Source organism: Schistocerca cancellata, chromosome 1, assembly GCF_023864275.1.
Source record: "Schistocerca cancellata isolate TAMUIC-IGC-003103 chromosome 1, iqSchCanc2.1, whole genome shotgun sequence".
In the NCBI taxonomy this organism is placed as follows: Eukaryota; Metazoa; Arthropoda; class Insecta; order Orthoptera; family Acrididae; genus Schistocerca; species Schistocerca cancellata.
Window position 1 is genome coordinate 1051337023 of NC_064626.1, and position 144179 is coordinate 1051481201.

General features: G+C 41.0%; 1 long non-coding RNA gene across 1 annotated transcript; it reads right to left on the bottom strand.

Annotated features, from left to right (window-relative positions):
* Window positions 1-24464: 24464 nt before the first annotated feature.
* Window positions 24465-106809, bottom strand: LOC126162933 (uncharacterized). Its single transcript, XR_007535135.1, has 3 exons — window positions 106622-106809; window positions 55076-55166; window positions 24465-25040 (listed from the first exon to the last, which is right to left on the bottom strand). It is a non-coding gene; the product is annotated as an uncharacterized LOC126162933 (long non-coding RNA).
* Window positions 106810-144179: the final 37370 nt, after the last annotated feature.

Genomic DNA, 144179 nt, shown 5'->3' on the forward strand with positions numbered 1-144179 from the left:
ACGAAGTACTGTAGAGTGACAACCAGGGGCCTCCTAGACGTGAGATGTTGAAGGCGACGCAAGAGGAAACGGGAGGAGGGCACATCTGGCCATCGTGATATGAAATGCTGTTCTAGAAGACACAACAGCCTACCCATAAAATAGGCAAGTAATGTGAGTACGCAATATGGCAGCCTTATACACACATACGTTTAGTACAATTTAACAGTATACTCGTACTGATAGTCCGCATCTGTACACACAGGATGCTTGTAATTAAGCTTTCTCTACTTGAGCCATTGTGGATGGAAAACTATTTACCGTATGGAAACCAAACTTTATAAAGCCTAGTTTACACGACGACATTGGGTTGAGCCCCTCGTTGCGTGGAATGAGTTGCACGCTAGTGGTTTCATATATGACTGTAGACACGGCGACACCACTATACACTTGAGTTTCGTCGTTTTGTGGGTCCCTGAGTCGTATCTGAAATGAGAGTTTTTGCAGCTGCACGTCGCACGAGTTGTGATGGAGTTAAAGCTTGTTGCATAAAATCGCTGCATAAGAAAAAAAAAATAAGAACGTGTTTCGATTTGTGACTGGATTAGGAAAAGACGTCAGTTTGGTTGCTCAGCATCCTGGCTGAAATAATTTATAACGGAATATCGAAGAAGTTCTTTTAATTATCGTAGAATGTAACCAGAACTCAAATGGTTCAAATGGCTCTGAGCACTATGGGACTTAACATCTGAGCTCATCAGTCCCCTAGAACTTAGAACTACTTAAACCTAACTAACCTAAGCACATCACACACATCCATGCCCGAGGCAGGATTCGAACCTGCGACCGTAGCAGTCACGCTGTTCCGGACTGACGCGCCTAGAACCGCACGGCCACCGCGGCCGGCGTAACCAGAACTGTTCAAGTTTCTTCTAAATAGAGTTAATTTTTCGATAAGGAATAAAGGTACTGTAACACATGAAGCACTATAGCCAGAACTGAAATTACGTTATCATATTGCGTGCATTACAATCGAGAACAGTAGACATGCTATAAGATACGCTTTTAGTTGGTGATGACGGTATTTCATTAACACCAGTTGTTATTAACATTAACAATAATAGTTTTTAACATTAGCAACAATAATTATTGGAAGCGGGTCGCATTATGAACAGAATGGTTTGAAAGCTACTCTCTTGAAGATAAATCTGTACAGTGGCAATATTTCAAAATTCTAACATATGTGAGTGGGGAGCACTGCAGCGACGTTTCAAATAGATGAATGTTGAATAAAGAATGCAGATTCTTCAATCTGTATAGCCGTCCCTACTGTCAACAATATTCTTTAACAAAGAGTTGGCCAACTTGGCCGTCTTGGAGACGAGAGCATTGCCACAGCTAGAATTACACTTGCTTGTATTTTTCTTAATACAGTTGTATACGTGCTCCAAACTCAATAAATTTTGCCCTGTGCCTCGGATATTGTCATAGCATCTATGTTATGATCGCACATGACGGTCTCAGCGGCAGAAATATGTTGTTTATTGCTGTAATCAGCATCACTGAAATCCCACAAACACCTATGCAAAGCGTAGATACCCAAAAAGCGAACATTATTCTCCGCTACCCACTTCATATTTCAGTTTGGCTACATTCTGTGAACACACAAAACCTTAACACTCATCCAACTAGTGTCGATTCCCGGCGGGGTCAGGGATTTTCTCTGCCTCGTGATGGCTGGGTGTTGTGTGCTGTCCTTAGGTTAGTTAGGTTTAAGTAGTTCTAAGTTCTAGGGGCTGATGACCATAGATGTCAAGTCCCATAGTGCTCAGAGCCATTTTTGAACTAGTGTCACCAAAGTTGGAACACGCCGAAAATGTTTAGTTTCGCCAACGAGTTGCGCAAACGCGCGGCGCGCATGCGCAGTGGCCCGTAGCGCAATTGCCTGAAACTTAGTGTCGTCGTGTAAACTAGGCTTAAGATTGACGCTCAGGCAATGCGCTGCAGGATTTGAGTTAGTGTCATGACTTGCCGCCGGTACTGGTACAGCAATGTAGGTTGAAACACACGCATCAGTGTGCATTAGAGTTGCCGACAGTCAACATCGGTCTACACGAGGTAAGCAGATCTTTACTCGTAAAGCTGTTTTATCAAAACAGCAGCAGTAGTGCTGCTTTTCTTGGCGAATGTCGACGCATTAAAGGGATACGGAGAGGTCCTCTGTCCGCTCCAAGGTTGAAGAAGGTGATTCGGAAGTTCGAATTAACTGGCGATTTGGGAATTGCTTCTGGGAGTGGCCGACAGCTAATTGCACCACAAATTGTTGAATAAGCTTATGTTGCCGTGGCTGATAATGCTGGATGCAATGTGCTATCTTCAAGTAGTGCACGAGTTTTGTCACGACGAGTGAATATTCCATGGTTCACTGTTGTTTTGGGCAGCAGAATGGCAGTCTCTAGTGCGGTTACGTGCTGTTGTGGATTCAAGCAGTCGTCACACTGAGCAACATTTGTAACACAGTGCACATCTGACAATAATCAACATATTATTTGGAAATTAAAATGCGTTTCTTTCAATGGTTTGTTCATTTTTTGTTTTCCGGATTTGTGAATCGCAACATAAAAATGTTCAAAGGAAAGACGTCTCGGGCATAAGCTACAGCAGAGAAATAACACAGTTAGACATAATGAACAAAGAATGTTACTAATTTGACAACAGTATTTCTAAAACCTCCTAATCACTCCGCTGTATAGTATTTCGCACTCGAGCATTGGGCAGCTACAGTGGGGCGGAGCGACAGACAAACACTCGGTGCACGCGAAATTTGAAAGCTGTACATTCAGATCATAACTGGGCGCTATCATAATTATGGCCCAAATTTTCGAGCGGGGTAGGTCGCTGGGGCTGATATTTTGCAAATATACCTTTTTCCCTTGAAAATATCAGGTCGGAAGGCACTCTAAGTAATAAATTACTTTTATTGCGTATTTGTAATTTATTTACCGAAGCCAAGACTGGTCAACTGCTTAACGTCCTCAGTCCTGAATTTTTGCTGAACGAAAAGTTGATATTGGTGGTCAATATACTATTCTCGAACAAAATAAAGCTAAAATACAAAATTTTAAAAATTGGTGGACTTTCCAACTGTATGTTGACTGGTTAAAGTTGTAGTTCTTCGGTGAATCATATCGTATTCCTTTCTGAGACATCGTCAGTTTTGGTAATGAGTAACAAAGGTAATTTTTTAGTGTTCCATACCTCGGTTGAAAAAAACTGAAACCTTGTAGGATCAATTTGTTGTCCATCTTTCTGTCTCTCTGACCGATTGTGAGAATCCGTCTCTCTCAGGGACAGGTAGACGTATCAAGAAAATTTAAGTCACGTACAAAGATCTACTATCCCTTGGTGGCGTAAAAACTTTAAGCTCCTAAGTCACTGCAATCAAAAGGTACGATCATTTGGACCACGTATTTTCATACTTGAAAGCACACTGATCAGTACTTCCTTTTGACCTAGAATCATGAAATTTGGAAAGCAGCAAGATTTCACAGTACAAAGATATAAAAAAATGTAAATCTCTAATTGTATCACACGAAAGAAATATTTCTTCTCGTTTGTTATCCGAATGTCTCTCTATCCGTCTGTTAAGACCCTTTCTGTAAGGAATTACAATAGAAGACGCGAAATTGTAAAAAATATTTATACTTAATATCAAAACGTCTAGGAATCCAGGGACGGGTATCTTACCAGTATCGGTATCGATAATAGGCAAAAATAGTCTATACTACACAACAAACTTGAAGGATCACTTTTGCAAAGGCACGTAAATGCCTCCCATTACGAAACATTAGCTTTAAATTTGGCTCAAAAGTGTCTGTAAAGTTCCTCTGTAATGGTGTAAAAGCATGGCGCACTGCGACGCTTAAATAGCAAAGTGTCGAAGCAAGCGAAGAAAGACCACAGCTCAAAAGTTCATCTGCGCTGTGAGGTGAGTTAATGATGTCACATTGGCACCAAATATCACCACAATTCTGCCCAACGCCACCGCGGACGTGTAATACGATGAGAAGGTCGTCACCGCCTCTTACCCTCATTTCACCCCTTCTTTAGACGTCTCTGCGATGGAGGTAAGAATCGCGACACCCATCCACGTAGTTTTCTTATCGGTGGCCGAGGACAACGTTTCATACACACCGTCGCTTATAATCGGCATGAAAAGACATCAAAGGGGTGGCATAAAGGACGTCAATGAAACCACCCTCTTTCTGGGGCGTCGGTTCCTACGCATTTCGAGCCCGGAAACAACCCTTCTCGAAGAACACTGTGGGGCAGCATCTTCATTGAAACGTCCCCTTTTGAACATTTATACAAGACTGTGCTTAAACTGAAACACAATATTTTTTAGCGCAACGCAATCTGACTTTCAGAAATCCCTACAAAGGAATGGTCCTGACTAACATTAACCTGTACCTTTCAGAAATCACTTACCTCACCAAAAATCTTCGTTACTCGAACTACTGCAATACAGCGAGCGCCACTACTGCCAGCTAAATAAAAGATTCAAACTACTGAAGGCACTAACTACTGATAGGCATAGTTAGCAAATGAAAGATTTTAATGAAGAACAAACAATGTATTTACCTTAACAGCGTTGAAAAACCATAATATACATAGCAGTTCGTAATGTCCAGTATAACAAATTTCAAAACTCCGCCATCTCTCTCCCCACATCCACCACTGCTGGCGGCTCACCTCCAACTGCGCAACGCTACGCGCTGTTCACATCCAGCTGCCGCTGCCCCAACACTACAATGGCAGACAACAATGCAAACTAGCCACAGACTGCACACAGCACAGCCAGTGATTTTCATACAGAGCGCTACGTAACGTTGCCAATAAGAAAACATAAACAGCCTACTTGTGGCTAGTTTGCATTGTTGTCTGCCATTGTAGTGTTGGGCAGCGGCAGCTGGATGTGAACAGCGCGTAGCGTTGCGCAGTTGGAGGTGAGCCGCCAGCAGTGGTGGATGTGGGGAGAGAGATGGCGGAGTTTTGAAATTTGTTATATGGGACATTACGAACTGCTATGTATATTATGGTTGTTCAACACCATTAAGGTAAATACATTGTTTGTTCTCTATTAAAATCTTTCATTTGCTAACTATGCCTATCAGTAGTTAGTGCCTTCAGTAGTTTGAATCTTTTATTTAGCTGGCAGTAGTGGCGCTCGCTATATTGCAGTCGTTCGAGTAACGAAGATTTTTGGTGAGGTAAGTGATTTGTGAAAAGTACAGGTTAATGTTAGTCAGGACCATTCCTTTGTAGGGATTTCTGAAAGTCAGATTGCGTTGCGCTAAAAAATATTGTGTGTCAGTTTAAGCACAGTCTTGTATAAATGTTCAAAAGGTGACGTTTCACCATGAACGTGGTCGCACCCCTTTGGGGTGCAGCGCGACGGCAGCATTTGCTCTCGTGTACAGCTTGAAACCACCAGCGTCTTTTCAAAGCCATCTGATGAAACTTGAACGTGATTCGAAGCACTAAAGGATACTTACATTTTTCAGCCCTCCTGTTTTCCGTCCCCCCGTGGCGTGATCACTCGTGCGTGAATAAAAGGACTGAGGGCCCCTCTACGACACCCAGTCCGGCAGCACCCTCGGCGCCACCCACGTTCTTTCGTTAAGCACGTCAGAAATGTACCTGTCAGAAGTTTCGACACTAAATGAGCCTGGCGGCTGCTCTAGTACCTGGGGTTAGGCAACCACTTCGACAACCTTGGTTGTGCTTTGCTTACCTTCAGGCGCTAGACGAGTTAGCCAGGCTGAATAGCTGCCGAAGTTTCTGACCGGTATGAGGGCTGTTCGGAAAGTAAGGTCCGATCGGCCGCGAAATGAAAACCCCAGTGAAAAGAAACTTTTATTCGCAACAGTTAGCCATACCTTTCAGGTACCTTGATAAATAGTCGCCGCTCCGACTTAGACATTTGTCGTGGCGTTATACAAACTTTCCAGTATCTCCGTCACAGAAAGCAGCCGCCTTTGCTTTCCGCCAGTTCTCTACGCTGGTCTGCCTTTCGTTGTTTGTGGCAAAATGTTGTCTTCGTAGCCAGCGGTTCTTGTGAGCAGAGATGAACAGCAGAGGGAGCCAGTTAAGGGCTGTATTGTGGTTGATCAAACACTTCTCATCGGATACGCTACAGGAGCGTCTCCATTGCCACTGCAGAATGCGGCTGAATATTGTTTTGAAGAAAGAAACGCACGTGCCGGCCGCTGTGGCCGAGCGGTTCTAGGCGCTTTAGTCTGGAACCGCGCGACTGCTACAGTCGCAGGTTCGAATCCTGCCTCGGGCATGGATGTGTGTGATGTCCTTAGGTTAGTTAGGTTTAAGTAGTTCTATGTTCTAGGGGACTGATGACCTCAGATGTTACGCCCCATAGTGCTCAGAGACATTTGAACCATTTTGAAAGAAACGCACGACATCTGTGTTGTGTGGACTGCATAGCTTCAGGCGAAATCTCTCACCAGGTCCACATACTTAGCGAGAGGCGCTGTTGTTTTAGGCATTTCTACGTGATCACTTCGCGTTCTGAATTGAAAAGAGCGACTTGAAGCGATAGACACGCACACTAAAGACACTGCCCAACACATGTGTGCAAAGTTCTATCGGACCTTACTTTCCGGGATGCGTCGTATATTTGTAACGAGTTCAACGAAGTTGCGTGGGTGTTGCCGAACTGGGAGATCTTAGAGGGAGTCATATCCGATTTGTTCACGTACATGTTAATGTTGCACTCCCACGTATTCATGTCATATATGGGCAGAAAGCAGATTGGAAGTATTATAAAGTTTGTGGGATGCAGCTCCACAATGTCCTTAGAGAAGGGATGAAACATCCTACGGTGTAAGCAGTATAAGATTATGTCAAGAATATATTCCCGTCACTGATCGCACTGCGGACTGTCGTTCGGACTACGAAACGTGTGGGAATCAACGACCCAGGGAGAGGAATGGTGTCATTCACCCCCTTTATGCCAAGACCTGAGGCCTTGTCGTGTCGATTCTGAGCAGCAGTGTGTCTAAAATGTTTTCCTTGGCCGCCCATAAGGAAATCACGTGATTTCAAAGATGGGTGTCCCGGTTCTTATCTCCATCGCAGAGACGTGTAAGGAACGCAGGAGAGCTTCTGTAAAGTTTGGAAGGTAGGAGACGAGGTACTGGCAGAAGTAAAGCTATGCGGACGGGGCGTGAGTCGTGCTTGGGTAGCTCAGATGGTGGAGTACTTGTGCGCGAAAGGCAAAGGTCCCGAGTTCTAGTCTCGGTCCGGCATCTGCCAGGAAGTTTCATACCAGTGCACACTCCGCTGCAGAGTGAAAATCTCATTCTCGTGTAAAGAACGGGTGAAATATGGGTAAGAGGAGCTGTGGCGACCTTGTCATCGTGTTACAAATGTGACATCATTAACTCACCTCACAGCTCAAGTGAACTTCTGAGCTGTGGCCTTTTTTCGCTTGTGTCGACATCTTGCTGGTTGAAGCGTCGCCGGGCTCCAAGGAGACCCTTTTGTTCTCTTACAGTGATAGATTGTGGGGATCTTCGAGCCAAATTTCAAACTTACACGTCGCAGTGGTTTCGATGATGTGATCATTTAAATCTGCTGCGCAGTGTAGTTTGTTAGGGACCCTCAGAGTGGGAGTCCTGCTCGCACTTGACAACCGTTTCTTTTAAAGTTGTAGGTAGAGTCATCACAGTTCTTCTCAAATTGTGATGTAATATATATAAAGAATTTAGTTCTTGTTGCTCGCTTTTGTGCAGGTGATACCTTCTTTCTATATTAAAAATATCCTGTAAGTTATTACTGAGGGGGAATGTGAGAAATATTTGAGGAGGTTGGTCCGCTTGTTTCCAAAATTTATACGATGAGCAAAATTAGCTGACGTAATTATTTTCGGCAGCTCAGTAAAGTATTTCTTCTATTTCATAGATACACTATATGATCAAAAGTATCCGGACACCTGGCTGAAAATGACTTACAAGTTCGTGGCGCCCTTCATCGGTAATGCTGGAATTCGGTATGGTATTCGCCTACCCTTAGACTTGACGACAGCTTCCACTCTCGCAGGTATAGTGCAGTCAGGTGCTGGAAGGTATCTTTGGCAGCCCATTCTTCACGGAGTGCTGTACTGAGGAGAGGTATCGATGACGGTCGGTGTGGCCTGGCACGAAGTCGGCATTCCAAAACATCGAAAAGGGCTTCTATAGGATTCAGGCCAGGACTCTGTGCAGGACAATCCATTACAGGGAAGCTATTCTCGTGTAACCACTCCGCAACTGGCCGTAAATTACGAACAGTTGCTCGATCGTGCTGAAAGATGCAGTCGCTATCACCGAATTGCTCTTCAATAGTGGGAAGCAAGAAGGCGCTTAATACATCAGTGTAGGCCTGTGCTGTGGTAGTGCCACGCAAAACAACAAGGGGTGCAAGCCCCCTCCATGAAGAGCACCACACAATAACACCATCGCCCCCGAATTTTACTGTTGGCACTAAACACGGTGGCAGATAACGTTCACCGAGCATTCGCCATACCCACACCCTGCCACATTGTGTACCGTTATTTGTGCCACCAAACATCGTTTTTCCACTGTTCAATCGTCCAATATTTACGCTCCTTACACCAAGCGCGGCGTCGTTTGGTATTTACCGGTGTGATGTGTGGCTTATGAGCAGCCGGTCGAGCATGAAATCCAAGTTTTCTCATCTCCCGCCTAGCTGTCGTAGTACTTGCAGTGGATCATGATTGCAGTTTGGAATTACTGTGTGGTGGTCTGGATAGATGTCTGCCTATTAAACATTACGACCCTCTTCAACTGTTGGCGGTCTCTGTCAGTCAAGAGACGAGGTTGGGTTTTACGCTTTTGTGCTGTATGTGTCTCTTCCCGTTTCCACTTCACTATCACATCGGAAACAGTGGACCTAGGTATATTTATGAGTGTGGAAATCTCGAGTACAGACGTATGACACAAGTGACACCCAATCTCCTGACCACGTTCGACGTCCGTGAGTTCTGCGTAGCGTCCCACGCTGCTCTCTCACGATGTCTAATGACTACTGAGGTCGCTGATATGGAGTACCTGACAGTAGGTGGGAGCGCAATGCTCCTAATATGATCACATAGTACGAAAAAATTAGGGGCATTATGCACTGTCTACTGACTCCTGTGTATATACTACATCAGCTGCTGGTACGGTTATTTGTTGTGCAGAACTGAATATTGCATTTTCTCAAAATTTATGCAGACTTCATTTTCAAAGAAAAACTAAACAGTTCTTTGAAAAATATCATTAGCAAATTATTCTTCTGTTTTTTTCCTCTCTAATGAGATTTATTTCTAACAATAGTATCGTCTGCAAATGGGACAAATTCTGCTTGATGAATGTTAAGTGGAATATCATTCCCATATACAGAGTGATTCAGTTGCTCCTATCCCTGTCCTTTTATGCAACACACAATATATATATATATATATATTGTTTTGAGTCATCAGTCTTCTGACTGCTTTGACACGGCCTGCCACGAATTCTCTCCTCAGAGAAGCACTTGCAGCCTACGTCCTCAGTTATTTGCTGTATGTATTCCAGTCTCTGTCTTCTTCTACGGTTTTTAACCTTTACATCTCCCACTAGATCCATGGGAGCCATACTCTCATTTCTTAAGATATGTCCTATTAGACAGTCTTTGTCAGTGTTATATATCCCTTTCCTCTCCGTTTCTGCGGAGAGCCTCCTCGTTTTTTATCTTGTCATCTTCCTGATTTTAACATTCGTCTTTACACCACGTCTCAAATGCTTCGATTCTCCTCTGTTCCGGTTTTTCTACAGTCCACGTTTCAATACCATGTGATGCTGTGTCCAGTACATTATCACAAATTTCTTCGTCAAATTAAGGCCTATGTTTGATACTAGTAGACTTCCCTTGGACAGGAAAGCCTTTTTTGGTAGAGCTAGTCTGCTTTTGATGTCCTCCTTGCTCCCTCCGTCATTGCTTATTTTGCTATCTGTGTAACAGAATTCCTTAACCCAATCTACTTCATGACCATCAGTTCTGATGTTAAGTTTCTCGCTGTTCTCATTTCTGATACTTCTATTACTTTCGTCTTTCTTCGATTTACTCTCAGTCCATATTCTGTACTCATCAGACTGTTCATTCCATTCAGAACATCCTGCAATTTTCTTCACTTTCACTGAGGATAGGAATGACATCAGCGAATCTTATCGTTAATATCCTTTCACTTCGAATTTTAATTCCACTCTTGAATCTTTCTTTTATTTCCACCATTGCTTTTTCGACATATATATTGAATATATATACTGAATAGCAGGGCTTTCGCCGGTTTTAATCCTAGCACTTCGCTATTGGTCTTCTACACTTATTATTCCGTCTCGGTTCTTGTACATGTGGTATGTTATCCGTCTCTCCCTATAGCTTACCCCTATTTTCCTCAGAATTTCGAATGTCTTGCACTGTTTGACACTGTCGAACTCCTTTTCCAGGTCGACGAATCCTATGAAGGTGTCTTGATTTTTCTTTAGTCTTGCTTCCATTATCAACTATAATGTCAGAACTGCTTTTACCTTCCCTGAAGCCAAACTGATCGTCACCCAAAACTTCCTCAATTTTCTGTTTCATCCATCTGTATATTATTCTTGTTAGCAACTTGGACCCATAAGACGTTAAGTTGACTGTGCGATAATTCTCGCACTTGCCATCTGTAGCAGCCTTCGGAATTGTGTGGATGATATTTTTCAAAAAGTCAGATGGTATATCGCTAGACTCATACATTCTACACATCCGCCTGAATAGGCGTTTCGTTGCCATTTCCCCCAATGATTTTAGAAATTCTAATGGCATGTTATGTATCTCTAATGCCTTATTTGATATTAAATCTTCCAAATCTCTTTGAAATTCTGATTTTAATAGTTCACCCCCTATCTCTTCTATAAAGAGTCCTGTTTCTTCTTCTATCACATCGGACAAGTCTTCCCTCTCATAGAGGCCTTGAATGTACTCTTCTCACCTACCCGCCCTCTCTTCTGCATTTAACAGTGGAATTCCTATTGCACTCTTAACGTTACCAACTCTACATTTAATTTCACCGAAGGCTGTTTTGATGTTCCTTGATATTGAGTCAATCCTTCCAACAATCATTTCTTTTTCGATTTCTTCACATTTTTTCATGCAGCTATTTCGCCTTTGCTTCCCTGCAATTCCTATTTATTTCATTCCTCAGCGACTCGTATTTCTGTGTTCCTAAATTTCCCTGAAGATTTTTGTACTTCCTCCTTTCATCGATCAACTGAAGTATATCATCTGTTACCAGCGGTTTCTTCGCAGTTACCTTCCTTGCATCTGTGTTTTTCTTTCCAATTTCTGTGATTGCCCTTTTTAGAGATGTCCATTCCTCTTCAACCGGACTGCCTACTGAGCTATCCCTTATCGCAGTATCTATAGCCTCAGAGAACTTCAAGCATATCTCCTCGTTGCTTAGTAGTTGCGTATCCCATTTCTTTGTGCTCTGATTCTTCTGATTAGTTTCTTAAACATCAGCCTGTTCTTCATCACTAATAAATTGTGATCTGAGTCTATATCTGCTCCAGGATATGCCTTACAATCCAGTATATGATTTCGGAATCTCAGATTGACCATTATGTAATCTAACTGAGGTCTTCCCGTATGCCCCAGCCTTTTCCACGTATACCTCCTCCTCTCGTGATTCTTCAACAGAATGTTGTCTATTACTAGCTGATATTTAATGCAGAACTCAATTAGTCTTTCTCCTCTCTCATTCCTGACACGAAGCCCATATCCTCCCGTAACCTTTCTGCTACCCCTTCCCCTACAACTGCATTCCAGTCCCCCATAACTATTAGATTTTATTCTGCATTTACGTACTGAATTACAGGTTCAATATACTGTGGTCTAGGGGTAGCGTCTTTGATTAGTAAATAAAACGCTCTCGGTAACGGCTTCGAACTCCACCACCGCTTGAATGTCAAATAAAAATCATCAGTATTGGCGACCGAATCTTCCAGCATAATAAGTATCCCTCATTCTGCCAACGGCCTTGTAAAAGAGGGTGTAGGACCGGGCAGTGTTTCAGGGTACTCTCTGTGCCCTTGGGGGTGGGAAATTGCCCCTAAAGGCGGAAGAATCAGCAATGATCAACGACATGAGGACGTAGAAGGCAATGAAAACCACTGCATTAAAGACACGTAACGTGTATCCACAGCACATGTGGCCTGTATTTGAAGAAGTGTCATGATGATCTCTCCATTGGCAAAAGATTCCGGAATAGTGCCCCATTCGGATCTCCGGGAGGGGACTGCCAATGGGGAGGTTACCGTGAGAAAAAGATTGAATAATCAACGAAAGGATAACGTTCTACGAGTCGGGGCGTGGAATGTTTGATGTTTTCATGTGGTAGGGTAGCTAGAAAATCTGAAAAAGGACATGCAAAGACTCAGTCTTGATATTGTGGGGATCAGTGAAATGAAATGGGTAGAAGACAACGATTTCTGGTCAGATGAGTATAGGGTAATTTTAACAGCAGCAGGAAGTGGTATAATGGCAGTAGGGTTCGTTATGAATAGGAAGGTAGGACAGAGAGTGTGTTACTGTGGACAGTTCAGTGGTAGGGTGGTTCTCATCAGAATCGACAGCAAACCAACACCGACAACGATATTTCAGTTATACATGCCGACGCCGCAAACTGAAGATGCAGAGAGAGAGAGAGAGAGAGAGAGAGAGAGAGAGAGAGAGAGAGGGAGAGAGAGAGAGAGAGAGAAAGTATATGAGGGTACTGAACCTACAATACTATAGCTGGCCTTTTCTAAGCCAAGCGCGAGATTTACATAGTCTCTTGGTCGCTACGGACAATCTCTTAGTCCTACAGAAAAAATGAGCAGGATCTTTTAGTACGAAATTTAATGTAGTTAAATCTTTTAGTGGCATATGTTTTTTGCTGTAGGCCATGGTGTTCGGATTATTCAAGAAAAACGCAAAACAGTGTCCTTCTAACGCCCATCCACCCCACACTCATCCATCATGAGTCAGAATTTCTAGTATGTTGTTCGTGGCATTCCCTCCTAGCACTGTACAAAAATTTCAGACTACACGAACTAATCCGATATTCGTCTTTCTTCGGTCTCATTTTATTGAGCTATTACGACTCCTTCATAGTAGGCTATTTCGTTAACATTATTAATTCAAATGTGCCCGTGAGGGTAATGAACGAAAAATGACTGCTGTAAATGTTACGCTTAAACTAATTACGTTGACAGTTCTATCCAAACATAATTCTTACTAGCACAGCAGTTTCGTAGTCAGAAGTCCTTACGAATACAATGATATAATTCTATATTTTGTGCTGGTTAAATTCTCCAAATCGATAGGTAAAATTTACACAGAGGTCAGTTTCACAATTTGTATGCGTTAGACTAAGCCGGAGGCGAAATAAAGTCAGTCAATCAAGAGTAAAAACGATCGAATTGGTGAAGTAATTCGTGCAGTCGCAAATATTCACACAGTGATAGGAGGGAGTGCCATGAACCATCATACTAGAAATTCTGACCAGTAGGGGCTGAGTGTGGGAGTAGCGGTGCATTTGAAGGTCACTTTTGTAGGTATCTCTTGAATAACTCGAAATCTCCGGCCTTTAGCGAAAATGCATCCCAGTACCAAATTTAACTACATTAATTTCTTATAAAAAGGTCCTGTTTATTTTTATGTAGAAGTAATGGTTTGGGCATAGCGAGCGAGAGAAAAGACGACAGCAGTAGCGGAAACTGAATCATCCAAAGAATAGCACTGGACACAAAATTGATAGCTGTGGAACTCCGTGATTTCTCACCAGTCACTATAACTTTCTCTCCTTTCAAAATTGTTTGCATTATGTAGTTAAAACAAGAGAAGGTACTGTGAGATTCAAGGGTATAGTACAAAGTTTGTTCAAGTATTCACTTTTATGTCATGAACCGTGTATTAAGACGGAGTTAGTAGCTACCTGTATATCGCAAAGGTGAAAATACAGTGCAGACATTGTACCTACGAACTTGCTTTTTTTAGTAACTTCAGCCGGACGTGATTTACATGGATACTCTGCAAATCACGCGTAAGTGGTACACGGTTCACCGAACCACCTTCATAATAATTCTCTATTATTCCGATCTCCAACAGCGCGGGGGAAAAACGAACACCTATATCTTTCCGTGTGAGCTCTGATTTCCGCTATTTTATTTGATGATCGTTTCTCCCTCTGCAGGTCGGTGTTAACAAACTATTTTCGAGCTCTGAGGAGAAAGTTGGTGATTAAAATTTCGTGAGAAGATTCTGCCGCAACGACAAACGCCTTTGTTTTGATGACGTCCACCCCAAATCCTGTATCGTGTCTGTGATGCCAAGAGGATGTGAGTGGTTTTCCATGTTCAGGAGGACCATGAGGTTTTGATGAAGAGTTCCCGAACAAGTATGACATAAAAATACGATATTCGGTGCAAAAGTTTTGGTCTGTCCACAGAAGACATATAATAAATAAGGTGTCATGCACAAGATATTCTCTCTTTAATGAAACCATAACTGCAAACATTAACGAAGAATATCAACTTATTGCATTATGAGAATGTAAGCCCACACAGTGAAAAAAAAATGGGAACTTGTTTGGGTGTTTAGTTCATATGGTTGGATATAACGGAGTGTTGGAGCTGTCAATATCTTCAAGGTAGTTTCTAAGAAGAAAGTTCATATTTAAGTATTATATCATTGTTGGGGCTATGAAGAACGCAGTCGCATAGTTAAGTAGGAAAAAAAGAAATTTCCTAATACTCTAACTAAATGCTCATATTATTATACCATGATCTTCTTCGAGGCCTCTGAAGAGGAGGCCAAAGCTTCGAAATCGATCAAGATATAATGAGATGAAGAACATTTATTTGCAGTTTAGGACAATTCTTTTTATCCTAAAATAATTTTTTTCGCTTTTCATCCCCTGCCCGATTGAGCAGAGTTGGTTGTTTGAGAACTGCACTCGTTGTATGTGTCCGATGCCTTGTGTCACCTTTTATCGGCTGCGGTTCCCCAACTGAGAAAATTACGGAGGCTATTTCCAATAAAATGATAACTTCCAGAAAGCTTTACCAGATTCAGTATGTTGGGAATTTATTAATTTGTTGCTGTGATAATACTGTCCCACTGACCAATGTTTTGGTACTGTGTGTGTATGTGTATCTGTTAATGTGTAGCATTAATAATTAGTTACAGGGAGAAACTTCCCCAAATATTATTAACGTATCCTACCTATTAACATATACTCTTAGCAAATTCAGATTGTGAGCATGACAGATTTTCTAATTTCAGCTATGAAGTTTCATCTTTCACTTTGTTACAACCGTCCGATGTGATATTTCAGAAAGCAGCACTTCAGCAAGCGACGCTGTTTCATTTAGAATCTACACTCACAGTAAATTAAAACTAAATCTACCCACTGATCAGTTTATCCAAAGACCAAAGGCAGTCTGCTATGTTATTAGAAATATTGGTACTTAACTTTACTTTTACATAAATATAAGAAGCATATTTTGTCCACTACCATTTCCTGACAGCGTGATGTTCGATAGACGTAACAGCGATGAACATTCATTCTCCAGAAGCATGTTATCAGGATTTTTAATCAAATGCCTTACATATCCTCTACAAACACCTTGGAATTTTTGTAATTACATGCCATTTTAAAATAGCTAAAATAGCTCCACTGTTGCCCGTGAAATACAATTAAATTCGGTTTCCACTGGACTACGATATATCCCAGCATTTTCATACTGTTATTTGTAATAACCGGCATGTGGATTCTGCCTTTCTGTCAAGGATAAAAAGCTCAAGTTCTTCGTTACGGTACAATTAATTTTAAAAGTACTCATTAAAACACGGTAAATTGAACACTCCAGTATAAATGTCGTAATTTAAAAAAAAGTGGCTTCACGGACGAAAACAAAGAATGAGCTGCTTCTCCATTACTTTTGCATAAAAGTTGTCTATAAGGCGATACACATACACAACGTTCTATATATTTGAAAATCTGCCTCTTAGACTTTTTTCACGTAACAATCCTTTCTTACCATTATTTTTATCTGATTTGAGAGCAGATATCAACGTAAGCCACGGCTGGTAGCATATCGCGCATTCTACAATACAATAATATTACTGCAAGCTAATGGCTAGAAATGATTTGTAATGTATTTTTATTCGAGTTTTTATATTTGAAAACAATTCCCAAGTACAGCACTGAAGTAACAGGTCTCATATTGCACCACCAAGAATTCCAGGCCACATACGTTATATTAACTTGCATTTAGGAACTTCGTACCTTAGTTAAAGAAATGAGCAAATCCAGTATAGAAAGTCTCATCGTTATAGGTTCGATTCCAGATCTCAAGATAAATTAAATAAAGACAGTACGCCACAGGTCACGCAACAACAATAGAATAAAAAAATGGCTGAAGCTGTAACGTACGACTGCGTCTCTTAAATACCAATGCTAGCTGATAAGTATCCGAATATCATCTCTTTTTTCCTTGATACAAAAATTTCTGAACAAAAGAGTGGTAGCAGACAAAGAGATAATAAGGGCGTAATACGTTCTAAACTACTTCTGCTAATAAACATTTACCAACATCTAACGCATAAAGTACTGTCATAAGACGTTACGAGTACTACCTCAAGAATGTACCTTGTTAAATGATTTCTATGAATTGTCAGAGGGTGTGGATTATGGATTTGCAAATCCGGGTGATGTAGAACAGATCATTTTACAGGCGGCGTATGTATGAGCTGTGTGGATGCATGGTTGTATGCTAACCGACTGCACTTTACTAAACAGCACAGTGAGTTAATTTTGATAAAAATTAGCAAAATAGTGTTTGATATTACCCGTGTTACTATGGAAACATACCTAAATTTAAGAACGACGCCATGATGTCCTCTTATAACAATAAGTTCAAGGAGTCCTTTGAAGGAATTCTTGTATTCTTCGTATAATCGCTAGTCATGCTAATAAACAGATCAGATTCCTAACGTACTTTCCATATTTCCACTCAATAATGTCTTATGGAATAGTTTTCTGGGGTAACTCACCACTTAGACATGAAATATTGATTGCGCAAAAGAGAGCAGTGAGAGTAATTAGTGGTGTTCACCCAAGGACGTCATGTAAGTACCTTTTCAAGGAGTTAGGTATTTTAAATGTACCATCAGAGTACATATATTCGCTAATGAAATTCGTTACAAATAATCCATCTCAATTCAAGAAGAACAGTGATGTTCATACGTACAACACTAGAGGGAAAAATGGCCTTTCGTATCCGTTATTGAAGCTGTCAGTTGCTCAAAAAGGAGTACATTATTCAGCAACAAAAATCTTTGATCATTTGCCCAACAACATTAAGTGTCTGGCAGGCAGCAGATCAAGTTTTAAATCTGGCTTAAAATCATTTCTTTTGGACAACTCCTTCTACTCTATGGACGAGTTTCTTTTTCAGGAATGGTAAAAAAAATGTACCTCTAAATGTAGTTGCACGTGTAGAACTAAAAATTTCAGTAATATTCGTATTAGCACTATTCATGTGTGTATGTATATCTTGTAATCTGACTTATTCCACATCATATCGACAAAATAATCAGGAAAATGATCTACGGAAGATGACATAACTAAAACTAAACTAAACTAACATAATACGATTTTTTTTAACAGTACTGATGTCAAGAGTTACGCACCATCAAGATCTTCATGCCGTACTTCGGTGGTAATTGCTCAAGAATTACTTGTCTTTGGGTGACCTATAAAAGTTTTATGAGTTACAGCAGTGGAAGTCGCTTTTGCCTACGAAGGGATCCAGTAATGATGACACATGTTTTGTTAGAAAACATGTGAGTACTTCAATATTACAATTCGAAATGGGATTCCATGCTTGTGGAACTTCGATAGACCACAGAGTTATGGGGAAAAACTAGACTACTGTCGAAAATCCTTAATGATGTTGGCTGGACGCGAACTCTTCAAGAACAGGATTAGGGCTTTTTCATGAATGTTGTCTTCTGTATCCCTATTTTATGAATAGAAAGCCGCACAGAAACAAAAAAAAGACATTAACTCTATAAGAACATTGTTTCCGTGCACATTAGAGGCGAAATGTATGTAACATTACTCCTTTTGGATGTATTTGTGCGAATGAAACGGAATGCTGGGACATGGCATATACCGTAAACCAACTCGCGCTGGTCTATATTTGCTTCCTCGCTATAAATTTTCATCAGTCTGCATAAGGCAGTGGTCTATTTGGCACTCTTGTTTCAGAGAACATGCATAGGTTATGATCCTAAAAGATGGAGATTAAGCTTAACTGTCGGAGTACGGTTCTCCGACATAAAGCTATACTGAAACACAGGTTCATCAGGCATTCCAATTAAAACGAGCCCAGTAAAGGGAGAGTTACTCACTATTACTATCTCCGTGCCGGACGTCGGCGGTAATTGGTGAATAATTTAGGTGTTGGATTAATTTTTATTTGCGACAGTCATTATATTTCTACCACGACGTTCGCCGCCTATGCATTATATCTTTTACACACCTTCTTTGCTGTTTTGTCATGTGTAAATGCTACGTAAATCCGGTGGTGACTGCTGTACAGCACCCTATTTTCGTCTGTTCGCTTAATACATCGTAGAGAAAATGTTACTCGGAATGTTTGTGGAGTAGAAAACATTTGTCATTATTGTTTCATGAAGATGAAAGGTGATACTTCTTGCACTCATAACACCTATCTGCAGAATTACTCTAAACATCGCAGATTAATGATGTCTGGGCGTAAAATTGTGTTACGTGTGGCTATACCCAATTAAAGTTACAATCTACGTCTTGAAAACATCAGAAGCTGGCAACTATGCGACCACAGGAAGAAGCTGAAGAAAATAAAAATAAGGGTCACAATATAGGCAGACTGGTACAGGACAGCAAACAAATACCCCATCGACAGAGACTCAGCCAGCAGCTTGGTAAAAAAGATAAATCTGTAGAAGCAGTATATCAAAACATAGTAAGCGGTGGTAAATTCAAATGACGGTGAAGGAAGCTCTTGGCACAAAGAGTAGAAATCATTGTAAGGAATTGTGGTGTAATATTGAAGAAACACTAGTCAGTTTTAAAAAATGTATTTTCAAAATGGTTGCTAGTTAAACTGAGGAGATAACGGAAACTGTGTGGATCTGAGGAGAATGACAACCAATTTCCACTGCAAAAAGACAAATGTGAGATGGCAACGATATTAATACAATTTAGGAGGAGCAAGTTTTCAGAAACATAGAAATGTATTAAAATGTGGAAGTCAGATGAGAAGAAAGACAACAGTATACACTTAATATCAGCAAAATACTCTTTAGACCTGTACGAAAAGTTACTGACAGCAAACAGGGATGAATTTAAAACTATTTCACAAACAGAAATATTAATCGAAGGTGAAGAGATAAATATTGAAGTTTCCACACATCAGAGAGCTGTACATAAATTAGAAAACAGCTCTGCTACAGGTCCAGAAGGAATCTCTGCAAAATTCATCAAGTTTGGAACAAGGAAACTATTCGAAACCTTGACCTGGTGTGTAAATAACTTGTTAAACGGCAGTCTTGTATCAGATTAGTGGGTTGAGTTATTTGTATGGAGGGATTCTCATAGATCTAATGGAGTCAGAATACAAAGATTGAGGGGAAGAAGAGCAAGGAGGATTCTGACCAGGCAGAATGTGCACCGACAATGTGTTTGGCCTGTAAAAAGTGACAGAGAAAAGATGAAACACCAACTAAGAAATCTATCATATTTTGTAGACCTTCATAAAGCACACAATACTGTGCCTGAACAAAAGCTCTGGGAAGTATTACTGAACTCAAACATCAATTAAACACTTTAATAAGAGCTCTCCAAACTTTGAGTAATATTCTATAAAGTTTCCTGTCAACAAGTGCTTACATCAAGGCTGTTGTGTGTCACTTACCCTGTTCGAAATAATATGTACCAAAAGCTGTAAATCAGTGGAAAAGAAAGAAAGGCAAATATAACTATTCGACCTTAAACTCGAAACAGAAGAAATTGTAGCTTCCTGCATTTACACACATCTTCGAGTAGAATTTGATACCTCAGATAAAGATGATCATGTGGTATCATAGATCGACCAGCCCCAAAAGCGTCTCACAATTATCAACGGAACTCATGGTTCCGACAAACACCGATAGCGACTGTGCGGGGACCCGGCGGACCCAATGATGCATACCCACTGAGCCACATCTTCAGGGGCTCTGACTACACGCGCCCTCTGCAGCTGTGATATAGGATGGCTGGTGATAGCTACGCGCCGTCTCAGTCGCAGATTACGATAGTTTCCAGTGTTAGTCAGCCTTCAACAGTTCATTCGTGCATCAGCAGTAGGAGCCTCACACTGCACGACGCTCTTTGGTTTGATTCTTGTAATAGCTGGACTTTATTGTTGTTTGTCCTTTTTGTTAATTTTTAGTAAAGCTTGGTGAAAACTTCAAGGTAAGTAAAACTTCTGTTTCTCGATTTAAGTGTTCGCTGATTACTTCTGCTCCTGTCCATCTTACCTGTGACGACAGCTCGTGCACCACTCTGGAGCCCACCTCTCCTTCCCATTTTGTACAGAGTAGTAAACAACGGCTCAAGAAATTGCATAATGAATAACTCTGGCTAGAAGACTGCCCTCTTGTTTAGTAGGAATCCTCTAGAGTAGAGACTCGAGAAAAAAATGGAAGTACTTTATCTGTGAAACTCTAATTCAATATTTCTTGTTGTACGGCGCAAAGACACGGAGATTTCAGAGAAGAAAAGGAGGAAGTAGGAGGTCACAGAAATGGATGTGTTCAAAGTGTCATTTTGGATATCTAGAAGATACGTGATGAAGAGGTCTGATTACGGAAGTGTAGAAAGAACATTAACAACTGACATGGAATGGAAATAATATGGTATGGTCATGTCCAACGGATGGATGAATCCAAGGGTACCTAAGAAGACTATAAAATGCATACTACCGAACCGCAGAAGACATGGACTGGCGAGGAAAACATGGAAAGGCAAAATCGTAAAGGCAATGTGATCAAAAGGTTTAAAAGATCAATGAAACGATAGAGAGTCAGGGAGATTGGGCCCTGGTCAGTGCCAGAAAGTATTCTACAACCGAAATACATGATTTAGAAGTGTGTGTCTGTTCCAGTCATATTTTCTTACAATATTCGCTCAAACGTATATTCACACCGCGTGTCAACACAGCTGCAGGTGCATTAGCACAGGCTGCAAGAAAAGCCGTATTGTAGAAGCGCTTATTTCAGCCATCTGTCGCTGAGTTGTTACCCACTTGAAAGTAGTTATGGTTTTTAAATAAACAACAGCAACAAATATCTGCTTGAGATTGTTTTTATAACAGCTGATATCAAGATAAGAGAAATAAGAGTAGCTTTTACAACTTGGCGACTGAACTTGTAAGGTGACTGCTCCGTTTACAACTGCATGACTAGCAGAAATCCAACATGCCCAGGTTTGAAAAAAGCTATTCCTTCCATAAACAAAGTTATACTCAACATAATTAATTAGTTAGTGCAGTCTGACTACAACATGAAAAAAATGAAAGTACGTTAGCAGTTCACACATACTATAATAGTGTGGTTGTGAATAGTAGGTATAGCGGATGGAAATTGAACTTAAGTAAATATGTAATTTCATATCTATTATTCCAGCTATGGCGAATATACTTTAGCAACTCGACTTAGTCATTGTGCACTGGAGTGGTGAATCACAATTTGTAATTATGACAGACAAATGCGAAAAGTCGAACGCATACATTTCTGTGGAATCAAGCACAGTTCAAAATGGTTAAAATGGCTCTGAGCACATTTCCTTAGAATTAGAACTACTCAAACCTAACTAACCTAAGGAAAATGCATGCATAGAACGGGATATATAATATCCTGAAGAGGGAATGCCTACTTTGACGTGAAAGATCATATGCAAGTACTGGAACGTATCAGGTTGTACAGCCAAAGGCTCCGTAGTACATTACGTAATCGTATAGTGGCTACAGATAATCAGTCACGCTAATACATTTAAAAAGCAAGAACGGGGCCAAGGATGTCAAAACAAGAGAGAATATTTAGAGACCACTCCACGTAAATGACTTGAAAAATCAAGTGAACACGGTAATATATACCCTCTTAGCGTACAAACGACAGGTGGTAAATTAAATGCAAATATGTACTCATCAGTAGAACAAAGTCTCCATATATGTCACAAATCACTTGAAAAGCTAAACTGATGGGAAGAGTGACTGAATTGACTGGAATACTCTTCGGATTAATTAGTTAAAGTCATATTCCGTACTAAGCCCCAAACCATTGTCACAACCGCCCTCCGGTTAGAGTGTTTGAAAAACTATGGCCTAGTGCGCTGAGTCCGGGTTACTCTCTGTTGGCCTGACCACACGGAAATATTCGACCATGGCTTCCGCAAATGTCAATGAGAAAAACTCCAAAGATTACCCGTGTTTGTAATCGTAACTGGGTACAGAATCATCTTTGTAGTTGTGCTACAATAACTATTTGCGAAGTAATGAAAATATAGAAAAAGTAAAAATGAATGGATGAGACCAAGGTTAGTTGGGATAAGTGGCTAGTTGTCACACAGCTTCTGTTTCCTGCCACTGTGAATCCAGAGCGCTGCCGCGGTGTTAGTAGCGAGTGTGTGTAAAGGTGAACAATCCACCGGAACTTCCGTATGCTTCGAAAAATCACGAAGGACGTTTTTTTCTGACTGGTGAGTAAATCTCAAGAGGGTTTTTTTCTGGTGAACCTATAGGTTGAACTGAGGCGTTGCTGATGGCGGTTTCCGAAAGAGTTAAAAATGGTTCAAATGGCTCTGAGCACTAAGGGACTTAACTTCTGAGGTCATCAGACCCCTAGAACTTAGAACTACTTAAACCTAACTAACCTAAGGACATCGCGCACATCCATGCCCGAGGTAGGATTCGAACCTGCTACCGTAACGGTTGCACGGTTCCAGACTGAAGCGCCTAGAACCGCTCGGCCATCCGAAAGAGTGATTAACTGTGCTACCTCACTGGTTGTTTAAGATGTCTGGGATTTTGTGGTACACATTTTGATTTTATATCCCTTTGAAGCTAGTTTGGGTTGTTCGGTATTGTGTCAGTTAGCGCAGCTACACCATCAGATCACATCGAACAAGACCAACAAGGAATGTTTCACAATATCAACGGTCTCTTGATCACCGTGAATACATTTACATGACATTGTTTTGGAGGAGAACTATGCCTGTCAGTATCCTGCGAAGATCGTTGAAAGTAATGGCAGTGAGATACGCGTGTCCAACATGATAAAACAAAGGAAAAACTGGAGATGTCCAAACAAGGTTGATTCATGAACAACTTTGCTTCCATAAGGAACCACTGTGTACATCGACTGTAGACTGTCATAACGAAGGACAGAAACACAGCAATCAGTCCCAATCCCACTGGCATTTTATTGTTCTCGCATATCCAGATATGAGCTACAAATAACCGTCCTCAGTGCATTTGAATGAGCTACAATCAAACAAACTGGCAGCAGTGCATGTCACCGTATGACTTTGCTGGTGTATATGCAGATGCAGTCTGTCTCATAAAGCCGACTCAAAGCGACCACAGTAAAATTTAACCCACGTATCAGACAAACGAACGCCCAACACCTACATTCATGGTTGATTTTAAAAAAAATTGAACTACGGGGACTGTGCAGAAATTAGGGCTAATGCACAACATTTTTTTCTTCAACAATTATTTATTGAACATAATGAGAATTACCCACACGAAAGAGTAGTGTTTTATCTACACAACCTACTTTTCCACCTAGTCTCCATCCCGTTCTATGGCCTTCCTGCAGCGCGAAACAAGTACGTGTATGCTCTGTCGGTACAAATCCTTGTCCTGGTAGCGGAGCCAGTGCTTCAATGTGTCCTCAAAATGTCTTCCACGAATGCCATCCTTTAATGGCCCAAACAAGTGGAAGTCCGAGGGTCCCCACAGTTCCTTTCTCTGCAGTGAGAAATTCAATGACGGCACGTTGCTTGTAACATCATCACCTACAGACGCCATTTTGAAACTGTTCTGCAGCTACGCTATCTGTCGGAAGTGACGGAAACTTGGCGTGCTCACTCAGGAGACTTCGAACAATACATACGTAATGTTTTGTATTTGTAGCATTGTTTTCGGCTGAGGAAAAAGTGCGGTGCATTACTTTCTGGGCAACCCTCGTAATTACGTTTGAATAACTATTGGTACCTATAATAATAATCAGAACATTTGTTTTTCTTAAAGAATTCATTTTTTGTTCATACATTTAAGTTCATATTGCATGCAAGTAAAATTTACTTTCAAGTATTATTTTCTTCACAATGAATTTATTTTTTGAAGAATTTGTTCTTCCTATAGTATTTTGTGGTCAAAAAGCTAAGGTATTCGCTGCATTCACCAGAATCCCTGCAAGAATTGCACAAAAATAATAAAATAACAAAAAATAAATAAAACAACAAATTACAAATCAGAACTCAAAATCCTTGCCAACTAGCCCCTGTCTCCCTTACAGAAAGTAGCGATTGACAAGTTACAAACTAGTATCATATGGCACTTCTTCTAGTTTTGTGAGCAGGCAGTGGTGTATTGAGAACTGTGTTGATGCTGAAGGCGGGATACATTGGTTCGATCAGCGACAGCCACCGAACGAATGTCGCGTAACGGGAGCAGTGTCAGCTGCCGCCGCTTTATGGCCGCCCGTCAGAGCGTTCTCCTTGTAAGGCGACGTATGGCACCGACACGGCTGTCTATTCTCTCCCCTTCTGCTGCCGCACCACTTTCACTCGCCTTACCAACCTCTGACTTGTGCCTCATCTCATTCAGGTACTGCCAGCTATGCACCTGGAACAGCAACATTTGGTCAAGCCATTATAAAATTAACACAACATCCAGAACATAATGATACCATCATTATTAACTCGAGAGAGTGTTAAATAGCAAGTCTATGAAAGGTATTAATCGAAGCTAAAAAAAATCCGGACACATGAGTGACAGAATTCTCTTTGTTCTTTGCTTTCCTATCCTTCCACTCTTCGGCAATACCTAAAATTGATTTCAAAAAATATTATTGTTTTTACACTCTCAAAGACAAAAATAATAATATAAAAACGACGCACCACGATTGATTTATCGAATTGAACAGAAATCAGTAGACGTAGTGTACATATACAGACACACAGATGATTACAGTTTCAGAAAAAACTGGTCGATTTATTCAAGAGAAGGGGCTTCACAAATTGGTCAAGTCACCAACGTCTTGGTCCATCTCTGGCCCTAATGCAAGCTGTTATTCGACTTAGTACTGGAAGATAGAAGGGTTGGGTGTCCTCCTGAGGATCATCGTGCTAAATTCTGTCCAACTGACACGTTAGATCGGCAAAACCGCGAGCTGGTTGGATGACTTGCCCACAGTGCTCCAAAAGTTCTCACTAGGAGAGAGATTCAGTGACCTTGGGTTTGGCGGGGACGAAAGGTAAGCCCAGGATGGCTTGTTATGAAGGACAGCAAAACGGAACATAGAATATCGTCGACGTACAACTATGCTGTAGGGGTGACGCGGATGTAACCAAAGGGGTCCTGCTATGAAATGAAATGAAATGGTACTCCAGACCGTCACTCCTGGTTGTGGGGCGGTACGGCAGGCGACAGTCAGGATGGTATCCCACTTGGAACTGAGCCCAGATGACTAGCGAAGACGTTTCTGGAGGTGTCCCGGACAGCAGTGGGATACCATCATGAATGGTTCAAATGTCTCTAAGCACTATGGGACTTACATCTGAGGTCATCAGTCCCCTAGACTTAGAACTACTTATACCTAACTAACCTAAGGATATCACACACATCCATGCCCGAGGCAGGATTCGAACCTGCAACCGTAGCAGCCGCGTGGTTCTGGACTGAAGGGCCTAGAATCGCTCGATACCATCCTGACTTCACTCTTCATGTCACCCTACAACCAGGAGTGATGGTCTGGGGTAGCATTTCATCTCATAGCAGGACCCCTTTGGTTGCCACCAGATGAATCCTTACAGCAGAGCAGCAAGTCGATGATGTTCTACTCTGCATATTGTTGCCTTTCATGGCAACCCATCCTGGGCTTACATTTTATTAAGATAACGCCCGCCCGCATATTACGAGAGCTTCTACTGCCTGTCTTCGTGCTTAGCAACCCCTGCCATAGCCAAGATGGCCGCTGGATTTCTCCCCTGTCGGGAACGTTTGGTGTATTTACGAGCAGTATAAATCCTTCGTCGTGGTCTCCTTTTTTTTCTTGTAGTGTATTATACTGATTGTCCAGATTTCTCCACAAACAAAACAAAAAACAAATAAAGAAAATGCTGTTTACTTGCCAAGTGACACTAACCAACATGATTGTCTTTCCTCTAACGTCCTTATTTACGAAGATATAAACAGCACCCTACATTTTTTAATCGGTAATCCACTTACCTTCCTCCAGACACGTCCGAAAACGTATAACAGTTAGTTATTCATGGAAATCTGATGTTATGAGGATTGTAACACAAAACTGACTTCGACTCTCCACATTACCACTTAGTGCAGATACCTGGATTAACGTAATTCGTCCCGTTGCTGGAGCTGATAGCAAAACGGGAACACAAGGAAAATGCACTCAGGTCACTCAATCAGTCTTTTCAGTTGAAAATTCCTCTGAATACAACACACAACAATGAAAAGAAGGCAGGAATGTTATTCATCTACGAATTGTAAGTCAACAATCTTTTCTTATTTGTATTATAGGTACTTCTATATAGTACTATAGTATTTTTAAAATATATATTGTACACAATAAAGGCAGTCTTTGATTAAAAACTGCATAATCATTTTTTGTGGTTTAACTTAGGCGTAATGCTAATCTGGCATCTACCTTCCCGAAGTATGTTCTCTCGTCTTGTTGTGATGCTACAGGAAAAGGCAGGTTTAAATCCTAGCCGACGCAACCATCGTAGAATTCATAAAGACATGCGAGTACAGTTCTGTGGGCACAGCAGCATCTCCCAGCCAGTGAGAACTTCTCCGATATCTTTTTTCATCAGTGAATTTTTCTTACCAAACAAAAGAGAAGCAAATATAAGAACAAGTATTATTGATCCAGAGAAAACAGACGATTAATTTATTTCATCACAAATCAAGGCAAAGCAAAATACGGTTTCATAGGAAAACTGAAACGTAAATCTAATGTGGAGCATCAAGTTAAATAACCAGTATTAGGTTACTCTCGTTATTCATAAAAAATCTCATGTTTAACAACCTTCCAGTGCCAATAGGAAACGTCCGACAGATCATCAAAACTTTTCGGCAAATACCCCGAGGTATAAATTGCAGCAGGCGGGAAGCCACAGATCCCCCTGATATCATCTGTAGTACGTTCTAGGACCATGCAGATCATAAAACCCAAAAATCCTCCTCATGCCAAACATAAAATCATCTCTCATGTCACAAAACAAACCGCTACATCCTTGAAAACTCAAATACAAATATGGCCGAAACTAATTTTTTCCCCAACGAAAAATTTCCCATCTCGCAACGAAATAAACTTGTTTCACAAAAGATATGCACAAGACGTACAATAAAAAGGGCACTATAAAAGAATACAATTCTGGGGGAATGATACGTTATTTGTCACCTTACAAGTCACTTGCTTGATACTCATGAACATGTTTCGCCCAGATTCGCTGGTCGTTCTCGCTGAATGTAGCTACACTTCACTATCTAAAACATTTGTAAAAACAGACATCAGACTCATCCATCTTGGGATTATCACACCATGCGATTGTGAGACAGGCAGACATGGGCATAAAGACACTCATGTTCAACAAAAAAAAATCAACGGCGAGGCGCATCTCTCTCCAACACCCTACGCACAACTCTACTACTGATTGTTGCTCAAGGGGCGTACTGTATACAAAGAGTAGCAACAACAAGTGTTGAAAGAGAAATTACGTAAAATCTTATTGCTTAACACAAACAAGAACTTATGAGTAAGAAGTATGTAACAAACGTAATCACATAACTACATAATGATCACAAATTACACAATATAAACAACCCTACTGTAAAAAATATCTACAAATTCGAGAAGGTGTGTGTCACAATTACTTTCTCCAGCTGCTACCTGTCTAGAACAGCCACATTAGCAAAAACTAGGCATTTTACCCAGAATCGCCAGACGTATAGGGAGAATATCTTGTGAGATTTATTCTTCACTTTGCAGGAGAGGCGATGGTTTATCAGCAGTGCCTTCTGCCCAGGGTGGAAGAAACACTGCTTCACATCATTTGCATTCCTGCTCTGCCACCATAGTGTCACTTACTTGATGTTGGCAATTGACTCTGCAATCACCTGTCTATGCTTAGCCTGCTACTGTGACAGAAACGCAACCACTTCTCTGATTCTGTCCCCTGGTTCCTGATTGATTAAATACTTTGACTGGTGGCATCTTGGTTCAGTCGTGGGGGAGCTGATTCATCCCGAACTCGAAATCATTACTCATCATAAGTGTCGTATAATTTTTGTTGCAATAGACGTGACAAAACTTTCTCAAGTCTCTCGTGATTCCCTCAGTTGGGTTTGGTTGTGAGTGGTATGCGTCACTGGAGATACACTTTATTTTCCTCCTCCGTAACATTCTCTTCCTCACCTCCTCATTGCTTCCATTGCCAGAAAGCAAAGGTTTTACATGTCCGCTCATGTGGCTACTCATGACTGCAACTTTCTTCAAACTGACCAGGAGGTTGAGAAGTGTTCTTAAACTGAGCAATCCCCAGTTTAAGATGCAAGTTCTGCCTGCACTATATGTGAGGAAAATCCTCAACGAGAAATGCTTGTCATGAAATTCCTGCCCATTGACAGACACAGACCACTATGCTACACAAGATTCTCTTACCAAGGCCCTGTCTTGTGTTGACAAATGCGCCCCACTAGGCTTCATTGACGCTCACCCTGCTCTCCGATAGGATAGGGTCGCTCAGTCCCTCTGCTCAATTTCTCTATATTTCATTTTAGTGAGCAAACTCCTTAATTTGCGAGAAATGAACTAGTCCTGTGGCTTCAGCTATAGCTCGCTCCTCGAGAACTTGCACTCGAAAAGTGTGCATTCTTTGAGAAATTGAGGTGTGTGTCTCCTCTACTTTCCTCAAATTTTACTCTGTCTGCACCAGCCTGAACATACTTCTTTCTACTGCTTTTGTGACCTTGTCCAGTTTACATCAAATGATTTCAAATGGAAATCGACTATTCTGTGTAGCTCTGCCATCTCTTACCTAAACTGCACGTTCTCCTGCTCTTCTTTTCTGTCTACTTAAGCCGTCCTCTCTCTCTCCTGCATTACTTTCCTATCTGTTTCTCCTTTCCTGTCCCTCTCTTGTGACTCTTTTCTGTCTATCTTTTCTATCCGGCACTCGATAACGTTTGTTTGCCCAGACTGGTATGTCACCGATTATTCCTGAATTCGAGCTGCTCTGTGCTATGGTTGACTCTGTTTGGACGGTTTTCTGACTTTGAGGCAATGCAGTTGCTATGGATACCTGCCTCTCAGAAAATTTCAACATGATTTCCTCCGATTCCATTGGATCTTAAGGACTAAAAACTTTCCTTGCCTCTCTGAATCACACCGACTAGCCCCAACCATGATTTCAAAAGTGAAATAAAATGATCTATCACTATCAAAAATTTGACGCAAATAAGTCTCTGTAAATAGCGGATGGAACGTTCTACCTGTTATTCAATTCCTCGACGATAGAAACCCATTCCTTGGTCACGGAGTCATTCCAAAACCTGACAGTTTGTGATCGGTGTCGATGGACTTCCTCCCCGATCAACATTTTTCAAATTTGCGTGGCCTTGGTCAAATTGTTGTAGCGGCTTGGCGCGACATTGCATTTGGTTCGTATGCTGCCAGAATTTCATCGTGCGCAAGTTAGACATTTTGCCCGTAAGAATCGCAGTGTTCCACATACTTCAATTTCGGAGTGCGTTTCCAATTGCCGCGTCACTTCACTGACACGTTGTGGTGCACCTGTTATCCGCATCTCAGCAGAACTGTGTCTTCGAGAAACCAAGGACATGTACCCTCTTCTGATTATGCACCACTCTTGTTGTGCGATGGTCGTAACTTAGGAAGACAAGTGTAACTTACTTTTCGAAGTCCCCACACATAGAGAAAAAGTATAACACGTTTAAAACAACGTTAATGCTATTTTCGTTTTTTTTTCTCACTACATAGGGGAGACCCAACCATGAAGATGGTACCCAACGACCACAGATAACTACCACTACTACTTTCAAGAGCTAGCACGGTTGAATGAGACAATGTGGAAGAAAAGAAAACGGTCTGAGTTTTGACAACCATGACGACGTCCATTGTCAGATAACACTGAGTGTTTGTCACTTATTGGCCACAAACGAAATGGCACCCAAGCTACTGACTCGAACTTTCTCTTCTGCTCTGCTATCCTGTGGGGTTACCGAACTCTAAAACCTACTACGAGAACCAGTTTGCGGCTATTGCAAATTATTTCCAGAACAGCTCAGTTACAGAAGACAGGAAAGAACGATCAATCGATTGGCTAGAGGACTGCATTTCTGAGGCTGTACTTCTAGCCGGCAGTTATGTTACATATCGCCAAGATTGCTGTAAATGAACTTACCAGTAACTTTTTCAAGTAGTGGGTGAAGATCTGGAGAAGTTTGGAGGCTGGTATTCAGTTATGACGAAAGCGGCACGTGTGGTGTGGTAGTCTGGGGCGGTGATACTTGGTTTACTCGCAGACCATCTTGTCAATGGCAAAAGGAACGCAGCTGATCATGGAGGAAATAGCCAACACCTTGCTCTCCATAATGCGGCACCAGTTTGAAACTGAACCTCCTCAGTATCGGCATTAAAATATTCCCTTCCGCAAAGCAAAGTCTGTGGTTCGAAGGAAGTGAGGTAGATATGCAACACTGACCGTTTAGTCATAGCTTGTACGCTACCGAACATATTCAGTATGGACGACAGCCACGGGTGAACTCCAGTTTGTGTGGGTTGTCATTTTCTCTCTTTCCTTTTCAATATTTTAGCAAGCAGGTAAAAGCCCTTGGTATACTGTCTTTCATTATATAAGTTACTGCATTTTTTTTAAATTGATTGTATCATCGTTGCATGGAAATGCTCTCAGTACCATGAAATTTATTCGTATCACCAAAACAGATATTATACGGGTGAACATTGATAAAACTGACAGTTTGTAATGACAGATTCCTGAATGTTCATGGAGGAAAAAAGGACTTATGAACATGTGTCCGGAAATGCATAGTCGCCACGCTAGATGGCGCTGACAAATGAAAGTTCCTCTGATCACATGTCGTGTGTTCCTTGTGTGTTGCAGGCTGTGTGGTTGACGCAGCGTATTGTAAGCAGCAGAATGGTCCGTTATTCATGTCAGAAACAAGTCGAGATTGTGTTTTTGTACGGAAAGTCAGATGGAAACGGTCGACAGGCAGCACGGCTATATCAAAACAAGTACACTCAGTGACACCAAACACATGTTACAACATTTCAAGCCATTTTTGGCTTGTATGAGCACGGGTTCTTTCAGACAGACGAACGTGTAGGGAGGTCCATACACCAGATATGGAAAAAGATTCTACGGGATATTGAGATGTACTATAGTACAAGTTCCAGGCAACTGGTCCGCAAACATGGTGTAAGCCAAAGTACCATTATGTATCTCCTGCATGACAACCGCTACTATCCCTATCAACGATTACCAGAGGCGGATTTCTCTCTACGGGAATGACATTGTCGTTGGGTTTTGCACCCGACCATCACAATTATGGGATTTCTGTCATCAGTTCTCTTTGCTGACAAAGCAATCTTTACCAGAAGTGACATTATCAATCTGCATTACGTCATCTGTGGGCTACAGACAATCCTTGGCGAATAGTTGTGGCGTTTCATCAGCATCGGTTCAGCATCAACGTGTGGGCAGGTATTCTTTGGCGTTCATATTCTTGGACCGGTTATTATTCCACAACGCCTCGACGGAGGAGTGTACATGGATTTCCTGCGAAATACTCTGCCTGCGCTGCTTGAGACTGTGGCTTTGGCAATACGACAGGTTATGTGATTTCTGCATCACGGAACACCACCCCACTTCCGCATTACAGTTCGCCGACATTCAACAACATCTTCCCTGTAGGGATGGTAGGTTGCGGAGAACCCTGCAGCATGACCTGCTAGATCACCGATCTTAAACCTCTGGATTTTTCTCTCTGAGGGCGTGTGAAAAGCTTTGTATATGCTGAACCACTTTAACAGCGTGTTCACGACTCCTGTGAAGCTATCTACAGAGGGGCCGAAACGTGCGAAAGAGTGCGGCAACCGGTGATGCGACGTGTGAACACGTGCACTGCATCTCTTGGATTTTACTTTGGGCATATGTGAAACTTCCCCTTTGTATGTAAAGAATGACAGTGCTGGAAAAACTGTTACGTTATTTGATTTTCAAACAGCTGAGAAAAACTGAACGTACTCAGACATTTCTCTCTTTACTTATTCTGATCAACACTAAACTGACACACAATATTTTTAGCGCAACGCAGTCTGACTTTCAACAATCCCTACAAAAGAATGGCCCTGACTAACATTAACCTATACCTTTCACAAATCACTTACCTCACCAAAAATCTTCGTTACTCGAACTACTACAACACAGCGAGCGCCACTACTGCCAGCTAAATAAAAGATTCTAACTACTGAACGCACTAACTACTGATAGGCACAGTTAGCAAATGAAAGATTTTGATAGAGAACAAAACAATGTATTAATTTAATAGTGTTCAAAAGTCATAATATATACATCAGTTCATGACATCCAGTCTTACAAATTTATACTTTCTGATGGACACACGTCCGGATTGTCCGCTCTCAAAATTCTGCCATCTCTCTCCCCACAATCACCACTGCTGGCCGCTCACCTCCAACTGCGCAGCGCTACGCGCTGTTCACATCCAGCTGCCCAACACTACAATGGTGAATATTCCAACAATGCAAACCAGCCACAGACTGCACACAGCAAAGTCAGTAATTTTCATACAGAGCTCTACGTGACGTTACCAACATAAAAACCTAAACAGCCTACTTACATAGTTAGTAAATGAAAGATTCTGATAGAGAACAAACAATGTATTTACCTTAATAGTGTTCAAAATTCATAATATATACGCTACTGGCCATTAAAGTTGCTACACCAAGAAGAAATGCAGATGATAAACGGGTATTCATTGGACAAATATATTATACTAGAAGTGACATGTGATAACATTTTCACGCAATTTGGGTCCATAGATCCTGAGAAATCAGTACCCAGAACAACCACCTCTGGCCGTAATGACGGCCTTGGTACGCCTGGGCATTGAATCAAACAGAGCTTGGATGACGTGTACAGGTACAGCTGCCCATGCTGCTTCAACACGATACCACAGTTCATCAAGAGGAGTGACTGGCGTATTGTGACGAGCCAGTTGCTCGGCCACCATTAACCAGACGTTTTCAATTGGTGAGAGATCTGGAGAATGTGCTGGCCAGGGCAGCAGTCAAACGTTTTCTGTATCCAAAAAGGGCCTTACAGGACCTGCAACATGTGGTCGTGCAGTATCCTGCTGAAATGTAGGGTTTCGCAAGGATCGAATGAAGGGTAGAGCCACGGGTCGTAACACATCTGAAACGTAACGTCCACTGTTCAAAGTGCCGTCAATGAGAACAAGAAGTGACCGAGACGTGTAACCAACGGCACCCCTTACCATCACGCCAAGTGATACGCCGCCGCGAGGGATTAGCCGAGCGGTCTAAGGCGCTGCAGTCACGGACTGTGCGGCTCATCCCGGCGGCGATTCGAGTCCTCCCTCGGGCATGGGTGTACGTGTTTGTCCTTAGGATAATTAAGGTTAAGTGGTGTGTAAGCTTAGGGACTGATGACCTTAGCAGTTAAGTCCCATAAGATTTCACACACTTTTGAACAAGTGATACGCCAATACGGCGATGACGAATACACGCTTCTAATGTGCGTTTACTGCAATGTCGCCAAACACGGATACGACCATCGTGATGCTGTAAACAGAAGCTGGATTCATTCGAAAAAATGACGTTTTGCCATTCGTGCACCCAGGTTCGTCGTTGAGTACGCCATGGCAGGCGCTCCTGTCTGTGATGTAGTGTCAAGGGTAACCGCAGCCATGGTCTCCGAGTTGATAGTCCATGCTGCTGCAAACGTCGTCGAACTGTTCGTGCACATGGTTGTTGTCTTGCAAACGTCCCTATCTGTTGACTCAGGGATCGAGACGTGGCTGCACGATCTGTTACAGCCATGCGGATAAGATGCCTGTCATCTCGACTACTAGTGATACGAGGCCGTTGGGATCCAGCACGGCTTTTCGTGTTACTCTCCTGAACCCTCCGATTCCATATTCTGCTAACAGTCATTGGATCTCGACCAACGCGAGCAGCAATGTCGCGATGCGATAAACCGCAATCGCGATAGGCTACAATCCGACCTTTATCAAAGTCGGAAACGTGATGGTACGCATTTCTCCTCCTTACACGAGGCATCACAACAACGTTTCATCAGGCAACGCCGGTCAACTGCTGTTTGTGTATGAAAAATCGGTTGCAAACTTTCCTCATGTCGGCACGTTGCAGGTGTCGCCACCGGCGCCAACCTTGTGTGAATGTTATGAAAATCTAATGATTTGGATATCACAGCATCTTCTTCCTGTCGGTTAAATTTCGCATCTGTAGCTCATAATCTTCGTGGTGTAGCAATTTTAATGGCCAGTAGTGTAAATAAAAGATTCTAACTACTGAAGGCAGAAACTACTGATAGTAGCAAATCAAAGATTTTGATAGCGAACAAACAATGTATTTCCTTTTATGGTGTTCAAAAGTCATTATATATATATATAATCAGTTCATGACATCCAGTCTTACAAATTTCCATTTTCTGACGGATGCACGTCCAGATCGTCCGCTCATAGTAACCTCTCAAAACTCTAGCGTCTCTCTCCCCACGACCACCACTGTCGGCGACTCACCTCCAACTGCCCAACGCTACGCGCTGTTCACATTCCACTACCCAGCGCTACACTAGCGAATATTCCAACAATGAGTCCAACCAGCCACAGACTGCACACAGCACAGTCAGCGATTTTCATACAGAGCACTACGTGGCGTTATCAACTTACATAAGTTGTGAGGTGGAGGCGGCGCAGCTCTTTGCTGCATTCCGGGACGATTTGTTATCGTTTGCACGCACCTCTTGCACTTGTGGACATATGTTCATAGACCTGAGGAATCCGTTCCTGCAGTTTGTCGGTATTATTCATGTTCACCTTGTGTACAATAGCGCGTAATTTTAATTCAGACATGGTTCAAATGGCTCTGAGCTCCATGGGACTTAATTTCTGAGGTCATCAGTCCCCTAGAACTTAGAACTACATCAACCTAACTAACCTAAGGACATCACACACACCCATGGCCGAGGCAGGATTTGAACCTGCGACCGTAATTTTAGTGTGTGTGTTCTTAATAGCGACTATAAAACAAATGAATGATTTCAGCATGACACACTGCGTGATACATATCAGCTATTGAATTATTACTTTTTACAATGTCTTCTTTTTTTTTTTTTTTTTTTTTTTTTTTTACAAATGAGTCACAGGTGTACAACACTGAATAACGGGGTTCTCTTACGGTCGCTGGCCGCCGCTTAAGTTGTGGTGGTCGCTGGCTCAGCGTCTGTGGTTGATCTGAGGGCTGATACTGCGATGATTACACACACACGTTTTGACAAGGACAGGACCCAGGAAAAAAATTAAATATTTCCAATCCCCTAGTTCAGACCAAAGTATTAGAAAGCTTTTCCTTGGTTTTAACACGAATGCAAAAATGGAAATCCTTTCCAATATATTCGCATTTGGGTTTTCTTCTGAAGTCTACAACGGATCATTGTCGTGAGAATGGAATGAAAGATGCAAAAGCAAATATTAAAAAAAAAAATACTCGCTCGGTGGCCATACGGAGCCGCAGGAGTACTTCATCAGATACCTATGTCACGTAAGCCTCCCACACCCACACTTGAGTTTCTGAAGAAGAAAAGTGCAGGGAAATCGGCGGCCGCGAAAGCCTGAGTCACATCAGCGGGTGCTAAGAGCTTCCTTTTGTGGACAGTGCCAGATGAGAGAGAGAGGTGAATCTGCAGCGCAGAGGCGTCGGCGGACGGAGGCGGCGCGAAGCTGGATTAGGAGTGGGAGGTGGGTTTCGCGAGTGCAGCACGCCGCGGCCGGCTCCGCGCCCACGCAGCCGGGCCTCAGTGGCCAGTGGGATGGGTCGGCCGTGCGGCTGGGGGAGGGGGAACAGCCGCGGCACGCGCGGACCGGTCGCGCACGTGCTGCCGCCTGGCGCCCACGCCGACAAGCTCGCGCGCCGAGTCCTGCCTGCCTGCCAGCCTGCCTACATCCTCCACCAGCTGCTGGTCCCACCGACGCATCGTACCATCACGTTGTACCTTCCACCGTCGACATGTAACAAGCCAGGAAGTCACTGCGAGCACATCCTTTGGACGTTAGTCTGCCAGGATGAAAATCTTATTATTTATTCCTCTGTTAGTGGAGCTATTCTGCATCTACATCTACATCCATACTCCGCAAGCCACCTGGCGGTGTGTGGCGGAGGGTACTTTGAGTACCTCTATCTGTTCTCCCTTCTATTCCAGTCTCGTATTGTTCGTGCAAAGAAAGATTGTCGGTAAGCCTCTGTGTGGGCTCTAATCTCCCTGATTTTATCCTTACGGTCTCTTCGCCAGATATACGTATGAGGGGCCAATATACTGCTTCACTCCTCGGTGAAGGTATGTTCTCGTAACTTCAACAAAAGCCCGTACCGAGCTACCGAGCTTCTCTCTTGCAGAGTCTTCCACTGGAGTTTATCTATCATCTCCGCAACGCTTTCGCGATTACTAAACGATCCTGTAACGAAGCGCGCTGCTCTCCGTTGGATCTTCTCTGTTTCTTATATCAACCCTATCTGGTACGGATCACATACTGGTGAGCAATATTCAAGCAGTGGGCGAACAAGTGTACCGTAACCTACTTCCTTTGTTTTCGGATTGCATTTCCCTAGGACTCTTCCAATGAATCTCAGTCTGGCATCTGCTTTACCGACGATCAACTTTATATCATCATTCCATTTTAAATCACTCCTAATGCCTACTCCCAGAAATTTATGGAATTAACTGCTTCCAGATGCTGACCTGCTATATTGTAGCTAAATGATAAACGATCTTTCTTTCTATGTATTCGCAGCACATTACACTTGTCTACATTGAGATTCAATTGCCATTGCCTGCATCATGCGTCAATTCGCTGCAGATCCTCCTGCATTTCAGTACAATTTTCCATTGTTACAACGTCTCGATATACTATAGCATCATCCACAAAAAGCCTCAGTGAACTTCCGATGTTATCCACAAGGTCATTTACGTATATTGTGAATAGCAACGGTCCTAGGACACTCCCCTACGGCACACCTAAAGTCACTCTTACTCCGCAAGACTTCTCTCCATTGCGAATGACATACTGTGTTCTGTTATGTAGAACTCTTCAATCGAATCACACAATTGGTCTGATAGTCAATATGCTCTTACTGTGTTCATTAAACGACTGTGGGGAACCGTATCGAACGCCTTGCGGAAATCAAGAAACACGGCATCTACATGGGAACCCGTGTCTATGGCCCTCTGAGTCTCGTAGACGAATAGTACGAGCTGGGTTTCACACGATCGTCTTTTTCGAAACCCATGCTGATTCCTACAGAAAAGTCGTTATACTCGAACACAATACGTGTTCCATAATTCTACAACTGATCGACGTTAGAGATATAGGTCTAAGGTTCTGTACATCTGTTCGACGTCTCTTCTAGAAAACGGGGATGACTTGTGCCCTTTTCCAATCCTTTGGAACGCTACGCTCTTCTAGAGACCTACGGTACACAGCTGCAAGAAAGGGGGCAAGTTCCTTCGCGTACTCTGTGTAAAATCCTGTTTTGAGCGATTTTAATTGTTTTTCTATCCCTCTGTCATCTATTTCGATATTTTGTCATGTGTGCCACAATCTAGAGAAGGAACTACAGTGCAGCCTTCCTGGTGTAGCCTATACGAATATGATGGCCAAATACGCAAATACATTTATGTTCCAGAAGATACCTTAAACTTTATGGCGGTGGCGCATAGAGCACCAGTTCAGTTTCTTGGCTTCTGTATTCCATTTGAAGGATACCACACCTCAGCTAGCTAAAGATGAGAAGTAAATTTGTAGGCTTACGCGTCAGGTGTCATTTTGTCTTCTTGGTTGTACCGCTGTATCATCAAATAAAATATTTAAAATATTGGGATGATAAAACAGCGATCACTTCACATGTATTGCAGGAGCCGTCACTGCGCTCCTGTGAAGCTTCGCAGCAGCCTTCTTCAGGTAATAGAGATGTCCACTGAAACATGATAAACAATCGCTCGGGGGAAGGGGAGTCTGTGCTCGATACCTAACGAAGACATCTAGGAAAGTTGTTGAAATAGTGCCAAAACAAACGCATGCAGTATCCATTATAATTATCCAGGCTGCTATGACGTGATCGGTTGATGAATTCTGTGTCAATTCCCAACGTTTCGTCCTCGTCTGCGGAGGACATCTTCAAGGGGGTCTGTAGCTCGATGGAAGGTCCAACACCCCCACTGGCTAGCTACTGAGTGTGACTTTCAGTAGCTAGCCAGAGGGTGTGTTGGACCTTCCATTAAGCTACAGTCCCCATTGAAGACGTCCTCCGCAGACGGGGACGAAACGTTGGGAATTGACACAGAATTCGTCAATCGACCGCGGCGTAACAGCTCGGATAATTACAATGGACATGACATGTCCGGCCGTGAAAGTCTACGGTTTAGTATCAAACGCATGCAAGCCATCAGTTTCGTTAAAAAAGCCTCATGGATCACACTGCTGAGCTTTCAGTTGTATTCCTTACTCGGCCCAATATTCACAGGCTTCCTCTGAAGTCAAGGAGAATTTTCTGGTCGTTATTTGGCTTGCGGAGAAGAAGAACTAGTAGCATTTGAAACGTGGTGCTAGCGAAGATGGACAAAAATAAAGTGGAGAGCCGGCCGCGGTGGCCGTGCGGTTCTGGCGCTGCAGTCCGGAACCGCGGGACTGCTACGGTCGCAGGTTCAAATCCTGCCTCGGGCATGGGTGTGTGTGATGTCCTTAGGTTAGTTAGGTTTAAGTAGTTCTAAGTTCTAGGGGACTTATGACCTAAGATGTTGAGTCCCATAGTGCTCAGAGCCATTTGAACCATTAAAGTGGAGAACATGCGGAATGAGGAAACAGCCCTATGGAAGACTCTTCCAAGGAGAAGGATGAGGCTGGTACGAAATCTTGCATCTCAATGACCACAATCCTCTCCAGGAAGGGAAATCTGACGTGCCTGAGTCTACCTTCCTTTGCTTGGAAATGATCCGCGAAGTGAAACCACCGAGGCCGACGAGAAAGACATATCGCGGCGCGTACGTCACAGCCCGTGTCAGTGCACATTTTACGAGTGTCAGCAACCGTCTCCGATGGGGAGCGAGTATCTATTGCAGACGAATTTAGTAATTCTGAAGGGCGCGTTTAAATACATGCAAGCTCTCGATAGCACACGACAAAGATAAGACCTACAACGGTACCTTTTCATTGATATTCGAACCGGCCTGCAGGGGGCCGAGCGTTCGCAAAGTATGGCGGACAAGGCTACTAGTGTGACGTCACAATATATACACCTACATCTACATCGACACTCCGCAACCCACCTTATGGCGGGTACCGGAGGTTACCCCTTTCTACTACTAGTCATATCTTTTCCTGTTCCACTCGCGAACAGAGCGACGAAAAAAAACGACTACGTTCAAACAAATTTCGGGCTTGCAGCCGGTCGTCGTTCAATACTTCGCACGATATTTCAACTGGGCACCTGCCAGTCATCTTCAGGTGAGCCGTCTGACTGGAGAAAACGTCCTCCGTTCCGCAATATATAGAGTACTGTAACTATTCTGCGAATGAGTCGAAAATTTGATAGATGAACCACACTGCCCACCGGCAGCACCCTCGCTGGTTGAATAGCGGAACTCAGTCTCCCTCTGCGTTGCTGTTTGCCACGGCCGTCGACGCACTCTGTCGTCTTCGATTTGAGCAAATCGAGGAGAGGATGGGATTCCATGCACTGTCCAGCTGGTAGTCGCTGTCACGGTTTAACAGATTTTCCGCCAGTCGTATTTATACGGATTCTTTAATAATGGAATCCCATAATGGAGTCTGTTACTACGAAAGGCCGGAATTTACAAGATACCGTGCCAATGTGGTATGGCTTACATAGGTAAAACCACACGCACCGTGGAAGAACGCTGAACTGAACATCAACGTTACACCTGCCTTTTGCAGCCAAGCAAGTCCGCTATTGCTGAACATTGTATTTCTACTGGACATTCAATGGAGTTAGAGAAAACAATGATTTTGTCCACACCAACGTCTTTCTGAGACTCCATTATTAAATAATTGAACGGTCAATTCGCCGGGAAAATTTTAAAATTGGCTGTCTCTATGCTTCCGTAAGAGTTCTAATTTCTCGTATCTTATGTTCGTAGTCGTTACGCGCAATGTGTGTTGTAGGCAACAGGGTCCTTCTGCAGTCAGCTTGAAATGCCGGTTCTCTAAGTGTCCTCAGTAGTGTTCCTCGAAAAGAATGTCGCCTCGTCTCCAGGGATCCATGTGAGATCCCGATGCAAAAAATGGTTCAAATGGCTCTGAGCACTATGGGACTTAACAGCTGTGGTCATCAGTCCCCTAGAACTTAGAACTACTTAAACCTAACTAACCTAAGGACATCACACACATCCATGCCCGAGGCAGGATTCGAACCTGCGACCGTAGCAGTCTCGCAGTTCCGGACTGCGCGCCTAGAACCGCGAGACCACCGCGGCCGGCATCCCGATGCATCTCCGTAACATTATCCGCTTGCTTAATTCAGTGGTAATGTGTTTGTCTACCGTGCAGCGGACCCGGGTTCGATTCCTGGTCCACTTGGAGATTTACTCTGCTCGTGGACTGGGTGTTGTGTTGTCCTCATCGTCCTTTCATCAGCATCACCGACACGCAAGTCGCCCAATGTGGCGCCACCTGAATTAAGACTTGCACCCGGAGACCGAACTTCCCCGGATGGAGCATCCCGGCCATCAATGCCACACGATTATTTTTTCCGTAACATTTGTGTTGATCGAACCTACCAGTAACTAATCTAACAGCCCGCCTCTGAGTTGCTTGATGTCTTCCTCAAATCCAACCTGTTACAGATCCCAAACACTCGAGCAGTACTCAAGAATAGGTGCCACTAGAGTCCTATATGGGGTCTCCTTTACAGATGGACCACACTTTCCTAGAATTCTCCCAATTCACCGAAGTCGACCGTTCGCCTTTCTTGCCACAATCCTCACATGCTCGTTCCATTTCATTTCGCTTTGTAAGTTTGCGCTCAGATATTAAATGACGTGGCTGTGTCAATCAGGACACTACTAACGCTGTAACCGAATATTACTGTTTTCTTTTCTTACTTATCCGTATTAATTTCCATTTTTCTACATATGCAGCTAGCTGTCATGCATCACACGAACTACAAATTTTCTCTAAGTCAACTTCGACACCTTATGGTACATTACAACATCATCAGCAAACAACCACAGACTGATGATCACCCTGTCCGCCAAAAGAAATGCTCACTATTTTTCTAAAAATACAGTTTTCATTCTGCATGTGTGAAAGTTTTACAGTGTGTAGATGCATCCTTCCCGCTTGTTTCCAAACTTAGTTCAACCTGTTCCCGTGAGTGGCGCCGTCACAGCATGTCTTCAAGATGGCTGCTACACTTCGCTTTCGTCAGAAGCAACGTGCTGTCATAGAATTCCTGTGCTGTGAAAACGAGACAGTGGGAAACATCCACAAGAGGTTGAAAAAGGTGTATGGAGATGCTGCTGTCGATCGCAGTACAGTTAGTCGGTGGGCAAGTGGAACCACCATAAATTCTGATGCATATGTGACGACACTGAAGAAAGTTCAAGCTCGACTGAGTCGTGTTCGAGCGCATCGGCAAAAGCGGGATGTTTTGCTGTTGCACGACAATGCACGGCCACATGTCAGCCAAAAAACCGCGGAAGCGATCACAAAACTCGGATGGACAACACTGAAACACGCGCCTTACAGTCGTGACCTGGCTCCATGTGACTATCATCTCTTTGGGAAACTGAAAGACTCTCTTCGTGGAACAAGGTTTGAAGATGATATGATGACTCCCTTGTGCACGCTGCCAAACAGTGGCTCCAAGAGGTTGGTCCAGAATTTTGCCGTGCGGGTATACAGGCGCTGGTTCCAAGATGACGTAAGACAGTTGAGAGGGACGGAAATTATGTGGGGAAATGAAAATATTATTCCTAAAGGATGTATCTACACATTGTAAAACTTTCAAACATGTAGAATAAAAGACGGATTTTAAAAAAATAGTGTGCATTTCTTTTGGAGTGACCCTCGTATTTATGTATACAGAGAACAGTAGCAGTCCTACCACACTTCCCTGGGACACTCCTAACGAAACTCTTGACTCTGACGAACACTCGCTGTCGAGTACAACATACTGTCTTCTACACTCCTGGAAATGGAAAAAAGAACACATTGACACCGGTGTGTCAGACCCCCCATACTTGCTCCGGACACTGCGAGAGGGCTGTACAAGCAATGATCACACGCACGGCACAGCGGACACACCAGGAACCGCGGTGTTGGCCGTCGAATGGCGCTAGCTGCGCAGCATTTGTGCACCGCCGCCGTCAGTGTCAGCCAGTTTGCCGTGGCATACGGAGCTCCATCGCAGTCTTTAACACTGGTAGCATGCCGCGACAGCGTGGACGTGAACCGTATGTGCAGTTGACGGACTTTGAGCGAGGGCGTATAGTGGGCATGCGGGAGGCCGGGTGGACGTACCGCCGAATTGCTCAACACGTGGGGCGTGAGGTCTCCACAGTACAACGATGTTGTCGCCAGTGGTCGGCGGAAGGTGCACGTGCCCGTCGACCTGGGACCGGACCGCAGCGACGCACGGATGCACGCCAAGACCGTAGGATCCTACGCAGTGCCGTAGGGGACCGCACCGCCACTTCCCAGCAAATTAGGGACACTGTTGCTCCTGGGGTATCGGCGAGGACCATTCGCAACCGTCTCCATGAAGCTGGGCTACGGTCCCGCACACCGTTAGGCCGTCTTCCGCTCACGCCCCAACATCGTGCAGCCCGCCTCCAGTGGTGTCGCGACAGGCGTGAATGGAGGGACGAATGGAGACGTGTAGTCTTCAGCGATGAGAGTCGCTTCTGCCTCGGTGCCAATGATGGTCGTATGCGTGTTTGGCGCCGTGCAGGTGAGCGCCACAATCAGGACTGCATACGACCGAGGCACACAGGGCCAACACCCGGCATCATGGTGTGGGGAGCGATCTCCTACACTGGCCGTACACCACTGGTGATCGTCGAGGGGACACTGAATAGTGCACGGTACATCCAAACCGTCATCGAACCCATCGTTCTATCATTCCTAGACCGGCAAGGGAACTTGCTGTTCCAACAGGACAATGCACGTCCGCATGTATCCCGTGCCACCCAACGTGCTCTAGAAGGTGTAAGTCAACTACCTTGGCCAGCAAGATCTCCGGATCTGTCCCCCATTGAGCATGTTTGGGACTGGATGAAGCGTCGTCTCACGCGGTCTGCACGTCCAGCACGAACGCTGGTCCAACTGAGGCGCCAGGTGGAAATGGCATGGCAAGCCGTTCCACAGGACTACATCCAGCATCTCTACGATCGTCTCCATGGGAGAATAGCAGCCTGCATTGCTGCGAAAGGTGGATATACACTGTACTAGTGCCGACATTGTGCATGCTCTGTTGCCTGTGTCTATGTGCCTATGGTTCTGTCAGTGTGATCATGTGATGTATCTGACCCCAGGAATGTGTCAATAAAGTTTCCCCTTCCTGGGACAATGAATTCACGGTGTTCTTATTTCAATTTCCAGGAGTGTATAACTTCTTCCTCAAGGCTGTCACAAATCTGTGAAACTATTCCATATGCTGGTATCCTCATCAACAGCCTGCAGTGGGGCACCGTGTCAAACGCTTTCTGGAAATTTAGAAATATGGAATCCGCCTGTTGCCCTTCACCAATAGTTCGCAGTATATTACGTGAGAAAAGGACAAACTGAGTTGCGCACGAGCCTTTATTTCTAAAACGATGCTGATTCGTGGACATGTTTGTCGTCGGCCCCGAACTCCACGTCGTGAAGTCGCGAAATTCTACCAGACCCGTGGTCCACGTCCTCTTTCACGTCCCGTGTGAGGGCGGCCTTCTGATGGAGCTGGAATTTCTAGGATGTTTGGCGATGTCGACAGGTATGCGGAGGCGGGACGGACGGCGGTCTTCAGCGAGACTCGGCTGCCGGCAGGGGGTGGACGGGCCGCGTGGGGTGCGGGCAGCCTTTAACAGACCCGTCCGCGGCCGGCAGTGACGTCTTAATTGTAATTAGCGGGTCCGCTCTCGCAGCCGCGCGCGCCCCGAGTCCTCCTGGAGCGGTCGCCGGCTGAGCCCGGCGCCGCGTGGGCCGGCCGCGCATTTCCATAAACATCGGCGCCGCTCGCGCTACACGCGTTCCTCTCGCTCGCCCCATAAATCATGCCGCCGCGCTCAAAAACCGAGCCGGCCCGAATATTACCAAAAGGAGGAGCTCGGGCCGAGCGGGCAGGAAGGGGCGCGCGCCAAGCCAAACAAGAGCGCCCGCTAATGCCGCCGGACTTTACTTTTAATAAAAACGGGTATCAGTTTGGCGCTGCTGCTGCTGCTGCTGCCGCATAATTAGTTTTCGGGTAAACGATGGACCGGGCCGCCCACTGGTTAGCCTCGGCCGGCTTCTAATGGAATTCACCTGTCACCGCGCCACTTCCTGCCCTAAACCCCTCTGACGTCTCATTCCGTAATTGTGATACTACCTCACTCACTGTTACCCGAGAATACCCATTCCAGTGAAGGCGCTACACGTGTCCTATTCCGCTGACGGCAGGCGAAAGTAAGGCGTCTGTAAGGGTTTAGCTTATGTGGCAAGTCACCTGTTCCATGCTGATATCAGCGCTTCATCAATATGCTACTTTGTCGAAAAGCGACATTTTGGGATCATGGCTGTGTACAAAATACAGGTTGATTCTTGCAGAGAAGAAAACAGCAAACCAAACACTTTTCAGAATGCTATATTCACATGAACAGCACCGTTACCGGTTTCGAACCGGCAGGTTCATCGTCAGACAGCTTGTTAACATTTCGACGCAACACGAAGCAGTGCATAAAATATAACTGCTTGCTTAGTCATGCAATACCTTCAACTAACTATCACATTTTAATGTATTGTCCACTGCTGTCGTATTTCTTTATATGCATGTATCATTCCATCACTTACTTTGTTTCCAATGTATACCAAAATAGTTTCATAATATCATAGCAATAACATTTTATAACAAACTTGCTTTTTATTTTTTAGTTTAATTGTAATCAGTTCTCATATAATATAAATTGAAAGTAACAAAAAGTTTTGTAGTTTGTAAATTTCTATTGTAACGTCAACATTTATATCGAAATATCTCTGAAAGAGAAATTCTTTGGCATTGTTATGGTTGTGTGATATCGCAATCTTTTTATACATCGTTCCACGTGGCAAAACTTTTTGGTGTGTGTGAACGGCCCTAGTCTTCCATATCCTCGCTACTGCATGAACACAAGCAGTCAGCATTGGAACGTAATGGCGCGGGATTTTCGACGCAAGTAACCATAACTTTTCATTCTAATAATTTGTTTACATTTTGTGAAATACTTACGAGGCACTATTAGAGTTCAGTAAACAGTTTCTCCCATTATGCTTTGGTTATTGAGAACCACCATCCCAAGGAATTTTAACCAAATGCGAGAATAAAAAGCGAAAACTAATGTAAACGACGACAAAAATGTTTCTTATCGTAAACAAGCCGAGCTTGTCGGTTCGAAACTACTAACGATGCTATTTATTTGCATAAGTAGTATTACGAAAACAGTCTGGTTGCTATTTTCTTCTTTGCAAGAGTCAACCAGTACTTCATCAACATTTACTAAATAAAATGCGATCCTCTTGCATGTCTAACCAGGTTTGCTGCTGGATCGAAAATTTCCTGGCAGACAGAGCGCAGCGCTTCGCTACGCATGTAGACTCATTTATAGACACTGAAGTCATGTCTGGTGAACCGCAGAAGAACGTTATTGTTGTACGATAATGACTTACTCGTCTGTGGGTCGGCAGAAGCAATCATGGAAACAAGTGCTCTCTGGAGTCCCCCCCCAGGATACCTTCCTTGGTCCGCAGCTTTTCTCGCTACATACGAGGGACGTTCAATAAGTAACATAACACTTTTTTCTCTGCAAATTTCGGTTCAAAAAAAATTTTTTTTTTAATTTGTTTTGGGTCATCGTGCAATATTCCTGCTTCAGTCCCTATACTGTCATGAAGTTCCAATAGACTACGACGCTATACATAGCTTTCAAAATGGCGTTGGTAATGGAAGTGCGTTCCAAGCAGTTGTCATTGAGTTTCTCTTGGTGGAAAACCAGAGCATCGAAGATATTCACAGGCGCTTGCAGAATATCTAAGGAGAAATGTCAGTGAACAAAAGGACAGTGAGTTGCTGGACGAGGCGTCTACCAGCATCGCAACAAGGTCGCGCAAACCTGTCCGAGCTCCCACCTGTCGGCCGGCTGTGACACATGTAAATTTGGAACGTGCGGACACTCTCGCTCGAGTTGATTGACGGACCACAATCAAACACTTCGTTGATGAAATGGATGTCGGTGTTGGTAGCGCTGACACACTCGGCCGTCAGTTGCTGCTTTACACCTTCCTTGCCCTTGGGGTGATAAATTCCCCATGAAGCGAAATAATCAGCAATGATCAACGGCATAAGGATGCAGAAGGCAATGGAATCCACTGTATCAAAGACACATAATGTGTATCCACAGGACATGTAGCCTGTAATTGGTTCAAATGGCTCTGATTACTATGGGACATAACATCTGAGGTCATCAGTCCCCTAGAACTTAGAACTACTTAAACATGACTAACCTAAGGATATCACACACATCCATGCTCGAGGCAGGATTCGATCCTGCGACTTTAGCAGTCACGTGGTTCCGGACTGAAGCGTCTAGAACCGCTCCGCCACCGTGGCCGGCGCCTGTAATTGAAAAAGTATTATGATGACCTCTCCATTGGGAAAAGATTCCTGACTAACCCACCATTCGGATCTCCGGGAGGATACTGTCAAGGGGAGGATGACCACGAGAAAGAAGATTGAATAACCAAGGAAAGGATAACGTTCTACGAATCGCGGGGAGCAATGTCAGAAGTTTGAACGTGGTAGGGAAGCTAGAAAATCTGAAAAGGGAAATATTAAGGCTCAATGTAGATATAGTGGCGTCACTGAAATGAAATGGAAAAAATACAAGGTTTTTTTGGTCAAATGAGTACATGGTAATATCAACAGCGGCAGAAAAGGGAGTAACGGGAGTAGGCAGGGAGTGAGCTGCTGTGAATAATTCAGTTATAGGGTGGTTCTCATCAGAATCGATATCAAACTAATACCGAGAACGAGAGTTCAGGTATACATGCCGACGTCTGAAGCCGAAGATGAAGAGATAGAGGAATTTCAAATGGCTCTGAGCACTATGGGGAGGTCATCAGTCTCCTAGAACTTACAACAGCTTAAACCTAACTAACCTAAGGACATCACACACATCCATTCCCGAGGCAGGGTTCGAACTTGCGACCGTAGCAGCAGCGTGGTCCGGATAGAGGAAGTATATGAGAGTACTGAACGGGTAATTCAGTACGTAAAGGAAGATGAAAATCTAATTGTTATGGGGGACTGGAATGCGGTTGTAGGGGAAGGATTAGGAGAAGCGGGTACCGAAGAATTTGAGCTGCATACTAGGAATGAGAGAGAAAAAAATTTATTTAATTCAGCTAGTAATATCGAATACTCTGCTAAAGAATCACAGTAGGAGGAAGTATACTTGGGCAAGGCCTGGAGATATTGAAAGAACTTGAGTAAGGAAACATCATGGTAAGGCAGAGATTCTGAAATCAGATACTGCGTTGCAAGGCGTACCCAGCAGCAGATATAGACTCATAATTTAGTAGTGATGAAGAGTACGCTGAAGTAAAAGAAACTGGCCAGGAAGAATAAATGCGCCAAGAAATGGGATATGGAAGTACTGAGGAAGGAAGAGGTACGCTTGAAGTTCTCTGAGGCTATAGATTCTGAAGAGAAATTGGCATCTATAAAAAGAGCGGTCACAGAAGCTGGAAAGAAAACCGTCGATACAAAGAAGGTAACTGCGAAGAAACCTTGGGTAGCAGAAGAAATACTTCACTTGATCGTTGAAAGAAGGAAGTACAAAAATATTCAAAAAAATTCAAGAATTAAGTCACTTAGGAATGAAATAAATAGGAACTGCAAGGAAGATAGGGTGAAAGAGCTATAAAATGTGAAGAAATCGAAAACAAAACATTGTGGGAAGAACTGACTCAAGATATAGGAAAACAAAACTTTCTCTGAAACTAAAAACAAGGGCGTTAACATTAAGAGTGCAATGGGTAATCCATTGTTAAATGCAGAGGAGAGAGCGGGAGATGGAGGACTTGTATGATGACGTGATAGAAGAAGAAACAGGAGTCCATATAGAAGAGATAGGGAATACAGTATTATAATCAGACTTTAGAAGAACTCTGGAATACTTCAATTCAAATAAGGCAGAAGAGCTAGCCATAATTTCGTCAGAAATTCTTAAATCATTGGGGGAAGTTGCAACAGAACGGCTATTCAATTTGGTGTGTAGTATGCAAGAGTTTGGCTATATACCATCTGACTTTCAAAAAAATATCATAGAAACAATTCCAAAGGCTGCAAGAACTGACAAGTGCGACAATTATCGCACAATCAGATTAACATCTCAGGCACTCAAGTTGCTGACAAGAATAATACACAGAAGGATGGAAAAGAGAACTGAGGATATGTTAGATGGCGATCAGTTTCGCTTTTAGGGAGGGTAAAGGACCAGAGAATCAGCTCTGACGATGCGGTTGATAATGGAAGCGAGAATAAAAAAAAAAACAAAAAATCAAAGACATGTTCATGGGACATGTCAATCTGGAAAAAGCAATAGGGAAAGACGGGTAATATATAATATGTACAAAACCAAGAGGACACAATAAGAGTGGAAGAGCAAGCACGAAGTGCTCGAATTAAAAAGGGTGTAAGACAGGGATGTAGTCTTTCGCCCCTATTGTTCAATCTATACATCGAAGAACCAACGACGAAAATAAAATAAAGGTTCAAGAATGGAATTAAAATTCAAGGTAAAAGGACAGCAATGATAAGATTCTGCTATCATCAGTAAAGGGGGAGAAGAATTTCAGAATCTGCTGCATTGAATGAACAGTCTAATGAGTATAAGATATGGATTGACAGTAAATCGAAGAAAGACAAAAGTATCGAGAAGTAGCAGAAATGAGAACAGTGAGAAACTAAACATTAGGACTGGTGATCACGAAGTAGGTAAGTTAAGGAACTCTGCTGCCTAGGCAGCAAAATAACCCATGACGGACGGTGCAATGAGGACGCAAAAAGCAGACTACCTCTGACAAAAACTACTAGTATTAAAGATAGACCTTAATTTCAGGAAGAAATTTCTTAGAATATATAAGCATTAGGAGCACGGCATTGTGTGGTAATGATAGATGGACAGTGAGAAAATCGAAACAGAAGAGAATCGAAGCATTTGAGATGTGATGCTATAATACGAGGTAAGGAATGAAGATATTTTGCGCAGAATCGGCGAGGAAATGAATATATGGAAAACACTGACAAGGAGAAGGGAGAGAATGGTAGGACTTCAGTTAAGGCATCCGGGAATAATTTCCATGCAACCAAAGGGAGCTGTAGAGAGCGAAATTTGTAGGGGAATACAGAGACTGGAATACGTCCAGCAAATAATTGAGGACTTAGGTTTCAAGTGCTACTCCAAGGCGAAAAGGCTGATACAGGAGAGAAATTCGTAGCTGGAAATTCGTGGCTGGCAGCATCCAACCAGTCAGAATACAGATGACTAGCCATACTTTCTTGCCTTTGATTCATACAACCTACTGAATTTTTAAAATCTTGTTACTTTAACAAAACAAGAACACTAATAAGTTCAGCAACAGTCTTATATATAGCCGGCGACGTAACTTCACTCCTCGTAGATATCATGCTACTTGTCAGTAAGAAGCCACCCTACTGAACTGTCTTCACGTTAATACCATACTATCGTGCAAAACAGTTTGTCAAATCTATACTTACCCTAATGCAGCTATCAGTTTACAGATGGTATCTGCGCTCTGTTCAACACTATAAAATATTTCTTTGGAAAACAAATGCTAATCTCCACTGCAAGCTGAGCGCATGTAGTTATGATTATACAGTACTTTATGACCTTTTTACAAAATCTGAAGTAATTACATAATGATTACAATTTTCAGATGGTTAATTCTTTCTGTCTACATGCTTTAAATAGGAGATTCTAGTGCTACGATAGCCAGGTCCAGTACTACTACTAAATGGGTGACGTATTACTTCGTTGTAGTAGCTGCTAACAATGATATCTTTACAAAAAAATTAACAGTTATCACTTCTTCTTATTTCAAGCCTTTTACCTTGATTTTTTGCTTTTCAATGAATTCAGTTCTCTTTTTGAAAGGGGTTTTTCACCCTTTCAAAACTCACAGAATCAGGTTAACATCACTGGTACGTGCCGTTGGCATAGATCAAAAAAAGAATCAAACAATCAGGAAACACGAATGTTTTGAAATAAAGTTACATATAAATCATGTCAATGATCTGTTTTAACTCTGCTTGAGTGTTAAATTGACGGTGAATAGAAAATCTTCAATTTGCATGAATATTAAGTAGTTCAGAAAAAGATGGTTTGCTTTCTTAATTTCGCGACCGTGTCAAGTTGGAATTCTGGTATCTTACGTATGCCAATATTGTTCTCACGAGCTAATCGGACTTCGTAAGTGAATAATTACTACAAGTCGTGGTGTTCTCAGTGAGATAGCAGTAATGGCGACTAAGACAACTTCGTCGAAGTCGGTTAACCGTTCATGCAATAAGACTCACCCGCATGTCCTCGCAAAACCTGTTAATAACATATAAAAAGGGTATTATTAGCATGAAGTAATAATGTATTATTCAGTGTGGGAAATAAATTTAGTGCTTATTATTGTTCATACGATTTAAATAAACATATCTGTCTTAACCGCACTTGGCCATGAGAAGAAAAAGTAAAAAGAGGGAAAAACAGTGAACTATGTCAGACAAAAGACGGATATTGCTTTACTAATATAACTTGGTTACTAAGCTGATTTCGAGACTTTACGCATTATGATTGTACGTTTCATGTACGTGTGTCATTCATTCGTTACAAATAACACACTGTATAGTCAGACTATTATATTTGCTCTAAAACATATGGTTTTCCTAAAATAAGGAAAAAAGAGGAAATTACTGATACGCTGTGTAATCGATATCATTTCCCAAGAAACTGGGCAACCGATAAATTTTCCAGCCCTATTTTTACTTTTATCTGGTACAGATAGCACACAACGTACAGATCAAACCTTAACTCGTGGCATGAATCCATAACACTTGGAGCAACAATGGCAAGGTGTAAAAAAATCCTGAAAAGATTCTGAAATAAATTTTGAATGAACCTTATTGCATTTGCAGCCTATTAGCACGTAATTCACTATAACAGAAATACCGTCAAGTGAAAAACTACATAGTGTGTCAGATGTGTTTATGATTTAAAACACTTTTATTTCATATAATACTTTGGAAGCTGGTTATCTTAAGCTTATTTGATTAAGAATGTATTCTCTTAAGGGAATAGACCAGGTATTGTACACCCTTAAGATCGTATTATGTATTTTCTTAAGTAAAAACCTGTACAAGCTTATTGCTTAAAAAATACCTAATACAGTCTTGTAGGACACTACAGGACAACAACGAAATGCCTTCGCGGAGTGCGAAGGCGGTGAGTGGGAGCTTTGAACGTCGCAATTGTCAGCCTAAAACAAAATCTCAAAATCTGCTTTGAAACTGATGACACTGTGTAACGTAGTACGTAGGGATATTATAAAAAAATCGTTTTTAACAGAACGGTTCAACTCTGAAATAAAAGTTTTTTGAAAACAAGTTGTCATAAAAACTTGCACTCATAATCGAAATTAAAATACCTCACAAGAATCCTACGTACTGCAGCAGAAATAACGCTGACTCAAGTTAAAAAACGATGAAATTTAAACGATAAAATTTAACTGCATGTGTATTTCGCGAGTCATAGCTCCCATCAACTTGAAAATGTTGTTTTGAAAAAGAAAAAAGTTCTTAAATTTCCAACTTGTGTTTTTTAATATTGAAATTGAACAAATCTTTAGTTGGCAATGCCAGTACAATACAGCTGGCCGTCTTTTTCGCCGATGTCGAAACACTCTCATTTTGGCGATATTATATCGATTAACTTGCTTCCGCTTACCAATCGAAGCCTTTTTTGCACGATTTTGACTACATTTCGCAACTTTGCAATCCATATAAATCCGTTTGTTTGTCATTTGCGACCAGTCACGTTTTGCTCTGTATAAAAAAAACAGGCGAAATGACAAGCAGACACGAAACAAGCAGGTGCTTTCGGACTGTTGACCATAAACGAACGATGGTACGATGAGAAATACTGTTGAGAATAGTATTTTAGTTGATACTAATGCTGTCTGTGATCCTGTCCGAAACTAAAAGGACCCCTGTTCCTTTTAGTATAGGACAGTATAGTATTACATCGGTTGCATTCGAGAGGTCGGATTCGCCGGCGCCCCTACAGTAAATCGCGAATTTAATATATTTCAACACTTAAAACTCACTTTAATTGAATTAATCTTAGAAACAGACTCTCTAATAAGTATTTTAAGCCAATAAAAACGAGGCTATAAAAAATTCTGCTGTGGTCTAACCGCTTAACTGCAAGTAAGCAGAAAACTTGTATGAAGGTTAAAACTGTTTCACTTACCGCTAGTTTTAAATTAATTATTCCTTTCTCTTAAAGGTATACAACTTTAGTTAACACTGTGGTTTGATTCCCCTAGTTGTCAGCAAAATGTTGAACGTGTAAACATATAAAGAAAATCCTAGCGAAAGGAAATTTCGAGAATTTCAAGAGGTGTCGAATTACTCATATTCAAAAATATGATAAATACGCACGGAGTTTTTGGAAGTACATTGTTTAGTATTTGTATACAAAACTATACCAAAGTATTTTAAGACATAGAGTAGAAGGAGAACAACTGCATCGTGCACATCTGATTATAAATTTACTAACCAGAAAGAAAAGACGCCGTTCGATTGTTCCCAAAATGATCACCGAATCTGAACGGCGTCAGATGTCCGCGTCGTTTGATTCTCCTGTTTCTTTTCCATCGCTGCGACGAAGAGCAGGTAAGTGGAATGAGTTCGTGCCAGTGTGTAGAAAGTATAATCTGCATAAAATCATCAGGGAGTTTAAACCAAACGTAAAAATTCCTGATATGACGTAGACGTTGGGCTTGCCCATAATGAATAACTATTTAGTGAAATCCATTTATAAGCTTACATTAATATATAGTGAGTTTACTAATACTAATTCTAAGAATTATGATAATAATAATAATAATAATAATAATAATAATAATAAGACGCAAAAGAAGAAGAAAACAAGAAGAAGAAGAAGAAGAAGAAGAAGAATGACGTGCTTTTTTACTTCTATCCGCGAGATTAGTAGATGTTTAGATGAGTCATTCAGTAATTTTGGTCAGGTGATCCACGAATTCCAGATTACGTACTTGACGAGGTTGTCAAGGTAATCTTGAGCAGAGAACTAGAAACGTGAAACAGTCTAGGCTCAAGGTACGTTCCTTGAAATAATAACCGTGTCTACAGAAAAATAACACCGTTATACGAAGTAACAATATGGATTTTGGACTAATGAAATGACTCCGGTGAAAAATTATAGTAGTATGAAAATATTATGTATTTTGTGTGGAATTCATGATTCATGTGGAAAATATTACGCTGAAAAGAAAAGGGGTCTTCATGAGACAGTTTGAGCAACGTTTGGTGACCACTACAATTATAATTAGAAAGAGATATCAGTTACAGAAATTACTAGGAGAAACGTGGAATGTTCTTTCTGTTATATACTTTCTCGAATAATATCATTTCACTCGGGTATTTGACACTAATGTGATTTTAAGTTCCTCACTAGACAGTCGCAGCTAGCGGTGAAATTGATGTTGAGGGAGTCACTCTTTTTCCCGACAGCTGTGTGGACGCCACGAAGGTCAGAATTGTACCGCAACCTGACGTCCTTCTCCCTGGCTGCCGGTACCTGTTTTCCTGTCATTATTTACAGCAATGTCCGTGACGTCTACACGGACTGAAAACCCTGTTATCCGCGCAGGTTTTAATGGAGCCAAGCCATTCCTACAAGACTTATTACTTACTTCCAAATAAAGAAGGAGACTGTTACGAAACTTTCGTCTATCCATAAAATACTGATTTGCTTTGAGACACTCACCTGAAGGGAGTTATTGGTTTTGTTGGTACTTTGCGGCGGCAGTCACTTCTGCTTCGATATTGGCATCTGACACAAACGGTGAGCGGGAGACCTAGACACAAAAAGACATGATGAACGACGAAGAAGGAGAGAGAGAGAGAGAGAGAGAGAGAGAGAGAGAGAGAGGGAGAGGGTGAAGTGAGGGGGGCTGAATGGCAACAAGAGCATCGAAACATAGGAGAACGGCTGGTAGTTTATTCTCAACACTAACATTTGTAATGAATTGCGTGTAAGGCGGAAAGAGCAGCTATTGTTTAACTATGCGATTGACGAACATACACTGGAATCAGTGACAACCATAAAATGTACGTTAGCATCATGGGTGAAGAACAACTTCAATGGAATGACCACATGAAACTAGATTTATGAACGATCCCAGACTGTTTCATTTCAAGAATACTTAGGAAACGCAGGTAACTTACGAAGGAGGTAGTTTCTTGATTACTGCTCGTATGAAACATCTACTAGATAGTATTAATGGAGGAGACAGTAACAGATCGTATAGGAGATTCTCAATGCACTCCTCGGTTCTTTGTTTGTGAATCTGTCCATAAAACGTGCCGTGCAGATATTAAAAACTGGAAAACGAAATAATAAGAAGAGAGAAGAAAAACGGCGATGCTGCAAGACCCTAAACTATTACCTTAACATATATACTTAGGCACATAGTTTACAACTATTCCGATTACCATTCTGTTTCAAGTTTAAACCACGAATGTCAAATCTGCTTCTAAGAAAAGACGATTATGCTGAAGTTATATCCTGTAGCCTCATAATAATATTGTACTTCGAAAACTAGTAGCACACTAAAGAGATTCAGTTAACACTAGTCAGAATGTTTTCCAAGTAATCGTGGTCATTCTAAACGTCTGTTCGTGTGAGTGCATTTACCAATCACTCATTTACATCAAAAGAAAACCTTAACAATTACTGCGCCAATAGGCCAGCCCATGGTCAAAGAACAAGATTACCGACTGAATTAACGTTAGTCAAGATAAGAATAAAAATGAAACTCAAAACAGCATTTTCTGATAAGGAATAAAATGGTGGAATAAACTATTCAAAGAGATTAATGAGATTACCAAACCGAACTCATTTAATGGGGCAGATAAAAAGTACCTGTTAAGCAATACGTTAATAAAGTGAATGAGTACTTAACACATAGTAGGAGTCTGGTAAAATATGCAACATAAGAAAGTGATAAAACTCTTTGATCTCACAAGACATCGACGATCTGTAATGCCTTTTTTTTATTCTTTTAGTTTCTGTAAAACCTTATGCCAAGGCTCTGCAATGGACAATACAAAGATAACATCCTGTTTCTGATCTAAACATCTCACTCATTATGAGGTGATGCAGACTCAGTTCTTCCGGCATGCAAACGGGAAGAAGCAGTACGCAAAATCGAAACCAAACGTCATCGTCACGCTCCTGATGTCGGTAGATAGTGTTGATATAATGTGGTGTTGAAACATGAATGAATATTTAGCTTCAGATTTTTACGTAATAAATGAACACTTTGCATGAATGTATAAACAAAAACATTATTGTGCACTAGGAATAAACCGAATGAGGTTGCGCTGTTCTTAGCAAACTCATCTTGTATTCTGTACCATGGAGGTTCTAATATCTATTACGCAACACAGTTGTTTCCTAAACGACACAAGACAAATGTTGGGATGTAGTGGCACAACTTGTAGAATTAAAGTATGTACAAAAATATCTGGAGAAATATCTGACCAAAGAGTTATGATAAGGATGCTCGATGACAACTAGATTATTTAAAATATACTTGACTTCTGCCTTAAGGTTATGGGAAAGTTCCTGTCGTTGTACACGTGTACCTACAATGATGACTAGCGCTTCACTTCATATTTTGCTGATGGTCAAGTCATTTTTGCAGATGAGGAGTATGACATGAAGTACGTGATTAGGAAGTAGCACAGAGAATATTAGAAATGGGGCCTAACCATTAATTTAGAGAAAACATAATATTTGATTACTGGGTTAACTGGTCAAGATGTAACGCCGGAAATGCATATCCTTCTTTTTCAGTTACTATAGTAATTGTCCTTAGGACTGGCGACCGTAATTTCCCCCAAATCTCAAATATCTAATTACCGCTAGTTATTTGTTAACGTAACGGCTGCACATTTACTTTCTTTATTAACTTTACCCCTTTTCAAAATTAATTTCCACCAGTTTCATTAACACTTTTCCTTTCATTTAGATGTAACCCTTTCCTCCCTCTTTACCGACAAATCAACTTCGGTGACGATTGCTTTTCCCAAATTCCCATTAGGTACACGCGGTTTCATTTTTCACTGTCATTAAGGTCGATAAGTGAGGGGGATGTTACACGTGTCTGAGGATGTTCGTGTAACGCAAACAGACTCAGAAAGACCTGACAGATTTTGGGAAAGTGCGGTCAGTGGACTGTTACAAATATTTGGGAGTCGTTATTAACAAAAATGGATGCAGTGAAAGCGAAATAAAGAACGACAGTAGCCGAAGTAGACGAGCAAACTAAAAAATTAAATGTTTTATGGAGCACATATATTAAATCAGAAGCGATTATTAGGGTATTCAAAAATATAGTGAAAAGGGTAGGGCAACGTACGGAACAGAAACATGGGAGACAACTGAAAGAATTAAGAGGAACTTACTGTCAATGGAGTTGGGATTTTTGGGGTGTTGCTTTGAAATGAAGACAGTCGTAAGAATAGGAGCTTGGGCGCCAGTGGAATAGATTTAGTCGAAGCAAAACAACTGAGATGTTATGGGCATGTGTGGCGTTTGGATGAGAGCGGATAGCCTAAGAAGATGATGGAATGAATTCCGACTAATAGAAGAAGAAGACATCCGAAAACAACAAGGAGAAGAAGGAGTCAGAAAAGCTATGGTAGAGAGGAATTTGTAGGCGGAAAATTGGAAAAATGGGAGACTTTGAAGGTCGGATAGAGGCCAAAACCATAATCAATACAACGGAAAAACAGCCAAAGTTGCAAATTAATTTGATGGCTTTATCGCATCGGAGCTCATTTTCAAATCATCCAGATAGCGAAAATGGTATTTCCCAAAACATGAGAACCATGTCCAGATAGACTGCCAGTTATCTGTATGCTCTGTAATTGTTCATTTGCACTTTGTTATACGTATAGGCTACGTGTGTTATCTTGACATGTTTCTTATATTTTTGGAAACATCATTTTCACTGTCTGGATGATATGAAAATGGCTCACGACCAAAATTAGCCATCAAGTAGATAAAGGTGAAATTTGCAGCTTCGGCTGTTTTTCCATTGTATTTATTAACATAACTTGATGTCCGGCAATGACTCCAGCATGCCGGAAGCTCGTAAAAACTATAATGTTGCATTAAATTGTAATAACAAAAATTGGTGGCATGGTACCTAATATAAAGCCACGAGGGCCTACCTGCCAATTCTTCTCAAATTATACTGTATTCAGGAATATTTTAGGATTGAGAGATACGAAAGAATTAGCGAGTGAGGCTGATGCACGAGGAGCGGCACGCATTCAGACAATTCTGTGAGAGCTTTAGCTGCAGAAACCACCCGCAGCTGCCGAACTATAGCCCTATCGAATACAACACTTCCCGCTTGCACTACATTTCAGTTTCACGCATCTCACTGTGATGTATGAGATTTGTTTGTTATCACTTCTGAAGCTTGCTTCATCGTTTTTTTCTGTGATAATAATACGTCAGTAATATACCTAGCGCTCTATTTCTCGTAATGATAACAGACATGACGGATTTACTCTTGCCGCGCGAGCTTAGCACATTGTTCAAAATTTACCTCAAACTACCTAGTGTTAAAATACTCTGCCGTAGTTCTGGCACGTAGCAGCTAAAAATAAGCGTTATATTTAACATTTTGTTTGCATTATATGTTTATCAACTTCAATAAGAAAACAGATTAACGCTTGTCGAAAACTTGGTAACGTCATCATGAAATGGATTTTCACAAATATGCTTGAATAATTTGAATAAATACAGCAACTAGCCACTTTTTCATATAGCTTTATTTCATGCAGTTGCGTGTTTTGGGATGTTATCCATCTTCAACTTTCGGCATTATGTCCATAGCACAAACACTTTTATATTGTGAAGATGAAAGTGTTTGTGCTATGGCTATAAAGACGGAAAAAACGAGCCTAAAAGTATAGGGAAAAAGGCAGCTGCAGCGTCCAAAATGCAGCCACGAAAAATGTCATGCTGATGATGATCTAAACGCACTGTGCAAACTGAAGATAGGGAAAAGCTCGCATCGCGAGTTCGAATAAAATAAAGCTACACAAAAAATGGGTGGTTGCCGCATTTCTTCACGTAATTTAGTGCACAACCACATAGCTTAACCACCATTAACGTGGATAAATTAGTGTTCCGTAAACTTTCCGTGTATCACATTAATATTTTGTTGTAAATAAAACTAAATGACAACATAATGCAGCTTTTTCAGAACAGACTCAGTCTAGTTCGATGTTCGTACTTAGACTGTTGGCAGATTTAAGCGTGTAGCAGCGTGTAAAAGGTTTTACTTTCATCTCGTGAGTCAAAACCACAAAGCAGAATATACCGAATTCTACACAGAATACCAAAGGCACATTCCTTGAATATCTTGGAGGAATTAGAAATATATACACACACTAAAAATTATCCAAGCGATCTCTTTCATGAAAAAGTCTATCTCAAACATGAAAACTATCTAAAAAATTTTATTAAAAGTTTGGTAAACGAATGAAGATAAAAATCAAAGCAAAAAGAAAACAACTATAGATACAAATCATAACAAATTATAATATCAATGGAATGCAGCTAACATTAGCGACTAGCAGAGACCCAAAGATCAACGAGAATAAACTGTCGATGCAGCTGTCAAAAGTATTTCACGAAAATATTCTATACAAACAAAATGTACGTGATTATAACGATCTAGCAACAAACAGACAGCTGAAATTACTCACTGATCCAATATAGGCAACTATTCCAACTAGATGTAGGTATGTATGCAAACTGACCTTTATGTAAAACTGTTACAAACGTAGGTAAAACCAAATGTTACATCTCCAGGTTTCTTAAGAATGATGCTAAAGCGGAAACAAGCATGTAATAAAGAAATAACATTGCTAATTAAACCATTTGCAGTGTACCTGGAATTGTTCATTACAAAGTGTCATGTTGTTGTTGTGGTCTTCAGTCCTGAGACTGGTTTGATGCAGCTCGCCATGCTACCCTATCGTGTGCACGCTTCTTCATCTCCCAGTACCTACTGCAGCCTACATCATTCTGAATCTGCTTAGTGTATTCATCTCTTGGTCTCCCTCTACGATTTTTACCCTCCACGCTGCCCTCCAATACTAAATTGGTGATCCCTGGATGCCTCAGACCATATCCTACCAACCGATCCCTTCTCCTAGTCAAGTTGTGCCACAAACTCCTCTTCTCCCCAATTCTATTCAATACCTCCTCATTAGTTATGTGATCTACCTATCTAATCTTCAGCATTCTTCTGTAGCACCACATTTCGAAAGCTTCTTTTCTCTTCTTGTCCATACTATTTATCATCCATGTTTCACTTCCATACATGGCTACACTCCATACAAATACTCTGAGAAACGACTTCCTGACACTTAAAAATGTTAACAAATTTCTCGTCTTCAGAAACGCTTTCCTTGCCATTGCCAGTCTACATTTTATATCCTCTCTACTTCGACCATCATCAGTTATTTTGCTCCCCAAATAGCGAAACTCATTTACTACTTTAAGTGTCTCATTTCCTAATCTAATTCCCTCAGCATCAACCGACTTAATTCGATTACATTCCATTATTCTCGTTTTGACTCTACCATCCGATGAGCAAGATGTATGACACTGGCGAAATTCCCTCAGCCTTCAAGAAGAATATAATAATTCCAATCCCAAAGAAAGCAGGTGTTGACGTATGTGAAAATTACCGAACTATCAGTTTAATAAGTCACAGCTGCAAAATACAAACGCGAATTCTTTACAGACGAATGGAAAAACTGGTAGAAGCCGACCTCGGGGGTGATCAGTTTGGATTCCGTAGAGATGTTGAAACACGTGAGGCAATACTGACCCTACGACTTATCTTAGAAAATAGATTAAGGAAAGGCAAACCTACGTTTCTAGCATTTGTAGAATTAGAGAAAGCTTTTGACAATGTTGACTGGAATACTCTTTTTAAAATACAGTGTCATACACTGTTCGAATTCGTCGGTTATAGAATTCAGTTGTGTGGCTTATTGGCCGCATGGCACGCTGATATCGCAGGATGTAACAAAATTCAGCGGGCGTGTCGCGACTACGTGTGTTAGATTGTACTGCTACTACTATTAAATTTGCCGGGCATGCGTCTCTGACGCGCTGCAGGCAAAAGCGAAGCCCCTGTCGGGGTAGGCCACCGGGCGGCCACGCTCTCTCCAGCTCGGCCGCTCGCCCACTCGCCGCGTCCACCGGATGTGACGTAAGGCGGCGCGCCGCGCCCAACCCTTCTTTATCTCCTTGTACGGCATATTCCGTGGCACAGGTACAAGGCCGGCGGTACACACCGGCACCGGGACCCGCACCTGACGCTGCCCGCCCGGCTCTTCTCGCTCTTCCTTTTGGACGGCCGACGCTTTGAATATACATTTATTTAACGTTTCGAGCGGCGGACGGCTGGAGGGAGCACGATTCTTGAATGAAAGTGGCTGCGTAGCGGAGGGATCGTTAAACCTTTATGCTAATTGAGCGCACGAGCGGGCCGCGCCCTTCTGGCCGGCTGATGGCGGCGTGCGCCTATTTTTTTCGCTTCCGGTGGCCGGCCCGTGCGTTGACACGCCCGCGTCCGACATCTTGTTGCTCTCGCCAGGATCCAGTTTGTGACGAAGCTCCTCTCCTCGGCGAAGGCCATCATTCCTAATCTCAGATGCCGCCGCGACGGGCCAGCGAAACGCTTTCCGTGTACCTATTAATCATCCGAATGTATTGTTAAGCACAGGCATCTGAGGAGATTACAGGTGTAATATATAACCAGGGAGCTTCCTAAAGGATTTACACGTTGGTGAAATTGGACGGTTTGGAAATCAGTAGCAAAAATTCGTCACGTCAAAATGTTCATTTACTTTTCTTTGCAAATATTCGTTGCGACAATATGTAATAAAAGGATAATTTTAATTTTGCATTTAATTCGTCCAGTTATGAACAATTTAGCTGCTTAATATACGGATATAAAATTTAATTCGTATGTTGTGAGATTCTAAATGATATTTTTCAACATTATTGCCTACTTTGCCATTACGTAATTTAACTGTTTCGTTTTTATCGATGACTGTTGGACTATTTTAGTATGCGAAGACGTCCTGACCTCTGTCAAGTAGCGGAAATAAGACAATAGTTTTCTTGTGACTCATGGACGTATCATCGAATAACTTGCAAAACGGTGACTATAAACGTGTAAATCTGTGACTATGCTTTACAGTCAGTCATTAATTCCTTTCTTTATATGAATTGTGTGTAATGTTGTTTCGCAAAATTAATTAACTCGAAAGCCTACATGTTTTTAATTTTTTAATTGTATTAGTAGCCTTTTGCATCACTTAGAGTATTACTTACGATACCATTTTCTGAACCATTTACCGCGCACTAAGATTGTCTCGTCTCTTGCTGGTACATTATTTTGGTTCTCAACAAATATGTTTGTTTCTTTTCATCCACTAAGTTATTTACAACTATGGGACCATGTACGGTATTTTCACTCCGTTATATCTATTTTGTGTAGGAAATATGATCGTAGTACATGCTATTAGGTATATTACCATAATTTTTTGAAGAAAGGGTTAACTAAAATGAGGGGCAAATAATATCGAGGACAACGAAAATAACAAACATTCTCGATAATGGAAGAAATAAAAAGTATCCAAGAAATGGATAAGATGTCGGCAATGACCTATCAGTGAGAAGCGTCTTAACATTCGATGGAATAACGAGATGAAACCATGGACAATCTGAATCAGGATGGCTCTATCAGATAAGTAATCTCAGTTCCTCGTTGCATGAACAGCTACTTACTGCTTTTAGATTTATTTCTAGCAGTTATAATTATTGAACCACAATCAAGCGAGTATTCACAAACAATAATAATATATTGATCAAAGATATAAGAAGTTAATAATAGGATAGTATAGACACGCAGCTTGTGTTTTTTTTTTTTTTTTTTTTTTTTTTTTTTTGTGGATGCGCGTCGAAGGTACCGTTTGTGGAATTGTGCAATAGAAAACGTTGCTTCGCCAAGTCTGAAATCACGAAAAATCCGAGTCATAATTTGTCCGAAATCATTCCAAGCAAGCTAGTTTATCATTTTCTGAGTGGCGCATCTGAGGACTTTACGTGAACAAAGTATTAGTTTGAGCTAACAAGCGTATGAGCGTTAACTAATTTATACAGATACTATGTGTGGTTCCAAAGTGATCTAGGGAACGCATCTACGAGGCGAAAAAGAAACAAATGCTACTTGTAGCTATTGTGTTGGTACTATAACAAGTCTCACAATAATGAGAGAGAGAGAGACAGAGAGAGAGAGAGAGAGAGAGAGAGAGAGAGAGAGAGAGAAGAGTGAGAGTGAAAGTGAGACTTCCCAATAGCGAACACGTTCTCTAATTTATTATTGAAACGCTCTCATAACTGTTCAGTGCATCAGAGTGAACAAAAAGTACCTATGGCACATGAAGAAGAAAAGGGTGGGTACCACAGTGCTTTAACCACCATTATCGCATTTTTTATGGTAAGTTATTTCCTTTTCGCAGCCTCATTAACACCTGTGACCCCATTTATGAGACTAAAATGTGGAATATAACCTAATACTTGTTATGACAGATTTCGCATGTGCAGATGAATAACAGAAGTAAAAAAAAATATAGTAACCGCTGGAAAAGTCCTGGATGGCAAAAATGAGCTTGAATCATCGAGATTTCAAACACTGACTTCAGAAAATTAACGTTACTTGCCAACTGATTGCAGGTAGAGAACTAAGCACACATCATTATTTTCTTGTGAAAGCTTTCCCTAGATAATTAATCTTTTTACTACTGCTCCCAAACATACTACGGCAAATAAAAGACCCCAGCAGCAATATTTTCAGTCAGCTTCTTTGGAAGCTTGCAAACACACGAAAATGATTATTTCTAGAGAAAAGGAGAGGTCTTTCTCTCCGCTCAATTATCTCATCATCATCATCATCATTTAAGACTGATTATGCCTTTCAGCGTTCAGTCTGGAGCATAGCCCCCCTTATACAGTTCCTCCATGATCCCCTATTCAGTGCTAACATTGGTGCCTCTTCTGATGTTAAACCTATTACTTCAAAATCATTCTTAACCGAATACAGGTACCTTCTCCTCGGTCTGCCCCGACTCCTCCTACCCTCTACTGCTGAATCCATGAGTCTCTTGCTTCTCCCATGCGTGTAACATGACCCCACCATCTAAGCCTGTTCGCCCTGACTGCTACATCTATAGAGTTCATTCCAAGTTTTTCTTTGATTTCCTCATTGTGCACACCCTCCTGCCATTGTTCCCATCTACTAGTACCTGCAATCATCCTAGCTACTTTCATATCCGTAACCTCAACCTTGTTGATAAGGTAACCTGAATCCACCGAGCTTTCGCTCCCATACAACAAAGTTGGTCGAAAGATTGCACGGTGCACAGATAACTTAGTCTTGGTACTGACTTCCTTCTTGCAGAAGAGAGTAGATCGTAGCTGAGCGCTCACTGCATTAGCTTTGCTACACCTCGCTTCCAGTTCTTTCACTATGTTGCCATCCTGTGAGAATATGCATCCTAAGTACTTGAAACCGTCCACCTGTTCTAACTTTGTTCCTCCTATTTGGCGCTCAATCCGTTTATATTTCTTTCCCACTGACATTACTTTCGTTTTGGAGATGCTAATCTTCATACCATAGTCCTTACATTTCTGATCTAGCTCTGAAATATTACTTTGCAAACTTTCAATCGAATCTGCCATCACAACTAAGTCATCCGCATGTGCAAGACTGCTTATTTTGTGTTCACATATCTTAATCTCACACAGCCAGTCTATTGTTTTCAACATATGATCCATAAATAATACGAACAACAGTGGAGACAGGTTGCAGCCTTGTCTTACCCCTGAAACTACTCTGAACCATGAACTCAATTTACCGTCAACTCTAACTGCTGCCTGACTATCCATGTAAAGACCTTTAATTGCTTGCAAAAGTTTGCCTCCTATTCCATAATCTTGTAGAACAGACAATAACTTCCTCCTAGGAACCCGGTCATATGCCTTTTCTAGATCTATAAAGCATAGATACAATTCCCTGTTCCACTCATAGCACTTCTCCATTATTTGCCGTAAGCTAAATATCTGGTCCTGACAACCTCTAAGAGGCCTAAATCCACACTGATTTTCATCCAGTTGGTCCTCAACTAATACTCGCACTTTCCTTTCAACAATACCTGAGAAGATTTTACCCACAACGCTGATTAAAGAGATACCTCTGTAGTTGTTACAATCTTTTCTGTTTCCATGTTTAAAGATTGGTGTGATTACTGCTTTTGTCCAGTCTGATGGAACCTGTCCTGACTCCCAGGCCATTTCAATTATCCTGTGTAGCCATCCTGTGTAGCCCAATTATCTTTCACCAGAAATTACGCATTCGTTCTTTAGTGCGTAACCCAAAATTAGCACTCAACATGATTCAGACAAATCAAGGCAAAATGCGTGCAGAAAAACGTAAATTGCATTTATTCTGTTGCAGAAACACATAACGCCTAAATAATTGACACTGTGTAAGAAATTAAAAGTGCTATTTTTTTCTGATCTTCATGAGCTGAAAAATTTCCTGCACATCAGTAAATTGTGCTTCTACCTATCATGTAAACAAAATCGAGTTTTACAATACTGAGAATACGCATTTACGACGCCTGTAATATTAGATGCTGTACACAGCTACATCTCAATGTCGATTGACGTATTGTATCACGGTGAACTTTTCAAGGGAGAATATGTATTCTAATCAGAACCGTCCCTGGTAGACCAGGCTACGAATGTTTCTTCCCCACCCCTCCCATAAACTATATTTCTGAAATTTTTTCAATGTAGTTTTAGCAGATTTTATAATTTTGTAAAATGACGTATATTACACAAATGAATAATACTGATAAAAATACTGCACAAAAAAATTTAAATGTATAACTCAAAGTAAATTACAAGTAGGATAAACTTTCTAAAAAATGGTAAGAAAAGAAAAATCTATATCTTAATTTTTATGGCAGCTACTGAAAAATGATTTTAGTATGATGCTTAATAAAGAAAAGATCTTTTTTGAGCACCACTCAATCGGCAGAATCCGGAAAAAATCGGAAGTCTTTTTTTCAATTAGCGCATATGCGCCAGCACCCGCTGGCTGACTTTTCAGATCTTACACTACGGTAGCGAATTTGCATCAAGAACTAAAATGGCGAATATCAGCGAGTTGTGTAAGTGGCAGCTCTGTGCTTCCATTAACAAACCGTTCCCATGTTAACCACGGTAGCGATAAATATCTATTCAGTAACAGGTGTTTCCGTACGATGCTTGGGCCTAGTAAACAGAGGTCTATTAATAACAAATACTGTCCTTAATTTTAGCAAGAAATTCCTTGAGGATGTACTTTTGGAGCACAATTTTGTATCTAAGTGAATCATGGATTATGAGAAAACCAGAAAAGAAAAGAATTGAAACGTTTGAATTGTGGTGGTGCAAAATAATTTTAAAAATTAAGTGAACTGATAAGGTAAGGAATGAGGAGGTTCTTCACAGAATCGGTGAGGAAAAAAATACGTGGTAACCATTGGCAATAAGAAGGGACAAGATGGTACGACATGGATTAAGACATTAGGGAATCATTTCCGTGGTACTAGAGAGAGCTGAAAAGTAAAAACTAAACAGGAAGACAGAGTTTAGAACGTATCCAAAAAGATAACTGAGGGAGCTGAGAGAAAGTGGCACTCTGAGACGACGAGATTCCAGGCTTGTAACCGGACTTATAACTTCTTTCATAATTAATCTCTCCAGTGCATTTTGTTTGTCGATTTTGAAATTCAGTGATAGGCACTCACTTGCGTGGATGTTTTCCACTGCAATGTTGTAATGTACTGTTTTTGAATTTCTCGACGTGGATATGAAATTTTCCCCTCGGAAGTGAATTCTTTAGGACATTGCCAAACAAAGTCAAGTCAGTCAGAGCGTCGGACTCGGGCGTGGGACGGACATGCAAATGACTGGTCAGCCCGGCGTGGGCAGGCTTTGACAGTCGCTGCTCGCCTCCAGCGGGCGATCAAATGTTTACGACATCCGGTTGTCCCACCCGATGACCGTTTTTAGCGCTGCACTGTACCAGATCATCTCCAGAAACACCCCGTGGCGTCACGTACTGCGTTATTGACTTTTTCGGTCAGTATGAATGTTGCATCGAAACACAATATCATACTTTCTTTAGTTATCGACATGTGTTACCGAAAGCGCCAGTAAATTTATCCTTCAGAGTTGCCACTTAAACGCTGTACATCCCATTACTCTATTGTTTTTCCTGTCTTAGCTTCCTAACACACATTGAGCGAAGCAGAACAGCTGCTCACATAAGTACATTTTCCTAATAGCTAAATAAATGTTCCATTGGTCATTTGAACTTCTATTAAAATGTAAAGTAACAAGTCCTTTCAGAGGCTGCGTATATGTTACCGTGAATGACCGAAATTGGAGAAAGTCGACTTTCACCGGTGAATGTCAACAGATACAAAATAGGTCGGTGAAAGATCGAATATTTCACTACATTGTTGTACATTCGGACCCTCTCCGGTGTGTGTCGACAATCACAGATGTGGTCTGGTGGAGGTCCAAAACAGAAGAGTCAAAAAACAAGCGACTGGCTCTCTCCCGCCTTTGTTCTGCTCGGGGTCAATCAGCTTTGTCAGTCTTATGCAACCTTTGATAAAGCGAGCAATGTTTTCTTAATTTTTTTCCGATACCCTAATTAATACTATATGGATACTGCAGTAAACCGTGATCTTTTTCATGAAAAGTTAAATGCATTGATTGCGGGTAAACGAGAAGACAATTGTGTTTATTTTTCTCAAGAAAAGTATTCTAAAATACTTTCTGAACATGTTTCTGCTCAAATTAAATGCAATACACCTTTGGATTACAGACGATTAAAAAGTTTTGATGTTTTAAAAATTAATGATGAAGAGAAGTTAATCGTACCATTAAAACCAGAGGGAACAAACATACAGTATTATGTTACCAATGAAGAATTGTACAGTATACTATATGAAACTCACATCAGAATAGGCCACGGAAGAAGAACACGTATGTTTAAAGAGTTGCAAGTTAAATACAAAAATATTACATACGAAGTTGTAATGTTGTATTTAAATTTATGCAAACAGTGTCAAAAGAAACACAGTGCACCTAAGAAAGGTATTGTTGTGAAGCCAATGATTAGTTCTGAATTAAAGTCAAGATGTCAAGTTGATCTGATAGATCTGCAGTCAAATAGAGATGGCGAATATAAGTTCATAATGGTCTATCAAGATCATTTAACTACGTTTGTCCAGCTACGACCTTTGAAAACTAAAAGAACTGAAGAAGTAGCGCATCACGTTCTTTCAATATTTTTAACATTTGGTGCACCATCAATATTGCAATCAGATAATGGTAGAGAATTTAGTAATCAAGTCATATCCGAAATATGCGCTATGTGGAAAGATGTTAAAATAGTTCATGGAAAGCCTCGTCACAGTCAAACACAAGGCTCAGTTGAAAGGGCCAATCAGAATATACAGAATATACTAACTGCATGGATGAACGGTAACGATACAAATAAATGGTCAGATGGTTTACCCTTTGTTCAATTTGCCAAAAACACTACGAAGGAATACACAAAAGTCCTTATGAAGCCATGTTTGGCGTTAAAGCAAAAAGAGGCATAGCATCGTCTTTTTTGCCTGGCGAACAAATCGCAAATATTGAAACTGAAGAACAACTCGAAGAAATTGCCAATACTTCTGAAACCAAAGGACAGCTTGAAGAAACTGTTAATGCTTATAAAAAAAATTGAGCGTTGGTCATACCGAAAACGATATTCCAAAGAAAAATATTGAAGAGGACCTACAACTTACAACGTCTTCACATCAAATTGTGTCTGAAAAGCACGAGCTGATTTCTACAAAAAAAAGCGGCCGCGAAAGAAAATCTTCTACTGCAAGCAACATAGGTGTTACAAACCTCACAAAAACAATTTCCTCCTGCTCAAATTGGTGATAATGTACGAATACAAGTCCCTGATGTCGATCGTGGTCTTACAGATAGCCGAAAAGTGTTAGCAAATAAAAATGGTGCCCTCAAGCAGCTTTACACATGTAATCAGTTCGTAATTTGTAAAGAAAAGTTATTTTCCATAGATGAGATTTCTTTTCAAGAAATGTCGCTGAGAGAAGTAGCTGCAGCTAATTCGAGAAGCGGGGAACAAGGCTATAAACGCTGTCATTGGAAAAGGAAGTGTTCCACAAATATATGGAGTTGTAAAAGCAAGGGACTCTTTTGCAATTCAAAGTGTCATAATAGTTTAACGTGTTGCAATAAATAACATTTGAATCACATAAGTAAGTAATTTTTTTATAACTATTATTTTCTTTTCTCATGTAGAATGACTGTGTATTTTAAATTATTGGTCATTCCTTTCAGAAAGAGAGGTGAAAAAGTTACGTCACCCTTGTGACGTTTTATAGCGACTAAATTACGGAGAAGAAAATATAAATCTCCAACATGTTCAACATTCTCCATTAGTGCATGGTGAATGTCAACATTTACCGGTGTAAGTCAGAAATAAGGGCGTTTATCAAATATTTCGGACATACACTAAGCGACTGTGTGAATGTTCACATTCACTGGTGAAAGTCGACATTCTCCAGATTTCGGTGTTTCACTGTAACATATATACATTGACTAAAGAAAATCACATCAAGAAGGAGTTGTGTGACGTGAACGAACGTCGGTAGCCATATTTCTGCATCTTATAATGGTCGCCCAATCGTTGATATTCCTATATTCGCACTATATCACTCCAATATACGAAGCTTGTAAGCACTTGATGTAGACAATTGGGTTGGCACCATTAAACTGTATTGTAGTAGTTGCTGCTGCTGCTGGCTGGTTCACTGCTGTATCTTGATGTTAATGCTGGCTCTATATGTATTCGTCTAGGGGTAAAAATATCAGGTCCCGTGTTGTTGATGTGCTTGTTGATAAATAATGCACGACACCATAAGTGAACTTCTACTATTTATTGGCATGGTAGCCATCTTAACTCCGCTAAGCACCCAAAGACTTGTCACAGTACAGAGTAACACCTCTTTTACAACATCTTTGCATTGTTTTCCCACAGAAGACAATAACATACATACTTTACAAACGTTCTACCAAGACCGAGCTGACGAGGCTTCTTGCTGCTTGTATTTATAACCTTGTCAAAGAACTACTAAGAAGAGATGTGGTTTATTAGTCAGTCATCCATCTGTTATCGTAATTTGTGCAAAAAAGTTATTAATTTACATCGAGTGACATAATTTAACAGGTCATTAAAGTGACAGACAGATTTGTCAATTTATCAGAAAAATTCTTTGTTGGAAAAAGGCCGTTTTTCAAAAGTACATCTATTGACTTCTCTCATTTGCATACATAAGTAAGTAACGTGAATTATTAAAAATTATAGTGGGTCTCGTTTAAAATAGATGTGTTTACGTGAATAATGAGTGAAAACTGTCCTAGTGAATAAACAGGCTTTATTGGGTAATTTTTATTTAAGGTGATCGAAAATACGTAAGTTGACCAATATCATTCGTATTTCATATTAATTGTTTCAGTTGAATATAGTGTTTTTCCATAATGACATCTGCTGTATCAGTGTTCAAGTAATGTTAGCTTTTGTGTGGGTCAGTTATTAATTATATTTTAATGGGGTGACTGTTTATGTAGACATGTTATGCAATCATTGCTAACATACACAATTACTTTTCTACTATCATAGCTGCTAGTTAAACTGGTTGAATTAGGAGGGTATCGCATACTTCATTATAATAAAGCCTTTAATAGGTTCCGTTACAATCTGAAGGATGATATGTTTTCAAATTTGGTGCCAGTCGCTTAAGAGGATGGAAATCAGGTTTGCTTTAAATACACGTTGTAACGGTAATGAACGTTAGTTTACTTTCAGATTGGACGTAGTGTGTTGATGTTAGTCAAGAATGCCTTTAAGGCGACAAAGACGCCATTATCCTCTCCTCACTGAGTTTGAACGAGATGCGTAATATGGCTAGGAGAAGCTGGATATTCCTTCTGCTGTACTGCAGAAAGACTTAACAGGACTTTAGCGGTGGTCACGAGAGTGTACGACCACAAGAAGAGGGCCACCTGACGGCCACGTGGCACTGCCGAGAGTGAAGACCGTCATCTTCGGCGTGTGGCTCTGGAGGATCGTGCTGGATCTGCAGCAGTAATTTGAGCAGCAGTTGGCATCACAGTGCCCCAACGAACTGTTATAAATCGGCCTCTTCAAGGACATCTAGCCAGACTCCCTGTAGCGTGCATTCAACTGACCCCAAACCACAGCCATTTGCGACTTCAGTGATGTTAAGTGAGGGCTCATTAGAGAGCAGGTGGGGGTCTGTTCTTTCCTGGTGGAGTCTGTTTATGCATCGGTGCCAGAAATGCCAGTGTTATTGTTAGGAGGAGGACAGCTGAAGGTCTGTAACCAACCTGTTTGCGTGCGAGACACGTTGAACCTACACCTTGACTTGTGGTGTAATGTGCAACTTCGTCTGACAGGAGGAGCACTCTCGTGGTTATCCCATGCCGCTTCCAGAATGAGATTTTCACAATGCAGCGAAGTGTGCACTGTCATGAAACTTCCTGACTGTGTGCCGGACCGAGACTCGAACTCGGGACCTTTGCGTTTCGCGGGCAAGTGAACTACCAGCTGAGCTACCCAAGCACGACTCACGACCCGTCCTCACAGCTGCAATTCTGCCAGTACATCGTCTCCTACCTTCCAAACTTCACAGAAGCTCTTCTGCGAACCTGCGAACAAGGCAAACGTCCCGAGTTCCAGTCTCGGTCCGGCACACAGCTTTAATCTGTCAGGAAGTTCCATGCCGCTTGATTGCAAAACTGTACGTCGGTCTGGTGTTTCGAGCTGTTGTGCTGCCATTCGTGCATAGCATTCTAGGGGATATTTTCCAAAAGGTTGACTGTCGCCCATACACCGCTGTTGGGTTGCAACAACTCTACGGAATGTCGACTTGTTGTCGTGGCCTGCTCGATCACCAGATCTGTCTCCAGTCGAGCACAACATCAGCGTCATCCACAAACAGCATTAGCCGTCTCTGTATTGAGCGACGAAGTGCAACAGGTATGGAACTCCATCACACACACTGATTTCCGACACCTTTACAACAGCCGGCCGAAGTGACCGAGCGGTTCTAGGCGCTACAGACTGGAATCACGGTCGCAGGTTCGAATCCTGCCTCGGGCATGGATGTGTGTGACGTCCTTAGGTTAGTTAGGTTTAAGTAGTTCTAAGTTCTAGGGGACTTATGACCTCAGAAGTTGAGTCCTATAGCGCTCAGAGCCATTTTTGAACCTGTACACAATGCATGCACGTTTGGATGCTTGAATTCAACATTCTGGGGGTTACACCGGTTATTAGTGCACCAGCAGTTCACATTTGCAGTGGCTTCTCTCGCTCTTACATTAACCTGTGATCTTGCAGTATTAATCAGTTACATACGCCACTTCGATAAATGTATTCCAGAAATTACATTACTCTAAATTAATTATTTTCTGTGTTGCTATACTTTTGCCGACAATGTATTTTCATCAGTGACATCTGTTGCTGAATGCGCTGGTAAATATCCTTCTGCGTTACCAATTAAACGCCGTATATCCCATTTGTCTACTGCTTTTCCTGCCTTAGCATCCTTAAACACAATGGGCAAAAGACAATAGCTCCTCTCACATATACAGTTCTCAAATCATTAGTTAAAGGTTCCACTGATCATTTGTACTTCTATCGAATTGATGTCTAACAAGTCATTTTAAAAGCTTTGTATTCATTATTTACGTGTACGGCTGCATATTGTCTGGTTACAGAATACTAAACATATAGTACCTCAAATGTAATAGAAGTAAACGTATTTGTCTTTCTCATTATTCAGCTTACGAATGGAATACAGATTTGATACACATTTTTCTACTGTAATATACGTGCTGCCAGTGTTGCACTAAAATTTGGATTTCTCTATAGTAGTATAAGGCTTAGCAGCGTTAAAATTTTGTCTATGGAATAGAAAGAGCTGAACAAAAGAAAAGATTTAAGATTAGATTATAATTGGCTTTGCTCGGTATCATCTCCGTGTCTGCATATTATACTCCTTTACGAGACACAAATAGCTTTCATACTGAGTAATTATTTAAACTTTTCCTGTTAGTGTTGTAGTGGTGGGTACTACTGTTCGTTCTAGATTGCGATGCATTATTTATGCCGAATTTCATTAGCGAATAAACACGCCGTTTGAATGCCTCACAGATAAAAAAAAGGCGCCTGTAATATGCCTGTGTACGAACACATGTCATCATCATCGATTACTTTTGTGCAATTGATACTTTCTTAGTAATTGATATGAGGCAGCCCAAAAAATTATACCATATGACGTTAAATGGTGGAAATATGCAAAATCATGCAATACATTTTTTCTGTGTAAAACTGGGAATTATTCGCTAAGCAAAATATACTAAACTTAGCTGTTGAGAAGCACAGTGATAAAGTTCTAGCTGTGAAAATTTTTGTCAGTATACACTTCCAAAATTTCGAAGCAGTCTTCCCTGTTCACTGACTAGTTTTCATGTAGTACCATACATTAATAACAGTTCCTTTAACGTTTGTTTCCGGTTAACAGATGTGGCGTTTACATAATGGGCAAGGAAATTAAACAGTCGCTTATATTAGCCGTATGTTTGAATGAAAGGTATTCCACTGAGCTATGATTTATAAACTAAGGGTATTAAGCAGTCGGATATCACTACATCACTTTTTAACAAGTGGCTAGAAGAATCTTACCATAACATTCAAAAGTGGAAAATAGGTTCAAATTTTTTTTTCAGTCTTGTTCGATTCTAAAAATCGTTGTTCTTGTTTTCTATAGACTGGCTTTTACAGCAGTTACGCTGTTGATATCTCTCTTTTTCCATAATAGTTTATTACAATTTGTTCGGCCAACGACTGAATTTCAATAGTAACGATGTTCACTGAAATTGACGTTATACTTTAGGAATGGAGATTCGGGGGCATTAGTATTCCTGCTGTCAGAGTTCCTCGTTTTGGAGCACAACTCCAGCTGAAGTTGTGCTCTATGATCATTAAGAACCGAGGCTGTGTTCTTCCATATTTGTTGAGGAACGACTTCTAATCAAGTTTTACAAGTGTGCTTTTCAACGTGTTAAACACTACTCGTTACGCCAACGCATTCTATCTGCACTATAGATATGCAACAATCTCACGAAAGTGCTAAAAGAGATTGCTGATTGATGGGTTGATGATGTATAATGGAGTACGTACAAGGAAAGACACATGTAAAAATGTAGTGTGTGTCTTTCTACAGATCATCTTTATCATAAATCATGAAACTATACTATCTTGCCTAGAGTAACTTTTATAATTTTCTTTCACTTTCAAAATGTTGTCATGTGTACTTACAAATCTCATGCTGAATTTCGTAACTGGGAACACTTTTTATTTAGTAAATTAGATGACAGATCACCGAATGTAACTTGTTTTATTTGAAAGTAGAGGAACTTTCTGTTTATTTTCGTTATTTGACACCTCGTATTTGGTTTCCATAAATATCGAGAGTATTACTTGAATAAACACATTTTAAAGGACATCTTTAAATGTCTCAAGAATACTGCAGATTAATTAAACCAAACGTCTTCAATGGCAGACAAGCACTGCTTGGATAGCCTGTTGATCAAGGAGCAGGAAGAAAAGGGTCCAGTTACATTTGTAGCTGTATATATGAATTACGAATTAATTAAGAAACGAGGATGCAAAGTTACCGCTGCCAGTGAGAATACTACAGTTACACTGATTATAATAGTTCCTCTTCCGCTTAATATCAGACGTAAAGCTGGAGTGAAATCAGAGTTGATTGGGTGTAGTCTACACTCTTCGTTTTTATTTCACTTTGTTTTTCTCTTACACAAAGTGCTTCGTTCGATTTCATAAGGAAATTTCTTAATTCAAGTTAAAAGAAACAAAAAAAGTGATTAAAAGAGTGTCCAGTGTAGATATGAGGTTTTATGGCTTTGGACTATAAGTCAAAAGATCGTGTTTCTTTTAGTTGACCCCCCATGAACCATAGACCTTGCCGTTGGTGGGGAGGCTTGCGTGCCTCAGCGACTCAGATAGCCGTACCGTAGGTGCAACCACAACGGAGGGGTATCTGTTGAGAGGCCAGACAAATGTATGGTTCCTAAAGAGGGGCAGCAGCCTTTTCAGTAGTTGCAGGGGAACAGTCTGGATGATTGACTGATCTGGCCTTGTAACACTAACCAAAACGGCCTGGCTGTGCTGATAGTGCGAACGGCTGAAAGAAAGGGGAAACTACGGCCGTAATTTTTTCCCGAGGGCATGCGGCTTTACTATCTGGATAAATGATGATGGCGTCCTCTTGGGTAAAATATTCCGGAGGTAAAATAGTCCTCCATTCGGCTCTCCGGGCGGGGACTACTCAAGAGGACGTCGTTATCAGGAGAAAGAAAACTGGCGTTCTACGGATCGGAGCGTGGAATGTCAGATCCCTTAATCGGTTAGAAAATTTAAAAAGGGAAATGGATAGGTTAAAGTTGGATATAGTGGGAATTAGTGAGGTTCGGTTGCAGGAGGAACAAGACTTTTGGTCAGGTGAATACAGGGTTTTAAATACAAAATCAAATAGGGGTAATGCAGGAGTAGGTTTAATAATGAATAAAGCAATAGGAGTGCGGGTAAGCTACTACAAACAGCATAGTGAACGCATTATTGTGGCCAAGATAGACACGAAGAACACGCCTACGACAGTAATACAAGTCTATATGCCTACTAGCTCTGCAGATGACGAAGAAATTGAAGAAATGTATGATGACATAAAAGAAATTATTCAGATAGCGAAGGGAGACGAAAACTTAATAGTCATGGGTGACTGGAATTCGGCAGTAGGAAAAGGAAGAGAAGGAAACGTAGTAGGTGAATATGGATTGGGGCTACGAAATGAAAGAGGAAGCCACCTGATACAATTTTGCACAGAGCACAACTTAATCATAGCTAACACTTGGTTCAACAATCATGAAAGAAGGTTGTATACGTGGAAGAACCCTGGAGATACTAAAAGGTTTCAGATAGATTATATAATGGTAAGACAGAGATTTAGGAACCAGGTTTTAAATTGTAAGACATTTCCAGGGCAGATGTGGACTCTGACCACAATCAATTGGTTATGAACTGCAGATTAAAACTGAAGAAACTGCAAAAAGGTGGGAATTTAAGGGGATGGGACCTGGATAAACTGAAAGAACCAGAGGTTGTACAGAGTTTCAGGGAGAGCATAAGGGAACAATTGACAAGAATGGGGGAAAGAAATACAGTAGAAGAAGAATGGGTAGCTTTGAGGGATGAAGTAGTGAAGGCAGCAGAGTATCAAATAGGTAAAAAGGCGAGGGCTAGTGGAAATCCTTGGGTGACAAAAGAAATATTGAATTTAATTGACGAAAGGAGAAAATATAAAAATGCAGTAAATGAAGCAGGCAAAAAGGAATACAAACGTCTCAAAAATGAGATCGACAGGAAGTGCAAAATGGCTAAACAGGCATGGCTAAAGGACAAATGTGACAATGTAGAGGCTTATCTCACGAGGGGTAAGATAGATACTGCCTACAGGAAAATTAAAGAGACCTTTGGAGAAAGGAGAACCACTTGTATGAATATCAAGAACTCAGATGGAAACCCAATTCTAAGAAATGAAGGAAAAGCAGAAAGGTGGAAGGAGTATATAGAGGGTCTATACAAGGGCAATGTACTTGAGGGCAATGTTATAGAAATGGAAGAGGATGTAGATGAAGATGAAATGGGAGCTATCATACTGCGTGAAGAGTTTGACAGAGCACTGAAAGACCTAAGTCGAAACAAGGCCCCGGGAGTAGACAACATTCCATTAGTACTACTGACAGCCTTAGGAGAGCCAGCCCTGACAAAACTCTACCATCTGGTGAGCAAGATGTATGAGACAGGCGAAATACCCTCAGACTTCAAGAAGAATATAATAATTCCAATTCCAAAGAAAGCAGGTGTTGACAGATGTGAAAATTACCGAACTATCAGTTTAATAAGTCACAGCTGCAAAATACTAACGCGAATTCTTTACAGACAAATGGAAAATCTGGTAGAAGCCCACCTCGAGGAAGATCAGTTTGGATTCCGTAGAAATATGGGAACACGTGAGGCAATACTGACCCTGTGCCTTATTTTAGAAGCTAGATTAAGAAAACGCAAACCTACGTTTCTAGCATTTGCAGACTTGGAGAAAGCTTTTGACAATGTTGACTGGAATACTCTCTTTCAAATTCTGAAGGTGGCAGGTGTAAAATACAGGGAGCGAAAGGCTATTTACAATTTGTACAGAAACCAGATGGCAGTTATAAGAGTCGAGGGACATGAAAGGGAAGCAGTGGTTGGGAAGGGAGTGAGACAGGGTTGTAGCCTCTCCCCGATGTTATTCAATCTGTATATTGAGCAAGCAGTAAAAGAAACAAAAGAAAAATTCGGAGTAGGTATTGAAATCCATGGAGAAGCAATAAAAACTTTGAGGTTCGCCGATGACATTGTAATTCTTTCAGAGACAGCAAAGGACTTGGAAGAGCAGTTGAACGGAATGGACGGTGTCTTGAAAGGAGGATATAAGATGAACATCAACAAAAGCAAAACGAGGATAATGGAATGTAGTCGAATTAAGTCGGGTGATGCTGAGGGAATTAGATTAGGAAATGAGACACTTAAAGTAGTAAAGGAGTTTTGCTATTTGGGGAGCAAAAAAACTGATGATGGTCGAAGTAGATATAAAATGTAGACTGGCAATGGCAAGGAAAGCGTTTCTGAAGAAGAGAAATTTGTTAACATCAAGTATAGATTTAAGTGTCAGGAAGTCGTTTCTGAAAGTATTTGTATGGAGTGTAGCCATGTACGGAAGTGAAACATGGACGATAAATAGTTTGGACAAGAAGAAAATAGAAGCTTTCGATATGTGGTGCTACAGAAGAATGCTGAAGATTAGATGGATAGATCACATAACTAATAAGGAGGTATTGAATAGAATTGGGGAGAAGAATAGTTTTTGGCACAACTTGACTAGAAGAAAGGATCGGTCAGTAGGACATGTTCTGGGGCATCAAGGGATCACCAATTTAGTATTGGAGGGCAGAGTGGAGGGTAAAAATCGTAGAGGGAGACCAAGAGATGAATACACTAAGCAGATTCAGAAGGAAGTAGGCTGCAGTACGTACTGGGAGATGAAGAAGCTTGCACAGGATAGAGTAGCATGGAGAGCTGCATCAAACCAATCTCAGGACTGAAGACCACAATAACAACAACATGATGCATATATGTCTGCAGACGGTTCGTTTCACTCATGAAGGTTGTAGTGGTTCTTTGTCTAATTTAGACAATACTGATTGTCACAAGGCTCGTATAACAGCTGGTCACAGAGAGCGATAAATATTGAATAAATGACTGTTCCAGCCAAAATGTATGTGTGATATCTAATCCATAATCTTGTCGCCCTGTGGAGAAAAATGTTTGAATCTCTGCTAAGCACACATTTTTTTCATGACTTCAGAAAAATTTCAACACGCTAGTGTACTAAAGTCATTGCTTTTCAGCGGTCTACAAAACATAGTTAAGTTTTACATGATATACGTTCATTCGTCCAGAGGTCTACACCACCAGAAAAAAACTGCAAGTTTTCTTTAAGTCAGAAGAATCGTTAATGGTGAACATTTAATAGGGTGAGGTTTCAGCAATAGTTTCCCTAATTTCGATACGAGAGAAGACAAATCACACATATTTTACTGCTGTCGTGTTCTAGACAGAACCACACCCGCCCATCATCCATAGTTATCTGATCAATTTCCACGGTAAGGCGATATACATAAAAGGAATGAAAATTATTGTGGTTAAGCGCATTTAAATACTTTATAAATCGGCGCCTGAGGGAAACGCAAAAGACACTCAGAAAAACTAGGTCGGTGAAGCTCCCTCCTTAAAGGTTAATGTATGTTAAAAAGCGCTAATTTTCTGATACGCGACTCCTAAACTGTGTTCAGCTATGCAGTTTGGACAGAAATTTACATTTTGCTCTTTTGTATAAAGCGCACTTGGACATCTGACAGTAATAAATGGCCCATCTCCCTGAAGACGGTTAGCTTGAACCGCAGTCTAGTCTCTCCTGCTAAGTTTTACGTCCCTCATTTGCAACGGTCGAAATCGAAACAAGTGAACTTCTGTGCAGAAACAACTTTTACTGACGCATAATTACTGGGCGGAATATGAGTACTTTTCTTGTAAATAAGTAACTGATATATAATGGACCGAAGACAGCCATTATTTAATAGTTATTTTATGGACATTGCCACTTGGATAATTGATAACAGCTTTCAGGACGAATCGCATTTTGTTTCCCCTTTTTTCCGCACAGCGCTTCCGTACGGATGCTTATTTTACAGACGAGAATCCCAGTTACCCTGTACCCTGTTTGGTTTAAGTTCATTCGTTAATAACTTGCACTGTAATGCCCGGGAGCAACTATCCACTGAGGCTAAGAACGACGACGTAAATTACAAATAAGATGAAGTTTTTCAGCACTGAAAGTATTCCACGAAAATCTACGTCTTGTCTGCGCTGGCAACAGTCGTGAAATAAATATCATTTTATACCACTCCTCCACTAGTGACCAGTTTCTTGTTCCTAAAATGATACTATTAAGAAAATTCACATCCACAGACAGGAGGAAAATGTGTGGTAGCAAAATATTTTTATGATATCCTGTGACTTACAGTTCTTTTTCCTTAAATACAGGACAGGAACTGTTGAAACAGAAATACACACTTGATGGCGTCCACACGATTTAGGAAGAGCTGGAAAACTCTTCCTTAACACAGCTGAAATTTTCGGCTACAGTAAGGGGATTCGAACTGGCGGGAAAAATGCAAATAATTACTAAATCATACATCATCGATAGTTCATCATTAGCAGACCACAACACACGTGCAATACATATCAGAGAAAAAGGAACACACGGGTCCATGTGTTTCAGTGAGAGCAAGATTTGAACTTAAATTAACTTGTCGCAAATGTGTCGTATGAATACATAAAACACTCTCAACCCAGTGGCCAGCATATAAAATTTCTGAAAAATTATACTGCTTTTACATATTACCTCACGCACTGAACATCCTAGTGAGTTATTGTAGGTACGCTAAGTGGAAGCGAGAAACTCACTGAAAATGTAACGAATTTAGTAATAGAACGAGCTAGCTAATAAAATTTCGATTGTATTAATAAATCACACAGCGACTCTGACTCTGTTATGTATGATAGGCGTTGTTAGAGGTGGAAGTATGTATACAACGTAAAATTGAGGCTCACTTCTCTTATTGAGAACATTCTGAAACGCCAACACGGAAGAAAGCTCGACAAATACGGTCAGAAGTGAAGAATATGCTCGGCATGTTCTTCGTTTTTAATCGCACAGTGAGCCATGAGTTCCTACCACAATATCGAACGATCAATAATGAGTACTGCTTACAAGTTCAAAACGGGTTGCGTGAAACAATTCTAAACAACGTCTGCATTTATAGCGAAACTATTAATGACTTTCGCACCACTATAATGCAACTGCTCAAAAATCACTGCTTGTTCGTGAAATTATAGCCAAGAACAATACTAATATGATGTCCCACCTTCTAATTCACTAACATGACCTATTTGACTTTTATGTACTCAAAAATAAAGAAAATCTTAAAGGATCGTCAGTTTAAAAGAATACATGAGATTAAAAAAAGGCATCACCGAGAAATCTAAATGCTGTTCCAAAGGCAGAGTTCCAGAAGCGTTTCGGAGATTAGTAAAAGCGTTGGCATAAGTGAATAATATCTAATGGGAACAATTTTGGAGGAGGTACACTGACGTAGACAAATAAACAAAGTTGTTTAAAAAATCACGTCGTTTTTTGAACACTCCTGGTATACTGCAGCTTTGTGATATCATGTACGGCGTAAACTGGGGCAACGTTGCCACATTTTATTTTTCTTTCGGTTATAATCATGAAGGGTTGAATTATGATACCTGTGTGCTCCAAATTTGGTTCTAACGAGCCTTGGTATTTTAACGACCTGTACAAAGAGCAAAAAATGCTCGAGCAAATGAAAATGTTATGGAGGACGTAAGAAAAACACATTCTGGATTGGCAAAGTTGTCCCATTTTTACCAAACTTCCTGGTGCAACACTGCCAAGTTATATTATTATGCTAAATACAGCACACAGTTTTATTTCTAAAAGTGATTCTGAAACGTAATTGAGAAGTGCGTTGAGAAGTACGTTAGAATGAGTGGGCAGAACGAAACACTTTCGTAGACTACCACAAAACGAGTGTTTCACGAGCCGAAGAAAAAACACTGACGAAGACGAGGAATTAATGGATAAACCGAAAATGCGCACCAAATCTGTCGTTCATTGTTTCCACTGTGCAATGAAAGCGTTGGCGCTGGAGACGCCTTTAATCGTTGAAACAATCTGGTTTCGGTTATATTGTTTTTTTTCCACACGAGTTTAAGCTGACTTTAAACCATCCGGAATAACTGTTTTTCAGTTTTTTGTTCCTATTATTTCCAGTAATAAATACACAAATCGAACAAAGATTGAAAAATGTTGACTCTCTCAGTTTCAAGACAATTTCGTGTTAATTTGTCCGTTTTCATGGGCGTCAAGCAGCAGATAAACTTCTTTCTGTTTTTATTGCCTACTGCAAATGAATTGTTGTTCAATTTATAACTTCTTTCTGTTACCACAATTTCCTTCCTCTTTTATTATTTCATACAAATGGCAGACAAATCATTAATCTTTTAAAGTAAATGAAGCATTGTACCTGATTGCTACGTCACTTCGTAAAAAATATTTCCACGCTAGGGGTGGCACAATTCTGCAATACCACGGAAGTCTGCCGACGTCAGCGAGAAACTGCTCCACATACGAAGAGGGGACATGTCTTGCACACTGCACGCACACCCATACCCTAAGTCACGACATACGGCAACAAGGATATTACGGTTTCAGCAATACTGTATGCAGGGCCGGTCTTAGCCATCCAGGTGCCCCGGGCGAGTCGTCCAGTTGGCGCCCTTTATTGTATAAATAGCGAACCTGGCAGTGCTTTGCAACACGGTATTTGACTGTTTTCTAGAAATCGTCTTAAGTGGTTAATGACGTCATCTTATGATCATAACATGGTTTTTTCCATCGTAAATTCGAGTATTTTATTTTTTTAAATGGAAATGAAATCCAAATAATCTGAAAGCCCGCTAAGACGCTCCATGTGAGTCTTGTGTAGACTGTGACGTCAGTCCAGCATGCTGCTGTCGCTGCCGTAACAGTCAGTATAGCAGTGATATATTGTTTGGGCATTCACGTTTTGGGAAATTGTCTAAAAATATTGCGTAGTACTGCACTGTACATCTACAAAATCCCCAGAAAATGGTTTTTGCGTGTTCCAAACAAAGAAAAGATGCGTAAAATGTGGTTGAAACAGGCTCGTATATCCCAAATATTTCTTTTCTTTTCTGAAGCACCCCTATACTAAAGCGAACAAAACAAAACAAAAATTATTCAAATTGGTCAAGCCATTTCTTTGTTTTGGTGAGACTAACACACAACAATTGATTTTTATATATAGGAGGTAATATGTATAACGAAAAAACACTAATTTTGAATTGGGTACCATATTTTTATTGAATTTAATATAACTGTAAGCCATAAACCTATATTTTCTGTCAGTCATCTGAACACAAAACATATTACGCCTAATGAAAAACAATTATAAACAACTAAAATTTTACTTTTCTCGCTTTTCTGTCGGCAAAGTCTCTGATCAGATTAGCATAGTCCAGGTTTTCTGCAACTTCATTTTCAATGGACAGTGAGGCCAAACTGGTTAGTCTTGTTTGAGACATTGTAGACCGCAAGTAGGTTTTTATCAACTTCAGTTTGGAAAAACTGCGTTCGCCGCTTGCGACAGTCACTGGTATTGTTAGCAAAATACGTAATGTTATCCAGATGTTGGGATATAACTCTTGAAGATTATGCTTTTTTATGAAGTTTAAGGCTTCAATAGGCGTTGCCTGGCTGTCTTCGAGATAGTGTTGCAGGCCTAAAATTTCGTCGCACAGCAAATTTCCATCAATATCTGACTGCATGTTGACAGTTAACTTTTCTTGTGATTTAGAACAGCATTGTATTAGTTCTTCTTTATTTTGATTTTTTTTAATGTCAAACAAGAAACTCCACGTCGCAGAAAATTCTTGCATCTGTTCAAATCTTTCTTTCATGGATATGTGCACGGTGTCCAACAGTGTATTGAAAAACTCTACTTTAAACTTCTTTTTTGGGTCAGTTATTTGATCATCAACAGCCTCTTCACCCGGCCTGCGTTTAATACGTCTTAATCGCATTTGTGGTTTAAATGATGGCTGCGTATCAAGATCCGAAGCCAGTTCAGTTGCTGTTACAATAGCTTGTTCGAAACCTGTTTGTCTATATGTTTCCAAATAAGAGCAACATTTGTCAAGGATTCCCATAAACTCGACAAAGTTGATTGTGGGTGACTGACTTGCTTTACTCACAACGTTAATTTGCACCAGAACAACATACCATGTCACGAGAGAAACAATGAAGCTGAAGTCTTTTAAGTTTCAGAGCTTCACTTAAATGTTTCCAATTTCTGAAACCCACAGTGGTAGTCAAATTAGTAGTTGATTTTAAATCAAACAGTCGACAACAAAAGCAAAAGACACTGTCGTTTGATACAGAATAAACTAGCCACCGTCGTCTGATAGTTTCTTCGTTTGATAGTTTTCTTGTGTAATGAGTTGAAGAGAAATGACGCCCATTTTCATCTTTTGGAAAGTTATTTAGACATACTTGTGAGGGTCCACATATTATAATGCGATCTATATCTCTAGCATTAAGTACTTTTGGCCACGTACCTACATCAGAAACATTGTATTCTTTTATTGCAAGAACGTTGATGCTTTCATCGACCACAGATGTCATGTGTTGATTTTGACTTGGAGAAATATCAGAGGATTCATGCAAAGATGTACTGCGCTGGTCAATTTGATCACCTTCAATAGGTGATTGTATATTTTTTGTGTATAATTGTTCACAGTCTGAAGAAATATTTGCTGATACATGGACTTTTGATTCAATATCTGAAGTATTTGCCTTAGAATTTCCTTTAAGGTACTTACAAATATTCATGTGCTTTTTAGTTTCTTCAAGAACTTTTTCTTTTTCAGCTTTTTTTTCCGATTTTCTGAACCAGAAAGCTTTTTTTTAGTCATTTCCTTCTCTTCTGGCATGATTTAATAATTTGACAAATTATTGCTTGGACGCTGCTCTATTTCGCGACCACAATATTCGATCTATAACAAATAAAGAAATTCACCTATCAGTAGACGTAACTAGAAAAAAACCTGAACTGAAAGATAAAAATGTTTTTCGCACTTACCAGAAAATTAAAATGTTGACACAGTCACGACACTCGTTTCACTCACAATTATTCAGCCACGAAAACATGACCGCTGCCTCCGACTCTTGCTGACAATTACTGACATGCGGGTGCAAATCGTAGCGCTGCCAACATATGCAGTCTAACAAACATTGTGTGGCGCTGTATTATTTCAGTACGTTAGGGGAGAATTCTCTATGAATGAAGTGCACGCATTGCATGATCTATTAATTAATGTACATGAGTCATTAAGTCACAAATATTCGATATAAATACATTCGTATTAATTAAATCATAATGTAATGTATATTTCACAGTCTGTATTTTCTTTTATTTGGAGCGACCGGTAGTTTCTGTTTTGAACGAGAGATGGTGCGGCTGCATGGGCTCTTCCTTGTTGCAGTTCTTGAAACAAATAAGAGAGGCGCTTTGGTAGAGCCCGTGCTAGCCCGCGTTTGGATGGTTGCAGACAATACGAAGATTGCATTCAGCATGATTTCTCTTCTGCTACCCCGAATTCATCGCGCATTCGTGAGATTAGTGACGTATGTTGAATGAGACTGAATAATATTTTAGTTTCGCGAAATGGGTGATTGTAAATTGTAATGTTTTTTTTTTTTACATGCGTTTAGTACGTGGCGCCCCTTGGGCCCCGGCGCCCTGGGCGACCGCCCGGGTCGCCCCACCCTAAAGCCGGAGCTGACTGTATGAATTGTTAAGCCGTGTGTTAGTTGATCGGTTCTATCGGCCTTGCGATTAAAATAGCACGGAAAGCTTTCCCATTTCGTAAATTTTACGAATAAAAATTACTTCCTTTTCAAAAAACTTGTTTCTTTTCAGAATGAGATTTCACTCTGCAGCGGAGTGTGCGCTGATATGAAACTTCCTGACAGATTAAAACTGTGTGCCGGACCGAGACTCGAACTCCGGGTCTTTCCCTTTCGCGGGCAAGTGTTCTACCAACTGAGCTACCCAAGCACTACTCACGACCCGTCCTCACAGCTTCAATTCTGCCAGTACCTAGTCTCCTACCTTCCAAACTTCACAGAGCACTTGCCTGCGAAAGGCAAAGGTCCCGAGTTCGAGTCTCGGTCCGGCACACAGTTTTAATCTGACAGGAAGTTTCATATCAGCGCACACTCCGCTGCAGAGTGAAAATGTCCTTCTGGAAACATCCCCCAGGCTGTGGCTAAGCCATGTCTCCGCAATATCCTTTCTTTCAGGAGTGCTAGTTCTGCAGGTTCACAGAAGAGCTTCTGTGAAGTTTGGAAGGTAGGAGATTAGGTACTGGCAGAATGGAAGCTCTGAGGACAGGTCGTGAGTCGTTCTTGGGTAGCTCAGTTGGTAGAGCACTTGCCCGCAAAAGGCAAAGTTCCCGAGTTCGAGTCTCGGTCAGGCACACAGTTTTAACCTGTCAGGAAGTTTCATATCAGCGCACACTTCGCTGCAGAGTGAAAATCTCATTCTGGAAACATCCCCTAGGCTGTGGCTAAGCAATGTCTCCGCAATATCCTTTCCTTCAGGAGTGCTAGGTTCGCAGAAGAGCTTCTGTGAAGTTTGGAAGGTATGAGAGGAGGTACTGGCAGAACTGAAGCTGTGAGGGCGGAGCGCGAGTCGTGTTTGGGTAGCTCAGTTGGTTATTCGGTCAGAGAGCTGGGTGGCATCTGTAATAAAAAAAATAAAAAAATAAAAAATAAAAAACTGACTGGAAGGATCAACAAACGAACTCGAAAGGATGTCATGTGACATCCGCAACGACCAAACACAACGATAAAAAAAAAGGAAGTTGGTAGAACGCTTGCCTGCAAAAGGCAAAGGTTCCGAGTTCGAGTCTCAGACCGGCACACAGTTTTAATCCGTCAGGAAGATTTTTTTTGTTTTGTTTTTGGAAACGAAAAATTTCAGCACCAAATAAATACCGAAAAATGCCGGTTATTCAGAACTAAAAAACCGGTTTGGTTTTATTCGGTCGATTTCTCCCATCCCTAACTGGCGTCCCTATTGGATGATTAAGAAACCTGGTAGCGTGCCAATTATAATCATATTTAAATAGTGGCAAAGTTGCCATGCTTCGCAAACTTTTCCCCGGTTACCGTAGATGCGAAAACCTTTACAAGTAAATAATTGAATATTACGCTTAGAAGATGTTTGAACAGAAAGTGAGTGTAAATGGAAGTAGGATGTCGTCTGAGCGTGACGCATGCAGGAGGTTGTATTGCAAATGAGCTCTCGTCTTCGTGCCCGGTGGCGAGTCGTGGCCGGGCGGTATGTTTGTATAAGCTAAGAGCGTGTGTCGGCCTGGCGGAGTAGCGTAGGTCGCCGCAGAGTAAACGGGACTCGGAGGGACACGAGAGGGGGCCAAAGGACAGCAGACGGGAAGCGGGAGGCGCCCGGCGCCCGGCGCCACAGCGGCGCACCCTTCCCAAACCTGTTCCTCTCAGCGGGACTGAATAATCAGGCATTTCCTACACACAGCCCGAGGACCGCGTCTCAACATACCAATACGGGATCTTGCGATACCTCTCAACTTCCACAATTATTTTGGGTTCTTGCCACTTCATCATCATCATTATCATTATGTCTTCATAAACATAATCGTCATCCTCTCCATCTAATTGGAGAACTGTTTGAATTTCATAGGGCTCCATACTTGGGCCACATCTTTTCCTAACATGCAGTAGAAGTCACAGACGGTAGTAGACAGCACCGAAGCTGTTTATTTCTTGCAAGATGGAATTAGACTGGAGTTTAAGAAATCACGATATCAAGTTGACTCCCAGGAGCTGAAACGTGGTTGCCATTTCGCCTCGTTTCATTACTTCGTGTAATTTGGTACTGTGGTGTGCATACTGTAAGACCTACAGTACACACACCATCAGATTATTTGACTTGTCGCTCTAACGAAGTAGGCGAGTGTCAGCAATATGTCTCGTGGTCTTCTCGTGGCGTGTTTACCTTCTGCTGTTAGGTCAGACGATAGAAATGCCACTTGCACGCTTAGAGTAGCAGATTGACGGTGACCAACTTTAAACAGATCTTGATTAATTTTCACACACATTTATTAAAATAATAACAAGCATAAAAATTACTTAACTTGGTTCTGCATGCTATTTACAATTGACAAATTGAAGGTTTTTGGTCTTGGTACGTTAATCTTATTCTCACATATCTCTGATACTTGACAAAGTGTCTATACATTTATCTTCATGGCTATGTACAGGAATATGGTAGTCTTATTAGGCGCAGACTGAAACTTGACTATAGACTGGTACAGACAAATGTAGACTGGTACAGACTGGTGCAGACTGGTGCAGACAAATGCAGACTGACTAATCGGAAGTCTGTACACTTGTTATAATACCTTGCGCGTTCATGCATCACTGGGCGAGTGTGATCCGCAAGGAGAAAAGGTTCTACGTTAGCAGCAATCTCAGTGTCTGCGTTACATTTTAATACGCGGATCGGTGGAAGCAGAATTTGGACCGTCTCTATGGCAGCGCCTTCTCGTAGTGCGGAGACGGACGAGCGCTGCGCCTGCACTGTTGTGCATAGCGGGGCGCGCTCTAGTGGGAAAGTTATGTACGCGCTGACTACGCGGAACTGTGTACACAACAGGTATACACGATAAAACTTCCATAGATACGTGCGTGAATCGATTCATGGTACACCTTGGCGACTGTCTTTGAGCGGCAGGGCGATAGAAATATCTCGTGGAGCTCTTTGGAGTGGCAGCCAATCACGTTTCGGCCGGAGAAAGTTTTGGAGAACCAGCTTTCGCTTTAGCACCCACCAAAGAGGTATATAATCAACAAAGAGAGGCTACCTGTGAGTTACAGCGTCCTTGGTGGCCGCAACAAGCAACACTGATCACCATATTTTGTAACGTCAGGCACACCGAACATTTCAGCTGGACAGACGCTACAGATGCTGGAAAATCATGTGTTTTTGCTATTGAAGTACAAACTAAAAGTATTCTATTGATCGTAAAACGGTCTCAGTGTATGTTGAGTGTACGATTGTATTAACCGGAGTAATGGTACAGTTAGGATACCGAAACTTTAGCTAGGTACCAGCATGTTTTCACATGTAACATTTCTTATACGTAACAGCCTTATTTACCAAATTTCTACATCGTATTTTCTAGATCTTATTTCTCATATGGAATGTCAGGCAGGTGATTGTATTAAGGTGCAACTCCGTACTGCATTTAGTGTTTCTTAATGTGGCCTGTTCAGTGTAAAATTACGTGTTAAACGGTAACTACAATAGACACATCGTATATGCACGTATATAAACTCCATGGTAGTCTTCATTGTTTTTTATACGGAATTCCTACGAAAAACAACGAGCTAACGCAACAATGGTAACCAACATAAGGCGGGAACAAGTAGCGGCCTACTCAGTATAGCTGTACACGCTCTTCTCAGCTTGGGGACTCTGGTAAATGCTCTTTTGCGAAAAACAATAATCCTAACGCAATATCAGATGAAACTATACAGTCTTATCTGCAATTAAAACTGCTGAAAGACTCAAAAACATGACGCTAGAAAAAAGAAATCTAGCCCATATATCTGGAATTATCCAGAACAGCAATGAGAATTAAGCTTTAGAACTGCATATTAAAATGTTTATTTACAACTCCAACCGTATGCTTTATCTGTTAATACCAACGACTTATATAAATATATTTCTGTGATAGATGTGTAAGACAGAACTTCTAGCGTGTGTAAGTAAGAGTTGTACAGAAATTCGCTAGAATCTGCAGGGTTAAAGTAAAAGATACATCGGTAATTGCAGAAATGCACGCATTTACATTAATGTCACCAGAATAACGCAGAATAACGTTTTAGTGCCGTAGTATACGGAAAATGCACTTTATATTTGTGAATTATTTCCCTGAACGCGTCTTGCGGCCAATAAATGAAGAAAAAATATCGATTGGCAGTAGCAAATCTTATTGTATGACAAGCAAACCACACGATTCCTTGTTAGCAGACGATTATATCGCTTAACATGACGCTGCATAACATGGCGGCTAAGTTTTCAGTTGCCTTCAAACACGGCGGCGACTTGACCAGTCTGTGTTGTTTATGTAGGCTATTGGCACCCACGGTGTAATTCCTGAACCGGGCAGACGTAGATCTATAACAGCTGCACGCTTTTTTAATTGGTGAGATCGCACGATCTTCTTACGCTTAGGGAATGCATTTCTATTGTAATTATCTGTATAAACTTACAAGTAATTCTTCTTCCCGTGATTCTTTCACGCATCATAAATTCACTCGTTTGATTGAGAGCTTACGTGTTTGGAACTCGATGATTTGTGTTCCCATGTGGGCGAGTATATCAACCAAGTGTATTATTATCCAGTCTTGTATATCGATCAATTCCCTCTCTCAGTCGGAAGTAAGTGAAATGTATTAGTACCTATTTGTCAAGGATTATCTTCGAGTGTATTGAAAAATGTAACGGGATGAATGTCTTTCTTTGTGGAACTGATGTATGTGAATAGTGAGCATAATAGTTTTTATGATCATTGCACCAGTGTTTCATGAATAAAGTACACTTTTGTTTCTTAATATCTCCATTGCTAGTCGACTTTCGCAATTCTCAAGGTGGATTTGGTATACTGTTATTTCGTGAGTGCTCCTTGTATGTTACTCTTATTTGTAAAATTTTACCAACTGAAACAGATTTCGTGCACGTGGGATTTTCTTCGAGATTTATTTAAGTCTTGCTCACCATCTATCCCATGTTTTCGTAATCCTAAATCACGCAGCTCTATGAATACAACAATATTTAATTATAATTTGCTCTCCGGATGTCTTGCGCAAGTAACTGCGTAGTTAAGTCCTTTGATCTCCTGTAGTTTCAGCTTCAAAAGGTACTCCAACAAGCAGTGCAAACTGTGACCGCATGAATTAAAATCAAGTCGCCGCTCTTAAAATGTTGCGTTAATATGCTTCTAATTTCCAGTCAGTGGCGTTCTTGTGTTTGCTATTAAGTGTAGCGTATACACACACATCTGCACGTTATGTAGATTGGACGCACATGATCACTGTATAAATGATGGCTATAAGTTAGGGCCCACTTTACATTAACATTCCCAGTTGTATGTTATACGTTTTCAGGAGATACCCATACGGTCTGTAATGAACTGAGAGTAGCTTGATCCATCACAATGTAAGGTGAGGTAGCTGGATGAGATACGTGTTTAATGGTTCTTCTCTGTGGAAGAAAGTTATCTAGGTGCAAATGAAGTCTGCTGTGTAACAAATGGGCTTAAACCACTAAGAATTATCTATAAAGTTAAAATGCTGGTACGTTACAGAGTTCCGTGTTGAATCAAAAGTTTGTTGAGAGCCGAACTAAAAATCAACAGAACACGATCCCACAACTTAAGGATACAGAAGGGCAAACAAGAAACAGGGAAGATAATGATTCAGTTTCACATAGACGACGACGTCATTAAAGACGGAAAACCGTCTCGGACAGAACAATGTTAGGGAATGAACTCACCCGCACCATTTTCAAAGTAACCATCCTTACATTTACTTTAACAAAATAACGGAAAACATGGAAGGCAGCGCTACCACGTTCGATGATCCAGACGAGATCAGAGACTTTCGCCAACACTGCAAGCGTGCATGACATGCTTTACGTATATACAAATATTTCTTTAAATATCATGCTCTCTCTGAAGACATATCTTTTCTGCAGCACAGTCAACGGATCTGTTAATATGTAGCTACCTTTTCACACAGAAAAAGAGAGAATATGATTTGAAATTTTCTGCCAACACGTAAAAGGTAACGGTTTTTAAATAAACTGGTCACAACAGAAATGTTTGACAGCTTTTCAGAACAAGTGTAATATTTTAAATACTTTTGAGGGTATAATACAGGCGGTAAGGGGTATACTTGAACGAAAAACTTAACAGTTTTTTTAAATAAAATAAGCGGTAGTATTCCCAGAAATAGTAAGAAATCAGTTTTTAGAAACAGTGAAAGCTCCTCTTCTCATGCGAAGGAGGGGTAGAAATCAAGAAGTATTGGGATGCAAGCGGCGAAACTGAATATTTTACGAAGCACGTTTGGGATGTAAACCGGTAAAAGGAATCGAAGTCGTAGTAGTAGAGAAGAAAAAGTAGAACCTTTTCTGGATTATGTAAAAACAGGAACTGTATAAACATTTCCACGGGGTACATGGATGTAAACCAAGATAAAACAATTAATTAAGCTTCTAAATGAAAAAAAAAGGATGTAAGCTCCTCTGAGGAAGATACAAACAACAAACAGCATTTGTCGCAGACTAATCTACAAAGAAAAAGAAATGAAGAAGAAGAAAATACTCACCACTAACAACTCTACGATCATTCTGTATTATGCACATTTACAGTGACGTACAGGTATGGAATATTGACACGGTAACTGTGGTAACAACAAAACGAATCTCACTAATAATACCCTTGACACAGACTGTTCCTTTATCAAAACATTCGACAAACAGTCCTGATCGGCCTCTCAAAATTTTACAGAGGCATTAGGACTCACCAAGTATATATTACTTTCTGGGGTAAGTGACGCCGGTAAATTGTCTCTGACTCGTCAGTTAGCTGTCCAGTTCTTAATTTGAGCAGTTACTGGAAGAAATGTGTTGAGAAAGTCTGAAATATGACCGAAAAATAGGGTACTGTAAAAACTTTGGAAAGAAAATAATACAAATTATAAACTAAGACTAAGAATCAGTTGATGAGTTTTTGTCTTTGTCAAGATAATCGCCTGGACGAACAACAAAAGAAATGAATAAAGTAGCACAAATGGTAATAAATGTCTCTAGCAAATTAAATACAATTTTGAAAAGTGAACTTCTGACGTGTCTGACACCTGAAGTTTACAATTAGTGCCAGTTGTCACTTTCGGCCACGAAATTCGGGCTTGCAGTGCGAAAAATATAAAAAAGATGATGGTTGAATAGTGAAAAATTACAGAGACGCATGACAGAAATTACTAGGACAGACTAAAAAACAAGTAGATGAATTAGCGACAGGCACTGGACAGGAAGACTTAATTATGGCTGATAATAAAATGAAGCTGTGTCGAATTGCATTACATAAGAAATAACCTAGGTGTCGACTTCATGGGATGCGGAAGGGTGACATCAGAATACATGATGGAGAAATATGAGTAGCTATAGCTGAAAGCCGGAAGAAGTTTGGGGATGGGCATAAACCACCAACAGACCTCAAAGGGTAATGGAAACTAGTGTAAGCTAATTATTGGATGTGTACATGCTCTTGTACCTGCGCCAATACGTTTCTTTTAGAGCTCTTGTGTCGTCTAATTTCGAAGTGAAAGAGATCTTCGCTCCTTAGTTATACTTCTAAATGAAACACCCGCAAAGGCGAATTGTGTATGGGATTAGCTTTATTAAACGCCTGTTTTTGGATGTTAAGGTAAGAACCCGTTTTCCTCATACCGATCTTACAGCTGATAACTGACTGGTAGTACCATTAATACCTCACAAAATTTAGAATTGTGATTACATTGCTTATTATATACGTATCCTGCCATGCTCTGTTAAAATAATGCTATTTTGCCTCTTAATTGTTTGAGGTATTAAAATACGACTGACGTGCCCATAAGGAGCTTTTAGCAAACAACGTTAATATACAAAACACATGCGTAATACATTCAAACTGCGGGAGATAACCTACTGGCGAAATCTTAATCTCTTAGTTTACTGTTACAGAAAATGATAACAATACAATAAAAACAAAAACATGGTTTTAGACGTGACGTGATATTGGATAAAAAAATGACCGATCGTGGGCAACACAAAACAAACACATGATAAGTAACGGGGTACACAGGCTTAAGTAAGTTAAGGAGTGTGTTATGTCAACACAGTTACTAGTACTGGCTAAGAGAAGACGAAACGGCATACCACTAATACAGAAGCGTCGGTAAGTCCTATCAACGTCAGAAAATAGGACATTGTAATGAAGTCAGAATGTTTGAGAGCAATCAAATGTTTGTCACCGAACTGCAAAGGGCAAATGGAGAACACAGAAAAAAAGGAAGATGAAAATCTCGAGAAAGATATTACAGCAGAGAAAGAAAAATACAGAATCCGACCTGATGTGGGCTTTACATTAAAAGTGAGAAAATCGCTGCATCCTTTAACAAAAGATTGCTACTGTATAAATAAACTGAAAGAACTTCTTGAAAAAAAAGTACCAGTATAATTCTGCACTACGTAATCACATGAAATAGAATAAATGAGTCAATGTCTTGAAATAAAAAATGAGCCAGTGTGGTAGAAACTAAACGAGATATTCCAAGACCCAACAAGCAGGAAACGGTCGCAATAACAAAGAATGCTTCGTCAAAGCAAGAACAACAACATGAAGTAACTGCTGACTAACATAGTCGATTGTAAATATTACATTTTAAAGGAATGAAGAACAACATAGTTATTTCTCCAGACAATCGTCAGAAACATTAAATATTATAACTCATTTATGAAACGCAGGAATAATATAGACCCAACACATGATATCAGCCGTTTTTAATTTTGGAATAAAATATCTTTTCTGTAACGATAATTTTGAAATGTATTATCACAAAGGGAATTAATTTTGAACTTTAAGAGTCTATTCAACGAAGTGTAATTACGGCGTTATAGACATTGGCTAACGTGTCTCTAATACAGTGAAATACATGAGATGTGGTCAAACATTAGAAAATATTTTGCAGAGGCTAGCATTCAGTGGGTACAGACACATACGACTGGCAGAAACGTCTTGCTCACAGCAAGATGTTACGTTCAGGCAATCAACAACGGAGTATAAAAATTTTACAGAATCGATAATAAATAAATTTAACCAAGAGAAAATAACACTGAGATCTGAACTCAATGCTTATAGATACTGATCACTAAGAAACGGAAAGATAGTAAGTGTACTTGTTAATTAGTATCGACACAGAAATGGATGTGTACATAAAATGAAAATACGTATGTTCTCGCCTAACAGTCTAAATTCAGTAAAAAATAAATGATTTATCTGTGATGTACATGAATTACAGGGAAGAAGTAAAACTGCTGCTGCAAATTTCGATAGGTGTGGATCTACATCTAATTAAAGAAAGACAGGTTTGTAATGCCGCATTAGCTGCAGATGCACCTCTCTTAATTTCCACTTCTATTGAAGTGACAGAAATACAGTTCAATAGAATTTTATAGAAAGTAGCTCCGATTGCAAAACTATACGCTTATACAGTCTTAATGTATGAAAAGCAGAAAGCATGCAAGATTTTACAGAATTGTTTAATATAAGACTTTGAACATTTTAATAGTTTAATAGATCAGAAAAGTTGCCAACTGAAACGAGATCATACAACAGTTTATCGAACATCAAAGTGTTCCGAGTAAACGCTGCTGTGATTATTTCTCTAATTTGTGTATGCAGTTGCAAAACAAAAGAAATGTGTCAGAAATTCTCAATACTTAATTCCATTAAAAGAGGATTATGTTAGTGAATGTATTTTTCCATTGATCCGGTTAATAGGGAATTTTAAGGAGTTTATAATGTCTAAAAATCGTTTTCCATTTCATACTGGGCTTTTATTCTTCTTTTTGAACAGAACTAAGTAATATTTTTCCGCAATATAAATATTTTATTGAACTTTTGTCAGTGTTCTAAATTTAGCTTCCTCTCGCATTGAAAAGTAGTGCCTGTCTAACTTCATAACTCTGATTTAAATTCATCGTAGTTTTCACTGCTTATTTTAGACGAATGCTGAGCGATTTCTTCAGTCATTCGTTAACCATTTCAAAACCCCATTCTGCTACAACTAACCTTTATAACTAATGAATCGTTCTCAGAGAAATCGTAAGCATTAATTTTCCTATTTTTTTTGTACGTAACGATGATCAATTTATCCAATCGTTTTACGGTTAGTTCTAACTGAATTTACTAAATTACCTCCGAAATAATAAACCACCGAATCAAAATATTTATTGAAACACGTCTGGCAGAAGAGCAACGTTATTTCAGAGCGGACCGCTCAAGTATAAAATATTTTAACATAACTAATAGCTTGAAGAGCTCAGTACGGAAACAAGAATACCTTTCGTAGGCTATGAAAAGTTACCGATCATGTGATCTGTTGAAAATATTGAATTTGGAAGACAGGAAGCAACTTTCTCCTCTTTTTGTAGCTTTCTGCCGTAGATTACTGGAGGAACGAAAAGTTCCAAGTGGCAGGAAAAATAAACAGCCAACACGCGCACGCAACTACAAGCCTGTATTAATGTCCTCTGTCTGCTGTAGAATTTTTGAACACCTTACGTAAAACTATTCGTAGGAAAGGAAAACTCCAAGATGAGATTCATTAGATGAATCCTCAGGAGGTGCAGGACACACACGAAGGAGCTAACTCACAAAAGGTTAATGCCACCAATACACGAGTACTGCTCGTCAATCTGGGTTCCTTAGCAGATAGAGCAGATAGAAAATAACCATAGAAGAACAGCGCGGTTTGTTACAGGTTCGTTTATTAAACCCAAAAATGTCACGAAGTTACTCATCCAACTCCAGTGGCAGAAGCTACGAAAGAGCTTGTATGCAACACGGGCTGGTCTACTGTTATTAAAGTTCCAGGAGCGCACTTTCCTAGAAGAGTCAAGCAAGCAATATATTGCTTCCTGCGGCGTATATCTAGCGAAAAGGTCATGCAGATAAAATTACAGAGATTCGAGCTGACATCGCGTGTTACCAACAATAATTTTCCGAGCACCATTCGCGACTGGATGCTGCCACTAAAGGGGAGAAGCGACAGTGTTAGACGAAGTACTTTGCGCCAAACACTATAAGGCAGCTCGGAGAGTATAGACGAAGGTGTGAATTTAACGTGTCGTAGACATCGGAGTCATTCGAGTCTATGCTCTAGCTCAGTAGGACAAAGTTTTCTAGAAGACATTGAGCGATTTGAACACTGGAGTCCCACATACGAAGAAAAGGAGGGGATCAATAGTGATGCATCACAAACTGGAATACGACAAGGTTGGGGCAATCCACTTTTCAAATGATCTGCCCTGAAATCCTCCTTATGCGATTACGAGAAACCATGTAAAACCTAAGTCCAGAAGATGGAACGGCGATTCCAAAGCTGCTACTCCCCGACAACAATCCAGCGTCTTAAGCGTAAAGGATTCGCACGGGATTGTTGAAGGGATGGAGCTATCGCAACAACTGATCACTGCTAATCCTATATCTTCAGTTGGAAACTCCGATAAAATGACGGAAAACAATAGGAAAAAGACTTGCGTCAAAACTGCAGAAAACCAAGTGTAGAATTGACATTTGTACTAACGATATCCTTTGGCAAGGGTTGAAGAGACGAAATAGATTTCTGAATAACTGCACACCACAGAAAGCCGAAAAGCCATTAATTCACAGAATTCAGACGATAAACTGATATTAATAAGACTGAAGATGGACAACAGGACTTGTTCCATTTGCTAAATATTATTTCCATCGTCAATTAAAGTGCCATAAACTGAGTTTTGTAATTTAGCTATCCAAAGAATGATATATTTTATGACAAGAGTAACAGCGACATTAGAAAATACAGTATTTCCATAAATAAGGGTAACAGCAGTAATGAAAGAAATAAGAGTTTTGATAGTGGAAGAAAAGATAAATCGTAATCCCTCGCTATTTTATATATTTTCAATGAATGAAAGTTTGTTTCGAAGTCACACGCAATAGTGAACGATTTTTTCAAGATTTCGGGTGCGTCTGCAGATGTTTCAAGACACAAAAAGAAGGAGAAGCCTGCAGCAGGAGCACTTTCAAACCAATCATTTTTAAAAAAAATCTTGTAACCTGTGAGTCACCTGCGGATGTGAGATAGGTTCCTCATGAAGTGTAATTGCTAGATTTGAGCATCCATTCACCGAACCTGGGAAAAGGGCAAATGACTATGTTCCTATGTATTACATGCTGAAGAGAGTAAAACAAAAGAGATTGTTGAGAATGACACAAAAACAGCAGGGCAGCGAAGCCGTCTAGATGATAATGCCAGTAAAGATCACGAAGAAGAACAAGAAGAAGATGATGGTGAACAAACTTCTGTTACAGATAATACTGTATCTGTGCTCTGTAAAAGAAAAAAGATCTAATTACTTTGACAATAATACGTAAAACTTACATAATTTGCCGCTTAGAAACGACATTTTTCTGTGCTGTTTTATGAGAATGTGTCTATATTATGTCGAAATATGGTATATTTACTAGACTAAATTACCTTTGGAAAAAAGGTGAGGAATCTGTAGCGTCCTGACAAAGAACACTACCAGTAAAAAAAAAAAAAGATCATAAGTGAAGCAGGTGCATGAAAACAAGAAAAGATAAGTACTTGATGGCAAAACATGTATGGATTGTCTCACTTAAATCGTTAACCTAAAATACTAACAAAACGTTTAAGGTACTAAAACAAGTTTTTCTACTAGTTATTGCATGCTAAGTGGCAAGTGTTGTTAATAACATTAAATTTTTCACCTTACTGATTTGTTAAAGTAATTAAGATTTTTAAGGGAGCAAAGGCAGGAAATAAGAACCAAATTCAAATTACAAGAATTCATTTAGGACTGAGGTGATATAATGAGAAGAGAAAAACAACATTTTGGGAAGCGAAGATTATACGTACGCGAACGGAGTATTTAGGTACTTAGCCGTATAGTAAGAGCATATGCAAGCACAGACACAGCTAAGGAAAAGAAAATGTCGTGTGGAAGAAGGCAACTATTAAAGAACTGATGAGAATTTCAAGAAAATAACAACGGGTACATGATAGCGTATAGTGAACTAAAAGAAACTGTTTGGGTCTGTCTTCGAAAGTATACGACGAGATATAACAAAATTTGGTAAGAGAAATAATTGAAAATAGTACACGTAGGGGAAAAAACGAACATTTATTCTGAGTAGACACTAAGTTTTATCAGTGAAAATGACAAATAGCACAGTTACTGACAACGGGGAAAACCACGGAAATATTGTATTTTTTAAAAATGTTTGATAGTTCAAGAGAGGGACCAGAAAAGAAACAAGTTAATAGAGAAAATAACAATATTTCGGAAGTAATGCGAGATAAGTAAGAAGAAGAAGTAAGTAAGAAGAAGAAATAAGGAGAAAGAAAAAGTGCCTGGAAACAATGAGTTAATAGATACGACTAAAACTGGAGGAAAAATAATAGAAAAGGAACTTACAAAATTATTTACAGGAGATCTGCGGAAGGAGAAAATTCCAATAAAATTGGAACAATGCTGTAATTGCGTAACTTCTGGAAGAAACTCTACTGCCCCCTCAGCTTTTAACGTTAACCACTAAGAAAAAGCAGTGAATTTTAATCAGACAAAGCAACAAGGAGGCTCGAGAAGTTATCGGTATAACAGAACGAAGTAATGAGTATGAATTACTGTTCTGCCTATGCTTCATGCTATTTAAATTATATCCGTACTGGTAGACCTTTAGAAAATAGTAAAATCAGTACATTAGTATATTGAAGGGTGTATACGTAACTGCCACACCTTGTAGTAGGCGCCTTCGCAGTAGTAAGCAGTTGAGTGTTGACAGAAAAACAACGTAAGTAGATGCTATGTCATCCAAACCATTCTCGGCAGCACTAGAAGAAGTTCTTAGTCACTGAACTAGAAAAACTAAGAAGTAATATGTGTTAGGGGAACATCGTTTTAGCGATAACGTTACACCGTTTGTCTCTAGGGCAAATAAACTGTAACAAATGATGGAAGAGCTTTGAAAGCAGCAGAGAAAATAGAAACCAACAAAATTAGTATAACACCACGAAACCTGATGGTGGAATTTTATTTAATTCGGAGCAGATTAAATCAACGATCTGATGGACTGCAAACACATAAACACAAGAATAGTAATGGTCTTGATTGCTTTTGCTAGACTACAAAAAGTTTTCAAAACTAAACTTCCGATGTGTGTAACGGAATGTTTAGTCAGTGCGATGGCGTGAATAACCATTTCGGCTGAGAGCAGTAAGACTTAGACTTTCAATATGAAAACTATCCCAAACCATAAGTTTACTAAGTAAGCATTGGCAAGATGCATCTCAATAACTAAGAGACACTGGAAAACTAGAAAATTGATCAAGGAACAAACTGGAGTGGAAATCAAAATTACGACCCATGATAATTAACTGGAGGAATGTGAAACATCGTACCCAGGCAATTTGTTGGAAAGTACTTCGCAAGATTCCACGAGATTTCAAAAGAGCAACACAACGAAATAGCAAGAAAGTTTATTTCAGACAAATACTCACTTAAATTCTTTAATGGCTAAATCGGTTTTGGCAGATGAGACATTTTCAGTAGCTCATAGATACTTCTTGGCTGACGGCTACGTCATTACATGTGGGTAATCTCGTTCTAGTAAGAGCTTCACGTAAATGGCAACCCTCCGCGCGTTATGACTTAGGCATCGGCCAAGAAGTATCTAAGAGCTACTGAAAATGTCTTCTCAGTCGTAATAAGTTTAGCAATTAAACAATTTACGTGTTCATTTAACTTCAGTAAACTTTATTATTAACAGTAATATGCTCGCTCGCTGCTGTTCACGGCCTATAACATGACAAATACAAACAAATGGAAGGTGGGTAGTTAACATTACGAACATGTACCAGCAACAGAGATACACAATTTTGACAGATAAACGTCTGAGATATAGGTGGGATCTATTCTGTGGCTACTATCTAGGGCAATTTCCTTTTGCGAAACGTTTCACTGCGGGGCATGTTAAGTGTTAAATTAGAATTTCCTTCTTTCAAATGGTTGAGAATGTTATTATTACACACTCCGACAGTACAGAGCTTTGTTTTGGTTTCTGACCTTTTCAGTAGGGGCTCAAGGCGTATGCAATTCGAATCACATACATCGGAATATTCCTAAAAGTTTCGGTGCACACCCATCTAGCTCAATGCATTTAGGACGTCGCACAGAGCGTTTTCAGCATAAAAAATATGACCGAAATACAGCATGGCTACTCAGGAAGAATGCAGAGGTCTCCAACTTGGACATTTTACTCGCCATACTAAGTGGAGGAAAGCTGCGCTGTTGGAACCGTAGTAACTATGCTTTTGTTGCGTGGTGTTTAATTGTGATATTCTCATCAGTTGATGGAACCACACTCAAATGAATTTAGTCTGTGCACATTTAGTCCTGTTGATACTGTCTAATCATTCATAAGATAAAAAGCTTTGTTGTGCACAATTAAAATTTGAAAAGAGTTAAAAACTTTACAGAAAAATAAAATAGCTACTAGCCTTTGTAATGATAAACGATCTCCAAATAAAACATCAAGTTGATATTTTTTTAAACATGATCTGCCTTCTTAGTTCAAATTTACAAACTTCTTGGGTGCTAACACTCAAGCCAGTGCTTACAGAGTGTTAGCACTCAAGAAAAAAATCTGACAGCAAGAAACCATTTCAAAACTTCTAAATCAAGCAATGCTTCAGCAAGTGGGTTATTAAATTTCTAATTTTTATTCTTTGGAGAGGAGCGAGTTGTAAAGAACATACATTTCAATGTCTAATCGTGGCGCGCAAAGTGTGCACTTAGAATAGGCAACACCATTTTCGACATCCATCTCGTTCGACATAAGTCACGCGCACGAACAGAAATTGCACATACCTCATATACATGAACAGAAATTCACGCCCACAGTCTCACCACTGCGGGAAATCGTATTTCATCGCCCTGTCTCCACGTTACGAGACGAACTTTAAGATAAAGCAGAATGCTGGAGATGTCAAGCCGTCCAAATTTCGAACCACATCTACAATCTCCTGACATTAAGCACGAAGTCGACCCCTGACACTAATGTAAATCGGCGTTGGTCTGTGACTCGCATTTCTACGCACTTTTTAGTTACAGCAACGTTCAGTGGTAATAATTCAGAAATTACACTCCGGCGTGTTTGGATACATGTGTTTTTAGATGCGTCGTAGGGAACTGTATGGGATAAGAACACCTGCCGCCCTACCTGTGAGCAAAATGACTTGCATCCTGTTTAACCGCAAAGGGAACTGATAGTGTCTTGAAAAGAAGTTATAAGATTAACATCAACAAAAGTAAAACAAGGATAATGTAATTCAGACCCGTTAAACCAGTCGTTTCTGGGTGAAACAGAATATGTAATCAGACACTAAAAGTAGAAGATTACTTTTTCTATATGGACAACAACAAACCGTATTGACTAAAGAGACTATATAGAAAGAAAAGCATGCCTGAAATAAAGAGATGCTGTTAAGGTCCAATGTAAGTTTAAGTGTTAGGAAGTCTTTCCTGAAGGTACTTGTCTGAAGTATATTCTTGTACGGATGTGTAACGTAGAGGATAAACAGTTCACACTAGAAGAGAATATAAGATTTTGAAATGTGGTGTTACAGAAGAATGCTGAAGATTAGACAGGAGGATCAAGTAATTTATGAGTTGATATTGAATCGAACTGAAAGACAAAAAAGGAGTTTATGTCACAATTTGAATAAAAGAAGAAAAAATAGGACACAACCTATGACATCAAGGTGACAATTTCGTAATGGGGAAAAGCGTGGAGAGTAAAAGTAGTAGAGAGACCTCGGCTTGGAATACGCTAAGCAAGTTAAAACGGGCGTAGGTAGCAGAGATGTAGAAATGTAGAGACTTGCACAGGATAAACTCGAATGGAGAGCTGTTCCAAACCAGTCGTCGAACCGAAACTATAACAGGCAAGACTACTATAGCACTCTCTTCCACACTCAAGGCATATCATTCGGAATGTAGCTTCGTTTTCACATTTTCTTCAGACTCACGTTCATGCGCCATGATCCTGCAGCGGGCCGCGGAGCGAGATTGGGTAATAGACGGTAGGGCCATTCGTGCACGGAATTCCCGAACGAACGTGAGAAATGTCGAATGCAGCTACTCCCCGCGTCCATAGAGATTGCAGTGAGATATGCAGCACTTTAAAGAAAATAACTGTGCTCAGCAAGAACTGCTAGTATCTACAATGCCTGTTTAAAAGGAACTTCACATCCGGAATTCATGCAAACTTGTAAAAGTCTTCAAGTTATCGAAACCATCAAAGGACTCATTGTTTCCAAAAAAAAAATTATCAACTGATTTCCCTACCATGTTGTTGCGGCAGAATCCTTAATTATCCTACTTGTTCTTCAAGATGTTCTGAATACCATATAAATCACCTTACAACGATCGCTTGGGTTTCGTGTAGATCACAGCACCATTAACAGAACTCTTCGACTAGTCGAGCAGCAAGATAAAATGAGCATAGTACTGGGCTGTTCTACTGGACAACGAAAAGGCATTCGATGAGGTTTGGCACATAAGACTCAGTTATGTTCTCCTCCGTGTGCAACAGACAGTTGTCATAAAAGGCAACAAGAGCCAGCAACGCAGTATAGTTGCAGGGGCTCCTCAAGGGCCAGTCATTGGTCCTTTACTCTGTTCTACCTACACCGACGATAGTCCACAACAGGCAGGAGTTCAATCGTCCTTATTTGCCGACTGCACAGCAACCCATGGAAGCAGCTCCAGTTTAAAATACATTGCACGAAAACTTTACAAACATCTGGACGATATTCCATGATGGAAATTTCTCAACAAAATCACTGTATATGTGGCTAAGTCTCAAGCTATCCTTTTCACTAATGAAAGCATACTCCGTGATGTTAAAATAACAGCCAACAGCGGCGATATACTGTGGAAAACAAATATCAAATAATTGGGCCTGATTTGAGAATGAAGACTTAATTTTAGGAAATCGATTGCATGCACCACAGAGGACCAGGCTTACTCTACCGGATGTATTCGTTCATAAGAAGTGGTCCCAGTATGAGAGTGAAGATACGAATTTTCTAAGAATTCCTACTGCCGGTGATCACCTACGGGTCGGAAATCTGCGAGCAACAATATAAAAAGGTCCAATTACTTCAAAATAGATTTCTGGGTATTTCTACCTTCTGAATCCACCTGTAGAGAATGATCTTGAAATCCACAAAATACAGAAATCATTCGAAGTAAAGGCAAACCTTCTAGAGGGCGTTTAGAAAAAAGGTGACATATCTCTACAGGAGGTAGTATTGACCAAAAATGAAGAAAAGATCCTGTAATCATACGTCCAGTAACCAACATATGTTGAATACTCGCAGCTCACAACTTGCATTTTCTTTATAGGTGAGGCTGGGTTCGTAAGAGATAGTATAGTAAATTACTGAAATAGGCAGGTGTGGACAGATGCAACGTCTCGAGCAGTCATGGAGGTATGAAATCAGGACAGGTTCGCTACCACTGTATGGGCAGGAATTGTCGGTAATAGACTCACTGGACCCTACGCATCAATAAACAGATCGACAATGCTTTGTATCACCAATTACTGTGCAATGAATTGCCACTGCTATTGGAGAATGTTACTAACGCAGAAAGACGACTGCTGTTATGTGCGACGGATGAAAACTCCATTTTCTACGGATTGTGCGACATTATCTCATCACAACGCTTCATGGGCTATGGACTGGTCGAGGAGGTTCGGTGGCATAGCCTACCCGTTCACCGAATCCGAATCCTTTTGGTTTGTGACTGTGGGGACATTTGAAACGATTGATGTATACCAAGCCATCGCTAAAGTGCGGACGTTACACGAGTTGGTCACGAATGCATATGGCGCAATCCGAATGGAGCCAAGTGTATTTGTGTATTTGAAAAAGTGAATGATTCATTGCGAAGAAGATTTGAAGGATGTGTCAGGATGCACGGCAACCACATTCAGCAGTGCCTATAGTGTCCGCTTCTACATAAAAAGACAGATTAGAATGACAGTACGGATTGGCCCACATCTCAACAGATATTGGTTTCCCATCATTACAGGAACTTCTGGTTTTCGTCCCCATCAGTAGCTGAGTTGTCAACGCAGCTGACAAATGGTTCAAATGGCTCTGAGCACTATGGTACTTAACATCTGAGGTCATCAGTCCCCTAGACTAGGAACTACCTAAACCAAACTAACCTCAGGACATCAGACACATCCAAGCCCGAGGCAGGATTCGAACCTGCGACCGTAGCGGTCGCGTGGTTCCAGACTGTAGCGCCTAGAACCGCTCATCCACTCCGGCCGGCCGCAGCTGACAGCGAGGCAGTGGAACCGGGTTCAATTCCCGGTACTACCGGGATTTTTCGTTGGTTGGAAGACTGGTACGGGGTAACTATAGCCTCTTGAGCACACCTGAAGAGCTACTCGACCAATTAGTAGCGGTTCCGGAGACAAGAAACGCGACAACAACAGGGAGAGTGGCGTCCTGACCACATGCCACTCCATACCGCATCTGATGGCATAGAATGACATGTTGCTCGCTCGTGCCCGATTGGGGCTAGAATAGGGAACTTTCGGATCGTTATATTTACTAAGATGGTATCTGTTCTTTCGGATATGTCCGAAAGAACAGATACCATCGGTGACCAAGCAGCACGTTAGAATGAAATTACAATGAAATGAACACCCTTAGCTGCTTACAGGCGTTGACATACGTCAACGGGGACAGATGAAAATGTGTGCTCCGACCGGGACGCGAACCCGAGATCTCCTGCTTACATGGCAGACGCTCTATCCATCTGAGCCACCGAGGACACAGAGGATAGTGCGACTTTAGGGATTTATCTCTGGCACACCTCCCGCGAAACCCACATTCTCAACGTATTGTCCCGCACTACATTCGTAGTGCCCCCGCCCATTATACTCATGAATATATATATATATATATATATATATATATATATATATATATATATATATTAACGCTCACCGGTCACTTGACCATCTTCTTCTTGTGTGCGAATGCACAAACCGTGCCCGAACTCTTACGGGAATCGGCAACGCGCCGCGAGTAATGAGTATAATGGGCGGGGGCACTACGAATGTAGTGCGGGACAATACTTTGAGAATGTGGGTTTCGCGGGAGGCGTGCCAGAGATAAATCCCTAAAGTCGCGCTATCCTCTGTGTCCTCGGTGGCTCAGATGGACAGAGCGTCTGCCATGTAAGCAGGAGATCCCGGGTTCGCGTCCCGGTCGGGGCACACATTTTCATCTGTACCCGTTGACGTATGTCAACGCCTGTAAGCAGCTAAGGGTGTTCATTTCATTGTAATTTCGGATCTTTACCAACCTACGTTTGCGTCAGATTTTCACGAATATTACCTCCTGTAGGAAAATGTGATACTTTTTTTCGAACATCCAGTGCAATCGTTCAGAACTGCCCCCCTCCCCGACACCACACTCAGCCAGGGTCGTAGACGAAATTTCTTCTGATGCTAATCGACCGTGAGTTCAACGTTTAACTTCAGCACTTAAACATCCTTGAGCTTAAATCGGAAACTCGTCACAAAAAACACTCACACTAGCTGGACCCCCATTCACAAAATAAAAACGTGAACACAAGAAAAATAGCTAAGTTAACCTTGTAGCTCGAACTAAAGGGTTGCAGTGCCGATTCGGTTGCACATTCTGTCGGTAGGAAGAAATGCTTCGCGAGGAGCGGCGCACGGCGTCGCACGAACACACACGGGGCGCACAGTGGACGAGACGGGCGCACAGTGGTTGCAGACAGAGGACAGAGCGCGTCGCGTCGCAGCGCGAGCCAGCCGGCCCCGGGCGGCACTGAGTGCGGCTGCGGCCGCGCGGCTGGCCGGGAGGCGCGCGGCCCACTCGCCGGCGCGGCTGCAGCCCGCGCGGCCCACGTCGGCCGGCCGCCCCGCGGCGCGGGCCCACACCGTGCGTGGTCGTGGCCGTGGTCGCCGAGGGCTGCGCGCCTCATCTGCCTTTAATGCGACGCCCCGGCGCTGTCCGTGTCTCGCCTGTCCTCCTCCGTAGCCTCCTCCGCGGATCTCTAATCTTCATGAACTGCCGCTCCCAACTGGCTCGCTATACCTGACACGTCCAGCACCGAGTTGTAAAGCTAACGCTGACGCGGAGCTGTGCGAGTTTTGTAACGTCTCTTCCCTTTATTTCACGTTGAGGAACCATTTCGTCACATGACACATGAAATAATTCTGCGATACTTGGGTAAGGTGTCACCTACATCTACATCTACACGATTACTCTGCAATTCACATTTAAGTGCTTGGCAGAGGGTTCATCGAACCACAATCATACTATCTCTCTACCATTCCACTCCCGAACAGCGCGCGGGAAAAACGAACACCTATACCTTTCTGTTCGAGCTCTGATTTCTCTTATTTTATTTTGATGATCATTCCTACCTATGTGTGTTGGGCTCAACAAACTATTTTCGCATTCGGAAGAGAAAGTTGGTGACTGAAATTTCGTAAATAGACCTCGCCGCGACGAAAAACGTCTTTGCTTTAATGACTTCCATCCCAACTCGCGTATCATATCTGCCACACTCTCTCCCCTACTACGTGATAATACAAAACGAGCTGCCCTTTTTTGTACCCTTTCGATGTCCTCCGTCAATCCCACCTGGTAAGGATTCCACACCGCGCAGCAATATTCTAACAGAGGACGAACGAGTGTAGTGTAAGCTGTCTCTTTAGTGGACTTGTTGCATCTTCTAAGTGTCCTGCCAATGAAACGCAACCTTTGGCTCGCCTTCCCCACAATATTATCTATGTAGTCTTTCCAACTGAAATTCTTCGTAATTTTAACACCAAGGTACTTAGTTGAATTGACAGCCTTGAGAATTGTACTATTTATCGAGTTATCGAATCCCAACGGATTTCTTTTGGAACTCATGTAGATCACCTCACACTTTTCGTTATTTAGTATCATCTGCCACCAGCCACACCATACAACAATCTCTTCTAAATCGCTTTGCAACTGATACTGGTCTTCAGATGACCTTACTAGACGTTAAATTACAGCATCACCTGCGTACAACCTAAGAGAAGTGTTCAGATTGTCACCCAGGTCATTTATATAGATCAGGAAAATTGTACAAAGATGATGATGATGATGATGTTTGGTTTGTGGGGCGCTCAACTGCGTGGTTATCAGCGCCCGTGCAAATTTCCAACTTTTGCTCAGTCCAAACTCGTCGCTTTCATCAATGATGATGAAATGATGAGGACAACACAAACACCCAGTCATCGTGAGGCACGTAGAAAGAAGAACGCTCCTTGTATCACAAGCAGAAGTTGCGATACGCCATACTGTATCTGTCGTGTTCTCCTGAAGCCCATATTTGGTGCATTTTATGTTATAATTTACTCCTTACGAATAATGCTGTTTCTAAGCACCTCCACATTTTATCTGTCGAGAACGAATCGGTCCTGGTACGATTTGTTGTAATAAAATGGGGGGAAACGTCATACTTGCGGTTAAAGAATTTTCGTATTTAGTTATTTTCGCTTTAAAACTCGAGTTTTATGAAACTACCGCTTTTTAACGAAAAGGCACATTTAAGTTTCGTTAAAAAGTGTTGCTCTTGGTAGGATTTGTTATAATAAGATGTTATTTAATAATATACCGGTCAGTAAAGCCTTACCCGGCCGGTGGGGCCGTGCGGTTCTAACCGCTTCAGTTTGGAACCGCGTGACCGCCACGGTCGCAGGTTCGAATCCTGCCTCGGGCATGGATGTGTGTGATGTCCTTAGGTTACTTAGGTTTAAGTAGTTCTAAGTTCTAGGGGACTGATGTCCTCAGAAGTTAAGTCGCATAGTGCTCAGAGCCATGTAGTAAAGCCTTAAGAAGAGCCGGTCGTTGTGGCCGAGCGATCCTAGGCGCTTCAGTCCGGAACCGCGCTGCTGCTACGGTCGCAGGTTCGAATCCTGCTTCGGGCATGGATTTGTGTGATGTCCTTAGATTAGTTAGGTTTAAGTAGTTCTAAGTCTAGGGGACTGATGACCGCAAATGTTAAGTCCCATAGTGCTTAGAGCCATTTGAACGTTAAGAAGACATTAACATAGAATACAAGGTCATTGTAGCAGAATTGCAGTGTAGCGTACGTAGAAGGCAGGCACGCTAAATTACAAAACATAAGGTAATGAGTTCTCTTCCCACTACTTGCAGAGATTTTTTCATTTTCGTGATTCCTAAAAGATTGTGCAGCTTTTTTATTAAATTAATAGAAAAAGTTTCTGTAATATTTGATGTTATATTAATGTAAGTGCGTTCTCTGAGACGAGTGAGCATGCTTGATTTTAAGAACATTTATATGCTGTTGTCGTTACTGACTGGACGTGCAACATACTTTTTTTTTTTTTTTACTTATTCATCGACACTGAAGTTTTTATATATGTGTACTAAAGACAGAACACCACACCATGGACAAGCGAGGGAATGTGCGTTTAAATAGAGTTAACGTAAGAATTTTATGCATGTCCATTTTCGTAAACAAATTGTGTGGTTTGTGAGGCAAATAAAGGTGGCAGGGCACCGAGAACGCAAAATCACGTTAACCAGCTCGTTCCGTGTGCCGACAGCGCTGTGACTCGTGACGTTCGACTTCCTGTTCGAGTCCACGTCGTCGTCAGCTGTCTTGTCACATGTGACTACAGCTTAATGGTCCAGTTTTCATTGCCCCCTAAAGTATTAATCTAGTGTACTACAGGGAAGAATGTTTGAGACTGGCGTCGTTACTATTAGACCTCTGGGAAAGTATCACTCATACAGTTCCGGAGATAGCAAGAGCTGTCAAGTGCGAGAACTAAAGCTCAGTCAGCTTAGCAGCTCATGCATCCAAGCTGCCACGGAGCGAGATGGTGCAGTGCTTAGCACACTGCCTTTGCATTCGGTAGGACGACGGTGCAGATCCCCGTCGGGTCACACAGATTTACGTTTTCCGAGATTTACCAATCTTGTTCCACACAGGTGGTTCTTTCGAAAAGAGTACCGCTGATTTCCTTCCCCGTTCGTTCCTAATCCGAGCTTGTGCTCGGTCTCTATAGACCTAGCTGCCGACGGTACGTTATACATTAATCTTATCCAAGCTGCTGACAAGAATAATATATAGGAGAAAGGAAAAGAAAATTGAACATCTGTTAGGTGACGGTCAATTTGGCTTTAGGGAAGGTAAAGGCACCAGAGAAGCAGTTCTGACGTTACGCTGGATAATGTAATCAAGAATGAAGGCAAATCGAGGTTCGCTACTAGGATTTATAGAACTATAAAAAACATTCTTTAATGTAAAATGGTGCAAGATAATGTTCGGAATTCTGAGAAAAGTAGCGGCAAACTATAGGGAAAGATGGGTGATGTAAAACTCTTGCAAAAATCAAGAGGGAACAATAAAACTAGAAGACGAAGAACGATGGCGTAAGGCAGGGCTGCAGTCCTTCGCCCCTATAGTTCAATCGAAACATCGTAGCAGCAATGACGGACATGAAAGAAAGTTTCAAGAATGGGATTAAAATTCAGTGTGAAAGGATATCAATGATAAGACTCGCTGATGCCATTGTTATCCTCACTTAAAGTGAAGTTGAATTACAGGACCTGCTCAATGGAATGTAGAAGGATATAAAAAGCAGAATAGCACAGGCAATGAGGGATTTCCTGCGCAAGAGAAATCTTCTAGTATGAAACATAGACCTTAATTTGTGGAAGAAATTTCTGAGGCTGTACGTTTGGAACACAACATTGTACGATAATGAACATAGATAGTGAGAAAACCCCGACTGAAAAAATCGAAGCGTTTGAGATGTGTTCCTACAGAAAAGTGTCGAAAATTACATGTAGTGATAATATAAGAAATGAGTAGGTTCTCCGCAGAATTGATGAGAAAAGAAGTACGTGATAACCATTCAGAAGAAGGCACAAAATGATAGGAAACGTGTTAAGACATCAGGGAAAAACTTACGCGATACTAGAGGGAGTTGTAAGGGTAAAAACCATGAGAGAAGACAGAATTGGAATACATCCAGCAAATAATCGAAGAATGAGGTTGCAAGTGCTACTCTGAGATGAACAATTTAGCGCAGGAGAGGAATTTGTGAAAACAAGCACAGAACGAGCAATACTTGGTTTAGTTGGTAAGAGAGTTAACGGAAGAGGCAAGGGAGCAGACACGAAGATATATCGTAGTGAAAATAGGGCGAGAGTTTTGGGTTGAAAATTTGACTCTGTCAGAATTTAGTGCTGTGTGTATGCATTGACCTTAAGGTTGGAGAGCTGTTCTATCCACTAAAAAAGTTTAATACTGCGTAAAGCAAACAAACGTTTTTACTCTAGTATTTGTATTCAAAACTTAAATACTGCAGTTGTGTGTAATGTTCAAACTATATGAACTTAGTTACGTAAGCCAAAACAATTCTGTTACTAATAAATATAAGCTTCAAAAAACTATCCATATCCATTACTAGTAAGGTTAATAATCTGTGCAGTCTTTCATTGTTCAGTTACATCCTTCAAATAAAAAAGGGCTACTGTATTTACTGTGAACTATAAAGTTGTGTGTACTTTTAAATTTGTACGAACTTTGAAAGAAGCTGAACTTGTACATTTGCTACAATCAGTTAAGTTATGTGGCATTACCACAGTTTCGTTTAACTGAACTTTTGTTAAGTAAAAGTTACTTCACTTGCTACAAACATAGGTAATAATCGTGTTTTTATAGAAACTTCCTACTTCAACAGTTTTAATTAAAATTATTAACACACCACATAACTTAAGGTTGCTTAACGTTTAAATTTCTCTTAACAGTACATTATAATATAGACTCTTTAACAGTGCACACTAGATTTCGTAACTGTGAGGCAGCAGTGGTAATCAAATTGTTACAATGACATATTTACCACAAACATCAAGTGCGTTATTCGCAGACACAGAGCTAGTCAGTGGGATTTGAAATATCATGGTAGTCTTTAATTATTAAGATTCACCTACTTTTTCATTCTCTATATATCGTTCAAAGTTAGTGGAATAATGATTCTACATCCTGTTACAAAACTGAAATATACAATGTTATATCTTGTCTTTGTTGGTCGAAGTTAACAAAACGTATACTCAATTCAAAGTTTCCAGGTGTACGGCTACATATTATACAAATCACATGATTTTTACACGTTATTATTCTTCTCTGGATACACCTTTACATGCAATTAGTATTCTATCAGCTATACTGATACAAATGTCCTTTGAGGCAGGTAATTACAGTTCACAACAGGAAAAATCAACATTCGATTTGCTCAATTCTTCTTCTCGCCTCGCAACACATAATAACCGCACATTTATTGAAGCACACGGTGCTATCCATTCGACCACTTCACCCAAACGAAGATTATAACAGACTGAAAACAGAGCTATCGATGCTTGCTCTAATCTGCAGCATCCTGCCACATCATCCTTGATACGCTGCTCAAGGTTACACAAATATCAGTCCTAACCAGGATGAGGTTCTACAAATTCTTTGACATATTTCTCCACTATTTAAGTGACTGAAACCACAATGAGAAATTAAGTTACAATAATTATATATGTTGAAAAATACTTCAAATTTATCATCATCATCATCATCATCATCATTATCATCATCATTTAAGACTGATTATGCCTTTCAGCGTTCAGTCTGGAGCATAGCCCCCCTTATACAGTTCCTCCATGATCCCCTATCCAGCGCTAACATTGGTGTCTCTTCTGATGTTAAACCTATTACTTCAAAATCATTCTTAACCGAATTCAGGTACCTTCTCCTCGGTCTGCCCCGCCTCCTCCTACCCTCTACTGCTGAATCCATAAGTCTCTTGGGTAACCTTGCTTCTCCCATGCGTGTAACATGACCCCACCATCTAAGCCTGTTCGCCCTGACTGCTACGTCTATAGAGTTCATTCCCAGTTTCTCTTTGATTTCCTCATTTTGGACACCCTCCTGCCATTGTTCCCATCTACTAGAACCTGCAGTCATCCTAGCTACTTTCATATCCGTAACCTCAACCTTGTTGATAAGGTAATCTGAATCCACCAACTTTCGCTCCCATACAACAAAGTTGGTCGAAAGATTGAACGGTGCACAGATAACTTAGTCTTGGTACTGACTTCCTTCTTGCAGAAGAGAGTAGATCGTAGCTGAGCGCTCACTGCATTAGCTTTGCTACACCTCGCTTCCAGTTCTTTCACTATGTTGCCATCCTGTGAGAATATGCATCCTAAGTACTTGAAACCGTCCACCTGTTCTAACTTTGTTCCTCCTATTTGGCACTCAATCCGTTTATATTTCTTTCCCACTGACATTACTTTCGTTTTGGAGATGCTAATCTTCATACCATAGTCCTTACATTTCTGATCTAGCTCTGAAATATTACTTTGCAAACTTTCAATCGAATCTGCCATCACAACTAAGTCATCCGCATATGCAAGACTGCTTATTTTGTGTTCACATATCTTAATCTCACCCAGCCAGTCTATTGTTTTCAACATATGATCCATAAATAATATGAACAACAGTGGAGACAGGTTGCAGCCTTGTCTTACCCCTGAAACTACTCTGAACCATGAACTCAATTTACCGTCAACTCTAACTGCTGCCTGACTATCCATGTAAAGACCTTTAATTGCTTGCAAAAGTTTGCCTCCTATTCCATAATCTTGTAGAACAGACAATAACTTCCTCCTAGGAACCCAGTCATATGCCTTTTCTAGATCTATAAAGCATAGATACAATTCCCTGTTCCACTCATAACACTTCTCCATTATTCGCCGTAAGCTAAAGATCTGGTCCTGACAACCTCTAAGAGGCCTAAACCCACACTGATTTTCATTCAAATGGTCCTCAACTAATACTCGCACTTTCCTTTCAACAATACCTGAGAAGATTTTACCCACAACGCTGATTAAAGAGATACCTCTGTAGTTGTTACAAGCTTTTCTGTTTCCATGTTTAAAGATTGGTGTGATTACTGCTTTTGTCCAGTCTGATGGAACCTGTCCCGACTCCCAGGCCATTTCAATCAAATTTATCAAAAATAAATAATGATACATACGACGAATGTAAGTATCTGTTGTGTGCGTGTGTGTTTAATATTATTACGTTACAGCCTTTAGATGTGGAGGGTAAAAGCTTTGATTTGATAAAAGAGCTCACATGTATTGAGGCAGTACTCAGTGAAAGGATGAGACAGACCAGGAAACAATGCGAATAATTCAAGCAGGCATTCGGAAAGCTGCGCAAGACCCGACTTCTATCGAGATCCACAAAGATTGGTATCTACACGGCCATATGTAATACAACCTGTGGTCCTATGCGGAACAGAGATGTGGACTTCGATCTAAAAGATGGGAAGAAAACTCCTGAAATTTGAGAATGCTGTTCTGAGACAGATTTTTGGACCAGTAAAGGACAGAGACTACTGGAGAAAAGGAAAACCCACGAATTGCAGTAACTGTACAAAGTGTTTCTTCCAGCGTTCCATATAGCCTTCTATTCACGAATCAAATAAGAACTTTTGCCGTCTGCGATGGTCGTGTGTTCTACACACTTCTCAGAATTGAGGCTATTATGGATACAAGAAAGTCCTCTGGCCATTCCCGTTTGTCGTAGATGTAGTTGCGCAGATAGGTCAGTTCCTTTTCGCTTATTCCTAATAGTCTTTAATATTTCTGGAATATTGCCTGCACCACACGCTTTGCTATTTCTCATTTCCCTCAAAGCCTTACCTCCGATAAAGTCTCCCCTTTTTTTATCTACATTTACTGCTCCTTTCTTCTTCAGCTTCAAGGAGACTTTCATCATACTCTTTCCACTTATCCTGAACTTCTCTTGGATCGCTTAATAGAGTTCCGTTTTTCCTTTCTATCTCCACATTAGATTCCTGAAATATTATCTCCTTGGCTACTCTATTCAGCATTTCGCGCTTGGCCTCTTTCTCTAGTGTCTCAGTTTCTGGCAACCAAACTTCCAGATGTCAGACACTCAGATCGATACCAGGCGTTGTAAGTAGATAGCATAAACGGTAATTAAAAGTAACACCAGAGCTACGGAGCACAGGAAAATCGCATCTGTCAGTAATTGTTTCGAGAGTATCTCGTGCGTGAGTTGGTAGAGCGTGCAAGCGTCGTATCAAAGGTCCTGCTTTCAAACCCCACTCGTGACAAATTTTTTACCTATTTAGGCGTGAAACTGTTATATGGGAGAACATTTTCCTGAGATGTAAAAGGACTTTCCGGAGATTGTAGCAATATTCTTTTGGTAGTCTGCTTTTGCTTCGTTAGTTGAACGTTACGTATTTATTGCTGATCTTATTATTTTGTTTATTATTACTACTATTAGCTTTGTTATTCTTCTTCTTCCTTTCTTCGTTTGGGTCAGCTAAGGACCACGCACCAATTTCAATGCTTCCTTCTTTGTTATTCTTTCTTTTTCCTCCAATATTCTTTCACCTTTTCACTATGTAACCTTTTTCTCTCCTCGGACCATTTTGACCCTATCTACTTCTCCCTCTTGCCTTGCAATCCTTCCATTTTTAACACTTTACTCTTGAAACTCTCTCTTTCTATTGTATCTTTTTCACTTATGTTGTTTCTTTCCAAATCTTTCCTAACTTCTTGTATCCAGGCTTTGTTGACTTCTGTCTCAAAGATATTTAAAAATCTGTTTGGTTAAACTGTTGCTGTTCATTCTGTATGAGTGTACAAGAAATAGCAGTCGCCTCTTTCGTAATGTTTCATTTATGTTTTCTATGTTGCGATAAACTTCTTTATTGCTTCTTAATTTTTAGACAGACACCTTTTGTTGTAGACATTCCTAGTTATTCTATAACCTCTCACCATTTTATTTACTCTTTCTTCTACAGAAATGAAGAAATGCAACCAGTGCGCATCTGTTCACAAAATATGAAATGTTTATCATTAGTTTCATCTTAGACTTGGCTATTTGCAACCTATTTTCTGTGTTAAGCGCCAGTAAGTTGAGCCCTATCATATGAGGTACGATCTCATCAGTCTTCAATGAACATCTTTAATTACTCTGAGTGTCTTGTGTTTGTCTCAAAGTTGTAGATTACTTGTCCGTTACCTGTTCTTAAACTGTTTTATGCCGTCGAATGCTCTCTCGTGTGCCCACAAATGTTGTGCTTGTGTCGTGGTTTTTCTTTACTCCATGAATAAGTAAATACTCAAAATGTTTTCTCTCGTTCCTTTACCTTTTTTGAAACGAAACTGATTATCATTCAACATCCCGATAAGTTTTGTTCCCTTCCTCCTTGTACTCTTGTAGTAAATAGTTCACAAGTGTGAAATTTTTGACTTACCTTTCTCTGGTTTTTAGAATTCATCGGCTAGTTTCTTTTAGGTATTGTGACAATATTGCTTTAAGAAAGTTTGTCGTTAACTACTAACGTTGTATTCTGCTGTATATCTACCTTTCTTCTGTACTTTTTTTATAGATAACCTATGGTATTTATTTGATACATCCCTTGCCGATTCACTCTTTCATTTGCCTGTGACGGCCTCTGTTATTTCCATCTTTATTTTACTCTCCTCTGTTGAAGTACACCGACCATTTTACTTACCCTACAGTTGATCGTTACGTCAAAAGTCGAGTTTGTGTTACTTTTTTACATATTATTGCATCTTACTTAGTAAAATGGAACCAGTACAATCTTCTCTCACAGATGTGTACAGCTGAAGATGTAATCCACAGTAAAAGGTTGAGTGTGCCTTTGTCTAGCAGACGACATCAGTTGGCTGATGATAGTGATGATGATGATGAACAGAACAGAAAATTTGCATATTTCATTGGCCTTTATTCGAGACTTAGTGAATTAAGAAAGGCCTTGAAGACACAAACAAGTCAAACTTTTGCTCACTTAGAGATAGAATTACGAAACAGATATCAAACAATAATTTCGAAAGCTTAAAGTCTGTAAAACATGTAACTGTTCTAAAACCGTTATTTTGGAAAGAGTGGGTTTCAAACCAACGGTTACTCATCCTGATTGAGTTTCTCCGTATTTTCTGTGCGGGCAAATGCTGTGACGATGTCTTAATCTGGACAATGTTTCTTCCATTCTCTGTTGTTCTTCGGCTTATACACACATGTGTTTGTATTGATCTGGATGTCTACCATACTTCCTACGGATAAGAACGACATGTCAGCCTGTGAGGATCATGTATCCTGCCACGTCAAAAAATTTGCTATATTTGGTGATATCTGCCTTACATTTATAGGTAGTTTCATTGCAGATGATGTATTATGTAACTGCAGCTATGGCAGTGTTAGCAGAGCCAGAATGTTAGAGGTTAATACACTACTGGCCATTAAAATTGCTACACCACGAAGATGACATGCTACAGACGCGAAATTTAACTGACAGGAAGAAGATGCTGTCATATGCAAATGATTAGCTTTTCAGAGCATTCACACAAGGTTCGCGCCGGTTGCGACACCTACAACGTGCTGACATGAGTAAAGTTTCCAACCGATTTCTCATACACAAACAGCAGTTGACCGGCGTTGCCTGGTGAAACGTTGCTGTAATGCCTCGTGTAAGAAGGAGAAATGCGTACCATCACGTTTCCGACTTTGATAAAGGTCGGATTGTAGCCTATCGCGATTGCGGTTTATCGTATCGCGACATTGCTGCTCGCGTTGGTCGAGATCCAATGATTGTTAGCAGAATATGGATCCGGTGGGTTCGGGAGGGTAATACGGAACGCCGTGCTCGATCCCAGCGGCCTCGTATCACTTGCAGTCGAGATGACAGGCATCTTATCCGCATGGCTGTAACGGATCGTGCAGCCACGTCTCGATCCCTGAGTCAATTGATGGGGACGTTTGCAAGACAACAACCATCTGCACGAACAGTTCTGCGACGTTTGCAGCAGCATGGACTATCAGCTCAGAGACCATGGCTACGGTTACCCTTCACGCTGCATCACAGGCAGGAGCGCCTGCAATGGTGTACTCAACGACGAACTTGGGTGCACGAATGGCAAAAAGTCATTTTTTCGGAGAATTCACGTTCTGTTTACAGCATCATGATGATCGCATTCGTGTTTGGCGACATCGCGGTGAACGCACATTGGAAGCGTGTATTCGTCATCGCCATACTGGCGTATCACCCTGCGTGATGGTATGGGGTGTCATTGGTTACACGTCTCGGTCACCTCTTGTTCACATTGACGGTGCTTTGAACAGTGAACGTTACATTTAAGATGTGTTACGACCCGTGGCTCTACCCTTCATTCTATCCCCGCGAAACCCTACATTTCGGCAGGATAAAGCACGACTGCATGTTGCAGGTCCTATACGGGCCTTTGTGGATACAGAAAATGTTCGACTGCTGCCCTGACCAGCACATTCTCCAGATCTCTCACCAATTGAAAACGTCTGGTCAATGGTGGCCGAGCAACTGGCTCGTCACAATACGCCAGTCAGTACTTTTGATGAACTGTGGTATCGTGTTGAAGCTGCATGGGCAGCTGTAGCTGTACACGCCATCCAAGCTCTGTTTGACTCAATGCCCAGGCGTATCAAAGCCGTTATTACGGCCAGAGGTTGTTCTGGGTACTGATTTCTCAGGATGTATGCACCCAAATTGCGTGAAAATGTAGTCATATGTCAGTTCTAGTATAATATATTTGTCCAATGAATACCCGTTTATCATCTGCATTTCTTCTTGGTGTAGCAATTTTAATGGCCAGTAGCGTAGTTGCCCGCTGACAACACGTAATGATATAATGACGATGTAGTGATTTATGTTGCTTTTTTGTGCCTCGGTAGCTTCCCGGTCAGTGCGGCGGATTGCTAACTGAAGGGGACCGGGCTCGACTCCCGGACGAATCGGAGATTTTCTCCGCTTGGGAGCTGGGTGTTCTTCTGTCCTCACGCTCATAACGTCATAATTGATATTACACTATGGAGATGGTTGTATGGGCACGTCCCGATAGCCAGTAAATTAAAAAAAAGTTATTGCATGCCGCACCCCCCCCCCCCCCCCCCCTTGCCGTGGCAGACTAGCAGTACAGACAGCGTGTGAGCTGGTATTGATCGGATGTGGTTGTCAAATGTGCACCCTTGAGACAGGCGATTTTGGCAATAATGAATTCAGTATAATTATTCACACCGCGTTTTTCCCGCTGTTTTCTCAGGTGTTTCAGCACTGAGTAAAGAGAGTCGCAACATGGTACTGGCTAGAGTCGTTAGGTGACCACGCTCTCTAAAGTGATCTCGGACTCATTATCAGCTCCGCGTTATGATGGTCTTAAAGGTTCAACGTGAAACCGTTCATGTTGTATGGTAGCGTACTGGATGTTAGTAGCCGGATGTAGTTAAATTGTTGTTGATTCGGTAACAGCTTTTCTCAGTCGAACCCATCATTATCCGCTTCATAAAAGTTATCAGTCCAAGAAAGTACGTCATTAGGTCATGGGAGTGGAGAAAGACAGCATAGTACTTTAATACCATTAATACAGCATCCCTGCAAGTCATATTATAAGCTGATACAAGAGAAAACTCACATTACGTTCCCATAAATATTGAGCAAGCAGTAAAGGAAACAAAAGAAAAATTCTGAGTAGGTATTAAAATCCATGGAGAAGAAATAAAAACTTTAAGGTTCGCCGATGACATTGTAATTCTGTCAGAGACAGCAAAGGACTTGGAAGATCAGTTGAACGGAAAGAACAGTGTCTTGAAAGGAGGATATAAGACGAAGATCAACAGTACCAAAACGAGGATAGTGGAATGTAGTCGAGTTAACTCGGGTGATGCTGAGGGAATTAGATTAGGAAATGAGACACTTAAAGTAGTAAATGAGTTTTGCTATTTGGGGAGCAAAATAACTGATGATGGTCGAAGTAGAGAGGGTATAAAATGTAGACTGGGAATGGCAAGGAAAGCGTTTCTGAAGAAAAGACATTTGTTAACATCGAGTATAGATTTAAGTGTCAGGAAGTCGTTTCTGAAAATATTTGTATGGAGCGTAGTCATGCATGGAAGTGAAACATGGACGATAAATAGTTTGGACAAGAAGAGAATAGAAGCTTTCGAAATGTGGTGCTACAGAAGAATGCTGAAGATTAGATGGGTAGATCACATAACTAATGAGGAGCTACTGAATAGAATTGGGGAGAAGAGGAGTTTGTGGCACAACTTGACTAGAAGAAGGGGTCAGTTGGTAGGACATGTTCTGAGGCATCAAGGGATCACCAATTTAATATTGGCGGGCAGCGTGGAGGGTAAGAATCGTAGAGGGAGACCAAGAGATGAATACACTGAGCAGATTCAGAAGGATGTAGGCTGCAGTACGTACTGGTAGATGAAGCAGCTTGCACAGTATAGAGTAGCATGGAGAGCTGCATCAAACCAGTCTCAGGACTGAAGACCACAACAACAACAACAAATAATGTAGACATTAATGCATCTCTGGGGGACGGGGAGTCAACGTGTTTCAATGTGCCATTACATTTATGATGTAGCTACATTTGTTTTAAATTATAATCGAATATTTGTAGTTACATTAATCACGTGTGGCACAAATTGTATGTTGTCATTTTGACAAACCTATCTACGCGTGTGAGATTTATTTCTCCAACAGCGAATATTAATTATTTCTTGAGAAAAATTTGTCCTGGTAATGACCTTCGTTCTAAAATTTGCATGTATTCTGAGCAGCTAACAATTATTATTAAGTTTATTTATTAGAGCAATTATCAATAATTGTAGCGTTGTGCCCTAAGTCGATACTTATTCCATATTTCTAGCAGCCTGTTCTGACAAGACTATCAATTACCTGGAATATTTTATTACAAAGTTTTTATCTATATATTGGCCACACCATACGGCCCGCCTCTGCGGTACAAGCTGTCGAGGCAACTTCCTACACGAGGCTATCCGGTACCTGAGTTGTGGAACCAGATGGATGCCGATGTTCGCTTCCGTACCGATAGATGGCCACCAGCGTTTTCTGCACACTTGTGAGCATCTCTTCAATGTCGTTTTGAGTGAGAACGCGAGACGGCACCGATGGTAATTCATCCAGTCGAAATATCTATAAATCTTGCCGTTCCTTGAATTTTATTCCATAGACGAACTGCGTACCTAGTTCATATATTTACTCGTGTCAATAGGCTCTCTTTCCATTGCCATTGCTGTTGGCCATAGGAGCATGTACCTAACAGATCGGAACAACAATGTGATAATATCCGAGTCATACATATGATTAGAGAGGGACAATATAAACAAGTAGTATAGTTGGTAACTTGTCACATTCCCACACAAACAGAAGGAAGCACCTTTAGTGTTAAGAAATTCTCAGAGCAGATTAGAGCTTAACATCACGTCTACGAGTAGGTGATTGGAGTTCACATTTGGTGACCTTAGAGAAGAAAATCGTGTCAAGGCCTCATTCCGAAATTTGCCATAAGCAATTTAGGGAAAACACGGTAAACGTAAAGCAAAGTGGCCAGACGTGGATCCGAACTGCCTTCTCCAGCCTACCACTTAATTTGGTGCACAACTGAGATGGTGGAAACGACTCACAATTTGATAACTAAGACTAAAATCAGCTCAGTTGTTTAATACGATCGCCAGCCCGATCGAACTAAATTGTTACTAACCAGCTGGTTATATGAAAAAGGTTATTACAACCTATGACTGAAGCATTGTTATCCTGAAATAGTGCGAATGCTCAGTCATCAGACGCTGACAAAAAATGATGTAACATATTTTGATAGTTAGTTATACGTTCCATAGATCATTTGAATGATCCTTTTGTCGAAATGATGTGGAACGAGTCAGTTTACAGGGTACGTATGCATGATTAGTGTTACTATTAGTGAACGTATTATGTCTTTAGTCTTACTCATGCAACAATAGTTAAAAATAAGGTTTGTTTTTCTAACTGGCTACCTATTTTTGAGTAGAAATTCGTCAGTGGGATAGAAACAGTTGTCCGGGGTAAATATTTTAAGTTAGATTTAAGACATGATTTGCTACCTGTCAGACGTTTTATGTCATTATGCAAGTAGTAAAAAAAAATTGTTGCTTCATATTCCAACATAGGAATCACAAAGCCAACCGGTTGCAAATAATTGCAGCCGGCTGGCAGTATGATTCCTATGTTGGAATTTATATTCGGTTGCTGAGAAACAGCCAAGCTTAAAATTGTTGATTATTGTAGTCCTTTCTGAGTCACTGACAGCTTTAATAGTGGGTAATAAAGCTCATTATTTCCCTCTATTGTTGTGGGTATGGACATTGCTTTTCTTTGTATAATCTCTCCAAGATTAGCGATTATACAAAGAGCAAAAACAGCTGGACTTCGAAGGAAAAGTTCAGTCTCATTCTTCTTCGAGTTCAAGTTCTCATCAACAGGCATACGCAAAAACTTAGAGCATTCTGCCCTGTTGTGCAAATCTGAATATAGTACGTTTTTTTTTCTGAGAACCCTTTTATAATTCCAGAATGAATTTATCAGTCTGCAGCAGAGTGTGCTCCGGTGTGAAACCTCCTGACAGATTAAAATTGTGTGAAACTTGGAAAGGTCACAAAAATACAAACAGGTGATATCTTATTATTTAAGGCTTTTAGTGTTCGATGAGTGAATTTATAAACTTGAAGAAGAAATCTGGAAGAAAAGTAAAGCAAACCTAATCAGCACTTTTACTGAAATGTGGGTTCTGCAATTTGTTATGAACTCGCGTTCCTCCAGGTTATAGATTCAGATACTCCAGACTAGTACTTGTATGTACTTTGTAATCTGACTTGTTCCACATCATGTCGATAAAATAATCGTAAAAATGATCTACGAAACATGACATAACTAAACTAAAACTAAACCAAACTAAACTATGGGACACAATACTATTTCTACAGTGACTTGGTCTTGTGTAGTCTTTAGCGTTCTTAACCTTAAAATATCGATTGTATACGAACACAGAGTTTTACTGAAAACAGACACATTTTGTATTTCAGTGTATCTTTTATTCTGTTTTATTCATTTGAGCTAAGGGACTTCCCTTGCCTTCATATTTTTGTCTGGTATACATTGTGAAAAAAAGTATCCTGCCAGCGGTTTCCATCAAGATGATAGATTTCCCATGATTAAAATCCAAATGCCAGAACTGTACTATTTGCTACGTGAGTGTTTTTTTGGAAACAGTCCAGTGAGGTATGTAAAATCTTAAGGCAAAGACCCGTTAGAATGGAATGCTTAATCAGTACCAAGGAATGTGATGCACAACAGTACTAGTAAATGCCGGTTGCTGACTAACGTAATTTACTTTTCACTTACACTTTTATTGGAATTTGCATGCCTTATACAAACAAGAGGATGTCGAAAGCAGATTTGGACGAGGCGATATAGCAGTGGAGTCACGTAGGTCACTACTAATCTTGGAGCAGTTCTCGGAAAGGAGGATGGGGTGGCGTGCAGATCAGTGGCTTTTAGGTTACTGGACAGTTTTTTTCAGTGCTACCGTTGGGTGCCTGAAACACCACAGGCAGACACACGTAAGATCTCCTGTGGCGTAAGGCCTCCAACTGGGACTACTTTGATAACCCAGAAGTGGAGCGAAGTCTGAGATAGCACCACTGTACTTTCTCCGGAAAGGATCGAGGGACTTAGAGACACACCAGGCTGATTCTAACTTAGCCGTTGGCGAGGGTCATTGGTGTGCCGCCAATGATTGATTCTGCAGCCACTGCAGCCTCCGCTACAATTTACTGTGATGAGGTCGAGCCGCAACTACTAGACGATGTGTACAGACATTAAAGCAATTTTATAGAATTTCGTGAATTGAAGCTTCACTTTAAACATTTGCATTCAGATTCATTGACCTACTTACTTTCAGCTCTGATCACAGCTTTAACGCACTCACTTCTTTAGTACTGTCTGTTTTTTATATTAATGTCACAACTTTATGATTGCAACTGTTTCATTTACAGCGATTGTTAGAATCTTACACCAGACCCTTTTATCAGATGTGCCACTGTTTCTCAAATGTTTTCTTTAATGGAATAAACCGAAGTAATTGTGATTATTGTGTCATTTACTAATCATTTAATTTATAGTCCGTTATTCTGGAGGGTGAATAATAAACGAATGCCAGATACAGGGCCTAATTTCCACAAAAAATAGTTCAAACGGCTCTGAGCACTATGGGAATTAACTTCTGAGGTCATCAGTCCCCTAGAACGTAAAACTACTTAAACCTAACTAACCTAAGGACATCACACACATCCATGGCCGAGGCAGGACTCTAACCTGCGACCGTAGCGGTCGCGCGGTTCCAGACTGAAGCGCCTAGAACCGCTCGGCCACTCCGGCGGCTAATTTCCACATCTCACACTTTCAATCATACAAGTGTAAAATAGCATAGTCTCATACACATTTACGACTGGAACACCCCTGTCCTACCCCTACCTTCCTGAGATGTGGACTAAAACAATCTGGCCAGATATCAAAGAAGTTAATCTTTCCTGAACAATAATCACGTATGCACAAATTTTCTCTGTGCAATAATCACATCTGCACAAATTTTGTAATTTACGTCTGCAACAATGAAATTGTTCATTATCCCAGCACCAATAAAAAATTGTTCCATTCCCCTGGTTCTGACTTCCTAATTCCAGAATGAGATTTTCACTCTGCAGCGGAGTGTGGGCTGATATGAAACTTCCTGGCATATTAAAACTGTGTGCCGGACCGAGACTCGAACTAGGGATCTTTGCCTTTCGCGGGCAACTGCTCTACCATCTGATCTACCCAAGCACGACTCACACCCCGTTCTCACAGCTTTCCTCTGCTAGTAACTCGTCTCCTCCCTTCCAAACTTTACAGAAGTTCTCCTGCGAACCTTGCAGAACTAGCACTCCTGAAAGAAAGGATATTGTGGAGACATGGCTTAGCCACAGCCTTGGGAATGTTTCCAGAATGAGATTTTCATTCTGCAGGGGAGTGTGCGCTGATATGAAACTTCCTGGCAGATTAAAACTGTGTGCCGGACTGAGACTCGAACTAGGGACCTTTGCCTTTTGCGGGCAAGTGGTCTATCATCTGAGCTACCCAAGCACGACTCACACCCCGTTTTGGCAGCTTTACTTCTGCCAGTACCTCGTCTCCTACCTTCCAAATTTTAGGAGTGCTAGTTCTGCAAGGTTCGCAGGAGAGCGTCTGTAAAGTTTGGAAGGTAGGAGACAAGGTACTGGCAGAAGTGAAGCTGTGAGAACGGGGTGTGAGTCGTGCGTGGGTAGCTCAGATGGTAGAGCAATTGTCCGCAAAAGGCAAAGGTCCCTAGTTCGAGTCTCGGTCCGGCACACAGTTTTAATCTGCTAGGAAGTTTCTCCTCCTAATTATTTCCATTGGGACTCCAATTGTCCAAGGTCGCTGTGGTGTAGCTGACTAGACCCGGGACCTTCACGAGGTTAGATTTCATACAGCCACCTCTTCTTTCACCCTCCTCCAACTGAAGTGAATATGTGTTTCCATTTATTGTAAAGTCGACGGGACGTTACTTCACTGTTTGCACACAATTAAAACATGGTCCAACCCTTAGAAATGCGAGTAACGGAATTGTTTTTGTTGTCACTGGAACGTTAGATGTTTCATTTTATAAACGTATGTTAAAAAATAAAATGAGGCGACATACCTCGAACAACATTTCAGCTGTTTTCTTCTCTCTCGATAAATGAAAAGTGTTTCATCCCAATAAAGGGAAGCTAGAGTGTACTTGAAGTAATTTTGTATTTTACTTCATTTACGTTTGTATTTATGTACATTACTGAGTATCCCATAAAGTATAAACTATAGAATGTATCGACAGAACAATCTGTAGAAAAAAATCAGAGCGAAACCACACATGAAAGTGAAAATGTACACTTATAAATAACGATGGCTCGTATTATTCCTTCCATCACCTGAAATACTAACACTGAAGCATGGTCTGTATTGGCCAATAAGACTCCTCATAGTTCGAGAACTGTTCGATAGTTTATATTCAGGTCTGATAGCCTCCACGCAGCAGCCGTTTCGACTGATCGGCATGTCAGTTTTTCGTACATGTGACCGTTGTAAGGACATCGTTGCTTGATGATTCTTGTCGGACGGAAAAGTCTGTGGTACGGTTTACTGTTCCTCGTTCCGTATTAAGGAGACGTGTAGTACTTTTGCTACACTCCCAACATTAGTGTTGGCGCTCCCAGTTCGTTTACACATCCTTCCCCTGTAGCAAGCTTGTCTTGGTAGCAAAGACATGGAATGAATAAGCTCACAGACAATCACTGTGAAAGAAAATCAGGCATTTGTCCGTTTTGATCTTTTCGTTGACAGTTTCAATTACTTTTTTGGCACTCAATAACTTTTTCTTCAGTCATAAGTGTGATCGTCAATAGAATACATGCCTCAACGCAAGTATTTTCAGAAACCGGTACAGGTCCGTGGCTCTAAGAAACGGAGGAAGTTACTATTGTTGAGTTATTGTAGAATCTGGTGCTACAGACTAAGCCATTTCGTTGAAGTATATTCCCACCATATCATACGGGTTGAGAAAGCTCATAAACATCTAAAGATGACTGTACATGATGTGCTTATTGACATATAATCCTACATGCAGAATGACTTTTTCAGCATACGAGATAAACGTAATAGTATTTGAACGCCTGAAAATTCTGCAAAAGTTGCGTGGAATAAAGCCATCGCATGATCATGTGATTTGAGAAAGAACTTGAATCACTATGAATGCAATGATCAGGAGACTCACACTGCTAGAAGACTACATCCCGTTAAGCATATCCACTTGATCCAGTCGCGAAATAGTAGTGACGACAGACGGATACTGTGATGTAAACATGTGACAGACTCGCAGATTACAGAAGCACTCAGGCATAAGACGTGCGATAAAGAGGACAGACCGCACGACCCTTCTACTACGTGGGCGTGAGCAGCAGACAGCACAATGTTCGACCCCAGCAAGCAGGAGACAAAGTGTCCCCTGTCGCTGACCCCCGCGTCTTGGCTTCTCATGCAAAGTGCTGCGCTCAGCATTAACAACGCTCTCGTTAGTGCTGCCCACACTGCCATCTTACAACGAAGAGATGAGAGCAAGTTATGTATTTTTAAAACTGTTTCCGTCCCTGATATATGCTACGAAAACAAATCAGCCGATAGGAAAAAAAAATATATATCGACAACTTTTTGTGTTTTGTGAGTCTGCAGCCATATTAATGCTCGATAATATTTAAAAGTGTACATATTTGTTTCTTTTAAAAAACGAGTCTTCCATGATCCTCTTCACTTGATGCGCTAACGTTTCTTTAGTCTGCGCTTTGTCTTTTTGATTTTGAAATTCCCTGTCATTATAACTGACAACTTATTGATCCAGCCCACTTCAAATTGTCCTAGTTTCTTCAAATTTTGTATTGTAAATACTTTTGTGCTTGCTATGTCGTGCTAGAAAACTATCATTTAGAATATTCTATCTTTATTTTCATCTGTATAGAGTCACCCGCCAGGTTAGCCGAGCGCGCTAACGGGCTGCGTCCTGGACTCGGGTGGGTGCGCCGGCCCCGGATCGAATCAAATGGTTCAAATGGCTCTGAGCACTATGCGACTCAACTTCTGAGGTCATCAGTCGCCTAGAACTTAGAATTAATTAACCTAACTAACCTAAGGACATCACACACATCCATGCCCGACGCAGGATTCGAACCTGCGACCGCAGCGGTCAGTCGGCTCTGGACTGTAGCGCCCAGAACCGCACGGCCACACCGGCCGGCGGATCGAATCAACCCGGCGGATTAGCCACGAGGGCCGGTGTGCCGGCCAGCCTGGATGTGGTTTTTAGGCGGTTTTCCACATCCCCCTAGGTAAATACTGTGCTGGTCCCCTCGTCCCGCCTCAGTTACACGGCTCGCAGACATCTGAACACTTTCGCGCTATTCCAGGGATGACACTAGTCGCAGACCGTTGGGGTACACCAATTCCTTCCCACCGAGCGAGATGGCGCAGTGGTTAGCACACTGGACTCGCATTCGGGAGGACGACGGTTCAATCCCGTCTCCGGCCATCCTGATTTAGGTTTTCCGTGATTTCCCTAAATCGTTTCAGGCAAATGCCGGGATGGTTCCTTTGAAAGGGCACGGCCGATTTCCTTCCCAATCCTTCCCTAAACCGAGCTTGCGCTCCGTCTCTAATGACCTCGTTGTCGACGGGACGTTAAACACTAACCACCACCACCACCACCACCAATTCCTTCCCGGGGGGTGCGGGGGTGGCAGCAGGAAGGGCATCCGGCCACCCTTTCAACTAACATTGCCACATCCGATTCACCATGCCGACCCTGCGTCTCCACAGCAAAAATGGCACAAGCAAAAGAAAGATTTACATCTGTATAGAGTAAGTGCGCCAACGGCCTTGCCGCAGTGGTAAATCGGTTGCCGTCAGATCACCGTAGTTAAGCGCTGTCGGGCTTGGCTAGCACTTGGATGGGTGACGACCCGGTCTGCGGAGCGCTGTTGGCAAGTGGGGTGCAGTCAGCCCTTGTGAGGCAAACTGAGGAGCTACTTGATTGAGAAGTAGCGGCTCCGATCTCGTAAACTGACTTACGGCTGGGAGAGAGGTGTGCTGACCACATGCCCCTCCATATCCGCATCCGGTGACGCCTGTTGGCTGAGGATGACACTGCTGCCGGTTGGTGCCGTTCCGACGGAGTTTAGTCTAGTTGTACGCCGTTATGTGTATGAAATAAAAGACGCTATTATAAACATACGTTGATTTGAAAATACATGTTATTACTAGTTGTACAGTTACCTAACAGTTAATCCAATCGCCACCACTATCAATTATAGCTTGGCACCTTAGCCCTCTCTCCGGTAAATCCTCCACGTTCAGAAACCTCTAAATATCGTTTTACCCATTTCACAACGAATGTCTTTGACTTTCTGAGAATTTTTAGCAGCAGCTCGATATGACAGCTTTGGTCCTTTGGATGATTTACATTTTAACATTTCAACATTTTTGCACTCATTTTAAATTGCAACCGACAAAATAAAATATTGGACTCTCACACTGTTTATCTATGCACTGCGCAAAAAAAAAACAAAGGTTCAAATGGCTCTGAGCATTATGCGACTTAACTTCTGAGGTCATCAGTCGCCTAGAACTTAGAACTAATTAAACCTAACTAACCTAAGGACATCACACACATCCATGCCCGAGGCAGGATTCGAACCTGCGACCGTAGCGGTCGCCAGGCTCCAGACTGTAGCACCTAGAACCGCACGGCCACTTCGGCCGGCCTGCACTGTGCAAAAGCGCATTGTTTACAGACTGGAGACCACTACCAGAGATGTCGTTGCGGAGTAGCTTTTAAAATAATGGTGTACACTTTCTTGTGGAACTGACTGTACGTACTTTCTAAATTACTGTACAGCTTATAGCGAAAGGTACTTGGTACCATTATTGTCCTACTCTGTCTACGTATATCTTTAGGATAAAGTAACTATAAGTCATCGCAGACAGCTTAAAGTGTCTCACTGTCATGATCACTATGCAAGATATTCGCGATTGGAAATAAATGTAAAACCCTCAAGGACAAGGCTATTTTACTGACGAGTGAAGCGAATGTTAGCTCATCATAACAGGAGCATACGAGAACAGAATCAGACAAAATGACACACGTCAGAGTAAACAATGCCCAAACAATCGCATCAACACACAGTACATTCCTCCGCCTCTTTGGCGGCACGGCAGCCGTGTATTCTCTCACGCAAACGGTCATAAAGGTGCCGAATGCCATTCTGCGATAGAATGTCCCAAGAATCTTGTGCCTTTTGTTGCAATCCGACAATGGTTCTTGCAGGCCCTGGAGAACGAACAATTACCTGCTTCATCACCACACATTTTGAATTGGCGAGAGATCTGGAGTTTGTTGGTCAGGACAGCAGTTGTACACTACGAGCAGCACGTTAATTCGCAGCAACCGCAGGTAGATGTTCGTTGTCCCACTGCCCTGCTCTCATCGCTGAAGACAACATGGTGTCATTCCACTCTCCAATTAGCTCTTTCACGATACGAGAATAACCGTTATTGGCCGTGTTGTGGTGTTAGTGGTAGCGTGACTAGAGGCACAAGTAACCCTAAGGCTGTCCGCCCCCGGTAGCTGAGTGGTCAGTGCGACAGAATGTCAATCCTAAGGGCCCGGGTTCGATTCCCGACTGGTTCAGAGGTTTTCTCCGCTCAGGGACTGGGTGCTGTGTTGTCCTAATCATCATCATTTCATCCCCATCGACGCACAAGTCACCGAAGCGGCGTCAAATCGGAAGACTTGCACCCGGCGAACGGTCTACCCGACAGGAGGCCCTAGTCACGTGACATTTACATCTACCGTAAGACTGCCGCAAGCAGATGGTTCCAAACGATCCCTGATTGCATAGCAGGTGCAGCGTGTGGCCGGATTTCGTCCCTGGGTTTATTCGCTCGACCACGGCTGTTCGCATAACCTGTCGATCTTGACATGCGTCTGTACAACGCGAACTCCCTCAGAACCTGGTCTACAGGTATGGGAATGTTCCACAGAACACTACTGAAAGCGACACACCGTCGATACGTTGTGCCCAAAATACGCAACAATCCGACGATGTGTCCATCCAGTTTCTTGCAGGTCCACACTGCCACCCCATTCAAATGGCCAAATTGTTCAACAGGAGTACGTACTCGTCCGTGGACCATGGTTGCACCCTAGAATGAATGTTGCAAACAATGTTCGCCTTCCAGGTCAGCACGGTTACTGCCTGCAGAGTCAAAACAGTAGGTGCAAGGACAGGCTTCATGAGCGCCATCTGATCGTCGATGACTGTCCCAAATGAATCACTAACGCTATAGTCCCTCAGTACGCAAGTATTATATCCTGGTGCCACCGAACACAGTCTTCATGAGTGTTGCATTTTTATCTCGTCAGTGCGTTTTCGAGATACTAGAACTAATGTGCAATGTACCTCGAAAAGCAATATCTGAATTCACCCAATAGGGTTTCGAATATAATACAAAAGGTGATACAATCTTGCTACCGCATTCCTCTCTGTTGTCGAATGGTTTTCGTGTATCGTCAATTTAAAAAGTGTATGTTGTTAACTGAACATTATCGTACAATTAGACAACCATTGCATCTCTCATGTACAGGTTGGGGCAAATAAAAGTAACCCAGAGAAGAGTTCCAGGGTGCATAGAACCACAGCCGAGGAAAGGAAATACGGTTCTAACCTGACTGTAGCAGATGTTGAAAGTGACCACAATTCGTCCCTTCGCACTTTAAGCCCTGGACAGCAAGTTTCCGAAGGATGAGCAAAGCTGAACTGCTGGAATTACTACAGTGTCATCCGAAATGTTCTTCTGCGGTTCTTGAGGACTGAGGGTTATCGCGATACACACGAGGACTCCCCACGCAAAGTAATTGCACACTGACAGGTCAGGTGACCTGGGTGGCCAGCTAGGTCTGCGACCAGACTGACCTCTGCTAACAACTCTGTCACACGTGAAAATTGTGTAAATGTGCCCCAGGGTTCGACCGGATGTGTGGGTAGTTGCTCCATCCTGTTGGAAGAACTGTAGGTCTCTTCTTCCTCCGTTAACGCTGCCGCAAATGGCTTCAAAATGTTGGCAATGTAAAGTGTCTGATGAAAGAAGATGGCACCAATAATGCACACCAAACCCCAACCTTCTGATCATTCAATGGTGTTTCTCGGAAGTTATGCGGATTCTCCGCTGCCCAGAACCTGTGATTCTGTGAGAAACCAGGCTTCATCACACGTAATGAACAGAGCCGTGTCCAAGTCGTTCATTCTTATCTCAGTGATCAGCCGCTCAAAAAATTGGAGGTGCTGAGGAGCATCTGCTGGTTTTAATGCATGAATAGCAGACAGTCGGTAAGGATGCACCTGCAGGTCCAGGTGGAGTATGCGACTGCGTGACGTACTTGATATGCCGGTCTGTTGCGGCAGGGGTTGGGTTGATTTAGTAGGACTCTGAAGCATTTTCTGGTGAACTGCTGCCACATCTTGCAGCGGGCAAGCACGTTTCGGACAGATTTTTGACTTGTTAGAAACAGGTTCTGTATGACGCTATTTTCGGACAAAGCGTTGCATGGCACTCTTTACTGGCACTTTGACACCATTTAACTTCTCAGCAAACAACTGACCACACCGTTTCCATGACCATGTTGTCGCGTAACTTTCCACAACGAACACCCGCTGCTGGACTGTGAGTACCACGTCTTCCACTCAGCCGGCCGAAGTGGCCGTGCGGTTAAAGGCGCTGCAGTCTGGAACCGCAAGACCGCTACGGTCGCAGGTTCGAATCCTGCCTCGGGCATGGATGTTTGTGATGTTCTTAGGTTAGTTAGGTTTAACTAGTTCTAAGTTCTAGGGGACTAATGACCTCAGCAGTTGAGTCCCATAGTGCTCAGAGCCATTTGAACCATTTTTTTTTCTTCCACTCACACTGATGCAGCCCTCACTATGCTCTGAACCGGTGTGGATCACGTAGCGGGTGTACACGTGGTGTATGCGTCAAGGGGTGTGGTTATATGCATACATTCACGTCCAATCGTATCCCCTCGTCCGAGCCACTTTTATTTGCCTCGCCCTGTATTTCTCCTAACTTCTGTCTCCCGGTAACTATTAAGCTCTCCATTGACATATTTTACCAATTCCACTACTTTCCTAATTTTTTCCATTTCAAAATAATCAGATTGCAATGCGGGATTATAAAGCCATAAAATGATGGCTGTTAGAAACTTCTCATTTCTTGATTACAGCAAACGTCTGTCGTTCACTTCGCTGTTATTGATAAGTTATTCAATGATGTGTTTCCTTTATTAAGTGGTTAACGGCTTTCCCTATTTTCTTCGTTTTTTCGCTATTATTTACTACGTCTCGCTTAGGAACACACAGCTCTGTTTCAATTTTCGAGTTGTCTCAGAGCATAGAAGCATCAGACGTTTTGCATTCAATATAATTAACTCTACATCTGCAGATTAAATGAGGGACTAACGTAAAATCGGGGAATATCAGCTAATGCTAGTTGCATTGTTATACTTCTTATTTTAATGCAGTGTTTGTCACTGCACATCGAAGTCCCTCGTCGATGATCATTTCGGAATTTCACATTCCAAAAATCAAACCAAAAGCAAGAGGATTCTCTAAACCTCTGCTGTTCATGTTTGTGAGAGCTACTGACAATTTGATGGGAGCTGTTCCTACTTTTTGTCTTAGCAAAACATTTTTATTGAAATTATCCTTGTGTTAGTGGGCAAACCTGCTTGGTTCCAGTGAACTGAGACAAGTTGAAGGATGAAATGTTGGGAAGTAAAAATACATGTCTGAGCATGACTCACATAGCTTGCCACACGGTTGGTTAAAGTTTGCTTTGAAGGTATTTCTCTGAAAATTTTTGAAGAGTATTCCAGTTGTAACTGACGGCTTGAGACCATACAAAGGGAATTTTTTCTAGTGTGGGGTATACATTTACAACGAGGATTACACGAACACTGTTTGGAGAAGAAGAAACACGGGTACTCTGCTATATCCTGCGCTATCATATTCTGTAATAACTGAGCTTTCTCAAACAGCATCAGAAATATTTACGTATTGCTCCCGAGCTTCATGTAAACAACTGCCTCATCAACAAATCAGTACAACACATCCCCTGATGTATTCAGTGTACACTACACAACAAAAACGGTCTTGACTTGGATAACAAATTTTTACCACAGGTTTCGAACAGAACAGAAAAACGCGAGCGACATACTATTTACTGTATTTCCAAATCAAAGTTGGCAGGCTTCTACGTGATGTATCATTTTACACCACAAATTCAACGTGAGAATGATTAGCTACTTAACATGACGCAGTTTGTGTGAATTGCAGGAAAAACGAAATAAATCTAAAAGAAGAATATTAGGCTCTGCTGCGTTTGCGAAAAGTACGACGGATATTCGCACAGAAGACTAATATTTCCAGTGGGCGGGTAACGGAAATCGAACAGTGGACACACAGGTCGTTTAGCTGCTGATTCAGCGACCCTGGCTGCCGTGTCCATAGAAATACTAGCTTATTGTTCGGAAAGCGGACGCTAATAAATGTCTGCCCACGAACAAAGCAAGTCGGCTATCTGATGATTTGTGGACTGCGTTGTCACTGTACTGGTATAACAACGAACGTAGTAACGAAAGAACCAGCGTGTGGGGCACAGTCCGCCGTGCAAAAGGTCTTCGTCGATAAACATGTGTTTGGTTGTTTTAATTATTTGTTGCAAAAACTGCTGCAGCAGTTGTTGGAGTTTCAGCGGGAGGTGAAGAATAAGGAAACACTGAAGTGATTATATTCACCTGTCTAGCATTTTACAGAAGTGCTCTTTTGTGTCCTCAGTCAACGAAAATATTTTCTTACTACTGATGACATTCTCCGATTTGTTTCACTACCTACGTATGTACACATATTTTGATAACACACGTTGACTCCTTTAGAACTGGTACGATTGGGTTAGCAGCTAAATAGGCTGTGGAGTGGAAATTACCAGACAACACAGCATAAAAATTTCTATAAAATTTATAGAATTATAAAAATATGCAACATGTGATACAGATTACTGTAAATATAGCAAAATGAAAAAAATATTCAAGCAATACACAAAAAATCAAAATTAAAATAAAATATTCAGACAGCATTAAAGGCTTCCGAAAGAATGGAGATTAACACGAAGCATTCCTTCAATAATTCAAACCCAAAATGAAAGAACAAGGTTTATAGAAGGAAAGGATGGTACCCATAATACTAAGGACTATTGAAATAATTCACACTATCCCAAAACCAAATAATTACAACTGAAGATGAACAAATGGTACCAGAACGGCAAATTTTATTACACTAGACCTTACCAATAAAATGTAAAGAATAATTTATCGTACTCACAAACCCAACATAATGAGACGATGAAACGAGCATCAGAAATAACACATAACTATCACAATTAATTTTCCCCCAAAACAATTTTATGTTTCAGGTGCAACTGCATCGTTAAATCACATACACAAAATTTGTTTCACCCAGTACTGCTGCACGAAGTAATGTTACCCAGGAGATTCACAGTTAGGTGTAACCAGTCATACACAAAATCAGTTAAATATTGTGTAAAAACGTGGTTAACTTTGTCTAGACCTGCTGCCTAATGCTCCGCGTAGCGTTAGTGCGTGTCCTATACCCTGTTTATAGCAGACAGACTTAGCGACAACTTGCACTGGCCATTGTAAAGCACTATACGCACAGCGCTAATACAGCACATATGTCACCGCGGCCCTTGTTCTCCAGGAACAGCACACTTTGAGAGACCAAGACAACATTGGACATTCCATATTACGCCTAATACTAGCCCTCAGGATTGCAGTTTGTACTGTCAACCGTCAACCACAACTCAGTTCCCTTGCGCCTCTCCAAGCCTGTGCTGTTGCGTCGCTCCGCAACACACAGTTTTTCAGACATCGCTTGCGGGTGGCGCTGGTGTGGTATCTCTCTTGATACTAGCACCCTTCCTTAAAAGGCGAGAGGACTGCACCAGCCTTGACGCCACCAGCTGAATGACGTAGAACTTGCTCTGTGTCGCGAAATTAGGATGATATTTCTGTTCTACCATTTCAGTCCGAAAAAAACTATTGGTAACTCCCGCTGTACTCTACGAACTATTATTAAGTTTGTGCATGCATTTTATTATAAATTATGTTACGGTATAATCTCTGTGCCAATGTTCGGACTGTCATGAGTGATTCTATCTTCAGGGTCTCTATGTGGTTGATACGTGGATGGGTGGGGAACATCAGTGGTTACGGACTTGAAAGTCTCTTCGGAGAATTTCGTAAGATGTAGTGCGCCCTTCGAGAATTTTTAACAGACGTTTGTTGAACTCTCCATACAGCTATCAACATCACAATACAACGTAAGTGGAGTGTCTAATAAATGAAATAAATTTATGTTAAGCGATTGGTAGCACTTGGTTCACAAGCTTATAATATTCCTTCTCAATATACAATAAACCAAAAAGTTTAACAGTAATCGCAATAAATGCAAATTTAGTTGAATTTTACACAGTAACAAATTATCACCAGGAAGAAATAATCACATATGACTGTTATTTATATGTGTGGTGTCTATTCTTTTGGACGTGTCTGAAAGAACAGACACTACACTATACGTATATGCACCTAGATGGAAAATAGTGATAGCTTCAATGCTGATGCACTCTTTGTTGAACATCTTGCGAGAATAAGGTAAGGCTGAGAGCAATGAGGATAACGGACAGGTGACACTACGTATGTAGTGGCCGACGTATGGGGATTTGACGAGAAACGTGCTCGGGTAGCCGAATTTGTTAAGGCGACCGCTCCCGATAAGCGGAAAAATCGGGTTTCGAGTTCTGGTGCGGCACATATTTTCTTTTGTTGTCGTTCGATTTGTTTCAGTGCCCGACTGCAACTCATGTCCGAATTAGTCTTTCGTCATATGGCTATTAATTTACTTACCTTTCTAATGTTTTTTATTCTAGTCTTTGATCACATGACTGGAATAAAAAAACATTTGACAGTACCTGAATCACTGTTTGTATTCGCGACGACGTCGCAGCTTGTGAAACTTATCTTTCTATCATGCTTTCAGCTCGTTACCCTATGGCAGGGCCTGTTGTGTAATGATTCAAACACTTGTAGCATTGCTCTTTCCTCTCATTTATTTACATTGGATTGTCTTTTCATAAGAATCATTATATCATATTTGTAAAAAGAGGACAAAAATACAGTATGTGTTGAGACATAAAAATTTCAAAATCACACCCCGATAATGTTTACATATTGAAGACAAAAGAAGGACAAATAATCTAAGAATAACTCACTGTGATATGTTTACATATCGGAAACTGTAGATAGATTTAACATCCAGTTGTCGCGCCTTGCCTCTATTTATAGCGTCTCTAAACATACGCTTTATTATTATTATTATTATGCTTGAGGCCAACTGAGGACCACATCAATACAACCATTTATTTCTCTTTTCGTTTATCCGTCTCCAAAACTCTTTCGTTTTCTCAGTATCAATTCTTTTTCTCTTATCTGACCATTTGATGTCAGTTGTTTTTCTGTGCCGGCCGGTGTGGCCGAGCGGTTCTAGGCGCTTCAGTCTGGAACCGCGCGACCGCTACGGTCCCAGGTTCGAATCCTGCCTCGGGCATGGATGTGCGTGACGTCCTTAGGTTAGTTAGGTTTAAGTAGTTCTAAGTTCTAGGAGACTGATGACCTCATATGTTAAGTCCCATAGTGCTCAGAGCCACTTGAACCATTTTTTGGTTTTTCGTTTGATTTATCTTCCTGAAAACCTTTCAATTTCTTGACTTCTAGTCTGCATTCGTCTCTGTTCAGTAAGGTCTTCTGTTCAGTCGGAATTTCTTCTAAGTTCTTTTTTATCTTGTCTCTTCACCCATTTTGTCTGTTTCCCTGTTTTGGAAGAATGTGTGGATCTTCTTTGTTAATCTGTCTGCCTGCATTCTCTCTACATGTGCACAGATTACAACATGTCTATTCCTGATGTCATCTGTTCTTTTAGGGCAGAGTGAGTACATTGGTCTCAAATGCCGATTTCCGTTCTTAATCTTGGTTGTACGTAATATTTTGCACGACTCTTCTTTTTATGTTTTCAAAATATATTAATGCCATTTTGCACTCAGATAAAGGTAATGTTTCTGACCCATTTGGGATTTCGAGTTGTACAACTGCATTATAATGCCATTGATTATTATCTTGAGAAAAAATTGTTGTACAGATTTCTCACTTTCACGCATACTCTTTCCATTTCTTCAGTTCTGATTTTAATTGCTCCTTTTCACTTTTATGTTTCCATTTTCTCCCAGATATTTAAAGCTGCCTGTATTCTTGATGTTTCCATACCTGATTCCTAAAATTCTCGCTTAGTTATCGTCAATAGTCGAGTATTTTATCTTTTCAAGTTATATCTGTAGACCTGCCTTTTCAGCTGTTTGCTCCAAAAGTTCTAATCTTTTCTTTTCATTTTCTAAGGTTTCATCTATTATTACAAGACCATCTGCAAATGCCACAGAATTTACTGCTTCTTCTGATCCACACAGCCTTAAGTAGTTATTAACTTGTTGTTCCTCCTCTACTTTCCATTCATTTACAAATTTACCGGAAAACAACTGAATAGCATTGCTGATGAACTGACTCCTTGTCTGACTCTTGATATAACTTGGAAGGAACTAGAAGTCATTGCAAGAAATTTTTAGATACTCTTTTTGTAAGAGTTTGTTTAGTACACGTATTCGTTGGACATGGCTAAGACAACAATAGAACACAAAGTAAAAATAAATCTCAATAATACATCACAAAATAAAAAACACAAATCATAATAAACCAGATAACATATGGAAAAAATAAGCACGTTGGAAAATACAATATACACACTGCAAATGGAGGTTACACCTGAACTGAAAAATACAAAAATCATGAACCTAAAAGAATTATTTTCAAAAATCTCTGTTACTATTTAAGATATGAACTATAAACACTACAATCAAGTAGCACACTGAAGATTGCTCAGACTCTAGAGGGCTCCTTTGGAGACATTGTGGATGTCTCTAATTCCTCCTCTTTTGCAACCATGAACTACGTAATTTAAAATACGATCCATAAGTTCACCGCACCCACAGGAAAAATTTTTTGCAAGATCCCAATTTGAATTAAGCTTTTACAGCCGTCTTCTCCAGTTCTTATTCTGTTTAATCTTGTCCAATATTCTTCGAAGTTCAAAACGAGGGACTTGTTTGGTCACAACAATAATAAGGGATTCATTTTGCAGAGTATTTCTTCTTCCATGTTACTACCAATCCCTTTCTTCCTCAAAAATTTCTGATACTTGGATAGTTTACCAGAGAAATGTCCTCGAATTCAATCGATCCTCTGTGTGTAAATGCTGACGAATTGGGAAATCACATTGGTTTGATATGTTCTTCTTGTTTAGTTATTTCCTGAGCTTTCTGTCTACTGAAAATTCCGTTGTTTAAGGTTTAGAACTTTGTAATCGTGATGTTAATTCTAATAAAATTATGTATTTTCAGAATGTAGAAGTTCAGCAAAGTAAAAACATAATATTCTTTATTAAATCTTTTCATATGCGCAATGGAGTGATCCATTACTTGAAACTTATTTTCGCGGATAACTTTTTGAACGAAATATTTTCGAACACTTCTTTCATAGATAACAAAATGTTTCAAATGAGATACATAAAAATTAATACGAAGGTTGTCCAGAAAGTAAGTTCAGATCGGTCGCGAAATGGAAACCACAGTGTAAATCAGAAATGTTTTATCTGAAACTGTTAGCTACAGCTTCCAGCCACTGCTCTACATAATCACTATTTCTACTTAGACCTTTGTCGTAACGTTGTACCAACTTTCCAATACCCTCGTCATAAAAGACCTGTGCTTGCCGTCAATTCTCTACGCTTATCTATAGCTCGTTGTCTGTGCGAAAACGTTGTCTTCGTAGCTAATAGTTAATGTGAGCAGAGATTAAACACATAGGGAACCAATTACGGGCTGTAGTGCGGGTGATCAAACACTTTCCATCGAAAACTTTCATTGCCCCTGCAGATTGCGACCGAGAATTTTCACGATGTAGGAACCGTATGACAGTTCTGTAATGTGGGCTACATGACATCAGGCGAAATATCTGACCAGGACCTCATACTAGGCGGCAGACACTATTTTCTATGCATCTATATGTGTTCACCATGCGCTCAGAACTGAGAGGAGCGAAGTAATGCAACCGACAAGCATACTAGAGCCACTGTTGAATACATATGTACAAAGATTTATTAAATTATCATAATGGTTTCCATTTCTTGACCGATCGGAACTTACTTTTTCGACAATCCACGTATAAATTTATTTTTCTGTGTAGTTCTTACCTATGTAGTATTTTATATAATACATGTTTACTGTAAACCTAAATTTAAATATATTTCTGTAAATAAATTTTTAAATTAAACTAAGCACTCATTTTCCATTCGGTATCAAGTTCAGTCCAAAACTTAAACAATTTCTGGGAACTGCAGATACGTATTTAGTAGAGTGTATAAGAGAAAAACAATGTGGTGTTTGAATACGTAAGTCCTTTTTGTTTCCAATCATCTCCTCTATTCCAGAAAAAAACTACGAGATGACGAACGATTATTACTGTATGGTCTACATACGTTTAGTACTCGACTATAGCCCAAAAGAAATGCCTCTATTAGTTATAACAGCTGCTAAACGAAATAATTACTTCTATGTGATTATTTGTATCGTATCAATCAGATTTAAGTTCGTATCGGACGATATACAAATCATCTGTATCAGTTACTACCCCAAAAGTATTTTGTCTGTCCCTTGCAACATTTCAAGCTCTCTGTGGAAATAGCGTATTATACGGCCAATTCTCCAATAGACTCTTATCACTGCTTCTTGGGCAGTTGTCGTGAATATGTTATTAACTTTTCTGCTTCACACAAGGGAGCACATAGGTGTACATGAAGAGAATATCTGAGGAGAAGGCAATAATAGTGCTAGGACAATGTAATAAGGAAACGTTTCTACTGATCATTGGATACCGCTGTACAGTGTGGATACAGTAACTTGCTGGGTGCTAACTTTATGTCATTGTGGTACATAATCTATACTACTTGCCACTAAAATTGTAGCATCGGCAAGAACAACTAATAACAAAACTATTTATCTTGGTGAATCCTGACATAGTCAGGGTCAGGAGGCGGCCTTAATGTAATTTCTGAAATAAAAAAAAAATTAATTTAAACCGAAATTTTTTCTTAAAAGTACAACATGATAACTACCCGTATTTTCGGCTGCTTTCTACAACCATTTTCAGATCGCTCAAACCGTATAGAGGCAATGAGTATGCAGTAAAAACTATCATAACTAGAAGTAATCACGCAGTAACGTGCATTCGCATTGTGGGCCAACAAGACTAGACATTATGCAGTTAGAAACATCATTATGAGCGCTCCGTTTCATATCAGTCTGTTCGGGCTTCTGGCGTTTCGCTTTTATTCAGCTTGTGCAAATTTTATAAAGATGACTATTTTATACGCCAGACTCAAGATCATTGTTGTGTAAGCGTGGCTAGGGAACAGCTGAGATTTCTTTTAACTGTTACATACACTGTTCTCGCTTTAATACCTGCTGTACAATTGAAAATAATGGGCTTTGATGCAAGTTTCACTAATGCAACAGGCCATTCGCCTTCATTATTACTGTCATCTTGTAGGATTATGTTTTACTTGGCTCCCTCACAATGATGTTTGTAACTACATAATATAACAGACTTGTTAGCCCAAGATACAAATATATGTCATTGCATGATTACAGTTAATAATGATGGTTTTTATTGGATATTCACCGCTTCTTTGTGGTTTGGACGCTCTGAAGATAGTTGCAGAAAGCAACAAAATTGGTTGTTGTGTTTAATCGTTTAAGAAAAAATTATGGTCCTGGCATTAAAACATTTTTAAGTTAAAATTTTTTAATTTCATAAATCACTTACTTTACGTATACAGTACTGTAGGAAGAAAACACGAGAAAATTTGTAGGTGATTTGGAGACGCATAGCGTGGCAAAACTTAGCATATAGAGCTGCTGTATCTGGCAGCAACAATAGCTGTAACCTGCCTGGGGAAGACATTCATCTGAGGTTGGATGACAGATATGTGTATGTCATTCCTTTCTTCTTCAGCTCTAGCCAGAGTTTGTCAGTCATAGTGGGTGGTGAGTTTTGGATTGCTAGTCTCTCAGCAAACCACGGCCATATGTTTTCAATGGCTGAAAGACCATGAGAACATGCTGACCAGGGCAACTGTACAACACCCTCTGTATCAGAATATGTCAGAACAGCAAGTTCAATATGCAATCTTACATTACCTGTTTTGAAAGATGAGGTCTTGATGACAGTGAAGACAGGGCACAGCCACCAGCTGACATATGTAAGAAATGTAAAATTCTAGCGTTATGGCACAGAATAATGTACTTGATGTAGTCATGTAGAGATTAAGATGCCTTCTCTAGTAATGCAAGAAGCCGAGGAAGAAAAAGTGTTGCACAATTTGCTAGCCTCGGGCATTGATTGTTTCATCTGCTGCAAATGTGTAAAATGATGTCAGAGGGAGAGATATGCTTTCACTGTTGTGACCAAGCACTGTGAAGTAAGAAGACTGATTAAGGGTTCAAGAACGCCCTTTCAAGAAGCTGACAAAGAGGAAGAATCTAGCCAGCACCTCCGAAGAGTGAAGTTGACCAAAACTACAGCTCCGGCTAGGCTCCTTCAGCAGCTGACTAAACAAGAAGAACTGCACAATTGAGGTCATGGCCACCCAATGGCGACACCTGGCTAATATGAGCTGTGGTATCTTCTGGGGCAGTGGTGCAGCTGTCAGATAATGGAATAACGACAATGAAAATTTTTGCCAGACTGGGATTCAAACCCAGATTTCGCTCTTAACGCTGGTGGTTTCCTTACCATTAGGTTATTCGAGCACAACTCACGGCCAGCCCGTATGTCATCGGCGGATGGTGATCTATAGTCGCAAATGCGGTTACAGGTCATGTATTTCATGGACTAGAGGTTGCTGACACTGTATGGGCCACAATTTGATGCTGTATTTGCTTGTGAGTGAACACCACTACTTGGTATTTGTGACATCATTTTGCTGACATATATTTTAAATCAGCGAACTGTCAAGTAATATGGTGATTCACTATTACAGAAACACAATACTGTTTGTCATTAAATTCACAGAAGAGTAAGACATTTAAAGTTTCACACTGTTTTTAACATTTAATGGTCGAGAGGCAGAAACAACAATAGATTTGTTCTTTCTTTTCCAATATATTATTTTATTTTTATTAATTTTGGGCCAACTATCAACTGTAAAACTTACTACAACATGTCAAATTAATATGCACGAATGTGTCCATCTTCCTCTGTTGTTATATTGCAGCTAGCATTAAGGATATTCAAATTGTAACTTTTAGCTCATAGATCTTTGAACTACATTTGTCTTCTATGCTGTAGCATTTTAAAGTTTACTATTCGTTTTAAAACACTATTTAATGCCATGTTCTTAAAGATGTTGCTAACTTTGTGTCTGAGATGCTTGTAGTATGTTACAGGTAGTAGGTCGTTAGTTACTTGTTCCATGGATCATATTCACAATAAACATTATGAAATAGAACCATTAAACAGAATAAACAATGAACGCTTACACTCTACTAAATAAAAAAATTAAAAGAGTATTTTTAGTGCTGCTTGGTATCCATTTACAGGGCCTTTTTGTTTTCGCTTTCAAATGACTAAATACCTCCGCTCAAGAACACCTCTGTGACATAAAGGAGATGTTATAAAGAAACCTCATAAATTTAAATTTGTAAACACTTATTCCATCTGTCAGATATTTTACTTCCATGTGTAGATTGTTAGAGAGCTTTATAGCTGCGTATTTGATGTCTTTCCACGCTGAAGTTACTGACTAAACGATAACGCCGATCATTCCTCCTCTAGTGTTCTTGCTGTTAATATCTCTGTTATTCTTAAACTCAGAAAAGCTGTTGATAAGTTTCGTAAGTGAATAAATGTTCTGTGACGCTGTCGTTAATATTCCAGCTGCTGACTTTCTTTCGTCAAATGAATTCTCCTTGCCTAAGATAGGAGGTACCCCAGAATATTACCCCAAAAGACAGCAGTGAACGAAAATATGAAAAATATTTTTATTTACCGACTTCTGTAACCTCAAAGTTAGAAATTATTCTTGTGGCAAAAGCAGCTGAAATTAAACGTTTTAGCATGTGTACCACATGATTTGTGCAGTTGAAGTTTTCATAAATATACATAAGTACTTACAACTTTCTACCATGTTTATAATTCTGGTAGGTAAACTAGGCTACTAGGGGGTGGGTTATTTTTGCAAGTAAAAAACTGCGTGATTTATGCTGTTTCAGTATTTATAAAGCTAGCTCATTTGTGCAAAACTA